At 44.1% G+C, this 144,179-nt stretch overlaps 1 protein-coding gene across 1 annotated transcript; it reads right to left on the minus strand.

The window, feature by feature from the left end:
- Positions 1-38,792: 38,792 nt before the first annotated feature.
- On the minus strand, positions 38,793-114,670 carry PRDM8 (PR/SET domain 8). The gene is made up of 3 exons (XM_078677539.1): positions 114,452-114,670; positions 113,366-113,597; positions 38,793-40,642 (listed from the first exon to the last, which is right to left on the minus strand). The coding sequence occupies exons 1-3, from the start codon at positions 114,668-114,670 to the stop codon at positions 39,351-39,353; spliced, it is 1,743 nt and encodes a 580-aa protein (XP_078533665.1). The 3' UTR covers positions 38,793-39,350.
- Between the last annotated feature and the right edge of the window lie 29,509 nt (positions 114,671-144,179).

Here is a 144,179-nt window from a genome sequence, read left to right on the forward strand (position 1 = left end):
GGGCCACAACTGTGGTGGATGACGTCATTTTCCACTGGTGTCATGAGTCCATCATACTTTGGGTCTAAACACTGAGCCAAGTACAACTTTTCAGCACTCTGCTCACAAGGTAGTAAGGCTGAGCCATCATAGGCTTCTCAGGGAGGTAGTGTGGAAGGGGCATGAGCTCAGTATTCAACAATCAACCAACAAACATAAGTCAATGTCCAGATCAGAGTGTGTCTATTAAAGAAAAAGAAAGTACTTTTTATCACACATCTGTACTAAATACTACATATTTCACGCAAAGTATACAGGGTTAAGCCCCTAGTCATGATTTACCTGTAGGCTCCCCTATTCTGCTTTCTGAGCTCTGTCTTACCTGGGTGACACTATCTGGAAATATCTCCAGCAAATTGTAGAAGGAGCATGAATGAGGCACAGCTGTAGATCTTGTTCACCACCAACTCAAATGTGAATTGTGTTCAGCTTTTTCTTACCTTTGTTTTCATAGTAAACAATCGTTAGTACTTGTACTATCCTCAGCGTGTTCACAGTCGCTCGGTTGCATTGCAACCAGGGTCCTGCAGTAATCAGGTTTGGCTTTGGCAGAGGCAGCCGATGAAGTCAGGTGCAGGTCGTGTCTTTACCAAACACAGCCGCCCTGGCCTGTCATTTGCCACTCTGCTGTGCAGGCACTTTCAACTGTCACAGCCCATGTCTGGATGTATCCAGACACACATCAAAGCAGTTGTGGTCTTGTTTTGGGCCGATACACATGATGAGGTAGGTGAAGCCCACCAGGGGCTGATACACATGGCAAGGCAGTTATAGCTTAGAACTGGACTGAAACATATGGCAGAAGTTGACGCCCTGAATTTGGCCAATGCACAGGGCAGCCAGTTTCATCCCCATCCTGGGCTGATGCACATAGCAGGCAGTTTCAGCCTACCTAATGCTGCTATATGAGTGTCTGCAGTCTTTAACTGCTCTCAATGGAAACCCCAGTGAAAGACTGGTAGACCCTCTTCAGCAAGGGTCACTCTTGTCTTAGCTTTCTCAGGCAATCCTTTTTCTCTGGCCTCAGGCTTGGAACACACAGGCCTTTTCCTCCTGTCCAGTCGCTCCTCCTGCAGAGCCATGTAGACACTTTCCCTCTCTCAGCAGGTGGGTAGTCTTCATGGCACAAGGCCGGCCAGGAGCTGGTAGGGTTGCCGTCAAGCAGAAGCAGCCACAACATGGGCACAATGAAGTGTGAAGTTTCTGCATCTGGCTTTAATCATCTTTTGGAACAGGAATGTCCCTGGAATGATGAACAGTTGTAATCCCCTGGCCTGTATATCCAACTGGAAGTGCCTGGTAGCCTGACTTTTTTATTATGCCTCTAGCCTCGCTTCAAACTAGTATGTGTACAGAAGCCTACTTCTGTCCCTTGACATGAATGAGGTCTTCACATGTCATGTGACCTAGAGGGATGCACCAAGCATGCTCTCATTTTACTTATAGTCGACTACTGCTCCTGTCATGTGTTTAGCCTGTAGAGATGGTGGCAGCATACCAAGTCTGTATTTTAAATGAGTGTTAGTCAAGTTTTTAAATCCCTTATTTATCTAATATCAGATATTATCTAGGCTGGAAGAGATTGTACTTTTGTCAAATATGAATTTCTTTGAAGTATCTAAAGGTCTCACATGTTTTTTAACCTGTATTAAATATACAGAGTCATTTTGGACGATAATGCTGTATTTTAATACGAAATTGTAAGGTTCAGTATTGTAGAGTTGGGGATTTTATCAATTTTATTATTTTTTATTGAGTTTGTCTATGTTTAAAGGACATGTGTCCCAATAAACTTCCTTATTTCTCTCAGACATATGTGGATCAGTGGCACCAGTGCTGATATAACCAAATGTGCAAAACCACGGGCTGATAGAAATTGAATTTTTAACAAAAATACATCAACTAAGAGAACATTGTTTATATCAACAACGTCTCCCACCGCACCCTAATCACGAGACTCCACGATGCCGGCATCCATGACAAGCCACTGGACTGGATCCACTCTTTCCTTACAGGCTGAACACAGTGAGTCAGGCTACTCCTCTTCTTCTCAGAACCTACTTGGATCAGCTGCGGAGTACCCCAGGGCTCCTCCCTAAGCCCCCCCCTCTTTATCAGCTGCATGGCCCCCCTTACATCCATCTTTAGAAGACATGGACTCAACATTGTCTCCTACGCCAATGACACCCAGCTGATCCTCTCCCTCACCAATGTACCCACAGCCACTTGGATCAACTTTCACAGCGGAATAGAGGCCATTGTTACCTGATGATAGACAGCTGCATCAAGCTCAACTCGTACAAGACCAAAGCCCTCATCCTGGGACCTGCCCCCTCAGCCTGGGATGACTCCTGGCGAACCGCCGCAGTAAGAATCCCTCTCATCCCTACAGACCATACACGCAACCTTAGCATCATAATGGACTCCTCGCTCACAATGAACCGCCAAATTAACTTAGTATCCCCATCCTGCTTCCACGCGCTCCACCTGCTTTGAAAGACATTCAGATGGATCTCTACAGAATCCATAAAGATGGTCACCCACACACTCCTAACCAGAACACTTGACCACGGCAATGCACTCTATGCCGGCATCACTCAGAAAGAGCTCAGGAAACTACAGAACGGCCAATAGCCGCAGCCGGACTGGTCTTTGACATCCCCCACCACAGCAACATAACACAACACTTCCGACAAGTCCACTGGCATCCTATCAACAAGAGAATCACCTTCAACCTTTCACACATGACTACAAAGCTCTCCATGACTTAGGACCAAAATATCTGAACAACCGTCTCGCATGCCACATACCTGCCAGACAACTCTGCTCCGTCCAACTCACCCTGGTCTCCGGGAGAAGATACTTCTCCTACCTCCACTCCAAGACCTGGAACACCCTGCCTCTCCAACTCATACAATCCTTGTTGTTGACTCAATTCAGGAAGGACCTCAGGACCTTGCTCTTCAACTGAACCTCCACACCCAGACAAATCAGCAGCCCACCCACCCATCACCTTGAGACACTCACGGATGAGTAGCCATGCTACATAAACTGCTGATTGATCAATTGATATTATATTAGTTAGTATCAGTATGCTAGTACAGTTTGTTGACGTTTCAACCCTAGCAAATCCATTTGGAAAACGGTCATCCTCAGGACTAAAGTGTGGTAGCAACCATTACTGAAGCAATAAATCCCGTGAGCACCGGCGTCTGTATTGGGCACCCAAACAAATGTAGGCTGCTAGAAAATGATCCATTGATTGTTTGTTACCAGCCTACTGCCTGTATATTATCCTATCAAATGAGAACCATTGCCAGAGTGTCCTGACATTAGAAAAACAGCATTTCCTCAGTATTTCGCTTTGATTCATCGCTTCAGTATTTTAGTTCAAATTCTCATTAATTTGGCATTATTTCATAAATGAGGCACACAGATAACAAAAATAAAATAGCAGACCATTCAGATAATGTTAGATTTCCAATAGATATGACATAAAAAGCATAAGTGAAAACATTAAAAGCATGTTATTAATAAAACACAATTCATGCCATATTAATACCTTTAAAAAGATTACATTTTAAAATAGTAGAGCATACACTCTGGAGGCCTATACATGAGCCAGTCTGCCAAATATTGCTGAAGTATCCATTGACAGGTACCAATAGAATATGCACACATTATCAGAATAGAGTGATGAGCATTCAGCAGTGTTATCCATAGGTACTGACACAGTTTCCTCCGTATGTCCCACATAGAAAATAGATACAATGAAACAGCAAACACAATGGGTTTACTAGTATCTGATTGTAAAACTCTGCAAGCCTCCTCATATTGAGTAATGCCAAGATTCCTACACAAAGGGATTAAACATTTGTCCCTGACCCTTCTATAAACTGGACCCAAAAGAAACATGTGTACTACTGTCTCCTTCACAAACCCACAGGAGGGATAGACCATCTCTTCTGGACTGGTGGGGCCTACCCATTTCGAAGTATAGCTACAGAGTGGTAAGGGTTCGTGCCTAAACTGTATTTACAGTTTCCTAGCAGGCTTGGTTCTACTTCATCTAGAAATGGTTCTGCAAGGTAAGTATCCTTGAGCAAGATGAAAGAGATGGTTAGAGTGTCCAAAGCCCATGTTGACAAAGCTTACCTAACATAAAAATCTTTAACTGCCTTTTAAGCTCCATTTTACTCATAAGTAAGCCTAACTCCATGGGCCTTCCCACAGGTTGGCTAGTCTGAAGCACATAAGTGAATCTCTAATATATTGAATCCAGGAAAACTTACCAGCACTGGGGTAGCTAAATATTTCCTCCAACCCACGTTGGTAAAGTAGCAGTTCGGGAGTAGCCCAGAGTTTTCTCCAAAAGATTAAAGATCAAATTGCAATTCTTTCTGATATTGGGCTAAGCCATAAATACAGCCTTAATGGGAGGGGAATACTGACTGGGAGGTGCAACACTTGCCTCAGAAACCAATTCTCAACAATTCATAAGGTTTCTGAGGATCTGTGTGTCCCTATAACTCAGCACCATAAAGGGCTGCACCCCATGCTTGGTAGGAATACAACTGGACAGCTGGAGAAACTGGTTTAAAACTGACCCTTGCTTAACCTTCAACATACCCCCAACATGTTGCTCCGATTTGTGCCTTTGCTCGAAATGTGGTGGGCCCAGTACAGCTTCTCATCTAGATCTAGATTAATACCAAGATACTCAAATTGATGAACCTGATCTAGCGGGGTTCTATTCAAAGTGGGTTTAGAGAGTGTGGTCTTGCACAGGTTGAAAACAATGCATTTTGTTTTACTAGTGTTGATCTCCAAATCCCTCTGGACGCAAAAACTACTAAACTAATCCAACATTTTCCGAATCCCCCTCAGTGCCGTGGATAAGAGAAGGGTGTCATCTGTGAAGATGAGGGCTGGAACCCTCATTTTCGCTAGCTAGGTAGCATCATTGTCACAGGCTTTTAAACAGGTAACCAAGTTGATGGAGCAAGGTTTCACATATTCCGAAACGTGCTTGTATTCAGACCGCTCTAAATAACTTGTAATATATTAACCAACATGTTTTGTTTACTAATATTTGAATTACACAACATTTCTAGCATCTAGGGGAAGCTTGCCTATGTGCTTTTACTAACAGTAATTCTAATGCATTAAAATGGCAGCAGAAAATGCGGGAAACTTTCTGCGCATGCGTCTGTCACATCTACGTGGCATGACTTACTGCTCTACTTGGTGGGAAAACTTTGCTTCTGCGCACTAGTGCCAGAAATGGATGCTTTGAATTTCACATGCTAATGCTTATGCTGCAGCTTGTACTAAACTTGTTTGTTCTGCTTAATCATTAACGCACAAGTTAAAATAAAGTAATGGGAATAGAGTAGAGATAAGTGGTATACAGTTCATTCATTTATTTCTGTATTCTAATATGTTTCTTTTTGACTTTGCTACTAGCTCGTACTTTGGGCCTGACCCCTGACACATCATCCATCTTGGACGATTCTGCACATGCGCACCCTGACTCTGAAAATGCTGAAGATTTGGCATTGAATATCTGCCAACACCCTTCTAACCCTTGATGTGGGATCACTGAAAGAATATCGACTACCAAAATATCGACTACCCAAAATATCGAGGAAAAAATATCTACAGCAAAAATATCGAGTTTGTATGTACAAACAGGTAAGTACAAAAATATCGAGTACAAAATATCGTTTACAAAAATATAGTTGTAAAAAATATCGTATTTACTAAAAACAGTGTTAAATTAAATTAATATTAATAATTAATTACTAAAATATACTTTAAATTACTTAAATTAACTTATAATAATTAAATAATTAATGAAAGTTAAATAAATATTTTTTTATTTCATATTTATTAAACATATATATATAGTTATAAAATATAATAAAATAATACCCAAAAACTGAAAACTGACCCTGAACCCTAAAAATACCCCTTTACCCAAAAACTGAAAACTGACCCTGAACCCTAAAAATACCCCTTTACCCAAAAACTGAAAACTGACCCTGAACCCTAAAAATACCCCTTTACCCAAAAACTGAAAACTAACCCTGAACCCTTAAACTACCCCTTTACCCAAAAACTGAAAACTGACCCTGAACTCTAAAAATACCCCTTTACCCAAAAACTGAAAACTGACCCTGAACCCTAAAAATACCCCTTTACCCAAAAACCCAAAACTGACCCTGAACCCTAAAAATACCCCTTTACCCAAAAACCCAAAACTGACCCTGAACCCTAAAAATACCCCTTTACCCAAAAACCCAAAACTGACCCTGAACCCTAAAAATAAAAACGATATTACTTCACTTACCTTAAAAACGATATTACTTCACTTACCTTAAAAACGATATTTTGGCTGTCGATATTCTGTCCTGTCGATATTTTCTCCAAACGATATTTTGGAGTCGATATTATGTCCAAACGATATTTTGGAGTCGATATTATGTCTGTGTACCCTTGATGTGCCTGGGAACCTGATCATCTGACCTCTAGAATGGAAGCTACCAAATACAATGTATTCAAAATGTGTACCAATATTGTTGGGCGGAATAAAATCATGGGAAAATAAATTGTGAGTGGGGATTCAATCAATATGATTCAAATTGAAGTTACATCATCTTAGTATGGTGTGATGACCTCTCCTTGACTTTCCAAGCAATCACTGAAGGGGAACACATAGATTTGAACATTTAGGGGTGGTACATTGCCCTCGAAATGGTATAACTAAGGTAGGCTCAGATAGAGAAATTGTCCGACTTGTCCGAATAGCTGACCTGTCACTGACCCAACGCACTCAATAGGCGATCAAGAGCAGAGGTGCTGGCGGAGCACTCTGTCAAAAGAATCGATTACCCAATCGGGGTACTAATTGGCTTTCCTAGAGAGAGAGGGGTGTGACGCTGGCGTTGCACTTAGCTGAGGTCACCTGTCCTGATCTGCACCTGTCTTGTCCCGTGGGCACCTGATTACTCGGGAGCCTGGTACTAGCCCTATTTTTTCCCCAGCCCGTGGCCAGGATTGGTCATTCCACCATTCTAGGTAAATATAATCTATGTGGTATGTCCTTGTGCTATTTCCCTTTCTCACCCTTCCCAGGTACCAATGTCTAAAGGGGTTTCTGTGATTTCTTACAAACTTTAAGTCCTGCTGGTTATATTCTTGCTTGTAAAATGTATGGTCACGAGATTGTGGCCCTTTTCATTTGACTCAGAAAATCATAGATAAAGGTTGTAAAACTTTCCCCGAGTCTGTGGTTATTATGAGAAAAGTAAATGTGTTTAAATATTGCCTGTTTATGCTAACTCCCTCTGTTTCACAGGACTTATAGTAGGGTGACGAGGATTGGTAAGTCATGGTTTACAGGTATGTCCTAAACAGACCTATGGGCAAACTTATAGAGTGATTAAATTAGTAAATTGGTTAGGCAGGACTTCTAGTTCAAAGTGTGAATGTTATATGGGCCCAAGGTGAGTATGGTAAAATTGAGCTAGTTGGTCCCTGCGTGCTCTATCAAAGTCATTAATATACAGAATAAAGATAGTCGGGGCTAGGACACAGCCTTGTTGTATGCCCCTTCTCACTGGGAAGGGTTCTGTTACTTCTCCTAATCTCCTACAGTGAACCTGAACATAATTCTTCTTACGCAATATCTCGATAATTCAACATAAATATGCAGGAACACCCCTCTCATCTAGCACCTGGCACAGTGCATTTCTTGAGACCAAATCAAAAGCAGATTGGAAGTCTACAAACACTGCATAAAGTCTTCCCCTTTCAAGCATAAAAGTTTTCCAATAAATCAGCTGGAGCCTAAATAATTGATCAATCATAGAATTGCAAGTACGGAAACCTGCTTGCAGGAGACCCAGTACAGCATTATCTTCTAACAAGTTTGAAGCATCAAGAGAATAGTTCCGCAAAAAAATGTCTGAGTGGTGTATATGAGGCTGAAAGGACTGTAATTGGCTGGGACCAGTGGGAACCCTTCCTATAAGCATGGAAGATTGCTGTCCCTGCCCACGATGAAGGCAAACGTAGCTCACTTAGAATGGCATTAAACACAACTGAAAAGTGTCGGCCACAAACCTCGATCTCAGACAGGAACAAGTCCCCAGGTATGTTGTCAATTCTTGGAGCTTTATGAGGGACGATCTTTCTGATGGTCTGCTCCACCTTTTTTTCAAGTAATAGTGGGTAGCCACAGTTAACCATGGGCCTTTCTATTATTGGTGACGGTGAATTCGTAGACAATACATAGGAAGCACTCTCTCCTTTGGTGGTAAATCTGTATTAGAGAAGTGTGTTTTCCAGCCTTTAGCTGCTATATTACTTTCTATTGTAAGGCTTTCCTCGGTGTTCCCAGTGGCTAAGAGGTTCCAAAAAGTGGTCTAATTGTTGTCCCTTGTAATCGCCAGATTAACTAACACCTCCCTTGGTCCCATTCCCATTTAGCCTTATTGAAAACACGCTTATATGCAACTCTCCTTGCTTGAATTTCACACCTATCCTGTGCCCTAATAGAGCTAATCAAATTGGCGTTCCGACAGTGATTTCTGAATCACGAAGGCACTGACCTTCTTGTTTCCAGGTGTATTGTTTCTTTAAAAAACGTATTTTTGTGGCCTTCAAGTAATTTGTGATGGGCTTCCCCAACGTTTAGATCAACAATAAGGAGAGAAAGGGTATTCGCCAGTGAAGGCAGGAGAGGGACTCCCTGTCCCCTTAGATATATCAGTAAACAACAATAAGGGAGTTACACCTTGAGGATACAACCAGCCTCAATGGAGGCGAGTCTGTGTGTTAACCACAATCCAGGAAAAGGACGTCCTTTGTCCTTTAGAAGACCCCTCACTCACCAACCTAGTTGGTGACATGCTTCATCATCGGGGTCCCACCCGGACAGCCGAATGCCATCCAGGTGTGCTGCGACACCTGATTACAGTGGAGCTGTTTTTTATTTCTTTTATATGTGCAAAGGAGAGAACTAGGTGTAATTAAAAGTATCCGGTACTGCCCGCTTACGTGATTTATTCTGGGGTGTAACGGATAATATTAAAACAAGGAAGGCACCTGTTGCCCAATTAGGAGAGCTGTCGGTGAAAAAAACTATACAGAGTGTGGGTTAAAAAGGTCTACATGTTTCTACCTATGTGTAAGTTTAACAGGTATTCGTCAGGACCATGGGGCACCTTCGGGAAGGTGTACGCACGCTAAGGCGCACCCTATCCTCGTAGGTAGGCAGAAGGAGAAACTAAAAATGAATCTCCAAAAAGCTGTTTTCTTCTTTAGTTTGTAGAAAAAAGCTAGGAGCGTTACTATTCAATGCTCCATGAGCCACCCCGGGACTGGCGTTTTCCTCGTTACGATTTGTAAGAGGATAAGAGGGCGCCGCTTGCACCTAAACCATCACCGCGAGTGCTCCGTGGGTTCCTAGAAGAAAACAGCTTTTTGGGAATTCATTTTTAGTTTCTCCTTCTGCCTACCTACGAGGACAGGGTGCGCCTTAGCGTGCATACACCTTCCCGAAGGTACCCCATGGTCCTGACGAATACCTGTTAAACTTACACATAGGTAGAAACATGTAGACCTTTTTAACCCACACTCTGTATAGTTTTTTCACCGACAGCTCTCCTAATTGGGCAACAGGTGCCTTCCTTGTTTTAATATTATCCGTTACACCCCAGAATAAATCACGTAAGCGGGCAGTACCGGATACTTTTAATTACACCTAGTTCTCTCCTTTGCACATATAAAAGAAATAAAAACCAGCTCCACTGTAATCAGGTGTCGCAGCACACCTGGATGGCATTCGGCTGTCCGGGTGGGACCCCGATGATGAAGCATGTCACCAACTAGGTTGGTGAGTGAGGGGTCTTCTAAAGGACAAAGGACGTCCTTTTCCTGGATTGTGGTTAACACACAGACTCGCCTCAATTGAGGCTGGTTGTAACTTCCCCAACGTTTGTCAAGGAAGTATCCAGACCCAGGTTAAGGTTCAAATGGAAACAAAGTCAAGGTTCTTTTCTACAGAATGGAAATTGACTTCACAGAGTCCTGAGAGCGGGCCACTGTGCGCCAATATATCTTGCACATGTCAGAAGCAAATTGGTGACTACAATCCAGGGGTTGTGCACGTGCAGTTAGATGAAGGGTGAATGGAAAATCTGAAGCAAGTTCTAGTGCATTGTGATCGCTGTCATATCTATTGAAGACAGCCATATCCGTGAAAAAGGCCAAAGTCTGACATCAACCAATATATGATGAATCAGACTAGTCCTGGGTAGTCTGTTGAAGATGTGTTTCCCACCCCTATCTGAGCGTGTTCTCTAATTGCATGTACGAATGCTCTGATGGATTAGTTACTTACATAAAATCCTAGTTCTCTTCCAGGGGTATCCTCATCAAAGTCATAAGTATTAGAATATTCCCGCCCATGCGCAGGACCCCGGAAACACTATATTATATTTGCCCCACATATATATAACCATATATATATACATATATATATGTATATAAAAATAAGCAATTGCAGCCTAATAAACACTAGAGCTGAATCATGCTGTAAAGAATTTCCGCCCTACATGAATAACATGCATTAGAAACATGAGAAACAGCAATAAAGTTTGTTTTGGAGCTGTTTTAATGCTCTGAAAACAGTAGAAATTCTTATAAAACACTTGAAGCATAGGAAGCTTCCAGGTTGCATTGCAAACACACAGTCTAAAAAGACTGAAAAGCTAACCTGTAGCTGTATGCAATAAACTGACACCGTGCCTTTAAGGCACTCCCGACCCCCAGCTTCCCATCATGCCTCAGGGGTGACAGTTAGGTCAGTTGTTCTTTGCGGAGACTGAAAAACCATGAAAACTAAGAGGTTAACAATATCTCCAACTTAAAATAGTCCTTTGCCCGGGGAGGCGGGAAGGTTGCTTATGACTTTGATGGGGATACCCCTGGAAGAGAACTAGGATTACAGGTAAGTAACTAATCCTTCTCTTCCAGGGGATCCTCATCAATAGTCATAAGCATTAGAATAGCGAGCCTCACCTCATCTCCCTGCGGGCAAAGGAAAATACAGTAAATATAATCAGTAAGCTTAGTTAAAAACACCAAGCTAGGATAGAGTAAAAAAAAACTATCGGAACAGATTCCTCAAGGAGGCCTGGCCTACTTGAGCATCAGCCCTGGAATCAGACTCTAGGCAGTAGTGCCTCGTAAAAGTATGAACTGATTTCCAGGTTGCGGCCTTGCAAATTTCTGACATAGGGACGTCATGCAAGAATGCAACAGTGGCCGCTTTCCCCCTGGTGGAATGAGCCTTGGGAGGTAAAGGTAAGGGCCTTTTCGCCAGCTGATAGGCTAAGGTAATGCATGAAACCATCCATCTTGAAATGGATCTCTTAGCGGCTGGGAAGCCAGTTCTCATGGTGCCATAATTAACAAACAATTGATCTGTTTTCCTTATCTCTTTTGTACTCTGTAAGTAGAACTTATTAAGTACTCTTTTAAGATCTAAGGAATGAAGCAACCGCTCAGCTGGGGTCGCCGGATCAGGGAAGAAAGATGGCAGGGAAATGGACTGATTGATGTGAAAATCAGACACCACCTTAGGGAGAAAAGAAGGATGCGCCCTCAAGACTATTCTATATGGTGGAAAACAGTGTAAGGCCCATTGGAACATAGCACTTGTATCTCGCTTACTCTGCGCGCTGATGTAATCGCTACTAGAAAAGCGGCCTTCCAAGATAAGTGCTGCAAGGAAGCTCTGTGGATGGGCTCAAAGGGAGGGCCCATCAACTTAGACAACACCAGGTTCAACTCCCACAGAGGTGAAGGGTTTCTAACAGGGGGAAACACTTTCTTTAACCCCTGTAAGAAGTCCTTGACCACCTGCATTTGGAAAAAGGAGGGCTGACTAGGTGACTTCCTGTAAGCTGTAATGGCAGACAAATGCACTCTGATCGAAGCATATTTAAGACCAGATCTTGCTAGGTACAGAAGGTAAGAGAGAATAACATCCTCCTGTCCCTTCGTGGGATCAAAGTGATGCTCTCTACACCAAAGAAAAAACCTCTTCCATTTAAGCGCATATGACGTTCTTGTGGATGGTCTTTTTGCTTCCTTTAAAATATGCATACAATCAGGAGGCAGATTTAAATGTCCGTATTGTAGGACTTCAGGAGCCATGCTGTCAAGTTCAGTGAGGGAAGGTTGGGATGAAGAATCCTCCCTCCCATCTTGGACAGCAGGTCCGGCCTGCAAGGTAGTCTCCTGTGTGGAAGCACCAACAAATGTAGAAGGTCCGGGTACCACCACTGCCGTGGCCAGTCTGGAGCTATCAGAATCATGGTCATGTTGGATCTGAGTAGCTTGGACACCACCTTCGGGATCAGGGGCAGCGGAGGAAAGGCGTAGGCAAATGTCCCTGACCAGTCCATCAAAAGAGCATTCCCTCTTGTCCCTGGACTGTGGAATCTGGACGCGAAGGCGTGGCATTTTGTGTTTTCGTCGTCCGCAAACAGATCTATTTCTGGACGACCCCAACGATGGAAACGGTCTGCCACCACCTCGTCGTGCAGCACCCAGTCTGGCTGATCTTCGAAGTGCCTGCTGAGGGCGTCTGCCTTGATGTTTAGCTCTCCTGGAAGATGCACTGCCACCACCGAGAGGTTCTGGGCGAGCAGCCAGTGCCAGATGGACTGAGACTCCAGGGAGAGCGGAAGTGACCGAGTTCCACCTTGCTTGTTCAGGTAGAACATGGTCGTCGTGTTGTCTGTCTGGACCAGGACTGAATCAGACTCGATCGCAGGCAGGAAAGCTTTCAGAGCTAGATGGACTGCCCGAGGTTCCAGCATGTTGATGTGGTAGGTCTGTTCTTTTGCCGACCACCGTCTTTTAATCTGAAGGCATCCCATGTGCGCGCCCTAGCCTTGCAGAGATGCGTCTGTCACCACCGATTGCACTGGTAGCGGTTGGTGAAAAGGGATTCCCACCATCAGATTCCGCTGCTGGGTTCACCATGAGAGTGAGGATCTGGCTGCCTGAGAGAGAGAGATCTGATATTCCCAGCGACCTGTCGACTGATCCCACTGGTCCTCCAGAGTCTGCTGCAGAGGACGCATCCTCAGCCTGGCGTTGGGAATTAGGAAGATGCAGGACGCCATGGATCCTAGCAGGGATGCCACCTGCCTGACTGTCGGATTCTGCGCTTGGAGCAGAAGCCTGCATCTGTGCTTCATGGAAGACAGTCTCTCCTCCGAAGGATACGCTCTTCCCACGCCTGTGTCCAGAACGGAGCCGAGATAGTGGATGGTCTGGGTGGGCTTCTGCACCGACTTGTCCCTGTTGACATGCAGCCCGAGGTCGTGCCACTGCTGCAGGCAGAACTGGAAGTCGTGAATCACTTGCAGTGGGGAAGGACCTTTTAGCAGCCAGTCGTCCAAGTATGGATATACGAAAAGTCCTTTTCTGTGAAGAAAAGCTGCCACCACTGCCATGCATTTGGTGAAGACTCGCGGAGCGGACTTCAGACCAATGGGCAGAACCTTGTACTGATAATGTTTGTGACCGACCACAAACTGCAGGTACTTCCGATGTCGTTTTGCGATGGAGATGTGGAAGTACGCATCTTGGAGGTCCACCGAACAAATCCAATCCCCTACTTGCAGATGTGGACATATTTAGTGAAGGGCCAACATGCAAAACTTTTCCTTCACTATGACTTTGTTCAGTAGTCGAAGGTCCAGAATTGTTCGAAACTTGCCCTACTGATCTTTTTTGGGGACAAGAAAGTATCTGGAGTAAACTCCTTTTCCTCTTTGGGAGGGCGGAACCTCCTCTATCGCCTGCTTTTGGAGAAGAGCTCTCACCTCTTTTCGAAGCAGCTGTAATTGATGGGGACGAGACTTTTTTGGTGGAACGTCCTTCGGAAGCGCTCGGAAATGTAGCGCATATCCATTGCTCAGTGTATTCAGCACCCAGCGATCTTTTGTGATGCTGGCCCACTCTGCTCGATGTTGAGAAGCACTTCCTCCCACTGGAGTGGGCAACGGAGGCGGAGGAAGCCACTGCTTAGGACTTCCCTCCTCTTGTCGTGGTAGAGGACTGCTGTTGGTGACCACCTCTACCTCTGTTGGACTTTCCTCCACGAAACTGGGTCTTCCCCTGGTTCTTATTTTGGGACCACTGAGGGGTTGGAACCCTCTGTTGAGGCTCTTTGCCACGTTTGGATTTGCAGCGGCGCTTAAATTCTTTTTTCTTCTCCAGCCCAACTGCCTTGACCGTGCCCAACTCGGTCTTCATCCCAGTCATCTGTTCGTTAGCGTGGGAGCCGAAGAGAGAAGACCCGGAGAACGGGAGGTTCATGATCCTTTGCTGAGCGTCTGGCTTAAGTCCTGTTAGCCGTAACCAGGAGGATCTTCTGGCGCATACTCCATGCGTGTAAGAGTGCGCTGATAACACCGTGCCATCTGCCGCTGTGCTTATCGCTTGGTTAGCCACCAGAGATCCCTCTGTGACTATCTCTGCGAAATCCTTCTGGTCTTCCTTTGGGAGCTTGGCTTGGAAACGCTCCAAAGAGTCCCAGAGAGACCTGTCATACCTGCCAAGCAACGCAGCCGCGCTGGAGACCTTAAGAGAAGCTGCAGCAGAAGTGCAGACCTTGCGACCCCACTAGTCCTGGGACCTGCTGTCTTTGTCTGGTGGAACAGAAGAAGTGGCCGAAACAGCATGTGTCTTTTTCGCAAGAGGGTCTGTCTTGACGAAGACTGGATCTGAGGTAGCCGGCTTCGAACGCCTTCTGAATGCCGAACTAGGCTCCTGCCGTCCTCTCGACGTCGAACGCAACCTCGACGTCGTTCGGTGCCGATGAGACGCAGGTAAATGCTCTCTCGACGTCGAACGACGATGAGAAGCCGACGACGGAGGATGTCTCTCACTCCACGCCGAATGTCTTCTAGACGACGGCGGAGATGGATCCAGTCTCGACGTCGAAGGTCTTCGAGACGACGGCGGAGGGGTTTGTCTCGCCCTCGACGCCGAACGCCGTCGATGGAGACTTCAGCCTCGACGCCGACCGTTGCCCAGTTGATCACGGCAGAGGTGTCCTCGTTCTCGACGTCCATCGCTGGTGGAATTGCGATGACAGAAGAGAACCTGCCCTCGACGTCGAACGCCTTACCGGCGTCGAAGGATGGCCGTGGTACCTCGACACCGAACATCGTCGAGATGACGACGGCGAAGGGTCTCTGCACCTCGACGCCGATCGTCGCCGGGTTGAAAACGGCAGAGGGTCTCTGCTCCTCGACGCCGATCGTCGCCGGGTTGACGACAGCGGAGGGTCTCTGCTCCTCGACGCCGATCGTCGCCGGGTTGACGACGGCAGAGGAGTCTTGTCTCTCGTTCTCGATCATCGCCGGGTTGACGACGGCGGAGGAGTCTTTTCTCTCGACGCCGATCGCCGCCGGGTTGACGACGGCGGAGGATGAATCTTCGACGTCGACGACATACTTTTTCTCGACGGCGAGCCCGCTGTCGAGGGTCTCTTCTTCGATAAATGACCCATTTGAAGATCTTTTTTCAGCGCCGAGCCCGACGCTGAAGCTGAAGGACGCGAGGACTTACTTCTAGAAGATGTTCTAGCCATCTTGGAGCCCTTCTTGACTGGAGATCTTCCTCTTGACAGGCCATAGATACGAATTCGCTCTCTGTCTTTTAATGTTCTGCTGGTCAGGAACTGACAGTGAGAGCAGGCCTTTGGGTCATGGTCTTCAGGGAGAAAAAGGATACAGACTTCATGAGAGTCTGTTTTGGCCTTCTTATGACCACAAGAAGGGCAATAGTCAAAAAGAGAAGGCATTTTAAGGTGTTAAAAATGCCTTAATCTGTCAAAAAAGGACAGTCTTTTACTTCTAAAGATGTAAAACGTCGAAGTAAAGAGAAAAAATTATTAAAAGTGAAAAGAAAAGAAATCAGAAAAGAGTGGAGCTGTGTTGCCAGGATCCTTCCAGAAGGAGCCGGAAAGAACAACTGACCTAACTGTCACCCCTGAGGCATGATGGGAAGCTGGGGGTCAGGAATGCCTTAAAGGCACTGTGTCAGTTTATTGCATGCAGCTACAGGTTAGCTTTTCAGTCTTTTTAGACTGTGTGTTTGCAATGCAGCCTGTGAGCTTCCTATGCTTTCAGTGTTTTATAAGAATTTCTACTTTTTTCTGAGCATTAAAACAGTTCCAAAACAAACTTTATTGTTGTTTCTCATGTTTCTAATTCATGTTATTCATGTATGGTGGAAATTCTTTACAGCATGATTCAGCTCTAGTGTTTATTAGGCTGCAATTGCTTATTTATATATAAGAGGGCCTAGTGAAACATGAGGACAAAATTAAGGCGCGTATAAGTTTGCGTGCGACAAGGAGGACTATGACCAGGGTCGCATTTACACATTTGCGCGCAAATATCAAAATGCCAAAAAAAATAAAATGAATCAGAAAACAACTGCGCCCATGAGTGCTCCTACAAAATGCAACAAGAATGCCACAACCTGTGCGTACAGATACCAACCCAGATCAGAGTGATGAAGAAACATCTAATAGTAGTGTCTACTCTGAGGACAGTATAACAACAGGGAACCAATAACGGTGCTAGATTTAGGAGAGGAGGTTGATTTTTTAGTGAATGCTCGCCTCCAATCACTACGCTCAAGATGTCAGCAGCAGCCACAGCCACAGCAACAAAAAGGGCAAAACTCAACCAACGAAGGAGGGAACGCCGTAAAAAACACAAACTCAAACAAAAAAAAGAAACAACTTTGGCGGAACAGAAACTAACTGACAGGACAATAGTAAACCTCTCCTCCACGACACTTATAGATGCAGAGAAACAATTACTAAACCTGGGGTTGAGTTTTTGCCCAATAAGTGACTTTAACTATTCAAAGACCAGAATAGATGTTTTTCAATATATACGCAAACTCAAACTGCGCAAGTTCTTCAATATTAAGGATGGTTTCAATGAGATGGAACCTACCAATATTGAACTGAATTCTACTACGCTGTTGGCTCATGACACCAGAGAATTACTTACTTTGCACCAAATGGGAGATACTTCTGATAGCACCAACTTTAATCCATCGACCCAACAAGAGCTCAGAGACGCCGAAATCAACCAAATAGGAGCAGGTAGCAGTCCATTTAAACCTGCCTCCAATTTCATACCGACCATGCCCCGAGACACCATCGATTCATTTCATGAGGTGGTGACAGCAGATCTCAAAAAATTACATTACCAAATCAAACATCGTAAAAGACAAAAAAATAATAGGGAAAAACTTTACTGGGCACTTATGAACAAATTGAAATCTGACTACAAAAACATTGTCTGCAGTTCAGACAAAGGTGGTAACATCGTGATTTGGCCGCAAAAAGACTATATCAACGAGGCGACCAGACAACTCTCAGATATCACATGTTATCAGAAAGCCAATGCAAAAGAGTATGACAAAGCGAGAGATACTCTTAAAAAATGCTTTACAAATACAAGAGAGAGAACCTAATCTCCATGAAGGAGTTCAAGTTCCTAGATGTAGAGCATCCAGTCATGCCCAGGTTATATCTAATCCCTAAAATCCACAAGGAAACTCTACCAGTTCCAGGAAGACCGATTATATCGGCAATTGACAGTATGGCGGAACACATTGCTATTTATGTGGATTATTTTTTGCAAAATTTGGTAAAAGATTTGCCCACCTATGTGAAGGATACGGGACACTTTCTGCGCAAGATAAAGAATACTCCTTGGACATCTGACTTGGATTCATTGCCCTGGACATAGAGTCCTTATATACTAGTATTGAACATAGCACAGGACTGAGGGCACTTGAATTTTTCCTAGGAACCCGACCTTTAAATTGTTACAATCATAACAAGATGATTACAGAGCTTGTCAAATGGAGTTTATACAATAATTACTTTGTCTTTGGAAAAGAGATTTATTTGCAGAAAAGGGGTGTGGCTATGGGGGCTTGCTTCTCTCCCAGCTATGCGTGCTTGCACGTAGGCTGGTGGGAGAAGCAGGTTCTCATGGGAAAACATCATGACACTTATTCCAAACATATAGTACAGTGGATACGGTTTATTGACGATGTTTTTATGATTTGGAGGGGTGATGAAACCAGTGCCATCGGTTTTATTGAACAACTAAACATCAACCAAGAAAATCTGAAATTTACATACAAAATGAGTAAACAAACTGTAGATTTCTTAGATGTCAAAGTATTTGTTAAAAATGGAAAAATTGCAACCACCCTTTTCAGAAAAAATACGGCGGGAAACTCTGTTTTCCATGCCAGCAGCGCACCCCCTCGCCATGTTGTCGACAACATCCCCTATGGTGAGTTGCTCCGACTAAAAAGGATTTGCAGTACAGAGGAAGAATTAGCAGTTTGCACTACTCAAGCTCTCAAAAGATTCAAAGACAGGGGATATAGTGACAGGGTGCTTCAAATGGCTGCTGAGAAGCTGAAGGAAAGATCTAGGGAATCTCTGTTAAGTCCCTCAGAAGTCCCTATTACGGAAAGCATTGATATCAAAGAAGACTCAAGTCTGAGATTTATGACAACATACAACTGTCAGGAACGACGCATCAGAGCCATTCTAACTAAAAGTTGGCCGATACTAATGACCGATGGTGTCCTAGCACCTCAACTAACGTGCGGACCCAACATCACCTATCGGAAGGGCCCTTCCATGCGCCAACATGTATCTAATCCATTCCCTGAACTCTTGAAAACTGAATCTTGGTTACAACCCCGGCTGGGGTTTACCAAATGTTCTAGTTGTAGAGCGTGCAAGTTTGGCATCAATACTACCAAGTATGCCACTCCGTTTAGTCCAACTCTGTCACCAATCAAGAGCATCTTTAATTGTAAGACGGAGTATGCTGTTTATGTTCTGACGTGCACCTGTGACCAGAGGTATGTTGGGAGTACCAGGCTTCAGGTGCATGTCAGAATCTTGCAGCATCTCCGAGCCATTGTCAACAACGACAGCTCCTATCCTGTCGCAAGACACTTCAAGATGATGCATAATAACAACCTTGAGTGTCTTAAGTATTATGTATTAGCTGCTGTCCCCAAACCACGCAGGGGGGGCGACAGAGACAGGATGCTTAGGAAATTAGAATAAAAAATGATTCTCGAGTTGGACAGCAAAGTGCCAAATGGCCTTAACACAACGGAAGATTTATATCATTTTCTATAAAATATGTAGCTTTTCTTCCGTCTATCCATACTCCATCTTAGTGCCACCTCCCATGCTCAGTTGATGATTTACTGTTTCTTGGCCCCAAAAATGTTTTTTTTAATTGTACATATTTTCCATTTAGATGCAGAAATTGATTTATAGATTTTACTGCAACATGGAATTCACCTGGGGTTTTGTTTTTCTTATAATACACATATAATCTTTAACATACACTTTAATACAGTCTTTTATGATCAAAAAAAGGGCTGCCATCTTCATTGATGTCCCTACTGTATTTGTCTATTTATAGTAATCAGATATTTACATTTATTGCTGTAGTCTGTTTTAGTATTTATACCATTTTGCGTATTTTGCACAATTATGATGTTTACATGTATATATGAACTGTTCAATTTTTAAATGTGTTATTAATTTTGATAATTTCTATATCACTATTTATTGATTTTTAATCAAATCGATATAATATTATCAAAATGCATATATTTGCACAGTCAATATGTTTACATTTGCGCTATATATTACACATTTGGTATATGTTTACATTTGCATTGTTTGCACAAATACTATTCAGACTGCTTCGTCAATATCCTGCATTTAGGCAGATATATTTCTTTATGTAATTGACAGTAGAAATTATTGTTACCTGAATTTATTCGGTATATGAATTGTTTGATGGGTTAGTATTTTCACCCGTTGCCCTTCCGTTACAAACCAGAGAACTACAGACATGTTGAGTAGTATGTTTTCTATATCTATGATCACATGGTGTTCACTATTGCATTTAAAAAAAAATGGCACACACCAGTTAGACTATCTGTGAGTAAGGGCATCTGCCCGAAACGCGTCAGACCGTTGTGCCGTGGTGAAATAAACATCTTTGCCTGAAATTTTGGGACTCGCCGTGGTTTCTGTTCGCCAGAGCTGGAGGTGCAGGGCCAGTATTTTTGAATATATATATGTATATATATATATATGGTTATATATATGTGGGGTACATATAATATAGTGTTTCCGGGGTCCTGCGCATGGGCGGGAATATTCTAATGCTTATGACTATTGATGAGGATCCCCTGAAAGAGAATCAATGTTAGGGCATTTAATTGAATAGCAAGGCATACCATTTCTTGATGGGCAGATGTTTAAGTTAGGGACGGACTCAATTCTGTCCTCCTCTGACATAAACTCGCTACAAGAGGTGCTCAGGGCCTCAAACTGATAATTAAAGTCACCTCCCACAATTTTCAGAGTGCACACAGGTAGTCCTGCCATGTGGTAAGCAAGCTGACTTATCATTGTAGACTCAAGTCTATTTGCCGTGGGTCTAGAGTAAATATTGTAAATGCAGACTGAGTGTACTGTCGGAAAAAAAATGACACGCAGAAGCCACCTGATAATACCTCCAACCGCACTACATTGCTGCCCACATGAGTTTCCACCCACGTCATCAAACCCTCTGAGGGTCTACCCCTACCATAGGAAACTGCCTCTGTACTGTAAATGGCAAAACCAGCTCGCTGGACTTTTGAGATGAGCCAGGTTTCTTGAATAGACAGACATCCTATTGGTCGGTAAACATCCCCCATTCTATGTTGTCAAGCTTAGAGCACATACCTGCAACATTCCAAGACGGAACCCTCAGGGTAAAATTGGCCCCTACATTATGTACCACCCTAGTTGTGTCTGCTGAGTTGGGTGTTGCCCTGCAGTCAATGCTAACAGGGTGTGTGCTAGTAGCCACTAGGTTGTGATCATCCAATCTATTAAGCATAGAGGGAATAGTGCTTCATGGGGAGTGTCATGGAGATAGAAAACCCCTCTGTCCTCAACGCACATGTCTTGGCAGGTGGAAAACTCCTGGGGGTTGGGGGTACAATCATACAGGAAACATACAAGGAACCCATCTGTAAGGTTACCATGAATAGTGTGATGCTGTGCCCTAGCATTCAACAGCCCTTCGTAGCAACCATATCTGCGACAGCCATCATTGGATAAGTTGGGATGAGAAAACCATCCTTACTAGTAAGTTAATCCACTTAGTCGAAAATCCCAAGCCTAATATATATAGGAACTTCGAAAAAAACATTAAATAGTGACGGTCTGTTGGGGATTACACAGGGGCAGGGATAGTGACATTGCAAGGATGAGGTGTGGTCTGTACTCACACCTCGTGTGGGCTTGTAAAAGTACCCCAGAGTAAGTAAAACAAAGTTAGAATCCCCCACCTGGGGATACACAGCATCAAATAGCAATTTATGAATCACTGCAGGATCTCTGAATTTAATAATCACACAGTCCCCTGGTCGATCTTTCTGTCCCTTTCCAATCCATCTCCCTCTACGGGTGAAGAGGATGTTGTTCGCCAATGACATCGGAACATTCTTCTGTCCCCCAGCCTGTTTAGACGCTTATTACCAAGTTCAGTGGGTCATTCCGTCATCTCTTCTCACAGCCCCAGTGCTGCTGCTCTTCTACATAGTGGCAGACTGATTACAGGGAGATCCATTGCTCCTTGGATTGTTAATCCAGCCATGTAAACGATCGCCCTGAGGATAAATATGCCTGGGTGCATGAATCTTTTCCATAACAGCCCCATAAATCCTTGCAGAGTCAGTGATACTATCAATGAAGTTCAGGCAGCTGTGCTGCTTCCACAACTATTGCTTGACGTGGCAGGCCTGTGATGGAAGGAAATTAGATGCGGTAGACACTGGGGGGCTTATTTATGGTCCCTTGCGTCACTTTTGCGCTGCCGGTTCATCACTTATTGTGACGCACCAGCAATGTAAAAAATGCGCCTTGTTGTACCATATTTACAAAGTGACGCATCTAGGTAGATGTGTCACTTTGTAAACACCTGCGCCACTTTATACCTGCGCCAGGTATAGTATATGCAAGAAAGGGTCGTAGAAGTGATGCAGTGAAATCTATAAGATTTCATTGCTCCACTTCTAGGACGCAAATGCGTCATTATCTTATGCCTGCCTCATGGCAGGCGTAAGACTGATTGTAGGAAGGTGGCTACCTGACTATGGTTACCCCAGATTTTTGCCTTGTGTTTAGCTGGTTTTCGACTTAGTTGGCCTGGTTCCCTGCTAATCAGGGCCCCAGGCCATCTGCTCTCTCTGTAAAATGGATTCCATGTACCCTAGGTACATACCACAATTGGAAATGGACTCCTTGTCAGCCCCTGTACCATGCACTATAGGTGCCCAGGGCATAGGTGCAACCAAGGCCTACCAGGGGCTGCAGCATATCTTTTGCCACCCCTGGCTGGTTCTTAAATTGACACAACTGGCTGATCACTCAGCTGGGGCAAGGTGGTGTAATCACCCCTTGCTTAGATATAGTATACCTATGTCTAAACCTATATTTGGACACATATAAACCTGTGAGCCACTCCTATGGAAGGCCTTATCAATCCTGGAGGCAGAGTGCGTGGTTTAATGTGAGATGGAGCTCTAGCATGAGCTGAGCCTGTCTGAAGCTGTCGGGAACAACTCCCTAAGCTGTTTCAGGATAATGCCATACCATATACTCTTAAGTGCATTATAATCCTCGTGGTTATATAGCAACTTTGGTTTGGCTTTATCAAAACATGTCGTGTAAGGTGTCATACTATTTGGAATACTATCCCCTCGCCAGTTCTGGCGACGGGGATAGCATTCCACCCCTCTAGAGGGAGAAGACATGTTACTTTGCTTAAATGCGGTTGATTTTTAAAAGAGCCTCAGATCCACAAAATGGATGCTTCTGCCACAGACACAGGTCTGACCCCCTGTAGCTGACCGAAACCCAGCCAAGGGGGCCTGGACAAAGGGTTTCCTGTCGCAGGGAGGTGTCACACCCCCCCAGACAGGAGATAGTGGATTGTAGCAGGGAGGTTTGAAAGAAACCAGACACTGCTTGGGGCGCACAAGGCTGCCCCTTGCATAATCCGGCCAAACCGGTTCTGGGGCACCCCAGCCCCCGACCCAGCACGGCCTGGATCAAAGGAAAGGGGTGTAACCACCCCCTTCCTGGGTCCCACCCATAGGAGGGGACCTAGCAGGTAATCCAGCCCCCTAGATTGGTATAAGAATGGGAGCAGTGCCAAAGCACTTCAGATTATCCTGATGAAACATAAGAAACGAAACTCTGGACCCTTCGACATCCTACTCAACGTAGAAGACTGAAGAATCTCCCTTGTGGTCAAGGAGTGACCACCCTGTGCAAACAGGCACCATCCAGCCCTCAATGTCTGCTTTGTTGCAGTTCCCACCGGAACTCGAGCAACAGAGATCAACGAGATCAAGCTTGCATGCCTTCTTACAGCCCAATCCACAGTCCCTGCAGAGCTGAGACCCGTGGAGGTGACCGGAAGCGTGGGGCACGCCATCTTGAAAAGACCACGAGACGCTGACCGTGCAGCCCACGAGTGACCCTCAAAGCTATACACCGGGGTTTGAGAAGCCCCAACCCTAAGCCACTCTTGCACCGAAGTTCACCCCTATACACTCGACGAGTGTTGCGTGGGGCCCTTCTGCTTCTTTTGGATCAACGCGTTGGCCTGGTCACTTGCCAGCCGGCTTGTGGCCCCAGTGCCGATGAAACTTGAAATACGACTTGTGATTCTGGTTGCTCCAGATTTGCACCAGCTCCCCTGAAAAGGAGCCTCCACTTTGACCCTCCTGGTCCGAGTGAGAAGCAATCTTCCAGTTCCGCGTGGATTGCTTTTGCCAAGTGTTGTTTGCTCCAATCTTGAAGCCGACAGCGCCGACGGCGAGAGCCTATGTGGGACAGATCGTGACCTGCTCCTGGACATCGCAGATGCCCCAGAGCCCACGTGACAGCGGAGAGAAGCTCCTCAACAACCACCTGATTGCGCCCGACATTGCCTGGTCCCGTCCTGGTTCCACCCTGGTCACTGCTGAGTGACCCAGACTCTGTCCCCTCTGCTTTCAGGTACCTTTCGACTTCGATCCACCCTTGGATCCCACCGGACACTTCTCCTTCACAGCGCCTGCAGCCTCTTCAGCTTCAAGCACCAAGAACCAGCGTGACGAAACCCGACACTACTTCGACCCTGTGCACCCGCTTCCTGTGGGTGAGGTAACATTGCAACGTCGGTGTTCCCACACTGGTACACACCTCTAGGGTCTGTGTCTTAAGTTTTGTCTTTCTAGGTTCAACGGAAGTGTCCTAAAACTCTATTTGTGTAACTTTTACGCACCATTGACTAACATTGGTGCATGCGTGCGCTTTCAGAGCTGCACCCGAATCCCGCGGGCTTTTCACGACTTCAACATTGCTTGTCCCGACTGCTCCCAGCGATTCCCTAGGCCCTAGGCCTAACCACTGCTCGATTGGTATCTCTTATACCACTTGTTTAGTATATGGTCTGAGTGGCCCCTAGCCCTCATCCATAATTGTGCAACTTTGTATGTTATACTGTGCTTTTGATTTAACGCTTGTGCCCCTTTATTCATAAAGAGTACTGGGGATTATTGTAAGTAATAAATACATATATTTTTATAATATATACTTGTGTGGCGTCCTTTCATTTGATTTTTACAGGACTGTGATTGGTAAAACAGCTCGCTTAACACGACCTCTTGAGTTGAGCCTTTAAGGCTGCTTAGTCTATGCTACCATTAAGATAGCTTGTCTACAAGGTTGACTTACAACCAGACACCATAAGGGGTTATTTGGACTGATACAAGGTGGTTCCAGAATTGGAAACATCATATATAAGGCCAACTTCTCACATTGGGGCGCAGCTGTGCGGATTTGAGCTTGCTGTTGTTTTACCGTTGCAATCTTTTTATCAAATTGAAAGATCACATCAAGTACCTTAGGTACATATAAATCAAAAGCTTAGCATATTAAGTTCTACTGAACTTAGTAGTTGTAGATTAAAGGGAGTAGCACACCCTGACTACAACTCACTAGCAAGGTACAGTAGGAAAACACTTAGTGTAGGTAGGTGCATCACTTACACCACACTAGAGTCATGTCTGGCACAGGTGAAGTTCCAAGCTCTCTACCTGTGACAGTTGACCTTACCAAGGCAACTTCCAGCTATGACAAACTTAGCCACACAGACTTGTGTGCCTTGTGCATATCAAGAGGGCTAAAAAGGGGTCGTGGCCCCACCATTCCTACCCTGATAGCCATTCTGGAAAAGGATGACTCAGATAAGGCGAGTGCAGCTCCCTTAGACTTAGGAGATGGAGTGAACCCCCCTGTAACTGAGCCCACTCCAGAGGAGGAAGATGTAGAGGAGGAAGAAGAGGAGGAGAGCTCAGATATAGAGGATCCTGAAAATGAGGATCAGAGGGGTAACCAGGTTGTAGTTGCCAGGCTTAACCAGGCCAACTTAGACCTACTTGGGAATGGAGAGGGCCAGCACCTCCCCAGATCCCACAATATCATTCTCCCAGGCAACAGAAGGGTGAGATCTCCATCAGGGGACTCTCATATTTCTAGTGCCTCAAGAGAATCTCAGAGAGGAATGACTTCCTCTCAGAAGATAGAGCATAGGGCCAGGATGAGGGCTGTCAAACTCCAGATAGAGAGGGAGGAGGTAGCCCTGGCTCAAGCTAGACTTGCTTTGGCAAGAGAGAAAATAATGTGTGGCAGCAATATTTCTAGAGAGAAACCCAGGTCCTATGATAGTAGAAACCTGACAAAGATTGTGCCCCCTACAAGGAACGGGATGACATTCACAAGTGGATAACTGCTCTTGAGAGAGCCTGCATGGTACAGCAGGTTCCTGAGGAACAGTGGGCAGCAATCTTATGGTACTCCTTTTCAGAGAAAGGGAGAGATAAGCTCCTCACTGTTAGACATGAGGATGCAAACAATTACAAAGTCCTGAAGAGTGTTCTGATAGATGGGTTTGGCTTAACCACTGAACAATACAGGTTAAGGTTCAGAGATACCCAGAAGACACAGACTCAGGACTGGACTGATTTTGTAGATTGTGCTACTAAGGCTCTGGAGGGTTGGCTACATGGCAGCAAAGTACATGACTTTACAGGATTGTATAATTTGATTATGAGGGAGCAGATCCTAGGTAATTGTCAGAACCAGCTCTTACACCAGCACCTGGTGGACTCAGATTTGACCTCTCCCCAAGAATTGGGAAAGAGGGCAGATAAATGGGTCAGAACCAGGATTAGGCCTAAGAATCAGGACAGTAACCAGAAGAAGGAGTCTACCAAGCCTCAAGATAAGGGTGGGGATAAAAGTAAAGAAAAGACTTCCCCAGGGCCCCAAAACTCCAAGAATGGGGGTGGGTCCCAAGACACTTCCTCAACTGAGAAAAAGCCGTATTGTTATGCCTGTAAACAGGTTGGGCATTACAAAACAGACAACTGTTGTCCCAAGAATAGCAATAAAGAGAATATACCTCCAAAGCCAGTCCCAACACCTCCTGTTACTGTCAGTAGTAATCCTCCAGGAAGTGGGAGCGCACCCAGGAATCTGGGTGGGTTTACTTTTGGAGCCCAGGTGGACCCTGGCCTATCCAGGTCCCCATCCCCAAATGAACTTGTTTATGAGACTGGCATGGGGTTTGCCAACTTCTCTGATTGCCCAAATACCTTGAGCAAATATAGACAGGAACCCATCATCAATGGTTTGAAAGTTGAAGCTTTTAGAGACACAGGGGCTAGCATCACCATGGTGGCTGACTGTATAGTCCCCTCTAAGCAACTTTTACCAGGTGCCACATACCAGGTAACAAACATTGATGGAATCCAAACAAATCATCCCATGGCAGTAGTAAGTCTCAGCTGGGGAGGTGTCACTGGCCCAAAGAGAGTGGCAGTGTCATCAAACTTGCCTGTAGACTGCCTACTGGGTAATGATTTAGAAATCTCAGCCTGGGCTGAGGTTGAACAGGAAACCCATTCTAGAATGGTAAATGCCAATGGAAAGGTTAGTGGGGCTGTGATGGCTACAGCCCCAATCCAAGATGTCCTTCCTGAAAAGGTTGGTAGGGCTGAGCAACTCTCTGCCCCATCTTTAACAAAAGCTCTTCCTGAACAGAATAGCAAAGCTGTTATGGTAACAGCAGAAACCCAAACTGAGTCCCCTCCTGAAAAGGTTTGAAAGTTGAAGCTTTTAGAGACACAGGGGCTAGCATCACCATGGTGGCTGACTGTATAGTCCCCTCTAAGCAACTTTTACCAGGTGCCACATACCAGGTAACAAACATTGATGGAATCCAAACAAATCATCCCATGGCAGTAGTAAGTCTCAGCTGGGGAGGTGTCACTGGCCCAAAGAGAGTGGCAGTGTCATCAAACTTGCCTGTAGACTGCCTACTGGGTAATGATTTAGAAATCTCAGCCTGGGCTGAGGTTGAACAGGAAACCCATTCTAGAATGGTAAATGCCAATGGAAAGGTTAGTGGGGCTGTGATGGCTACAGCCCCAATCCAAGATGTCCTTCCTGAAAAGGTTGGTAGGGCTGAGCAACTCTCTGCCCCATCTTTAACAAAAGCTCTTCCTGAACAGAATAGCAAAGCTGTTATGGTAACAGCAGAAACCCAAACTGAGTCCCCTCCTGAAAAGGTTGGTGGGGCTGTGATGGCCACAGCCCAAACTCAAACTGATATGTGTGTTGTGAAGCCTGAAATGATGGATAGTTCCACACAATCTGAGAGCACAGAGGAGGACGAGAAATCTCCCCCTCACCAGACTTTAGGAAAGGATCAGCCTCCTCAGGGAACTGATCTTACCCCTGATGAAGGAACTGCCCCAGAGGTGGTTAGGCCTACCCTGACAGAGCCTCTGATGTCAGTGGACCCTTCTCAGGTGGGACCCAGTCTGGAGCAGGTAACCTGCCCCTCTCTACCTTGCCTTAGTCAGCCCAGGGCTGCAGAGGACAAGAAGGACAGTGAGACCCAGAGGGCCCCCTGTCAAATAAAGCACCCCCATCAACAGATTAGGGGCACCAAAACTAGTAGCCCTAGTAAGGTGAAAACTTTAAAAACTCCTGAGGGACCCCCCTTAAAAATAGTTAGGGACCTCCCACAGATGGATTCTGTTGGGCACAGCCAAACCTGGGACCCAAAGGGCCCAAACCTGAACTGTCCCTCCAGCAAGCCAAACAGAGGGACCCAACCTCCAGCTTTAGGTAGCCAGAGGTTGACCCTGAGAGCACAGTGCAACTCAGTTGAAGAAAGAAAGGCACACATGGTGGAAGATAATTGGAGGAAGCTGAGCCCTAAATTAGTGGAGCCTCACTTCAATACTCCATATCCAAACCAGCCTTTGACTTTGCATAAACACACCCAAGGTAGTGATTCCCTATGGTGGAGACCCTCTAATACCCCAAGGGTGAGGGACTGCTTAGTGGACCATAAGACAGGGGGTACCCATGCTAGTGCAGGTACTTCCTTATATGGTCACTCAGGCAATATAGGCTTACCTGGCCAAGGATAGCCTTATCTCCTTTCGTTTGGGGGGGGGGGGGTTATGTAGGAAGGTGGCTACCTGACTATGGTTACCCCAGATTTTTGCCTTGTGTTTAGCTGGTTTTCGACTTAGTTGCCCTGGTTCCCTGCTAATCAGGTCCCCAGGCCATCTGCTCTCTCTGTAAAATGGATTCCATGTACCCTAGGTACATACCACAATTGGAAATGGACTCCTTGTCAGCCCCTGTACCATGCACTATAGGTGCCCAGGGCATAGGTGTCACCAAGGCCTACCAGGGGCTGCAGCATATCTTTTGCCACCCCTGGCTGGTTCTTAAATTGACACAACTGGCTGATCACTCAGCTGGGGCAAGGTGGTGTAATCACCCCTTGCTTAGATATAGTATACCTATGTCTAAACCTATATCTGGACACATATAAACCTGTGAGCCACTCCTATGGAAGGCCTTATCAATCCTGGAGGCAGAGTGCGTGGTTTAATGTGAGATGGAGCTCTAGCATGAGCTGAGCCTGTCTGCAGCAGTCGGGAACAACTCCCTAGGCTGTTTCAGGATAATGCCATACCATATACTCTTAAGTGCATTATAATCCTCGCGGTTATATAGCAACTTTGGTTTGGGCTTTATCAAAACATGTCGTGTAAGGTGTCATACGATTTGGAATACTATCCCCTCACCAGTTCTGGCGACGGGGATAGCATTCCACCCCTCTAGAGGGAGAAGACATGTTACTTTGCTTAAATGCGGTTGATTTTTAAAAGAGCCTCAGATCCACAAAATGGATGCTTCTGCCACAGACACAGGTCTGACCCCCTGTAGCTGACCGAAACTCAGCCAAGGGGGCCTGGACAAAGGGTTTCCTGTCGCAGGGAGGTGTCACACCCCCCCCAGACAGGAGATAGTGGATTGTAGCAGGGAGGTTTGAAAGAAACCAGACACTGCTTGGGGCGCACAAGGCTGCCCCTTGCATAATCCGGCCAAACCGGTTCTGGGGCACCCCAGCCCCCGACCCAGCACGGCCTGGATCAGAAGAAAGGGGTGTAACCACCCCCTTCCTGGGTCCCACCCATAGGAGGGGACCTAGCAGGTAATCCAGCCCCCTAGATTGGTATAAGAATGGGAGCAGTGCCAAAGCACTTCAGATTATCCAGATGAAACATAAGAAACAGAACTCTGGACCCTTCGACATCCTACTCAACGTAGAAGACTGAAGAATCTCCCTTGTGGTCAAGGAGTGACCACCCTGTGCAAACAGGCACCATCCAGCCCTCGACGTCTGCTTTGTTGCAGTTCCCGCTGGAACTCGAGCGACAGAGATCGACGAGATCAAGCTTGCCTGCCTTCTTACAGCCCGATCCACAGTCCCTGCAGAGCTGAGACCCGTGGAGGCGACCGGATGCGTGGGGCACGCCATCTTGAAGAGACCACGAGACGCTGACCGTGCAGCCCACGAGTGACCCTCGAAGCTGTACACCGGGGTTTGAGTAGCCCCAACCCTGAGCCACTCTTGCACAGAAGTTCACCCCTCTACACTTGACGAGTGCTGCGTGGGGCCCTTCTGCTTCTTTTGGCTCAACACGTTGGTCCGGTCACTTGCCAGCCGGCTTGTGGCCCCTGTGCCGACGAAACTTGAAATACGACTTGTGATTCTGGTTGCACAAGATTTGCACCAGCTCCCCTGAAAAGGAGCCCCCACTCTGACCCTCCTGGTCTGAGTGAGAAGCAATTTTCCAGTTCCACGTGGATTGCTTTTGCCAAGTGTTGTTTGCTCCAATCTTGAAGCCGACAGCGCCGACGGCGAGAGCCTACGTGGGACAGATCGTGACCTGCTCCTGGACGTCGCAGATGCCCCAGAGCCCACGTGACAGCGGAGAGAAGCTTCTCGACAACCACCTGATTGCGCCCGACATTGCCTGGTCCCGTCCTGGTTCCACCCTGGTCACTGCTGAGTGACCCGACTCTGTCCCCTCTGCTTTCAGGTACCTTTCGACTTCGATCCACCCTTGGATCCCACCGGACACTTCTCCTTCACAGCGCCTGCAGCCTCTTCAGCTTCAAGCACCAAGAACCAGCGTGACGAAACCCGACACTATTTCGACCCTGTGCACCTGCTTCCTGTGGGTGAGGTAACATTGCAACGCTGGTGTTCCCACACTGGTACACACCTCTAGGGTCTGTGTCTTAAGTTTTGTCTTTCTAGGTTCAACGGAAGTGTCCTAAAACTCTATTTGTGTAACTTTTACGCACCATTGACTAACATTGGTGCATGCGTGCGCTTTCAGAGCTGCACCCGAATCCCGCGGGCTTTTCCTGACTTCAACATTGCTTGTCCCGACTGCTCCCAGCGATTCCCTAGGCCCTAGGCCTAAGCACTGCTCGATTGGTATCTCTTATACCACTTGTTTAGTATATGGTCTGAGTGGCCCCTCGCCCTCATCCATAATTGTGCAACTTTGTATGTTATACTGTGCTTTTGATTTAACGCTTGTGCCCCTTTATTCATAAAGAGTACTGGGGATTATTGTAAGTAATAAATACATATATTTTTATAATATATACTTGTGTGGTGTCTTTTCATTTGATATTACAGGACTGTGATTGGTTAAACAGCTCGCTTAACACGACCTCTTGAGTTGAGCCTTTAAGGCTGCTTAGTCTATGCTACCATTAAGATAGCTTGTCTACAAGGTTGACTTACAACCAGACACCATAAGGGGTTATTTGGACTGATACAAGGTGGTTCCAGAATTGGAAACATCATATATCAGGCCAACTTCTCACACTGATGCAGGCACATTTCACATGGGAAGTGCCCATGTGTAATGACCCATTGCTGGAGTTGCGTCACCTTTGCGACACACTCCAGCAAATGCGTCATTTTTGCGCCTACAGAGACGTCAGAAATACTGACATATCTGTAACTCTTTGTGACATGATGCATCATACTGCAAATATGACGCATCATTGGTGTTGCAAGGAGGGCGCAATGAAAAGTGACGCATTGCTGTTTTCTCGTAGCGATGCGTCACTTTTCATAAAAGAGGCCCTCGGTCTCTTCCACCAGATGGCTGCTTGGGTGGTGCCATGGGTTTGATAGCAACTCTGAGAGAGGATTCAATCACTGACAGTCTCACCAAAACAGGAGAAAGTTCCTCTCTCATGATCAATTTAACCCTGTCAACTAGGGTTTCCACCAGGACGTACACCCAACTCGGTTTAAGAGTCCCCATAGAATTCATGTTGTTAATAACAGGAATAACACACACAGGAGGGGGTAGGAATAAACACTAGGGGAACCACAGCTGGCTACTTATTTCTAGCAGCCCGCCTAACTTTTTTAGCAGCCTGTTCCTCTGTGGGGTTCTTGCGAGAATGCACATGATAGGGATTACTGGGCTTAGATGATACCGCCATATTCTGAAGTTTGGGATCGGCCTGAGAAGTGACCGGGGTCACTGTTACTGGAGTCTCCACAAAGGGAGCGAATATTGTTTACACAAGCTCCCAGCCTCCCAGGGAAAGTCTCCTCTCATTCTGTGGCAACGACCCCAATCAGATCAATTGATGTGACTCTCAGAGCAGGAGTGACAGAAGCGCCCCCACATCCTTGCAGTTCGCCATGCTGGCCTCACTTAGAATAATTTAGGTGCAACGCAGGTTTAACACTAAACGTCCCGTCACCTCTCCCTCCCCTTCCCCGGCTGGATTGAATTGAAGTTGCTGGCGAGTTGAGATTCGTTGAGAATGGGAAATTGAAAAACTAATAAATTCACTCACTCAAAGGTTGAGTATATTCTAAGGCCTGAACTTCACCCATGAACCCACACATGCCTCCCACTGTGGGAGTGCAATGGATGCTTTTAGCACATTAGAAGGAGCATCCCCCCCTCTGCCCCCCTGCCCTCCGGTGCTGTCACTCCAAACGTGCTTTCTGCCACCTGTAGAGATAAGGGATGAAGTTCCCTGGTGCTGGAGTAGCCCATGGGGGCCATAGACCCCTTAGCCTGCCGCAAACATTTCCAGTACTGCGGAATTGCCGTGGGTGCTTTTAACGCGCCTGGAGGAGGCCCGCCCCCTTCTGGGTCAACACTTCAAACGCCCTTCCTGGAACCTGTTGAGATGCGGGGTGGAGCCCGGTGGTCCTGGAGGAGTCCGTAGGAACCAAAGACCCCTTCATCTGCTACAAAGATGTACCGCGCTGCGGGATTGCTGTGGGCACTTTTAGCGCATCGGGAGAAGGCGCCGACCCCTCCTGGGCCAACACTGCAAACACGCTTTCTGGCTAAGGGTGGGCATAGTTGGCACGCAGAACTCCACAAAGTTGAACAAAAACTCTGTGACTTCGCAACTTCGCTCCGCCAGCAGAGACCTCATATATTTTTGATATAATAACAAGTATCTCTGTCTTTAAAATAAATGCTAAAATGCATATAGTCATTTCACAAAAGTGAAAGTGATAATTTAGCAAGCAGTGAGGGAGGTGATGATTTTGGGATCCTCCCTAACCTAGGGAGAGAACCGAGCAGATGCCTTGAAAACAAAGAGCACATCTCGCTGAACGATTAAGTGATGGTCCCATCCTCTTAGGACTACCACAAGCACAGTTATTATGGGCAAAAATACAATCCCAACCAAAGGCCCTGCAAAGCATTATTTGACAAGATTAACAGTGGCAGTGAATATTTTAGTATCCAATATCAAAATAATTCTACAAAGAGCTGCAGTTCAACTCGTGGTTACTAGGTGTCCCTCAGGAGTCAAATGCAAAAGCATTGAATCAAGCTGCAGTATCACTACTCGTTACTAGATGTCCCTAATGAGTCAAATGCAAAAGCATTTAAATTATTACATCAAGCTACAGTTCCACTAGTCGTTACTAGATGTCCCTCACAAGTCAAATGCAAAAGCATTGAAACCCTAAGCTGAGAGCTGATACTATAAATTCTACAAAGAGCTGAACTGCAGGTTCATGAAATGGTTTCAATGCTTTTGTATTTGTCTTGTAAGGGACATCTAGCAACAACAAGTTGAACTGCAGCTCTTTGTAGAATTATTTTGATATTGGATTCTATAATATTCACTACCCACTGCTAATCTCATCCCATAATGCTTTGCAGGGCCTTTGGTTGAGATTGTATTTTTGCCCATAATAACTGTGCTTGGGATGGTCCTAAGAGGATGGGACCTCCACTGAATCGTTCAGCATGATATGCTCTTTGTGTTCAAGGCATCTGCTTGGTCCTCCCCCTAGGTTAGGAGGGACGCCAAAAATCATCACCTCTCTCGTTGCCTGAAACTTTTCAATTTCAAAGTTCACTTTTGTGAATTAGTTATATGCTTATTAACATGTAAAGTTGCTTTATCAAAGCATTTGTGGGTGCAGTTTAGAATCTGACTCCGCTACGTGGTTGAGCTAATTTTTTCCTGATTACGTGTTTTTCATGGAATGGTAGCAAATCTCGGCAAACTCCGAGAGCGGAGCATAGTTCATTGCCCAGGGTTATTACTGGCACCTGGAGAGAGGGGATGGAGTCCCCGGCGCTGGAGGAGTCCACTGGGGCCAAAGACCCTTACACTTGCCAAGGAGATGGCTGTGCTGTTTGCTTGCAGCACCTGTTTTATAATGCTTATGCAATATCTTTTTCATGTAATGTATGAAATTATACAGTGACTAAATATGACTGTTCTTTTCAAACATTTGAGATCGGCACATGGTTAGTCAAGGCAGTCTAGGCTTACACTTCGTCCGAGGGGACCACTGTATATGTTTAATGATCAATGTGTCCAGATCCCAAGGAATGCAGGGCTGCCAAGTATTATTTAGCATGAGTACAAGTGAGGGGCACTGCAGCTGTTTTCTAAAAATTTCCATGTTCCAAGGGATGCCTGATTTCAGACAAAATTTTATGGGGTCCATTTATAACCTTTCATGGAGAAAAATCGGATTATACAAGGGACAACGTTTAGGCTGAGAAGTGTATTACGATTTTTTCTTTAATATATAAAGTAATTTACATCCTCTGAGACCAATCAGCTGATGTAAGAACAACTAACCGAAAATCTCATTTTCAAAGCGACTTATTTGAAGAAATCAGTAAATTGTGTGAAGAACGTAATTTCTGAAAGTTATTGTAAATGATTCCCTATATAACATCATTCCTAAGAAACCGTTAGTGCAAAAACAATAGCCAAAGTTATAGCTGCGCTTTTATATTGCGCCATAATAATGAAAATATTAATAATAATAATAACCGTCATCAACATTAGATGGTATTAGTGCTATTATGACTGAGTGTGCTAGTAGTAGTTTTAGGAGTATAATTAGTTGCAGTAGAGCAGATAAGGACTACAGCAGAAATAGCATTATTAACTGTAATAATAAGGCTAGAAATTATGACGTAATGATATTAATAATAATAATAATAATAATAAATAACCACACTTTATAATATAAATAATTACATTACCCGTCGTTTGTGCTGCCTTTAAGTAGTTCCCATTCACCTTAAAATGCATGAATGGAAATGGACGACGAACCGCCGGATTTCATACATTTTCTACCCGCGAGGACACACCGTGGCTGTCTTCAAGTCGATGGGGCGCTGCCACAAAATGGCAAAGTAGCTTATCTGCTCTGCGCATGTCGCGCACTCAGTACAAGGTCGACAGAGCAGTAAAGCATCGCGCACAATGTTTCACTCTGTGCGAGTGCCGGCTAATAAAATTGAACTTCATTAAAATGAAGACGTATCTCGTCAAAGCATTCAACTAACCGATCATCTGTACAGTTTATTTTTTACTGTAAGCCATAGAAGCTAAGAATGTCCTATCGACATATTCACTGGAAGAAAAATAAATCAAAGCCGTAACAAAATATTAAAGCACATTATTCATAAGATTTATGCCATTCTGCCTGAAGACTATCACAATTTTAAGATATTTGCATCATCATTTCCTGGCTTCGTTAAAATCATGTTCCTCTCGCTTCACAACAAACTGTACTGCGGAACAGTCACATACCTTAACTGTAATACATGTGCATCTCTTTTTATCTGAAAATAAACGATGAAACCGAATACATAAATAAATAGTATAGCAATATATTTAGGGTTATTGACAATCTATGATGATAAAAAAATATATATAGCTTTCAAATATAGATAGGTGAAGTAAAGAAGGAAACAGTAACATTCGGGAAAAAAAGTGAATTGTTAATTCGATGAGAATTTGAATATATAATAAGCAAGGCTACGACCACACAACTCGTGGACCTTGACCCGTACTCAGAACTCAGTAAGGTGAAACAAAGGACTGTTAAGTGCTGAACACATGCACGGTTGTATAATACCACGAGGCCCTCCACCCTCCACCTAGCCTAAAGCGCCCTTATATTGACACAATGGGAAGGATAGGAATCAGTGACATTCGATACCAATTTTCAACTCAATCTATTCCCATAAAAGAATCCTCTCCCCTCCCCTCGCTGACACCAAGCTCTGTTTAGCGTGTACATTTCTCTACTGCTGACGCCGTTTGCAACGTCTTTCCTGTCACTACTTCTGGTTCCCACTGCAAACCATGCATAGCGTCTCTCATCTCCCTTGGTCCTTTATTATAACTGCGTTACCTTTCATTCACCAAATAAAATGTACAAAGGGCCTCATTTGTGAGGAACTGGCACAAGGCAGTGCTGCAAGTCTTCCTGCTGAGCTGCCCTGTGCCAATTAGAAAGGGCAGGAATGTTCCGTATTTATGAAATAGGGTGAATTCCTGTACTTTCCCGCTGCGCTGGTGCAGTTTGCTGCCTAGTGCCAATGTAGACATGATGCATGATGCAAGCGTGCCTCAGTTGCAGGCAAGATTGTTTTTGTGCAGGAAGGCGTACTTTCAGCCACAAAAACAAACCCAAGAGGCGTTTATCTCTTTCTATGTGTGCTGCTATAAAGAGGAAAAAGTACAAATATTTATCTTCATTACACCTGCTCTGGGGAGGCGTAAGGTTTGCACCTGCCTGAGGTTACGTTATTAAGTCAATCTTGGGCAGTGTCAAAAATCCATGGGTCTTGCTTGGGAAAACCCACCGCAACGTCCATGGTTTGCCTCTTTGATGCAGAGTAAGGCAAGTCAGTGACTAGCGCTGCTTTTTCTTACCCCATATCTCTGAAGCCATGCAAAGCCAAGCAGACTGGCTTTGCGTCACCTCATCAATAGGATTGAGAGGCTTGCACTGCTAAAGGAACAAAAAAATAGCTCTCTGGCAGTGCAAGCCTCGCATAAATAAGCCCCATAGTACATAGGGCAGTGCATGCCTTCTCTTTAAAGGTTTCACCAGCCCCATGATACAACCCATACCACTTCGATTCTAAAGTGGTCAAAAAATCTCTGGATGCTTAACCATATACATGCATGCTTTTTATTTATGGTTGCCTCACTGATTCATGAAAATATTATGCCTATACGTGAGAAAATATTATTGTTCAATTTCGCAAATATTTGTTTTCTTTTTCTAAATATGGAAGAGTGTTTTTTTCATTTGCACACAAGGGTGTGTTGTGCACATTTTGCAATGATTACTGTACAATGTATCCCAATTTAATTCACGTGCACATTTAAAAACGCAATTAAATGTGGGAAAGACTTTATAAATGCTTACACTGAGCTGGACGGTAATAAACACTCCTAGGCACACATATTGGGGCAGATTTACTCAGATTTTGAGTCGGGTTGCATCACTTTTATAGCACAGACCACATACAAAGTCATTTTAGAGATTTACTAAGCCATGCAAAGCTACTTACCGTGGCATTGCATGATTTATTAAATGCAAAGTAACACAAGGCAGACCAAAGCACTGTCTTTTGTTACTTTGTGTCAGGGAGATGTTCCAAGTGAGGAGCATGGGTATTCCCATTGCACCACCCATGGATTTTGTCACACTCCCAGATTCAGATTAACCAGTGAATGTGTCAAAATGCTACCCCTATCTTGATTTCTCCTTGTTTCTTCCTCTTTCTATGCACCTGCATTCTGCAGCACCCCTTGAATAAGGGAAATTACATTAAGGTTTTTTTTTACAGGCAGGTGTCCCTTCTCACATAAAAACAATCCTGTCTCTAACACATGCACCCCTGCACCATGCCTTGCTCCATGGTGCAAGGGTGCCTGCATTGACGCTAGGCAGCACACAATGCGCCTGCTCTAGGAGGCAGCAGAACTGCACCATATCTTAGTTGACATGGCGCATTTTTGCTCTCTGTCTTTTACTTAACACAGCACAGTAACTTTGATTGCTGCCCGCGTTCATGAAAAATGAGTAAATACGCCCCATTATGTGCACCTGATCTGTCATATTGCATCCAAACAGTATTTAATGTGCCTACCATGTTGTCCTACTCAGCCACACATACAGTTTTTGTGATCACCACTCCATTCTTCCTCTCTTGCCGGCTGTGGAAGACAGGTGTTTGTGTCTGGCATCATCTCAGTCGAAATTATTGTCATTTAGTACCAACCTGTAGACTGCGGAGCACGTACCTCAAGATCCATCACGACTATCCTCCTCTTTCCTCTTCTCCTTGACCACCGCGATTGGGGATGTTTGTGTAAGTCCTTCTTAATTCTTTGCGAGAGGCCAGAATTGAGTGCTTGGTGTTGGCAGTTGGCCAGATACAAGGCAAGAGACCATCACCAGATTTTTCATTACGCCACTGAAGAGGTGAGGTTTAAATGGGTAGTTTTCACTGCACTGTCGTCACACTGGTGAACATGTTGCATTTATGATCACAGACAACTGGCAGGTGGATCCTCCAAAAGATAACAGTATTCTTCTTCACCTCTCTTGGCATGGCTTTTTTGAGACTCATATCCAAATCAAACATATTAGCTACGCAGAATAGTTAAAAGAAGTGATATTGGCCTAATTAAAAGTAAGTAATATAAACCATGCCACTTAAAACAATGTTTTTGTCTTAAGGGTGGGGTTTGAGAAACACACACGGATCAGGGATGTATGTTGAGCAAGCGAGGGGGGGAGGCGAATTTGACAGACGAGGACAAGGAAAACATGGGAGCTAATGAGTTAAAGATGGAGAGTGGAATGAAATATAATTGTGTTTATTTTCGATTGTCGCATATACAAATAAATAGAATAGTGTCTCTTTGAAAAACAGTCAAGTTAATATCTCTGAATCCCATGACTTTCAATCACTCTCTTGCGTTCTCATTCTATTCAAGGATATTGAATACAATGTGGCAATTAGTACTGCGTAGTAAAGGAACGTTGGTACGTTAACTGATGTGCTCTTTTTCTTTCATTTAATATTTGTATTTAGTTTTTTTTCTTCATTTCAATGAGAAACGTATGACAAAAGCATCAATATGCTGCAATATAAATGACATTTTTGAATTGTACTTTTAGAAAGAGAAAAGGCGTGCTTTGGGAAACCAACCCCGCGAAGGCATTCTTATTTTGGCAGAGCAAACTGTCCCTGTGAGTGTAATTTTGAGTGAATGAGTGAGATTGTAATGTGCTGCTTGCCCGGGGTTCGTGTTTCTCTGTGCACTAGTGAATACGCTCTGAAATCACGTCTCAGTTGTGAGAGGTCATGTGTCTGGATAGATGGTGACGCTCTCTAAATGACTCGTTACATATGGGGCACTTGAGTTTCTCCTCCCTCCTCCTTCGGACCAGTGGCTCCATAGCATATTCCTTCTTGTGGTGGGATCGCATGTGGTAGACAAGGTCAGAGGTCATCCGAAAGGAAGCATTACATTTGGCACACCAGTTCTGCGCCGGCAGGCATAGGGAGGTGAAAGAAGGGGGTAGCAGAGTGAGGGCAGAGGGCAGTTGCATCTGGAGTTGCCCAGAAGAGGAGGCATTCTTTGGCCAGTATGTTGTGGCATAGACAAAGGGGTTCTGCTTGGAGAGACCCACTGGCAGGGGGCAGTTGCTATTCAAATCAGAGCTTTGCACCTTGACACCTAGTGGCTCACCCTGATACAAACGTGACGATGAGTTAGCATGGCAGTCGATGCCCACCATCAGTTTCTGCCCGATGGGCTGGAGAGGGGGCGTGAGGCTAAAAGTGGTGGATCGGGTTGGCTGTGAAAAAGCACTCTTCCTCTCCTGCCGTTGCTCATGAGTTGGAACACTGGCAAATGCACTGCCAAAGCCCTCCAAGTGGTTATCTGATCGGACAGTCAGCAGCTTTTCTGCCATGGGGCTACTTGGGTTGGCTGCTGGGGAAGAGCCCTTTGTCTCAGTTCCTGCCCCCATGTCCTCGGCTATTTTCGTGGACTTCTTGACCGCCACAAAAGCACTTCTCTTGGTCTCACATGTTGCTGGACTGGAAGACCCATAGGTCAGTTGTCCTTTCTCCTCCATACTGTAGAAGGAACTGGTCCGTAATGACTGGGGGCCAGACAAATAGTCTTCCTTGGATAAAAGCAGGCTAGATCTCTCCTGATGGTATACCTTTGATGGTGTATCTAATCCCCGCCCCCGGTTCAGTCCAAGCTCTTCAAACTTCCTTTTGGTTTTTGGGTGGCTCTCTGAGCTGGCGTCATTTTCTTGGCTGTTCCGACTAGATGCAGAAGGGGCCCGGTTCTCCATATCCCTAGCCAGGTTGTGAAAGTCTGTTGTTGGCTTGTGGTTCTCCTTCTGGGGCTGGTTTGGACTGGAGTTGGGTCTATGGAATTTACTGCTCAATGGAATATTGTTCTTTGATTGGTGTTGGTCCCTTGCGTCCTTGGAGGTCTCCTCTTCGGTGGGTTCCCTGTTGGGTGCTCTCTTGGGGCAGCGAAATCGCACATGAGCCTCGTAGGGAAACTCGAACTGGAAGTGCTGACTGCACTCAGCACAGGTGTATGTTAGAGATGAACCTGCAACAAACAGGAAACAAGTGCAATATGTTAGACTTCACTCCAAGCTCCAGCAGCAACAGAAACAACTGATCAATAGCTCCACTTAGTATGTGGCAGCGCACTGGCCCTCTAAAACCTCACTGTCCTTTTTTACACTTTTTTTGACAACAATGTCTTTGTTTTTACAACCGTGTGACATTTGTTTCTCGTATGACTTTAATATTTTTCATTTTTTTCTTTCTTTCATTTTATTTACCGTGCAATTAAAGACGAGTATTTCCTGAGATCGTCCACACATCCTCATTTCATTTATCAAGGTTTCATATGGAATCAAAAGAAAGAAATAGGAGGGATGTATATTATTACAGAAGAAAGTACATTTCCCCCCAAATGTCAAGGCCAGATGAGGCCTATTCACCATTATCATTCCTTCACACATCTATGGTGAGCTAGGCCTATCCATTCCGTAGGTACCAGCTTCATATTAAAATTTGTTCCTCATTTCCAAAAATGGAGCTCAATTGGCAGGTGAGTCTATAATTCGGGCTGGCCCTCCTAAATAATGTTCACTTACCACACCATATTCTACTTGAGGAAAGTCTTTCACAAATCGAACTTATGACCCACATGTGTTGCTATTATTATTCTTGAAGCTATATGTATTATGAGCTGCAATTTAAATACTATAACCCACAAACCAAGTCAAGTTCCCTCCTTATGCTTGAATAACTGTCGCTATTGAAATTGGCACGCCATTCCCCAATCAAATTTCTGCCCCATATGAGAGTGTGATAGTGACAAACATCTACAAAATAGGTTTTAGGACACTTAGTAGAAACATGAGTTTAAGCATGTTTTTTAAAGAAGCGTGTATCTTGTAATATGTCTAGTGCACTGTTTAGAATGGATTGTTTTTAGTTATTATTTTTACATACATTTGGGGCCATTGAATGTCTGCTTTTTTTTTATTTTGCAACATACCCACGACCATCGGGACGTTATTGCAAAGGTTCTCAAAAACTTAAGAAAAAAGTTTTTATAAAAAATTTAAAAAACAATACTTCAGGTACTAGGGTGGCTCTGACAAGAGCCTTGTGTTGATTGTGTGTAAATGACAGACACACATAAGACCGGATGCAAAGTTTTTAGAAACACCCTGTTGCCTTCATCTGTAAAGCCCTTATTTCTATAAATTCCATGCATGTCAAAACGCAGGATGTTGTTATGGATTGAGTCTACATTATGGTCTCTGAGGAATGCAGAAACAGTTTTATTGACATATTCCCTGACTGTATCAATCTGTGGACATAATTGATTAGACCACTTCAATTTTCGGGGTGAAGTTAGTTCAATATCTCACTGAATATCTACACTCAAGTTCAAGTTCAAGTTCAAAAAGCTTTATTCGAAATGTAAAAACAATTCATAAAAGCATACAGTACAATCACAATCATAAAAATTCATTCAGTTTACATTGTAAAAAAAAAAAAGAACCAATATTAAAATCCATATGTACAATGTTTTTAAAACAAGTGAGGCTAAGCATTCAATGGGAGCAGGTAAATTAAGCGTGGCAGGGGCATAGCATGAATTCATCAGTAATGTACAACTTATTCAGAGGTAATGGCCCGTCTTATTTTCATTATTGGTCTTAGGTACATCATTACAGTATTAATCGTGTAGTGATCTTCCAAGGACCGCAATTTGTTATAAGCCTCTCTCGATTTTCTTATGCCCCATTTTAGCAAAAGAGGCCTTAGTATTTGATGCCTTGGGTATAAATATAAAGTGCAATATAAAGTGCAGTGAATGTTGGATTGAAATGATGTCTCATCACAGGGGCAGATAAGTTTGTCCTTGGACCAATCGTTGTGCCTTGGGAGAGTTATAAATCTAAAAAATGTTTCAAATCGAAAAGATGTTAATATTCTACGATAGAAAAAGGGTTGCTCAACAACAAGATACAGCTGGATGTTTCTATGCAATGTCACTTCATCGTGATTTATAACTGATATCTTGGCCCTTTGACTTTTCCACCTGATCGATTCAAAGTGCTCAACCAAAGTTCTTTTTAGGCTGGATCTGGAAACAAAGTCCATTGTGACTGGATTAGAGAAATATTCTGGATGGCCAATGTCAGAGCAGGAGTTCTTAATATAGGTGAGCCAAGTAATGTGTTTTACCCCACTACATAGCAAACAGTCCTCTATTACAGCTCTATTCAATATTGTGGCAGGGTTGGTCCAGATGTTGTGCCACAATAGAATTGGTGCCATCTTAATGGTATCTGAGATATGTTGTATGGCGAGCTCCGCATGAAGTACGTATATTGATATGCTGGGAGGCAATGCCAAAACATACCTTAAGAATTTATTCTCTATTCGTTGTATAGTTTCCGTGGACTGCGTCCCCCATAGCCCTGCGCCATAGGTGCCAATGGAGACGCATTTAGATTTATAAATTTGAAGAAGCTCCCTAGGTGGCCTTGATCCTATCTTCTTGGCAAAGTTTAATAGTGCTCCTGTTGCTTTAGTAAATGCCAAAGCTCTCGCTTTTACTGCAGGTTTCCAATTACCTTGTCTATCCATATGAACCCCTAAATAACAAAAAATATCTGCTAAATCAACACGTTTGTTATACAATATTATATTACATGGTGCTCTGGTTTTTCTTGGGCCACAAGACATAGTAAAGGAGGTCTTAGAAACATTTATAGATAGCCCCCTATTGCTCATATATTCGGAAAATGTATTTACCGCATTTTGTAGGCCTCTCTTAGTCTGTGACAGGATAGCCGCATCGTCGGCATAGAGGAGTATGGGTATGGGTTTTCCTTTAATCACTGGGTAGTGATTATAATTTTTTGTTAGAAAGGTTCCCACATCGTTTATATACAAGTTAAAAAGCAGGGGTGCAAGGATGCACCCCTGTTTTACCCCTCTACGGATAGGGAAAAAATTAGAGCATTCGCCTTTTTTGCCAAATCTCACACGAGCACCTGCCCCAAAATAAAGTTCTTTGATAAAAGTTCGAATCCTGATATCTAGGCCAATATCTTCTAAAATGTGCCACAGGATATCATGCCTCACGCAATCGAAAGCAGAACTAAGGTCTACATATGTTACGTATAAATTGACCTTTTTGGCATGGATATATTTTGACATAATAAGGGCAAGATTTAATCCTTGTTCGATTGTTCCCTTTCCTCTGGTAAAGCCATATTGCATTGTGGATAGAATGTCTTTTTCCTCAAGCCATTCCTGTATCCTGGTGAGGATGATCCTGCCTGCTGTTTTCATTAGGCCATCTAAAAGCGAAATGGGCCTATAGCAGGCAGGATCATTTCTATCCCCTTTTTTGTATATAGGGACCAGGATGGCCTCTTGCCATGTCTTAATGAAGCCTACTTTATTAGAGGAATTGAGCACATTTGTAAGGATTGGGGCCCAGAGGTCAGGAAAATTTTAAAAAACATCTATTGGGACTTTGTACGGTCCAGGGGCTTTAGCCGCTGAGCTTTCTTTTAGGGCTTTTTGAACTTCTTCTAAGTTAAAAGAAATATCTATTGGATAGCTAGATTCCCCTTTTTCATTTGTAGGTTTTGTAGGGATGGAATCATCTGAAGGAGCAGTGATGCTATAGAGTGCCTGAAAATGTTGGACCCATTCCTGTGCGGAAATTGCATTGTCTATTAATGGGCCTAAGTGCTCCTGATAGAATGGTGCGTTCACGGCCTTCCAAAAGGCAACATTATCCCTTTTTTTACACGCCTCATGCAGGTTGACCCAGGCTTTTAATTTCAATCCTTTTTCCTAGAGATTAGTGCAAGGCCGTAATTCCGTCTAGCAATTCCAATCTCTGATCTCGTAGATGAACTACTATGCAGAATATTTTTTAATGCAGTAAGAGCACTTCTACAATTTCTATCGAACCAACCTCGGGGGCCTTTTTTCATGTTACGATGGGTTCTTAAGAGGAGATATTTGATTCTACCACAGATATTACAAAAGGATCTGAGGACAGTTAATGGATCCTCATCTAGGGACAAGCAAATATTAAAATCATCCAAAGTAGAGCTAACCAAACTTTTAATAAAGTTTTCTGGAATTACCTTTTCCCATTTAATTGTAAAGCCATTTTTTTGCCCAAGAATCGGAGTGACATCATAATATATGTCAGGGGATTGGAATTGGTTACTGAGGTCGAAATTATAGGTGACCAAGATGGGGAAATGGTCACTCATGGGTGAATCGAGAGTGCACCAATCGGTTACCTGGGCTGCATACCGGGTAGAATATAGAGCAAAATCTATTATTGAATTTGCTCCTCTTCCATTAAGGGTAGGGGTGAACATTTTAGATGGGTTGCAGAGCTCATTCGTAAAAGCCAGGGAGTAATGACCCATCATTTTGTTCATTAAGTCTCCGAACTTTGTGTGGGAGAAGTGATGGTATATTACCCCATGTTCTTCTCCTTCTAAACCACACACCCCCTTTGTACTCATGGGGCATAGGGAGCAATTAAAGTCGCCCACCCAAATGATTGTCATATCCCCGTTTAATAGCTCTTCGATGGAATTAAGCATGGCATCCAGTTTCTTAACTACGTTATCCACTTCTAATGGTAGAATATTATTATAAAAATTTATGATTATTAGATTTTTTTGAGGACCCCATGTGGAGATAAGTATTTGAAAGTGATTATTGTCCAGATAACTTTTTAGGATAGTTGGACCCGTAGTTATTGAGATATATATGGCTAGTCCTCCCTTCGGCCTACCTCTTCTACTGGTATAGCGGGGGTAAAAAAAGTTTTGTATCCCAATATGTGAGGTGCCTCAGTTGCCCAAGTTTCCTGGATAGCAATCACAGAGTGGATTGTTGTGATAGCCTGCCAGTACGTATCATCAATCTTTCCCGCTAAACCTGCCACATTCCATGAAACAACAGAAGCCAAAGTTTCAGTACGTGTCAAAGGAGACAAGATATTTTGGAGGGTTTGAGGTTGTTCGATATAACTATTTTCAGGGCATGGTTCAAGGACTCTACTCTCAGGGAGTACCAATAATAGTTGGTCTAATGTTTGATAATCTACAGCATGTAATTGTGAATGGGAGCTGGACTTGGAGGAGGGAGATCCCTGGGTACGTCAGTCTACAGAATCCAACCCCATAAGGGCATGATATCTGTTTGATAAGGAAGGTGAGTAGTAATAATCCTCGTGATGATGTCTCTGATGAGCGGACTCATGATGACGCTTAGGAAATACCAATGTCCTAGGGTAGAAGTATGTTAATTGCTGGAGCTATATACCCAAGTTATCTCTTTCCTGGTACCACTCATTTAGATGGTTCATTACTCTGTAGTCTCTAAAATTGATGATTATGACATCCCCACTGATGTCCTTTGGTCTAACACCCAACCATTTTGCCCTTCTAACATGGAGGATATCCCCGTTTATATTTGGTGGAAGGGGTCGGTTCTTTTTGAGCCAGTGTATTGTTTTATTTTTAAGGCTCCCATAGTCCTCATAATGAGTTGGAAGAAGCTCAGGGACCCCGGTCAGTACGGCAACAAATGGGGCTGATTCCGGGGGAAGGGTAGTTTGAATTTCCCGTTTCAGTCTGGTTCCTTGGGTCTTTTGGGCTATAGAAGTGTTCTTAGCCACTACAATATTAGGGTTATTTTTGGGGCCTAGAGCATCTGTTGTGTTTTTATTAAAATCTTTACATGCAGTCTCTACCCTTCTAGTTTTTACCCCTGTGTTAGTTGGACCTTGTTGGATTTCAGTTAGGTTACTATGGCTGTTTTGAGACTGTCCTGTTTGTAATTGAACCAACCCTGTTTTTTCAGAGGTAGGTTTTGGATTATGGTGGGCTGTCCCTGTTTTAGTTACAGGTCTAATAGGTTTTTCCTGAGGGGCTGGAGTAATGGTAGATTTCCTACCTACTGTGGTCTTGTCTGTCTGCTTCATAAGTTCTCTGGTCAAATCTACATTAGTTTGTGTTGTAGTCTCTAGTTCACTAAGTTTTTCCGAAATGATTTTGAATCGGTGAACTATATCTACACTCAAACTGTATGTAAAACATGTCTATATATGTGATGAACACATACAGTATTTGCAGTGTGTCCTTGGCAATCGCGACATCATTGCAAAAAACAAAAATATCTTGACATAGAATGATTAATGTACTTTTTAAATAAATAGATGACAAATACAACAATAAGTGGTGCACCAGTCAGATGTAATATTCAATATCTAATTATAAAGAAAAAATACAGGGATAATATAGTTATGAAATAGAATTTTAAAAAACTTAGAAATTCTCTGAAAACTCCAAAGGTTACATGGACATTATAGTTAGGAAATTGAATTAAAAAAACCTTAGTTATTCTCTGAAAAAAACAAAGGTTGCAGGGTCATTATAGTTAGGCTGACAGTTCACTAGTACAAAACAGGAGAAAGTTCGCAGTTACATTTACCTGAGCTAACTTTAACTCACGCCCGCAATGCACTGCTTATAACCTCACATATTGCATTACTCATGACATGGTTAGTGACATCACTGATGACATCTCAAATGAGTGAGCCTTTTTCCTAAGCATGCTGGATTTCGTAATTTGTTCGCTTCCCATTCTTACCTTTTGGTAAGTTCTACATGATTGCAGTATATAAAATCTATATGTACAGATTCCCAGAGGGCCTCCGAAAAACAATTGCATGGTTTAATTTTTCAGAACTGCTGTGAATCTTGTGGATTTTGCACCAGTTTAAAAACCCATGCGGACCCATTCTGGTTGCGACTGGGGTGCAGTCCTTCACGACTTGGCCTGCTGTAGTTTATTCCCTTTTTGCTGTCCAAAAGCGAAGACACACTCAAAAGCAGTAATTCTCCTAGGTTCCTTAATTACAGGGAAACCAGCATTTGCATTCTCGATTTTCTTTCTGTGCCTGACCGGTTTCGGAGCCCTTATCTCCTTAATCATAGGCTTGCTGATATTGTGCAGATGCAACAAACATAACCAAAACTGTATGCTAATGAATTATTGCCCTCCAGTGTGCCTCACAGGTGAATATTTTTGCAAAGCATGCTGGATTTCGTAGTTTGTTGGCAGCCCAATCTTACCCTTAGGTGGGTTCTGCATGATCGCAGTTTTCAAAATTCATATTTACAGTCCTTCAGTGGGCCTCAGAAAAACAATTGCATGGTTGAATTTTTCGAAACTGCTGTGCCACTTGTGGGTTTGCACCAGTTCAAAACCGTGCTACCCCATCATTGTTTCAGCCGTGGTAAAGTCCTCCGTGGCTTGGAATGCCTATGATTAAGGAGTTGGGGACTCCGAAACCGGTTAGGCACAGAAAGAAAATCAAGAATGCAAATGCTGGTTTCCCTGTTAATAAAGAACTCAGAAGAATTACTGCTTTTGAGTGCGTCTTCATTTTTGGACAGTAAAAAAGGCATACGTTTCTTGCCATATATATGTGTGTGTGTGTGTGTATATATATATATGTGTATATAAATATATATATATATATATATATATATATATTTATGTACATATATATATATACATATATATATATATGCATATAAATATACATACATATATATATATATATATATATATATATATATATATATATATATATATATATATATATATATATATATATATATATATATATATATATATATATTACCTACTGGCGGTCGCCAGTAGGTATATATAGTTAGGATTTTTTCTCTATGGGATTTTTGAAAATTCTATGTCTAATAACTTTGGCGTTTGTTGACGGAATTGGCTGAAATTTTCAGGAAAATGGCACATTTTGTTTCTGAGCAGCCCTTGAAAATTTGGGGGGGGGTTCGTCAAGGGGGGGCCGAGAAAAAAGGGGGGTCCCAAAACGTGTTTTTAACATTGAGTTTTCCATAGGGCGGTTGGCCTCACTTTTAGCCCGAACGGCTGAATGGATTTGCACGAAACTTGGCAAAATTGTAGGGACTGGTAGCCCGATGTGCCTTTGCTAGGTCTCAATATATGTGCTCCAGTGGATTTTGAGAAATTAACGTTCAAAAAAAGATATATATCTGTAACAGCGGACCGGGCAGCGCTCCGGTTCGCGGACTTTTCGCGGTACGGAGCTTTGTGAAGCGAAGCTGATTGGTTCTCCGGCGTCTGTGAACATTCCAAACAGTCCGTAGCAGCCGCCATCTTGTCTCTCGGTAGGATCGAGAGACAAGAGGAGGCCAAAGCGAAGGGGCAAATGACCATAAGGGGGCATAGTAGATCCTCGCTGACCCCCTAGGTTTGATGTGGAGGTTTTAAAAGGGCCCCACGGGGCAAAAAAAAAAAATAATAATAATAATCGAACGGCTGAATGGATTTGCACGAAACTTGGTAAAATATTAGGGACTGGTAGCCCGATGTGCCTTTGCTAGGTCTCAATATATGTGCTCCAGTGGATTTTGAGAAATTAACGTTCAAAAAAAGATATATATCTGTAACAGCGCTCCGCTTCGCGTAACGGAGGTTTGCGAAGCTGATTGGTTCTCCGGCGTCTGTAAACATTGCAAACAGTCCATAGCGGCCGCCATCTTGTCTCTCAGTAGGATCGAGAGACAAGAGGAGGCCAAAGCGAAGGGGCAAATGACCATAAGGGGGCATAGTAGATCCTCCTTGACCTCTTAGGTTTGATGTGGAGGTTTTAAAAGGGCCCCGCGGGGCAAAAAAAAAAAATAATAATAATCGAACGGCTGAATGGATTTGCATGAAACTTGGCAAAATTGTAGGGACTGGTAGCTCGATGTGCCTTTGCTAGGTCTCAATATATGTGCTTCAGTGGATTTTGAGAAATTAACGTTAAAAAAAAAGATATATATCTGTAACAGCGCTCCGCTTCGCGGAGATAAAATTATATCTGTATTACCTAGCTGTTGCTAACACCAGTTAGCGACGGCTAGTAGGAGATAGCGACCATCTTGGGCCCAACTTTGCATGTGAGTGATATTTATCACTAATGACATGCAAAGTGGGCATGCCAAGATGTTAGCGACTGGAAACAGTCGCTAACATCGCTATCTCCTATTATCAACTTTTGGAAATATTCGCGATAAGCGCGAATATCTCCAAAAGCTAGCACCTGCCCTGAGCAGTTCTTAGCCATGTTATCCAATGGGAGGTGGATAACATGGCTAAGAGCATTAGCTCGGTAATGCATGAATATCGCTGAGTTTTCAGCGATATTAATGCATTGCGGTCGTTTTTTATCGTATTTGCGATAAACCTTGATAATAGCAAGGTTTATCTGCGATAATTTCTGACGATGCTTAGCGGTAAAAAAATCGTTGCTAAGCATCGTTAGGGATAAATATCGCTTAACTTTGGTAATATGCCCCAACGTCTGTTAACGTTCGATTCTAAGGAAATCAGGAAGTGTTGAAAAACATTGTCTGCGCCATCTTGCCTTTTTTCAAATGCCACACTTTTGTCGTGCACGGCAGTCATTTTAGATGCCTTGACCAGACCCACTCTGTGCACGCTGTCGATCCTTAGCATGGCTCCCCACCCTCGCAAGCATCTCCCCCAGGCAGTGGTCACCCCCGCTCTCTGTCTTATGCATGGGTAATAAACCACCCCCCATCTGCGCTGCTCTTCCCTGAGAATCACACCCTGTGCCCGCCCGACACCTCCCTTTCGCCCTATTCCCTACCGCACCCTCTGACACTCCTTTTCCTCTGTGTCAGATTGTCCAGGCCGGTCCTAGGGTATCAGCTAGCCCTGCAGATGTAGTTTATGGCCCCAGCTGTAAAGAATCACCCCTCTTCAAAGGAGTTATAGTAGATCAAGGCCCACACTCGATGAGATCCGTCACAGCAGACGCGTTCCTATTATCTGAAAACCATCCTGTATTGTGATTGGGGAGGGGACCGAGCCTGAAGCGGAAGATTCCAGGGATGACTCTTTGTACATCAAAGTTTTTACAATTATGTGTCACATTAAAAATATATAGCACTCCAACAAAGTAGTAAGATTATAAAACTTTAATAACTTATAAATATATACAAGAAAACAAAAACAGTAATAACATATAAACATTTTTAGGGAAAAACAACGAAGTAGCGGTCGGCTGTGCGAATAGTCCCAACGCAGCACAACGTCCAGATTTCTGGCGTGGGGCGTCGCGGGGGGTGGGTCATCAGTAGCAAACTGTTGTGCGAATAGTTCCAAGGCAGCAGAACGATGGCACCAAGGTGATGTCCAGTAAGTTGCCGCACTGGTTTTGGTATCCTACAATGCTGCTCCGAATAACGGTGTGGGGCGCCCCGGGGGAGGCGGCGTGAACGGGCCTCTCCAGGTGGAGTCTCGTCTGTTGTAGTGGGGCGCCCCTTTACCGTTTCAGTTGCCATTCCGTCCGCTTTTGGTCCACTGTGTCAAAAGCCGCAATTCAGCTGAGTTGCGCCCACTCTTGCGGTGCAGCGATAGGCGGCTGTCACAGGACTCTCAAAATGGCGGCAGGCTGTTTCCTTTTTGGGCCTGGTCCACTGAAATGGCCCTGGGACACCTTGGAAATCGGACGCTTGTCTGCTAGGTCTTGGACCCCATTCTCGAAAGCGTCCCCTCCGCCTTGAGGATTCATCAAAAGTTTTGGGGGCCCCCGACTCCTGTAGGCTTCTGGTGGGGAGCGGCTGCCATGATTGCTCGCGGAATGACCACGACGGAGCTACGAGATGGTGGTGCTCTCATGCTGACGCCAGCTTCAGTCTGAAACATCCAGAAACAAGGTGGGGCTTTCATCGTTTGGGAAAAAAAAAAAGTTTTCATCCAATGAAAAGTGTTGTTTTTAGGTCATATGATCAAGCCTTCCATCATTAGGAAACCAAAAGTAAAATGAACCAATGAAAAGTTTTATAAACAAGTCACATGACCTGTTATGCGGCATAGGGTATAAAATGCGGAGAAAATACGTTGGCACGTGAGGCGGCGTCAGTAGCGGACCGATGTGCGAATAGGCCGAAGGCAACACAACGCGCCAAGATCCGGATGGCACCGAGGTGGTGTCCAGCAAGTTGCAGCACTGGTGTGGCCATCCTACAATGCTGAAAGTCGGCGTGGGGCGCCCCGTTGGCCTGTGAGTTTGCGTCAGTAGCGGACCGATGTGCGAATAGGCCGAAGGCAGCACAACGCGCCAAGATCCGGATGGCACCGAGGTGGTGTCTAGTAAGTTGCCGCACTGGTGTGGCCATCCTACAATGTTGAAAGTCGGCGTGGGGCGCCCCGTTGGCCTGTGAGATGGCGTCAGTAGCGGACCGATGTGCGAATGGGGCCAAAGGCAGCGCAACAATATTTTCTGACTAGAAGACACCACAAGGCGCTGAGATGCCAAGATTCGGATGGCACCGAGGTGGTGTCTAGCAAGTTGTGGTACTGGTGTGGCCATCCTACAATGGTCAAAGTCGGCGTGGGGCGCCCTGTTGGCCTGTGAGATGGTGTCAGTTGCGGACCGATGTGCGAATGGGGCCAAAGGCAGCGCAACAATATTTTCTGTATGGAAGATACCACTAGGCGTTGAGATGCCAAGATCCGGATGGCACCGAGGTGATGTCTAGCAAGTTGCTGTACTGGTGTGGTCATCCTACAATGCTGAAACTCAGCGTGGGGCGCCCCATTAGCCTGTGAGATGGCGTCAGTAGCGGACCGATGTGTGAATAGGCCGGAACCAGCACAAGGCGCCAAGATCCGGATGTCACCGTGGTGGTTTCATAGTTGAGAGGCACTTCATCTGCAGTGGGGCGCCGAGATCCGGATGGCACCGAGGTGATGTCTAGCAAGTTGCTGTACTGGTGTGGTCATCCTACAATGCTGAAACTCGGCGTGGGGCGCCCCATTAGCCTGTGAGATGGCGTCAGTAGCGGACCGATGTGTGAATGGGGCAAAGGTAGCGCAAGAATATTTTCTGAATAGAAGACACCACAAGGCGCTGAGATGCCAAGATCCGGATGGCACCGAGGTGGTGTCTAGCAAGTTGTGGCACTGGTGTGGCCATCCTACAATGGTAAAAGTCGGCGTGGGGCGCCCTGTTGGCCTGTGAGATGGTGTCAGTAGCAGACCGATGTGCGAATGGGGCCAAAGGCAGCGCAACAATATTTTCTGACTAGAAGACACCACAAGGCGCTGAGATGCCAAGATCCGGATGGCACCGAGGTGATGTCTAGCAAGTTGCTGTACTGGTGTGGCCATCCTACAATGCTGAAACTCGGCGTGGGGCGCTCCATTAGCCTGTGAGATGGCGTCAGTAGCGGACCGATGTGCGAATGGGGCCAAAGGCAGCGCAACAATATTTTCTGAATAGAAGACACCACAAGGCGCTGAGATGCCAAGATCCGGATGGCACCGAGGTGGTGTCTAGTAAGGTGCACTGGTGTGGCCATCCTACAATGCTGAAAGTCGGCGTGGGGCGCCCCGTTGGCCTGTGAGATGGCGGCAGTAGCGGACCGATGTGCGAATGGGGCCAAAGGCAGCGCAACAATATTTTTGGAATAGAAGAGACCACAAGGCGCTGAGATTCGGTTAGCACCGAGGTGGTGTCTAGCAAGCTATGCAGCTGAGTTGCGTGCGCACTTGCGGCGAATAGGTCGAAGGCAGCACAACAATGTTTTCTGAATAGAAGACACCACAAGGCGCTGAGATTCGGTTATCACCGAGGTGATGTCTAGCAAGTTGCCGCACTGGTGTGGCCATCCTACAATACTGCTCCGAATAACGGCGTGGGGTGCCCGAAGGGGGAGGGGGGGAGGCGGCGTGAACGGGCCTTCCTAGGTGGAGGCTCGTCTGCTGTAGTGGGGCGCCCCTTTACCGTTTCAGTTGCCATTCAGCTGAGTTTCGGCTGCTCTTGATGCTACAGCGACAGGCGGCTGCAACAGGACTCTCAAAATGGCGGCCTGTTCTTTGGATTTGGGCCTGGTCCACTAAAATGGCCCTGGGACACCTTAGAACTCGGACGCTCGATTTTTTTTTCCTTTCCTGTACATGCAAAAAAAGGTAAATGCCCGGTACGTTACACGCTTCATCTGCCACGATGAACTCTCCAGAGGAACCGAAAAAAATATAGTTATGGTAACTATACCATGCATCGTCATATGGAGAGGTGGCACCAATTAATTATAGTGCTGCATAAAAGAGAGATTTGGAGGAGAATCCCTGACCTGCTAGTACATTCATCAAAGAAGTGGCACTGACAGCATCAGAGGCAAGGGAAACGGTCCCAAATATTTAGAAGAACTTTGGAAAGATTAAAATGACATGTTTAGATTGTGGCAAATTAATTTCATGTGGACAGATGAGTGTTACTCTAATAAATACAGCATATGAACATCATCATAGTCGATGGTTGGTAGAGACATTTTGACTATATCCTGGACCTGCCCGTCCTCGCCCAAAATGGCGCCGGAATAAATGGGACTCGTAACTCCTTGTTGTGTACTGGTTGCAGAACCTTGAAATCACGAGATACGTATGCAGTTTTGAAGCACATGGCGGGCGGGGACGAGAATTGATTGAATATTTCGACATCCCTATTGATATTAAGTTCTGATGTGTTATTGATTACTGTACTATTGAAAGTTCGAATTAACGTCACCCATGGTACTTGCCCGCAAATGTATATCTAGATAATTTTATTGTAACTGGCCCTGTCGTATTTTAATTATAAAATGTACGTCCACCGATTCCGTAACTGTTAGACACCTTAGTTCTTGCAACCTAATGGCCCGCCCGTTACGTTCCTCTACAGTGTAAATGTCTACTCATCATATACGATTACAGTTTGCTCCGTGGCCGGCCCACGTGGTTATAGGCTCGTATTTGTATAATGAAATTTTCACAATAAAGGTTTTTAAAAGAAAACATGGTAGTAGTATATACATTGGTAACGTTTTTAATAATAGTCACTGTTTTAGAATCATTAAAAGGCAAGTGAAATAAAGCAGACCAATTACATGAAGGGTAAAAGGTATAATACGAAGGAACGCAGTAAAGATAAATGGTCAAGGGCTGTTGTGTTTTCTACTCCTGCAACATAAAGTGATCGATAAGAATCTCATATTCAGGCGTATCGGCGACTAAGACAGCAGGTCGACCCTCTTTTGCTCAACGGCTCCGTCATGGGACGAAGAAACGCTCTTTTTCTCGAAAAAAGAATATATTTTACTTGCAGGACAGTTGTAAATTTTCCGGGAAAGTACATTAGCCTGGAACATTATAACATATATTTAAGAAAAAATAATGTTCGGAAGTAATAAAAAGCGTAATTTTTAGGTCATATGACCAAGCCTTTCATCATTAGAATAAGAAAAGTAAAATGAACCAATGAAAAGTTTTATTAACAAGTCACATGACTTGTTATGCTTACGTTACGCGCTGCGCGCCCCGGATGACTTCCGGATGCGCTAACGCGGCGCGTCATATGACGCATTACGCGACAACGCAGGTCCAGAATATAGTCAAAATGTCTCCACCAACCAGCGGTCGGAACACAACCCCTTTCAGCAGGCTAAATAGTTCTGTTAAATGACAACAGAAGGGACAGGCAACAAGAACCATCAGTCAAAGAGGGGAGGGCTAGTTCTTCTCTACCGGGTTACATTGGGGCGCTACCGGAACTGATTGAATTGGTAGTCTACAGTGTTTCTGGATGTTTCAGACTGAAGCTGGGGTTAGCATGAGAGCAGCACCATTTCGTAGCTCCGTCGTGGCCATTCCGCAACCAATCATGGCATCCGCTCTTTATCGTTATTTTGGGCGGGGTGGGTGGCGGAGCCGAGCTGTTTTGCAGCCATCATTGTGTGGAGTTCAGTTCATCTCACTAGTTTTGTATTTGTCATGAGGGGTTGTTCCTAATGTTTCTATTTTAGCGAGGTCAAAAAGAGATCCCATTAGTGGCCTACTGATTTTGCTCGATTCCTTTTCTTTTTTTTTTACACAATTTTTCGTTATCTGCAAAGACTAAACAGAGTATTGCGACTCTGTGTTTGTTTGTAAATAGAGAATGAACCAAAGAGAACCAATTCTAAAACAGTAAATACTTGGATAACAATCAATCAAATGGAGTGAGAAGCAGGCACGACGTATTACAACGGGGGCAAAGGCCTGCGTTAACTACCCTTCACTATGTGCAAAGAGAGAGTACTCCTAATAGAAATGAGGGGGAGGGGCACCATTCAAAGCAGATCAGTGTGCATAAACACGAAAATGTTTTCACTTACCACGTACTTGACATTCGACAGCTTATGATATTTGCTATTAAAAAACCATTGAAATTCACTGAAAAAACCATAGGTTATAGACCATATATAGTTAGGAATTAGCATTTACAAAACCTTGAAAATTCACTGAAAAAACCATAGGTTATAGACCATATATAGTTAGGAATTAGCATTTAAAAAACCTTATTTTACTCACACAAAACCATTGAAATTCCATATATAGTTAGTTGCACTAACTATATATCGCGCACCCGCAATCCACTGCTGATGATGTCACATATTACATCATTCATGACATGGTCAGTGACATCACTGATGACATCACTGATGACATCTCAAATGACATCACTGATGACATCACTGATGACATCTCAAATGACATCACTGATAACATCTCAAATGACATCACTGATGACATCTCAAATGACATCACTGATGACATCACTGATGACATCTCATTTGACATCAATGACCACATCACTGATGATATCATTCATGTGACAATACAATGCATCTCCTCACACTTTAATATAACCTCTGTTACACCCAGTGTTAAATACAGAGTATAATTTTTGAAACCATTGACACACCAATACTAGTTACTACATACGCACTCAGTGATTCCTATGTTTACACACACATTCACTCATTTACCCATACAATCATTCATACATACAATCACTCATCTTTACAACACTATCATATGCACTCATACACCTATACAGACTCTCACACTCTGTCACTCATCCATGGAGTTACTCACACACCTAGTCAGTCCTGTAAATAATCAATCACACTTCCATTTTCTAATCTATACAGTTAAACATAGAGCACCTTACATTTTGAAACATATACTAACACATACTTACTCTCTTATACAATCATTGATACAAGTACACATTGATCTGCACAGAGTCACACACCTCCCAGCCAGCCACACACACACTCAGTCTCCCATACAAATACTTGGGCAATCAATCAATAACCCATATAGTTACTCATATAGCTACTGACCAACACATGCAGCAGTTTACAGAACAACAGACATAATGATGCACAAATTAAGACAGTTTAGTCACTAACCCATGCACTCAGTGAGACACATTTAATCACTCACTCATACAGTCAGTCACGCACCTACTAAATCCTTCATCCAGACACTTCTACATCTACTCATTCTTCAATATGTAAAACATATTTAAACTTTTCAGAAACACACAGTCACTGGATGATGTCATCAGTGATGTCATTTGAGATGTCATCAGTGATGTCACTGACCATGTCATGAATGATGTAATATGTGACATCATCAGCAGTGGATTGCGGGTGCGCGATATATAGTTAGTGCAACTAACTATATATGGAATTTCAATGGTTTTGTGTGAGTAAAATAAGGTTTTTTAAATGCTAATTCCTAACTATATATGGTCTATAACCTATGGTTTTTTCAGTGAATATATATATATATATATATATATATATATATATATATACACATATATCTGGCTCAACTTCCTTCACAGCATGCAAAAGAATCGACCGCACTCAGGTGGGTGAAGTCAAACAGATTTATTCACCGTAGAAATCAGTCAACAGGATGCATTTCGGCTTCGCGCCTTTTTCTTACTGTTACCGCACGACATGTTATGCTACATTTAAAAAATAAAGTTTTCAGACATTATTTGCATTCAATGATGTCATTTCCGGGTAAATCATGGAAATCGATGATGCACTATAGTAAATACATAAATGTGGCGGCCATCTTATCATGTGTTTCTGCATTGATAGTAATCTAGCAGCAACCAACAAAATTAAGCCATAAATTGGCATTTTCTGGAATTCATTGTGAGATAAAAATGAAAAAGAAAGTATATACAACCTTAATATGTTTTCAGTTCATCACACTTTTTGGTCCAAATATATACAGTCATGATATCTATGTCATGATTCATTACTTAGACATGTCTATATACATACTTTTGATCTGATATTTCAGTTAATGTCAATAAGGAAAATGTTTTTTAGAACAAATAAAACAGCATAGTAATACATTGTACTACTGTTAATAATAGAACTAAATATCTAGCCTTTAGATAGGCATGTGTGTGGGCCTGAAGTGTAACAGTCATAGTCTGCGCTAATGATTCAATCAAATTCAAAATAAATTTAAAAAAGGGTCTGCGAGTTATACACCTATTTACAATTTTTTCTGATTTTTTCAAATGAAGGGGGAAGACATAGAGAAGGACACTACTAACCTAAATGAATAGATAACTCCTCTTCTGTATTCAGGCCTAGGGGTGTTCTTGTTTGAAGGTCTATGATAAATCTAGACTCTAACCTTCGTAGTTGTGTTTCTCTGTCTCCCCACGATCTTTGATAGAAATATGATCAAGACAGAAGTATCGAAGGAGGTTGCGATCACTCCAATGTTCTTTAGCAAAATGTCTGGCAGCAGGATAGTTCGGGTCATTGTGCTCTATGGCTCTCGCATGTTCTAATATTCTCTTTTTTACGGAATGTATTGTGCTGCCAATATAGTGTAATTTACAGGGGCACTCCAAACAGTGAACACAATACGGTGTAGTGCATGTCATGAATTTGCTGATCTTTTTGCATATATTTTTGCCTGGTATTTGATAATTCGTAACATTGGAACTGGTTCTACACACTTTACAGCAATGACATGGGAAGAAACCAGTGCGATTCCCCAATCTTGGTGATCTGGGAACAGGATCAAAATGACTATGCACAGGCTGGTCTCTCAATGAACGATTTCTCCTGTAAGTTACTTTGGGGTAATCTGAGATGTCAGTTCCAATAGTGTTATCTGACTTCAAAAAGTGCCAATTACGTGACAGTACCTCATGAATTTGTTTGGAATCATGCGACAAAGTTGTGATAAAGCGAGGGGTACTTTGGTCATTATTCTCTGATATATATATATACATACATATGTGTTTGTGTGTGTGTACTTATACTTTTATACTTATGTGTGCTTATAACTCCTTGGGGAGAGGAGTTGGCCTAACGTCTAGGGCAGTTGACCTCGAATCTGGGGAACTGGGTTTGAGTCTTGGCAATGACGCTGAACATCCTGGGATTCTGGACAACTCGCTTAATCTCCTTGTGCTGAACAAAAATGAATGTGTGCTCATGTAACGCAACTTGTGCTATGTAAAGCGCTCTGATACCTGATACTGGTTCAATTTCGCACTATATAAAAAAAACTTCATAAAAAAAAAAATATATATATATATATATATATATATATATATATTAGTAGGTAGTTATGGTTAGAACCATGCTAGGATACATATTTCCATAGGAAAAGCATTTTTTGACTTGCCTATATCTTTGGCGCCAGTTTATAAAGCTTCACAAAAATTTCCAAAGAAAGTGCCCCAGTGATTCTTGTTGTGCATGGAAAGTTTTGGGGTGATTCATCAGGTGGGAACCCAAGAAAAAAGGGGGGGGGTCAAAAGAAGTGTTTTCCATAACAATTTTCAACACAACTGCAGCCCGAACTGCTGGACGGAATTACACCAAATGTGGCAGAAACCCAGCTCTTGGTCCAGAAAGAGTGGTTTTTGTTAGTTGGTGTAAATCCGCTCAATAGTTTTTGAGATATAAAAAAATACATTGTATATATATATAGGGACACAGATCCTCTGAGTATCTGACAGTCCTCGTGCTGGAATCTGATTGGATGCCAACACTTCAACTAGGAAGTATTGCCAGCCATCTAGGGACTCAGCTTCAAGTGAGTACCACAATTTTTTTTTTAAGAAAAGGAAGCAGGTTAGGAATACCCTGACCCCTTAACTCTGGTTCTGGGGTCCCCGTGGTACCTCAACAGTGCCATTAAGCATATTTTTCAGAATTGGGGCAGAAAACATGGTAGATCCAGTGAAAATAAAAAAAGAAGCATGGGCTCCCATGCTTGTTTCGGAAAAAGCCCCCAGGTGGGCCAGGTCCCAAGGGGCATTGTCTATAAAAAAGAAGGGGGCATATGGGGCCCCTCCTGATGGTCTTGGAGCCCTGGGGACCACCGCCTCTCTGGGGCTTTATTTATTAAAAAAAGGAGGAGGCACACAGGTCCCCTCCTGAGGCTCTATAAGCCTGTGGGACCACCAACACCCCCAGGCTAAATAAGCAGTAATTAGGGGGCCGTACAGACCCCCAAGCCCGGGGATCACCCCCTCCCCAGGGCTAAATACCTTCTATAGGGGGAGCCCAGTGGACCCCTTGGGCCCTGGGGACCACCACCTCGCCAGGGCCAAACACTTTTGAAAACAATGGGAGAGGGGCTGCGCGGTCTCTCTCCATGGCCACATACGGCCTCGGGGACAACCATCTCTCTGGGGCTGGCCCAGAAAATTAAAGGAGGGAGGTCCCATCGCCCCCCTCCTGGATGTATACATTGCCCAGGGGCTGGCTCCTGTTATGTCCCTGGGTGCCCACACAACATCCGGGCACGTAAAGAGATGAAGGTTGCACTCGCACGCTCACATTTCCAGCAGCTCCCTGTGTGCAAAAGCAATGCCGGCTCACCCAGGAGGCGGGGAGCCGGCTGGGACCACGTGGGCCTCGAGGCTCTACTGTGGCCCTGAGAGAAAGAAACAAGTGGAAAGAGGCAGGATAAAGATCAGCAATGAGCAGAAAAAGGCAAGATAAAGGTGAGAAAGAAGCAGAAAGAAACAGAAAACGGTCAGAAGAACAGAAAGAGGCAGGATAAATGTTAGAAATGAACAGAAAGAGGCAGTAAAAAGGTCTGCAATGAGAAGGAAAAGGCAAAATAAAGGTAAGAAATGAGTAGAAAGAAGCAAAATAAGTGCAGAAACGAGCAGAAGGAGACAAAATAAAGGGTCAAAATAGAGCAGAAAAGACAAAATAGAGATCAGAAATGAGTAAAAAGAGGCAAAACAAGGGTCAGAAATGAGCAGAAGAGGCGAATCAGAGGTCAGAAAATAGCAGAAAAAGGCGAAAGAAATATCAGAAATGAGCAGAAAGAGGCAATGATAAAAGTCAGAAACGAGCAGAAAGAGAAAAAAAAATAAAGGTCAGCAATGAGCGGACAGAGTCAAAATAAAGGTCAGAGGTGAGCAGAAAAGGCAGCATAAAGGTCAGGAATAAGCAGAAAGAGTCAAGATGAAGGTGAGAAACAAGCAGAAAGAGTCAGAATAAAGGTCAGAAATTAGTGGAAAGAGTCAGCAAAAAGGTCAGCAACTAGCTGAAAAAGGAAAATTAAAAGTAAGAAAGGAGCAAAATGAGGCAGAATAACGGTCAGAAAAGAGCAGAACGAGGCACAATAGAGTTAGAAATTAACAGCAAGAGGCATAATATAGGTCAGAAACTAGTAGAAAATGGCAAAATAAAGGTCAGAATTGAGGAGAAAGAGGAAGAATAAAGGTCAAAAACAAGCAGAACAAGTCAAAATGGAGGTAAAAATGTGCAGAACGAGTCAAAATAGAGGTCAGAAATGAGCAGAAAGAGGGAGGATAAAGTTGAGAGACAAGCAGAAAAAGTCAGAATAATGGTGAGAAATTAGTAGACAGAGTCAGCAAAAAGGTCAGCAACTAGCTGAAAAAGGTACATTAAAAGTGAAAAAGTAGCAAAAAGAGGCAGAATAAAGGTCACAATCAGGCAGAAGGAGGCAATATAAATGGCACAAACAAGCAGGAAGAGGTAAAACAGAGATCAGAAATGAGCATAAAGAGGCAAAATAAAGGTAAAAAACTAGCAGAAAGAGACAAACTAGAGATCACGAATAAGCAGAAAGAGGCAGAATAGGGGTCAGGAATGAGCAGAAATCGGCAAAAGAGAGATCACAAAAGAGCAGAAAGAGGCACAATAAAGGTCAGAAACATGCAGAAAAAAGCAAAATAAAGGTCACAAATTAGCAGAAAAGACAAGATATTGGTAAGAAACAAGTAGAAAAAGAAAAGTACAGAAAGAGGCAAAGTAGAGATCAGATGCAAGCAAAACGAGGCAAAATAAATTTTAGAAACAAGCAGAAAGAGGCAACATAAAGGTCTGAAATGAGCACAAAGAGGCAAAAGAAAGATCAGCAACAAGCCAAAAGATGCAAAATAAAGGTCAGAAGTGAGCAGAAAAATACAGAAAATGAGCAGACAATGAGCAGAACCCATGCAGGTACTTAACAGGTACAGAACAACTAGACACTCTGACAGGCAGTCACAGACCCATTCACACACTCATGCACCCACTCATAGATAAACTCAGACATGTACACCCACTCCCAGACCTAGTCAAGCACTCATGCACCCACTTCCAGAATCACTCCTACTCTCTTTCACCCACTCACAAATCTACTCAGAGACTCATGCACCTACTGACAGACCCTCTCAGAGACTTACACACCCACTCACAGACCCACTCAGAGATTCAGGCACCCACTCACAGACCCATTCACACATTCAGGCACACACTCACAGAGGGACACACTCATGAAGGTACTCACAAACCTACTCAGACACTCTCACACCCACTCACAGATCTACTCAGACAGTCATGCATCCAATCACTGACCCACTCAGACACTCATGCAACTACTTACACATTCAGTGAAACACTCACAAACTCACCCACGCACCCACTCAGACACTCATACACTCACTCATACACTCAGTCTCAAAGGCTACAGGTTACAGTTTGGAAATAACATTAAAAAACTGTAGGAAGTCACTGAAAAAAACAAAGGTTACTGGGATGTCATAGGAAATAGAAGCAAAAAAACTTAGATATTCACAGAACAAAATAAAGGTTACAGGGACGTTATACTTAGGAAATATAATTTTTTTTAAACTTAGAAATTTACTACAAAATATAAGGTTACAGGGATAATACAGTTAGCTTTGATTTCACTCATACAAAACCATAGCAATTCAGCAGTTATAGTTATATGAGCTAACTATAACTTACGTTCCAGCAATGCACTTCTTATGACCTCACATATTACATTACTCATGACATGGTCAGTGACATTACTGATGACCTCTCAAAAGCCATCAATGATGACATCATCCACAGACCAACTACATATCCTCTCACACCCCCATGCAATACCTCATAAACCCACACCCACATAAGCACTCACATACCCATTAATAAACCCATACAAATACTCATCTGCCTACTCACTCATGCATGAGCCACTTGTATACCCACTCACTCATACAGGCACTCAAACAACCAGTTGCTCACCCATACATATACTCACACACCCACACACTTACTCATACAGATATTAGCACATGTACTCAGTAACCTAAATAGTCACTAAGACAACCACATAGTCACCCATTGAGCCTCTCTCACACTCACCTACTCACCCATACACCCACTCACTGACCCATACACTCACTCACACACACGCGCACTCACCCATATACCCACTTAGACACCCATTCATGCAACCATACAGCCACTCATGTACTCTCTTACTCACCCATACAGACACTCATGCACCTGCTTACTTACCCATACAGCTGCTCATGCAACTTGTCAATCACCATTTACAACCACTCAGACACCTGCTCACTCACCCATATTACAACTCATGCACCCTCTCATTCGCTATTTATAGCCGCTTAGACACCCACTCACTCACCCAAACAGCCACTCACTCATAGAGCCAAGGACACAACTGCTTGCTCACTCATATAAAAACTAACAAACCCACTCACTCTTAGACACTTCGACACCTAGCTTGCCTCTTGCCTGTGGCCTCCAGTTCCCTCTTGTTCCTGATTGAGCCAGTGACAAGGCAGCTGCCAGGGTTTTCCCACTAGGTTCTGCCGACTTGGTTTTCCCACTCATAGTTCTTCCTGCCCATAGAAGTCACACCCACCCCCGAGCCTACCTAATGCAGGCCACAGTGCTACCACATCATTAGGCATCTGGACGCCTAGCTTTCTATATGCCTGTGGCCTTCAGTTCCTGCTTGTTCCAGACTGATCCAATGACACCATAGCTGCACCATAGCTGCAAGGGTTTTCCCAGTGGGGTTTTCCTGACTGGATTTTCTCACTCACGGTTCTTACTGCCACCAGGAGTTTCACCCATCCCAGGATCTACTTAATGAAGGCTGCAGCATGACCACATCAGTAAGCACCTGAAAACCCAGCTTGCCACTTGTCTGTGGACTCCAGTTTCTGCCTGTTACAGACTGATCAAGTGACACAGCAGCTGCCAGGGTTTTACCACTGGTGTTTTTCTGACAGGCTTATCCCACTCACCGTTCTTCCCGCCAACAGAAGCCCTGCCCACCCCAGGACCTACTTAATGCAGGCTACAGTGCAACTGTGCGCCAAAGGCATGTCAAAGACAAAACTGTCAGCAACTGCCTGTGACTCTCTGCCTCTGAACCGTGCCCAGCAACCCATACTCCATGGCAGGACCTTTCACCTGCACCCTCTGCCATTTCACCTAACCTTGAACACACACCAGCCCCGCCCTGAACAAAACATCAGCTTGCATGTGCCCTTCTCAACACACACACACTATGCAAGTATTCCATTGAATTATGGGCCTCATCACCACCCTCGCCCCCAACATTGTCTTCCTCACTGAGAGCTGGCTCCTCCCCACATCCTCCCCACACATTGCCACAATGTTCCTCCACAGATTTAAAATCACACACCAGGACCGCAGCAAGCTGGGGACTTCATACCCCAACTAGCAGCGTGCCAGGAGGCACATTTGCAGAGTGGTGGAGAAAGAGAGGCTGGGCCTCCAGGGAGTTGCCAGGCTTTTTTTATTTATTCATTTTTTCTTTTTTGCTGAAAAGCGGACCTGCAGCGTCAGCCAGCTGAGAGGTGCTGTCGTCAGGACGAACCACACACGAAAGTGAGAGCCTTTTCTACAGTCAGCATACCCCAGTATGCGTGCCAGCATTGACCCATGGTGGCTTTTAAACAAAGTTTATTTTTGAAACCCAGCACAACCCACGTGGATGTTTATTTTTTGTAAGGACTGCTAATACCAGAAGGCTTAGCAGCACACGCCCATCAGGGTGGGAGTACGCACCCAAAAGGGCTGAACCATTAAATAAAAGCAGGTGTTTCCTTTACAATGTGCTGTTGTGTTTCGTTTGATGGGGCCAGTGATCAAGGGTGTAGAAACCCAAAACCTGTTTGGCCAGGTATTCCTGATGAAAGCCGATTACTGAGGCTGCTGTCATCCTTACCAGAAGAGGTTATGTGGAGCGTGAGGGCGTTCTCAAAGGGATTCTGTTTCAGGAGGGTTTCCCTGTTTTTCTGATTGCTTTGGATAAGGCGGTACGTAGCTAGACATTTGTTGCTGTAGCCCCTTTCCTTGAATCTGGATAAGCATTCTATTTGTGCAACATTGAAATCTTTGCTGTAGTTACAAATACGCTTTAAGCATAATAGCTCCCCATATGGACCAAGGGGCCTGGTTGCAAACTGCTAGCATGTAATATTGCATTGCCAGCAGTTGGCTTTCTATGCAATTTCGTCTCAAGCCTATCCTGGTTAGCATACACCTCAACATCAAGAAAAAATATTTTAGTTTTGCTGATACAAGCAGTAAAGTTCAAATTTAACTGATTGGTGTTAATTTGCTCAATGAACATTTCCGCGTCAGACTCAGTTCCATGCCAGACCAAAAACAAATAATCTATGAATCTCCACCAGATCTTAACCTTGCTGGTCATGACATTTATGTGGCTAACCATGAGAACCAGCTCCTCCCACCAGCCCATGTGTAAACAGGCATAGCTGGGGAAAAAGCTGGCTCCCATGGCAACACCTCGAGATTGCTGAAACAAGGCGATTACTCAAAACACGTTTGGCGGTCATTTTCGACGGGAGGAACATGGCGGCGGCAGGCTAACGGCTGCTGTGAGGCTCCGACTCTGAGTGCCCTGGACGAGCTTCTAACATGGTCTCTTAGATCCCGGGATACGGATGGCGGCAGTTTACACACTGGTGAGCAGGAATGCTATATCGGAAACGATTACTAGACAACTATTGAGCTTTTCTTTTCCGCTGTGTTTTGTCTTTTCTCGAGCTGCGAGTCTGACGCAGAACGCTGAACGCGGTGCCCGGGATCCGGAGGCACTAGGACCGGCGCGGACCCCGCGTAATGCGAGAGCGAGAGAGTGAATGCAGGCGGGGGCGGTGGTATGCCGAGGAGCAACGTACCGGTATACTCCATCGGATAAAGCCCAAAACTGGCGGAGAGGTCTCGAGACCGGGAGTGACAGGTAAAGATAGAACCAGCAGAGACGCTGTGCAAGCTGTACAAGCCTGGAATCCGCCTGGTCTGCAGGTAAGCTGCAACAATCTATGGCTGCGCTCGAGAAGTGCTTTCTGGTATCGAGCAGCTGCGTTAGCTCATCAAGTTTCAGTCACAGCGACCAGCACCGGTAACGAATTGTTTGTTTGTATGGAGGCAGATAAGGAAGCGCCTGAGACACACAAAGTCATCCCCGCTTTAGAAGGCCCTTGCAGAAGTGGAGTAACTGCTGAAGGACAGACACTTACCTGCTCCCCTGATATTACAACTAAAGAGGGTGCTAACCATAGGGCTAGCAAAATAGTACCAAAAAATCGTTATCAATTGCGCTCTAAACAAGAGCTTAAGAAAAAAGGGGTCCTTAGTCCCATTGATTTGGTTGAAGGAGGAAGCGCTGGGCCAGTGCCTATTTCACCCCACAAACAAAGTAGGAAGGGGGGAGTAAAGAGAGGACAACCAAAAGGTTTGAAACAAAAGCAACCGCTTAGAGGAACTCCCTCATTAAAAAGCTACTTTAAAATTATGGAGCAAGCAGTCTCCTCTAAAAGTCAGAGCAGTAAAGAAATGAACTTAGCAGTTGGGGAGATTGCAAATGATGTACCAGTTGAAGAAAGTCTTACTAGTAACTCCACAAGTAATCCCACAAGTAACCCAACAAGTAATCTTACAGGGAATGAAAGTGATAAATCGGACAAAGCCATGAATTCTCCCTGCTTAGCTGTCTTTCCTTTGAGTAATAAGTATGCAGTGTTGGACTCTGGACTTCTTAATGAAATACCAGCGGAGGATATACAATCTCCCTCTCCCTCTAACTCTAACTCTAACGGTATAACACCTAGTGAAAGTCCCTCGTGCAGCGCTCATAGGACTCATACTATGGCTCCTGCATTTCAATCTAATGGCTCTACTACACAGCCTGCCTTATGTGCGGAAAATTACAGCCTTCTCTCCCATCCGAGTGGGGGGGCCTCAGCAAGTGGCGGAGGTGGTACAGCAGAGGAAAGATTGGGATCCTTATTATATACTTTGAGAGAGGACTTGTTGGAGAGATTTGAGATTTCCGAAAAAAATCAGAGGGGGCTGCATGATAGGTTCGATCTTTTAGAGGCCAAAATAGAGGGTATAAATGCCAGGACTAGCGTCCTAGAAGGAAAAGTGTCTTCTCTTACTGAATCCTCCAATATGAATGCTAAAGATATAGCTGCCCTAAAGGCTCAGAATCGTACCCTAGCAATGGACCTTGAAAGATTGGAGACTCAGACTCGTCGTAACAACCTGAGGATTTTAAAAATTCCGGAAGGGGCTGAGGTAGAGGACTTAAAAGGATTTGTATGCAGATTGCTACGGGAAGGTATCTTAAAGGATCGACCAGACATTAATTTGGAAGCAGAAATTCAGCGGGTCCATAGAGATCCATTTAAATTGCACCCTGATCGAAAAGCACCTAGGAAGATCCTAGTCTATTTTCAAACTTATAGCGTAAAAGAGTTAATTCTTACTAGATGCCTCTCTCGCGCTTCTCTACATTTTCAAGCGAACCCCTACCATATCAGATCTGATATAGGCAGTAAGACAGCTCAAAGACAATGGGAGCTTGGTTCGAGAATGCCAGAGCTGCGCTCTTATGGGGCGCAAGTACAAATGAAATTTCCAGCGCTCCTAAAAATAATGTGGAATAATAAAATGTATACATGCCACTTCCCGGAGGAAGTAGATGCAGTGTTAACTAAGATGAAGGAGCAGACAGACTAATTAGAGACTTTTTACTATGTTTAATTATGTATTATTATAGTCTAAATGGTACTATCTTGTTGAATCTATATTAAGAGGGATAAGAGGGGTATGGTGGTGTGGTGATGGAGCGGTGGTGAGAGGGGGAGAGAGGGGGAGAGGTTCGAGAAATAATAATAAAAAAAAAATAAAAAAAATATATATATATATATATATATATAAAAAAAAAGCAGGGTGCTGGGGTATGCTTAAGGTGAGAGTGGGAGTGGGAGAGGGAAAAAAAAAAAAAGGGGGTTTGGTAAAAAATTTACAAAAATCCGTATATGTAGAACTAGAGATCTAGAGACCTACCTCTCTATTTTCTTATTGACAGGGCAAAATGGGTCTAGGGCCTCCTATGGCGTAGTTACGCCAATCAGGAGGGTAGGGTTCCTCGGGGGGAGGGATGGGGGGGTCTTCGGGGGGGGTGAGAAATCAAATAAAAAAGTCCTCTTATGCCCAAAGAATTTTGTATTTTTCTTTAGTAATTATAAGTTTTTATAGACTATTACGTTTAATGCTGGCCTCAAAAGGTAGAAGAGTAGAAATGTCCGATGCCTCAACTTAGATATACTAAGATCCTCTCCTGGAACTTGAACGGAATAGGGAGCCGTAAGAAGCAATTAAATGTATCTAATTTTTTGAAAAATACGGATGCTTCTATAATTCTTTTACAAGAAACGCATTTGGGAGCTGAAGAATGTAGAAACGTTTTTATAAGGAATAGGTGGGTCCAGGATGTTCTTTGTTCAAAGCAAACTGGCACAACGAGAGGTGTAGCAATGATAATATGTGCTAATAAAGGCATTAATATCCATGATTGGGCTACAGATCACTCAGGGAGGTGGTTGGCTGCATTAGTCTCTATAAGCACTGTTAAATTTTTATGTGGGGTCTATTACGGTCCAAATGAGGATAATCCTTATTTTCTACAGAAATTAGAAAATTATATGCTTCAGTTTACAACCCCCATAGTGTTGGGCGGTGATTTTAACTTATTACTAGACCCTGCAGTCGATCGTACTTCAAAAGCTAAGTATAATTGCCCAAAAAAATCCCTCTCGATGTTGAAGAATATAATGAAAGAATATACTTTATGTGATGTATGGAGAGTTAAACACGGCACTAAGAAATAATTTTTTCCTTCTATAGCAAAAAATATCATCAGTTCTCGAGAATAGATTTTTTTCTGTTGGATCAATCATTATTGGCTAATACCCACTCTATTTCTTATATTCCCAATGGGTTATCGGACCATTCTGTGGTTGAGATGATTATTAATATTCAAATGAATCTTTCTGATTATAGATGGACACTAGATAGGACTATTTTGTTAAATGAAGACTTTAACATTAAAATCAAGGAACACATATTAGAGTTCTTTGAGTTCAATCAAGAATCAGCTCCAGACTATATTGTTTGGGATACTCTTAAATCTTTCTTAAGAGGAATATATGGCTCTCAGATGATCCTAATCAGGAAGTTAATGAAAGAAAAGGATAACAAAGATCTCAGTTTGATTAAATCAAAAGAACAGCAACTCCTTACTGCCATTGGTGAGGATCAAAGTAACATATCAAGATTAGAAAAGGAATTATTTGAGTTACAAACAAATTTTAGACTCAGAACTGAAAAAATTCTTAAAAATAAATGGGAAGTTAGTAAATTACGTAATTTTGAGTATGGGGAGAAATGTGGATCATTACTAGCATGGAAAGCCAGGACAGAGAGGACAAGAAATAATATAAAATCATTGATACAGCGCGGAACTGGGGTATTCCTGTCAGAGGACGGAGAGATTAAGAAGGAAGCTAAAACATTTTATGAAGAGCTGTATTGTGACAAAATCAGTCGGTCGGATGAGGAATTAGAAAATTTGTCTTTCTTGAGGGACCTGCCACAGCTGAGCAATACAGACAGAGTTTTTCTGGCAAAGGGAATAACAGAAGGAGAGATCAGATCTCAAATAAAGAAAATGGCAAGAAACAAAGCTGCAGGCCCGGATGGGCTTCCAATAGAGATTTATAAGGATAATATAGAAGAAATTCTAGTTCCACTATTGAAATTATTTAATAATATTTTTATTCTGGGAAAACAAATTCCATCCTCTTGGCTAAATGCTACAATCTCCCTAATTGCAAAACCAAATAAAGACCCGACAAAAATAGAATCGTATCGCCCCATTTCACTTTTAAATTCTGATCTAAAGATTTACTCTGGAATTTTGGCCAGTAGATTGGCAAACGTTATTAAAACTATTATCCATCCAGATCAGAGGGGATTTATTCCCGGTCGCCAATTAAACGAACTCACATTTCAAGTAATCGGGGCCATAGATTATGCAATTGAAAAGAAGAAGCCTCTTGCTATAGTTGCAATAGACGCAGCCAAAGCATTTGACCAAGTTAATTGGCCTTTCCTTTGGAAAACAATGTTAAAGTTCGGTTTTCCAGAAACTTTCATCAATGGGGTTAAAACTTTATATACGGGCCCGAGAGCAAGGATATTGGTAAATGGCGGTTTGTCTGATTGGTTGCACATTCATAGAGGAACAAGGCAGGGATGCCCCTTGTCTCCATTATTGTTTGACATATATATCGAGCCATTTGTTTGTGCTCTGAGACAAGACCCTGTAATTGTCCCTTTTAACATAGGAGAATTAATAATCAGGACAGCACTATACGCTGATGATCTTCTTCTTTATACCTCAAACCCATCTGAAGCTATACCTAGATTATTTAAACTAGCTGATGATTTTGGTATTGTTTCTGGATATAGCATCAATAGGGATAAAACCGATGTTATGTGTTGGAACAGTCCAGTCTCTATCCCAGAAGCAAAATCTAAGATGAGATATCTTGGTATCCAACTGACTCAGAAGGTAGAAGAAATCTCTAAGACCAGTTGGGAAACCGTGATAAAAGAGATTAAAAAACTATTGTCTAAATGGAACTCTCTACCCTTAAATATTTATGGTAGGGTGAATTTAGTAAAGATGATTATATTACCGAAGGTAACATTTCTGTTTAATTCTATCCCTTTAGTATTTAATAAAAAAGATATTCTTAATCTACAAGGCAGGATTGGATCCTTTATTTGGGCGACAAAATCCCCAAGGATAGCATGGAAAAAGCTAAGGAGAGGATTAAAAATAGGAGGCTTGGCTCTTCCAGACTTATTATTTTATTGTTATGCTTTCCAGCTTAAAAATTTTCGGCTCTTAGCCAATAAATTGGATTCTACGTCTAATAGTTTAATTTTTCGGGCCATGTTGCATGACCTTCCCTTTGATGCAGATTTCTTCTTGTTTAAGTTTGGGGATCAAAAATTTTTCAAAAAAGTTAGACTGAAGGTTTTGAAAGCCGCTTTACATTACTGGTATCAAATTTGCAAGTTGCTATCTATCCATTATTATCACTCCTTTGCTCCGATTTGGGACTCTCCAGGTACTCCTGAATGTTTGGGCGATCAACTAGCTCTCCCGTTGAAGAGAGCTAGTCTTTTTAGATGGGGGGATTTTTTGGATGCCTCGAAAGCCCTAAATTGGGAATTTTTGGTTAGTTTAACTGGGGGTACTCTCACGAGATTTAAGTTCTATCAGCTGTCAGCCTGGTGGGGAAGCCAAATTTGGGATTTAGAGAACGAGAGTCCCCTGTGGAATTTAATCAATAATTCTAGAGTGAGGAGGGGGGAGACGGCCATATTGTACAAAATTCTACTCGACAATAGGGATAATTTGGAAACTGAAATTATGAAATTGTGGGACCCCTCAGGGCTTTGGGTTTCGGATAACCTAATGAAATTGTGGAAAGATTCCTTTACAATGTCTCAGCAAATAATCAAACCCTCTAATTTGCGAAGAAACCATTTGTACACCATGTACAGAGCTTATTGGACTCCTGCGAAACTCTCCAAGATGTCGGTTGTTAAGTATTTCTGTCCAAGATGTAAGTTGCAGGATGCAAATGATATTCATATGTTTCTGGAATGTCCCAATATAAGTAACTTTTGGGAACAGGTGTGTAAGTTTTTGGAGGATGTACTCGCATTTTCAATTCCATGCACCCCCAACTTGGTTTTTTTTGGTCTCCAATCAGATTACGTTTTGGATAGTAATTTATCACAGTTTATCTTTTATGTAATAGTGATCGCCAGAAGAGAGATCTGTAAGGTATGGAAATCGGCACTCCCTCCAATATTTGCAGATTGTCTCAAAAACATTATGGTGGTGAGTAAATTTGATATGTTATGTGGTGGAGAAAAGTCTGTAAATCTGTGGTCAGCTTTAAATGCATGGAGCGAAAGATAAAATAAACCTAAGCTCCAATGATTATGCCAGAGGTTTTGTGGTCCTGTCCTTCCTGAGTAGCAAGTACCATCATGACAGGAAGTTGGACGGGTAACAATCCTACCTCTGGGCAATCCTTAAAGGCTATCCACAAACACGAGGGCCGGAATAGGAAGGTTTGTGTCAGTGGCCTGAGGAACGCCTATTCAGAGTAATCATTTTCTGGTGGCATATATGAGGACAAAAAAAAAAAAAAAAAAAAAAAAAAAAACACGTTTGGCTTTATCATTTGAAACATTTGAAGCAAAGTAGGAGTGTTGGGATTATGGCTGCCTGTGGCACCTGTGAGGTATTCCCCTTTGTGTGTGATGGCTTCAGTGGGGCAACCTTTCTTCATATATATATATATATATATATCCACCTCACGTTGGGGAACCTTGGGTGCTCCAACTGGCAATCTTTTTTGTGAATAAGATCACGAGCATCCAGGAAACTTTTTCAGCTGGTGGGGCTGGGGGTATGCCTAACCCAGGACCCGGCTTTCCTGTAGCGGCCATCGGACAGCCTACTCTGGTGACCTTTCCCCCTATTGACCTTCTAACCTCCCTAGAAGTGCTGTCTAAAATGAAATCCGGTTCCCCACTTGATCCATGCCCTGCAAAATTTCTAGCCAAAATGGCACACGTAGTTAACCCGATTGTCAATACAATCTTAAATCGGTCTTTGGAAACGGGCATCGTGCCTTTGGCTTGGAAACAGGCGATGGTTCTCCCCCTTCTAAAAAAGCTGTCCCTGGACCCCAGTATCCATGCCAATTATCGGCCAATCTCGTTGCTTCCAGTCCTTGCCAAGGTGGCTGAGAAACATGTGCACTCTGTCCTGTCCAACTTTGTTGAGTCCCATGAGATCCTGCACTACACCCAGTCCGGTTTCAGGGCTAATCTGAGCACCGAATCAGCACTGTTGGAGGTGTCAGAGGCCATTAAGGAAGTTCTTGATAATGGAGGGAAAGCCCTGTTGGTGTTATTAGATCTTTCGCCGGCGTTTGACACCGTTCAACATTACCGCCTCCTATCAAGACTCTGGGAGATCGGTGTTCGGGGAACGGTGTTCAGATGGTTTGAGTCGTTTCTATCCAACCGACAACAGACAGTCTGGGCCCCGCCGTATTCTGCAGCAGTGCCGCCTTTGGAGGTGGGAGTTCCTCAGGGGTCGATCCTGAGCCCCACTCGCTTTAATATCTATATGTCCCCGCTCGCGGCACTGGCGGAGTCTTTCGGTGCCCAGATTGTCTCGTACGCCGATGACACTCAGCTTCTTTTCACATGCTGTAGAAACTCTGACTTTGATGGCGAGAGCATTGAGAACTGCCTGGAAGCTGTATTTGCCTGGTTTCAACTTAATCAGTTGAAATGCAACTCCGACAAGTCTGAGCTTCTATTCTTTGGGTGCCCCCCTGACCCTGGCTGGAAGGCCTGGTGGCCTGTTGGGATGTATCCCCCCTCCACTGACTCTACGGTAGCTAAGAATCTTGGAATTAAGTTGGACAATTCTCTCTCACTGAAACCACAAATTCTTGGTCTGGTTGGGCAGTGCTTCGGGTTACTAAAAATGTTAAGGAAATTCCTCCCTCTCCTTCCCATCGCCCATAGGAAAACAACGGTGCAAGCTCTGGTCGGATCAAGGTTGGATTATGCAAATGTACTCTACCTTGGCCTGCCGGAACAGCTTCTGTCTCGCCTACAGGTAGTGCAGAACTCGGCAGCGCGTGCAATCTTCGGCCTCGGCCGCAGGTCTCATGTCACTGCTCTTTTGAAATCCTTGCACTGGCTGCCGATCCGGCAACGCATTAGGTTCAAGGCTCTCACCACTGCGTTTAAAGCCCTTCATGGCATTGGGGCTATTTATTTGCGGAAGAGAGTTGGCTTTCACCATCCATCTAGAGCCTTAAGATCGGCTGCCCTGTCATCGGCCACAGTCCCGGCAATTAGGCGTGCACGGACCGGGGGCCGGTCCTTTAGATATCTGGCGCCACGGGCCTGGAATGCTCTGCCACTCGCTCTGAGAAAGAATTAGGACTTAGCCTCTTTCAGGAAAGAGCTAAAAACGTGGCTGTTCTGTCTCTAATCTCTCTTCCGATGACGGAGTTATGCTATGTTTGGTCTGTCAGCGCCGGACACTCTGCTTGAGTAGCTGAGCGCTTAATAAAACTCCCAATAACATAACATAACATAACATAACATAACGTTGGTGAAGAAGCTAGGATGGCCGTTGGCAGCGGCGGGCCGGGACGGGATCGCCACTCCCCAGTATTCCACAAGCAGTCGTTCTCCTTTCTGTGGCCTGGATATCATTTCTTTGAAAGAAAGGAGAACGACTGCTTGTGGAATTACCTACTGGCGGTCGCCAGTAGGTATATATAGTTAGGATTTTTTCTCTATGGGTTTTTTGAAAATTCTATGTCTAATAACTTTGGCGTTTGTGGACGGAATCGGCTGAAATTTTCAGGAAAATGGCACATTTTGTTTCTGAGCAGCCCTTGAAAATTTGGGGGGGGGTTCGTCCAGTGGGGGCCGAGAAAAAAGGGGGGTCCCAAAACGTGTTTTTAACATTGAGTTTTCCATAGGGCGGTTGGCCTCACTTTTAGCCCGAACGGCTGAATGGATTTGCACGAAACTTGGCAAAATTGTAGGGACTGGTAGCCCGATGTGCCTTTTGTAGGTCTCAATATATGTGCTCCAGTGGATTTTGAGAAATTAACGTTTAAAAAAAGATATATATCTGTAACAGCGGACCGGTTAGCGCTCTGGTTCGCGGACTTTTCGCGCAACGGAGCTTTGTGAAGCGAAGCTGATTGGTTCTCCGGCGTCTGTCAACATTCCAAACAGTCCGTAGCGGCCGCCATCTTGTCTCTCGGTAGGATCGAGAGACAAGAGGAGGTCAAAACAAAGGGGGAAATAACTATAAGGGGGCATAGTAGATCCTCGCTGACCCCCTAGGTTTGATGTGGAGGTTTTAAAAGGGCCCCGCGGGGCAAAAAAAAAACAAAATAATAATAATCGAACGGCTGAATGGATTTGCACGAAACTTGGCAAAATATTAGGGACTGGTAGCCCGATGTGCCTTTGCTAGGTCTCAATATATGTGCTCCAGTGGATTTTGAGAAATTAACGTTGAAAAAAAGATATATATCTGTAACAGCGCTCCGCTTCGCGTACTTTTCGCGTTACGGAGCTTTGCGAAGCTGATTGGTTCTCCGGCGTCTGTCAACATTCCAAACAGTCCGTAGCGGCCGCCATCTTGTCCCTCGGTAGGATTGAGAGACAAGAGGAGGCCAAAGCGAAGGGGGAAATGACCATAAGGGGGCATAGTAGATCCTTCCTGACCTCTTAGGTTTGATGTACCATTTTGCCAAGTTTGGTGTAATTCCGTTCAGCCATTCAGGCTGTAGACGTATGTAAATGTCCTATGGAAAATTGCATGGGGAAAACACATTTGAAAGTGTTGAAATTTAGAACCAATTAAAATGTTACTTTGGTTTTGTATTTGTGTGTGATGAAAGTTAATTGGTTATGTATATATGTCAAATGAGAGGAAACCACAGCCATTTTGTGATACTACTGTCTGAGGTACATTTGTGAGGAATTTTTGGTGGTGAATTTCTGGTGTTTGATTTACACAGTACTAACACTTCTGCTACTTTTAAAAAGGTGAGTTGTTAATTTGTAAGGGGAACTATGTTGTACACGAAGATAATTTGAAAAATGTTTTCTGTTATTTATTTGCAGTCCTTCTGTTATACTAAATACTTGATGAAGTTAGTTTTATATTATGTATTACTAAAAACGATAAATGAAAGTGATTATTTTTTTCTGCAATTTACAGCAAGCAATTTCAAAATAAAATGGCTCACAATGAAGAGACCGTGGCAATTTCTTTTGAATTGTCCACTACATTGATTGAAATTGAGAGCACCAATAATGAAATATTGTCACAAGGAGGACATGACTTGTATGATTCCATTAGATTGATTGAAATGGACAGCACCAAGAATGAAATATTGTCACAAGGAGATGACTTGAATGATTCCACTACATTGATTGAAATTGAGAGCACCAATAATGAAATATTGTCACAAGGAGGAGATGGCTTGTATGATTCCATTAGATTGATTGAAATGGACAGCACCAATAATGAAATATTGTCACAAGGAGGAGATGACTTGAATGATTCCACTACATTGATTGAAATTGAGAGCACCAATAATGAAATATTGTCACGAGGAGATGACTTGAATGATTCCACTACATTGATTGAAATGGACAGCACCAATAATGAAATATTGTCAGAAGGAGGAGATGACTTGAATGATTTTTTTGATCAATCTCTTGATGGCGAATTTATCGAGTGTTTGGAGACCATAGAGTTACAAGAATCATCATTGCAGACTTTTAATGAGGAGATTCCAGATGAGATGATTGAAGAGGAAATTACTGATGAGGACATGTTACTAGTTGTTTCAAATTTAGAAAATTCTGAAGAATAAATTTATATTTAGAAATCAAAAATTGTTTGAGACATTATTTATTTTTATTTTTAATTTATGAGGTTGTAGCGAAGTGATTGTAGTATAAAATGAGACTTATAGTATAGAGTGCAACATTTTTATGTTACATGGTAAGTTTACTCATATTTACTTCCCTTCTGCCACTATATTATCTCCAATGTGTATTTGACATGTCTTCTTCATCTCCGGCCTCCTTTCTCTCAGTGTGTGTCTCCGATGCATCTTATCGCTGGTATTTTGTGTAATTACAGAAGAGAGTAAAATAAAATAGTTCGGAACGTGAAAAGGGGGCAAAGTAGAGTACTCCTCACCCCCTAGGCCTTTTTAGGCGGTCCCAAAAGGATCAGTTTCTGCTTTCCTGAGAGATTAGGGTATGAGTTCCATATACCACAATAACTTGCATTACAACATGCAAGATATCTATCTCCTATTACCAACTTTTGGAGATATTCGCGCTAAGCGCGAATATCTCCAAAAAGTAACACCTGCCCTGAGCAGTTCTTAGCCATGTTATCCAATGGGAGGTGGATAACATGGCTAAGAGTATTAGCTCGGTAATGCATGAATATCGCTGAGTTTTTAGCGATATTCATGCATTGCGGCCGTTTATTATCGCATTTGCGATAAACCTTGATAATAGTAAGGTTTATCTTCGATAATTTCTGACGATGCTTAGTGGTAAAACATTGGTTGGTAAGCATCGTTAGCGATAAATATCGCTTAACTTTGGTAATATGCCCCAACGTCTGTTAACGTTCGATTCGAAGGAAATGAGGAAGTGTTGAAAAACATTGTCTGCGCCATCTTGCCTTTTTTGAAATGCCACACTTTTGTCGTGCACGGCAGCCATTTTAGATGTCTTGACCAGACCCACTCTCTGCACGCTGTCGATTCGTAGCATGGCTCCTCACCCTCGTAAGCATCTCCCCCAGGCACTGGTCACCACCTCTCTCTGTCTTATGCATGGGCAATAAACCTTCCCCCATCTGCGCTGCTCTTCCCTGAGAATCACACTCTGTGCCCGCCCGACACCTCCCTTTCGCCCTATTCACTACCGCACCCTCTGACACTCCTCTTCCTCTGTGTCCGAATGTCCAGGCCGGTCCTAGGCTATCAGCTAGCCCTGCAGATGTAGTTTATGGCCCCAGCTGTAAAGAATCACCCCTCTTCAAAGGAGTTATAGTAGATCAAGGCCCACACCCGATGTGATCCGTCACAGCACACGCGTTCCTACTATCTGAAAACCATCCTGTATTGTGATTGGGGAGGGGACCGAGCCTGAAGCGGAAGATTCCAGGAATGACTCTTTGTACATCAAAGTTTTTACAATTATGTGTCACATTAAAAATATATAGCACTCCAACAAAGTAGTAGGAATATAAAACTTTAATAACATATAAATATATGCAACAAAACAAAAACAGTAAAAACATTTAAACAACGAAGAGACCGTGGCAATTTCTTTTTAATTATCCAATAGATTTATTGAAATTGACAGCACCAATTATGAAATATTCTTGTCAGTAGCGGTCTGTTGTGCGAATAGTTCCAAGGCAGCAGAACGCGCTGAAATCTAGATGGCACGAAAGTGATGTCTAGTAAGTTGCCGCCCAGCAAAAAACGGCGTGGGGCGCCGCGGGGGTGAGTGAGTCCAGTAGGCACCACAGCTATTCTTACCGGCATTGCAGAATTACTGCTGGGGACAATGCCTGTGCTGTAGCAGGGTCACAGCAGAAACAAAAAGGATTCTGTTGAAGATGTTGTTGGTTTTCAATTTGAAAACAGTTCTGGTGTCAACTGCTATGCTAATGTAGTGGTTAATGTTTTGTTTTCTCTAGAAAATGTAAAAGAGGGGGAGGCAGTCCAAAGTTCCGTTAAAAGGGCAAAGGAAAGGATCGGTGGTTTGAACTATCAGTCAAAAAGGGGAGGGGGTGCAATAATTTTTCCTACCGGGTCACACTGTGCTTTCACCGGAAGTGAGGTCTGCAGGATTGTAGTAATTCAAAGTGAGGCTGGCGCCAGCATGGGAGCGCCGACGTCCCGCGGATACAGTTTCGTCACTCCACGGGCGATCATGGCAGTCATTCCCCATCGGGGGTCGGAGACTCCCGCGGCTCCTCTAGAATCTTCAAGGTCGTGGAGGACTACGGTGGTGGAGTCAACCAGTGACCGGGCCATTTCTTTATGTTGGGCCCGCTCTTGCCAGGTCGACCGCCATTTTGAGAGTTCGGCAGCTACCGGCGATCGCGGGGTCACATGAGCGGACGGGCTCCACCCTGCCGGGCGAGACGTTGCAGCATGGCCACAGTGGAAGAACCGTTATCTAGGTCGTTCCGAAACTGTGCAGCACTGTAGTTGTTAGGATGCCACCGCCTGGAGCGCTGAGGGTGCAGCTGGGAAGCCTCCACCTGGGGAGGCGGGAGAGGCCTGTTCGCACCGTCTCTCCCTCCCAGTGCACCCCACGGCGTCTCGCTTGAGATTTGTTATGGCCGGACCAGGCGATGAGGACGAGGGGGGGGTCGGAGGCATGTGCAAGACATCCCCCTCCAGTGTTGTCGCAGCCATTATAAAAGAAAGAAGTGTCCCGTCCGTCTTCGGGCCGGGCTTCCGGTGGATGTCGGCCGGACGCCCCTGGCTCTGGCCCCATGAACGGGTTTCTTGGTTTATCGGCTGCAGCCGGATCCCGTCGGCCTCAGCCCCCCGACCGTTGGTGGTCGGACCGGAAGAGCATGTGGCGGGACTACCTGCAACTCTCAAGGGCCACCGCGGCCGGACTGGGAGAGAGAGGGGAGGGTCGAGGAGACATTCCCCCCCCCTGCAACTGTTCAGCGTTGTAAAGGCAATCCCCTGGCCGGGTCCCGCTGGTCTCGGCCTCTCCTCCGGCTACACCCTACGTTAGGATCTCCTGGCCGAGGCGTGGCAGCAGGACCTGCCTTATATGGGCTGCTCCCGGCTGGGCGTAGCCGGAACCCTGCCCCACCTTGGAAGTTTCCAGAGTGGGGGTGGATGTTCTACTGACTTGCATTTTCCCTAGTCTATCGATTTTTTTGGCGTGGCAGGCGGTGGGACAGCGAGGGGTGATTTGGTTTCTCTTACTGTTTTTCTGGTCTCTCACCACTGGCATATTTTAACGTTTTCTTGTTTCTAGGACATTAATAGGTTTTATCATTACGTTATGTTATCGTTTCTTTGTTCGTTGTTTAATAAAAGTTCATGTTCATCAGTGGCCTACTGATTTTCGTTTTCCTATTTTTTTCTTTCCAGGTTGTTTCATCGTAAAGTTTCTGTTAACAGGATACAGTGATCACTTCGTTATTATTGCATATGTCCTTTTCACTAGGGGTGCTCTCTGGTCGGGCCAGATGACGTATCTCTAGTAAATGGTCCGGGTGAAAAAGGTGCATCAATCAGTGGGGAGTAGATAGGCATGACAGATTACAACGGGGGAGAACGGTCCGCATTACGTACCCTTTCACTACTTGCAAAGATTTTCCTACGTTTATTTGCAAACAGGGAATACCTCCAAAAAGAACTAATTCCCAAACAGTCAATGTTCGGACAATCAATCAATCAATGAGGAATGAAATAGGTACGACGTGTTAAAGGCTTGCGTTACCTACCCTTCACTATCTGCAAAGGGAGATAGAATATTCCTATTCTTCCTCGTTTGCAGGTAGAGAAGATCGTTAAGAGAATTAACTTCGAACAATTCAATGCTCGATTGAAACAATCAACAAGGGGTACTGTGAACACAAATGAACGCCGCTTATATACATACGCATTGCTATTTTCAACAGGTTGTTCCTAATGTTTCTATTTTAGCGAGGTCAAAAGAGATTCCATTAGTGGCCTACTGATTTTGCTCGATTCCTTTTGTTTTTTTACACGATTTTTCGCTATCTGCAAAGACTAAACAGAGTATTGCGACTCTGTGCTTGTTTGTAAATAGAGAATGAACCAAAGAGAACAATCAATCAAATGGAGAGAGAAGCAGGCACGACGGATTACAAAGGGGGAAAGGGCTGCGTTAACTACCCTTCACTATCTGCAAAGAGAGAGTACTCCTAATAGAAATGAGGGGTGGGGGGCAGCAATCAAAGCAGATCAGTGTGCATAAACACGAAAAAAAAAATTCTTACCACGTACTTGACATTCGACAGCTTATGATATTTGCTATTAAAAAACCATTGAAATTCACTGAAAAAACCATAGGTTATAGACCATATATAGTTAGGAATTAGCATTTACAAAACCTTGAAAATTCACTGAAAAAACCATAGGTTATAGACCATATATAGTTAGGAATTAGCATTTACAAAACCTTATTTTACTCACACAAAACCATTGAAATTCCATATATAGTTAGTTGCACTAACTATATATTGCGCACCCGCAATCCACTGCTGATGATGTCACATATTACATCATTCATGACATGGTCAGTGACATCACTGATGACATCACTGATGACATCTCAAATGACATCACTGATGACATCACTGATGACAACATCCAGTGACTATGTTTCTGTAAAGTTAAAATATGTCTTACATATTGAAGAATGAGTGGATGTATAAGTGTCTGGACGAAGGATTTAGTAGGTGCATGACTGAATGTATGAGTGAGTGATTAAATGTGTCTCACTGAGTGCATGGGTTAGTGACTAAACTGTCTTAATTTGTGCATCATTATGTCTGTTGTTCTGTAAACTGCTGCATGTGTTGATCAGTAGCTATATGAGTAACTATATGGGTTATTGATTGATTGCCCAAGTATTTGCATGGGAGACTGAGTGTGTGTGTGGCTGGATGGGAGGTGTGTGACTCTGTACAGATCAATGTGTACTTGTATCAATGATTGTATAAGAGAGTAAGTATGTGTTAGTATATGGTTGAAAACGTAAGGTGCTCTATGTTTAACTGTATAGAGTAGAAAATGGAAGTGTGATTGATTCTTTACAGGACTGACTAGGTGTGTGAGTAACTCCATGGATGAGTGGCAGAGTGTGAGTGTCTGTATAGGTGTATGAGTGCATATGATTGTGTTGTAAACATGAGTGATTGTATGTATGAATGATTGTATGGGTGAATGAGTGAATGTGTGTGTAGACGTAGGAATCAGTGAGTACGTATGTAGTAACTAGTATTGGTGTGTCAATGGTTTCAAAAATTATACTCTGTTTTTAACACTGGGTGAAACAGAGGTTATATTAAAATGTGAGGAGATTCATTGTATTGTCACATGAATGATATCATCAGTGATGTGGTCATTGATGTCAAATGAGATGTCATCAGTGATGTCATCAGTGATGTCATTTGAGATGTCATCAGTGATGTCATCAGTGATGTCACTGACCATGTCATGAATGATGTAATATGTGACATCATCAGCAGTGGATTGCGGGTGCGCAATATATAGTTAGTGCAACTAACTATATATGGAATTTCAATGGTTTTGTGTGAGTAAAATAAGGTTTTGTAAATGCTAATTCCTAACTATATATGGTCTATAACCTATGGTTTTTTCAGTGAATATATATATATATATATACATACATAAGGCAGAGGACAGTGAGCAATGTAGGTTTGTTGCTTGCAGAGGGTGGTGTACAGGGTCTTGCAGGAGCATAAGCACAAAGTCTGAGTTCTCATGTGGCTTGGATGCAGCATCTGGCCAGTGGTGATGTCATTTCAAATGTTATGAGTGACTGAGTATCTGTGTTCATAAACAGTGCATGATTGAGGTGCAAATTAGAGTTAATTTCCTAAACTGTTACTGGCATCTTTTAATTTTTTTTAACATTAGTTTGTGACTCATTCCAATACCTAACCATAATGTTGCTTTAACCATTTCTTTTTTCACTGAATATATATACATATGTACACAATAGCATTTGCCTCTGCGTACTTGTGGCATTTGCCTCTGGGTACTTGTGGTTCAACTGCACTTTTCATTGACAATGCATTTTTTTATTTCCAAAAATTGTGTGGCCAGTTTTGCACAATATATAGCAATCTACTAACAACTCAAGCAACTTAATTTTGTCATACTACATTTTGTGTAGATCCTTCCTATGGTGAAATGTTGAAAGGGGTTGGGGTGTGCAATTTCCCATTTTAGCTCTCATAAGAAATTTTGCTGAAAAATACAACAAAAATCCTCAGGAGATGTCTAAATCAAATAAAACTATAGATTGATACAACAAAATCCCCTGAATGGATTTGCATTAAATACTGCAGTGAAAGAATCACATAAATACACTTGGCCTAGTTAACGGCCATTGTTTTATTAAAGTCATAATCATGATAGGTACACAAAACCTCACCTTTTATATTCAAATCAGTGCCTGTTGTTTGCTGCACTTTAAAGAAGCCTACTTTTTCCAAGCTAATCACCCTAAAATATTATTCAGTGGGTAACCTGTAGTATGGACCTATATTGCTATTTCGGAATTACAGTGGCATTTACACATCACTCAGCCTTCAGCCTTGTGGTTTATGATGTCACCAGAAGCCCTCATTGGCTATTCTGGATGATATTACATGTAAGTCCTTTTTTCTACATACACACAGACACACGGACATATGCATACATGTGTGTGTGTAAATCATATTTAGCATGGAGATTATATAATACATCATAGCTCTATAAAAGTATCCCATACACAAATACACATGGCCTTCAATATACCAAGAAGCTTAAAGCAACGCAAAAACAATATCTAGCCACAGAAACAACTTGATCCAAAGGGATGCAATTAATCTTGAAGTAATGTAGGGGCATATTTATCATAAAGCTGCATTGCCCATGCGCCATGCAAAGGGGTGCAGTGGTGACATAGCTACTGAATCAGATTCATCATGCCAAGCAAGGCTACCTTGCGTGGCCCTGCATGGCTTGATAAATCCAGAGTAAAGCAGAGCAAATCAATGGGTTGCATTACTCTGCTCCAGGGAGGCATTCTATGGATGGAGCTTGTGTGTGCCCACACATCCACCTATGGCTTTTGATGCATTTCCAAATTTACTATTACTGGTAGACCTGGGAATGTGTCAAAATGCCATGCCAGGTGAGGTGCAACAAGGAGAAATATCCTTACCTCTCCTTATTATTTCCTCTTTTAATGTGTGCGGAATTCTTGCAGCACACATAGAAAGAGGAAAATGCCTCAAAGGATTGTTTTTGTGCAGGAAGGTGTCCCTTCCTGCATAAAAAACAATCCCAACTGCAATGCAAACACCCTGGCGCAGTGTGCCTTTAATGCAGACACCTTTATACCAGGGTGCAAGAGTGCCTGCGTTGGCACTACGCAGCACATTGTGCACCCGAACAAGCTTACAGCACATTCCAGCCCTTTCATGCACTGCAGTGCAGCAAGGATGCTTGCTTAGCTGTGTGAAATATTGATAAATATGCCCCATGTGATATCCAATATAGTGGTGACTCCTACAGATGGACTCGTCATAGAGCATACATATGTTTGCATTGCAAAGTTTCAACTTCCACCTTCCTCAAGTAGTACAAGGTTGTTTGCTCAGTGACTGCTCAGGTGACACTGTTGAATTTTCAAAATGCATCATGAACGAAGATTCCATTTGAAATGTAGAACCATTGTAATCACTTGTGATATGCAGTAACACATACATTTCATGATGACACTCTCCTGGCAATATTTGATGCCACATCTCCATACACCAAATACCACATGCAGATGGTCTTATGACACAATGCAACATTCTTACTAAAGCAACTGTTAAAAAGGCTTAAATAAAATTGCTTACCAATTTAGCAGGACTACATCTTAAATCCAACAATTTTATGTTCAAAGATTAACAGAAGGCAATATGCTTGCTACTTCTAGCATCAATCCACGGGATTGGCTAAATTACATTGACCTGAAGCAATGATGTATGGGATTTGTAGTCATGGGTGTCAGCTTAATAATTGGGCTGCAGCGACTGGTTGACCTTGAAGGGTGGGACCACGTCATTGGAGTGTTAAAGGGAGGGACTGCTTTAGGGTAGGAGAGGATAGCATTGGTAAATGTTATCGCACTGAAAAGAAGGATGAAGGAATGGAAGAATGGCTTTGGTGCTCTACGAATGAGCAAGCGAAATTGGGATTAGTTGGGAACACTAGCTGAGGGGGTAGGTCTGGGTTATTCCACATAAAAATATGGAGGTAAAGCACCAGGAGATGAGAGAGTTCCGGAGGAGTTGGCTCAGGCCCATTTTGTTAGCATGTAGTAACGCATATAGAGGGAAAATGCTGGTTACGGGTTAGCAGTAAAATATGGTATCAGTTTTTTGCAGATTTGTATTCATAGAGGTCTTAATACAAAATCTAATGGCTGTGTTTTCCATTTGTAGTGAACCCCTAAAATGCATTGGGTATAAAGAGATCTATGACTGAGGATTGTTTATGTATTTTGGCATGCTCCAGAACAAGGCCTGGATTGTCATATCTGTTGCATGAGAAACTTTTGAATACATAATAATCTCTAATATGTGAAATGACAAACAAACGAATAAAAATAATGAGCAAATGAATTGTTGGAGGATAAGGAATAAAGCAATTTTGAAACATGGACAAGTTTGTGTTATATTTGTGAGAATCATGGATAACGCTGTTGGTCTGGCAGAGGAGTGAAACTCCACTCCAGTTTTTTGAGATTTCTACAAGTGCATGGTATCAGGGTAGATCACGCTGTCCAGGCTGCACGCAAAAAGTTTAAATCTTTGAAATGTTTACTTGAAAGAGGATTACACGGCGAAATTGCTGTGCACTTGATTACTCATGTTTGTATAAATTACATTGATGACATATTTATACTATGCAATGCAGGAAGTAGAAAATAGGTACAATTTACAGGGAATCAATCCTATCATCAAATGCACCAGCAACAATATTAAACATGAGACTCAGCTTGCTTTTCTGGATATGCTACTAATCATTTATGAACAGGAATTTGTCATGCTCTGCACAACATGCCTTCAGATGCTCTTTTGTATTTAATTTGGACTTCATGTGATTCAGACCACACTAAGTTTAATATCCCTGACAGATGAGTGTCTAGCATAAGACACATAAACAGCCGAGAGGCCCCTTGCACACGATGTCTACAAGAGCATGTTAGACTACTACATAGCATTCATGAACAAATTGACAAGTCTTTTCAGTTACCTAGGGAACCTTAATTTGGAACTGCATCAGCGGATACAAAAATGGCGGGATTGCATTTGCAGTAGACTATCATCCATCTGTTTCTAACTACATACTAAATATTATGCAAAAAACTATTTCTCTTTCTGTCTGCCTGGAATTTTTTTTAAAAGATTTTAGCAAAATTTCCAGTCGCTGAATATTGTAGGTCTCCCAATTTACAAACTCCTAATGTTGGACTAGACATCCAATAAGCTGAAACAAGTGCATGGGTTCAGTGCTGTGACTTTAAAGGTGTATCAGATGTTAATACCTTTAACAAATAACATCAATAGCAAGTTTGTTTACAGGAAGAAGCCTCTTACATGTTACTCAACATACGTCATTTATGTGATCCAGTGTCCACGCAGAGCTGTAATAAACAGGATATAGGCCACAAAGTAAAAGAAGTTCATATACGCTTTAGAAATCACGCATCAGCAATAATAAGACTCTTTATAATCCTATTGCCAACCATTTTATGTTGGGGAGCATTTGCTATCAAAGTTGAAGAAATTACTTACAGACAGTATCCTAAAGAAAGAACTAGTCAACTCTAAAGAAAACTTTTGGGGCTATTACAGATTCTAAATTGAACCTTAATTCATAATGATTTCTGAAAATCCATCAGTGTCCTCTGAGAAGAGACTGAGTATAGAGTCTTGTACCATCTGAGGAAGGTGGAAGCTGAAATATTGTTGTGGACATTTATATTGTTCTTTAGTATGTTTATTTTTGTCCTGCTATTTGAGTCACTTGTTTCACACCCACACACACATATTTTCAATGGGAAAAACTAAAGGTTTTGAGATGTCATAAGTAATATCATCAACAATGTTATTTAACATGTCAAGCATGATGTAATCTGTGAGGTCACAAGCAGGGCAGGGTTGACGTGCAAGTTGTAGTTAATCCAGGAAACCATAACTGGTTATTTTCAGTATGTTTTGGGATTTCAAACCATTAGTTTTTATATTATTCCAATGCCTAGCTATAATTTCACTTTAACCTTTGTTGTTTCGAGTGAATTTCTAGGGTTTTTTAATGTAAATGCTAAAATCTTATAACCTTACCTAACCACAGTATCACTTTAACCTTTTTTTTTAAGTGAATTTAGTTTTTTTTACCATATTCACTCAACAGAGGTGTGGAAAGAGACATGACTGGTGCAGAAAGAGCAGGGCAGGACTGGGAACAGAAAATGGCCCTAGCACACTGCTCAGCTGCCCCCCCCCTGGGGTGAGGGGGGGTGCAGCCGAGCAGTTTGCGAGGTCCGGTTTCAGTCGATTTTGTTACAGGGGCCAATATTGCCGACCCCGGTAAGAAAAACAGCCCCCACGCTAGTGGCCCACCAAGAAAACGCCCGGTACCAGCTATGGCCTGTCTGGCCCTAGGAAAGAGGCAAGAGAGGTAGAGAAAGAGGCAAGAAAGGTGCATCAAGAGGCAAGAGGGGTACAGAAAGAAGAGAGTGAGCTACAGAAAGATGCAAGATAGGTGCAGAAAGAGGCAAGAGAGGTGCAGGAAGAGGTAAGAGGTATATAAAGAATCAAGAGAGGTACAAAAAGAGGAAGAACAGCACAGAAAGAAACAAGTGAGCTGAAGTAAGAGGCAAGAGAGGAGCAAAGGGAGTCAAGAGAGGTGCAACAAGAGGCCCGAGAGGTGCAGAAAGTGGAAGAAATGTTCAGAAAGAGGCAAGAGAGGCACAGAAAGAGGCAGGAGAGGTGCAGAAAGAAGACAGTGAGCTGCAGAAAGAGGCAAGAGAGGTGCAGAAAGAGGCAAGAGAGGTACAGAAAGAGGCAAGATAGGTACAGAAAGAATATAGTGAGCTGCAGAATGAACCAAGAGAAGTGCAGAAAGAGGCATGAGAGGTGCAGAAAATGACAAGAGAGGTAGAAAGAGGCAAGAGATGTACAGAAAGACAAGTGAGCTGCAGAAAGAGGAAGAGCGGTGCAGAAAGAGGCAAGAGAAGTGCAGAACGAAGCGAGTGAGCTGCAGAAAGAGGCAAGGGAGGTGCAGAGAGAGGCAAGAGAGGTGCAGAAAGAAGAGAGTGAGCTACAGAATGAGGCAAGAGAGGTGCAGAAAGAGGAAGAAATGTTCAGAAAGAGGCAAGAGAGGCACAGAAAGAGACAGGAGAGGTGCTGAAAGAAGACAGTGAGCTGCAGAAAGACACAAGAGAGGTACAGAAAGAGGCAAGAGAGGTACACTAAGAGGCACGAGCGGTACAGAAAGAAAAGAATGAGCTGCAGAAAGTACCATTAGAAGTGCAGAAAGAGGCATGAGAGGTACAGAAAGACAAGATGGAGTCAATCTCCCATGGCATTGCAGGCAGAGGTCCTTTTTAAACCATCTTTAAAGACTCTATATAAGTTTAAAAAACCAGCCTGCTTGAAAAAGAACCACTTTTTTGTCACCAACAGACTTTATTGCACTCCCTACAAAATAGCAAAATTTGCCCCAACACCTCCACCTAAATGTCCGAGATGTCATACCCCACTAGCTAATGACATATATATTTTTTATGAATGTACAGAGTTGGAGCATTTTTGGGAAGAGGTGGGGGATACACTGATGGGAGTCTTTAAGACTAGGGTGGAGGTTAATCTCTCCCTAGTCTTATTTGGAGATGATGGTCTTTTCTGTCAAACTGCTTCGTGGCAGGACAAAGGTCTGTTATTATATATGATCCTATTGGCGAGGAGAGAAATTTGTAGGAGATGGAAAGATCCCCTCCCCCCGAAAAGAGAGGACTGGCTTAAAGCATCATTTTTCATGGCCCGACTGGAGTATGAGGGTGTAGAGGATAAGCCATCTAATGTCTGGTATCCTCTAATGAGTTGGGGATGAAATCTAAGACTCACCCAGTTGGTCCAATGATTACACCATGTCCCCGTACTAAAAGGGGATGGGTCAGGCGACCCAAGCGAATGCGGTAAGCCAAGTGGTCCCCAGTTAGAGATCATGGCTACGAGGCCTTCGGGTAGTAATGCGCTTTATAAAACTCATTTTCATTTCATGGCTGCACAAGTTCCGCAACGGCATGACAAGGTGAGATGAGGATAACAAAAAAAAAGAACTAAGAAAGACGGGCAGACAAAGGCAAGAGAGGTTCATAAAGAGGCAACAGAGGTGCAGAAAGAGGCAAGAGAGGTGCAGAAAGAAGAGAGGTGCCAAAAGAAGCAAGAGAGGTGCAGAAAGAGGCAAGAAAGATGCAGAGAGATGCAAGAGACATATAGAAAGAGACAAGACTGGTGCGGAAAGAGGCAAGAGAGGTGAAGAAAGAGACAAGACTGGTGCAGAAAGAGCAGGGCAGGACTGGGAACAGAAAACGGCCCTAGCACACTCCTTAGCCGCCCCCCCCTCCCCACCCGGGGTGAGGGGGAGTGCAGCTGAGCAGTTTGAGAGGGCCAGTTTTAGTCGATTTTGTTACAGGGGGCCTATATTGTCGGCCCCCGGTAAGAAAAACAGCCCCCACCCTATCGGCCCACCAGGGAAACGCCCAGTGTCTGCTATAAGGCAAGAGAGGTAGAGAAAGAGGCAAGAGTGCAGAAAAAGGCAAAAGAGGTGCATAAAAAGGCAAGAGGGTTACAGAAAGAACAGAGTGAGCTGCAGAAAGAGGCAAGATAGGTGCAGAAAGAGGCAAGAGAAGTGCAGAAAGAGGCAGGAGAGGTGCAGAAAGAGGTAAGAGGTGTAGATAGAATCAAGAGAGGTACAAAAAGGAGAAGTATGGTACAGAAAGAAGAATGAACTGCAGAAAGAGGCAAGAGGTGTGCAGAAAGAGGCAAGAGAGGTGCAGAAAGAGGTAAGAGAGATACAAAAGAGGCAAGAGAGGTACATATAGAAGAGAATGAGCTGCAGAATGAGGGAAGAGAGGTGCAGAAAGAGGCAAGAGCAGTGTAGAAAGAAGAGAGTGAGCTGCAGAAAAAAGCAAGAGAAGTGCAAACAGAGGCAAGAGAGGTGCATAAGGAGGCAAGAGAGATACAGAAAGAGTCAAGAGAGGGGCAGAAAAAAGAGAGGTTCAGAAAGAGGCAAGAAAGGTGCAGAAAGACGCAAGAGATGTACTGAAAGAGGCAAGAGTGGTACAGAAAGAGGCAAGAGATATGTAGAAAGAGGCAAGAGAGATGCAGAAAGAGGCAAGAAGAGTAAAAAAGAGGCAAGAAAGGTACGGATAGAAGAGAGTGGGCTACCGAATGAGGGACGATAGGTGCAGAAAGAGGCAGTAGAGGTACAGAAAGGAGAGTGAGCTGCAGAAAGAGACAAGAGAGGTACAGAAAGAGGCAAGAGAAGTACAGAAAAAAGAGAGTGAGCTGCAGAAAGAAGCAAGAGAAGTGACTAAAGAGGCAACAGAGCTGCAGAAAGAGTGAGGAGAGATGCAGAAAGAGGCAAGAAAGGTGCAGAAAGAAGAGAGCAAACAGCATAAAGAGGCAAGAGAGGTACAGAAAGAGGCAAGAGAGGTACAGAGAGCAACAGAGGTGTAGAAAGAGATAAGAGATGTGCAGAAAGAGGCAAGAGAGGTGCAGAAAGAGACAAGAGAAGTACATAAAGAGGCAAGAGGTGCTGATAGAAGAGATTGAGCTGCAGAAAGAGGGAAGAGAAGTAGAGATAGAGGCAAGAGAGGTGAGGAAAGAAGACAGTGAGCTGCAAAAAGAGTCAAGAGAGGTTCAGAAAGAGGAAAGAGATGTGCAGAAAAAGAAAAGAGGGTGCAGAAAGAGGTAAGAGGTGTAGAAAGAGACATGAGAGGTACAGAAAGAGGAAGAAAGGTGCAGAAAGAGGCAGGAGAGGTATATAAACAGGTAGAAATGTGCCGAAAGAAGCAAGAGATACGCAGAAAGAGGCAAGAGGGGTACAGAAAGATGAGAGTGAGCTACAGAAAGGAGGAAAAGAGGTGTAGAAAGAAGCAAGCGAGGCACAGGAAGAGGCAAGAGAGGTGCAGAAAGATGAGAGTGAGCGGCAGAAAGAGGCACAGAAGGTACAGAAAGAAGAGAGTGAGCTGTAGAAAGAGGCAAGAGATATGCAGAAAGAGGCAAGAGAGGTGCAGAAAGAGGCAAGAGTGGTACATAAAGAGGCAAGAGCAGTGCTGATAGAAGAGAGTGAGCTGCAGAAAGAGGGAAGAGAGGTGCAGAAAGAGGCAAAATAGGAGCAGAAAGAGGAAGAAAGGTACAGAAAGAGGCAAGTAAGGTACAGAAAGAGGCAAGAGAAGAGCAGAAGGAGAATCAAGAGGTACAGAAAGGGGATGAAAGGTACAGATAGAGGCAAGTAAGGTGCAGAAAGTGTCAAGATAGGTGCAGAAAGAGGCAAGAGGAGTGCAGACAGAGGCAAGAGAAGTGCACAAAGAGGCAAGACAGGTGCAGAAAGATAAAAGAGGGGTACAGAAAGAGACAAGGGAGGTGCAGGAAGATGAAAGTAAGCTGCAGAAAGAACCAAGAGAAGTGCAGAAAGAGACAAGAGAGGTGCAGAAAGAGGTAAGAGAAGTGCAGAAAGAGAGTGAGCTGCGGAAAGAGGCAAGAGTGGTACATAAAGAGGCAAGAGCGGTGCTGATAGAAGGGAGTGAGCTGCTGAAAGAGGGAAGAGAGGTGCAGAAAGAGGCAAAATAGGAGCAGAAAGAGGAAGAAAGGTACAGAAAGAGGCAAGTAAGGTACAGAAAGAGGCAAGAGAAGAGCAGAAGGAGAAAAAAGAGGTACAGAAAGGGGATGAAAGGTACAGATAGAGGCAAGTAAGGTGCAGAAAGTGTCAAGATAGGTGGAGAAAGAGGCAAGAGAAGTGCAGAAAGATGCACGAGAAGTGCACAAAGAGGCAAGACAAGTGCAGAAAGATACAAGAGGGGTACAGAAAGAGACAAGGGAGGTGCAGAAAGATGACAGTAAGCTGCAGAAAGAACCAAGAGAAGTGCAGAAAGAGACAAGAGAGGTGCAGAAAGAGGTAAGAGAAGTGCAGAAAGAGAGTGAGCTGCGGAAAGAGGCAAGAGAGGTTCAGAAAGATGCAAGAGATGTGCAGAAAGAGGCAAGAGGGGTGTAGAAAGAGGTAAGAGGTACAGAAAGAGGCAAGAGAGATGCTGAAAGAGGCACGAGTAGTGCATAAAGAGGCAAGAGGGGCACAGAAAGAGACAAGAGGGGTACAGAAAGGAGAGAGTGGGCTGTAGAAAGAGGCAAGAGATGTGTAGATAGAGGGATGACAGGTGCAGAAAGAGGCAAAAGAGGAGCAGAAAGAGTAAGAAAGCTATAGAAAGAGGTAAGTAAGGTACAGAAAGAGGCAAGAGAAGAGCAGAAGGAGGCAAGAGAGGTACAGAAAGGGGAAGAAATGTATAGAAAGTGGCAAGAGAGGTGCAGAAAGAGGCAAGAGAGGTGCAGAAAGAGGTAAGAGAGATACGGAAGAGGCAAGAGAGGTACAGATAGAAGAGAGTGAACTGCAGAATTAGAGAAGAGAGGTGCAGAAAGAGGCAAGAGCAGTGTAGAAAGAAGAGAGTGAGCTGCAGAAAAAAGCAAGAGAAGTGCAAACAGAGGCAACAGAGGTGCATAAAGAGGCAAGAGAGATACAGAAAGAGTCAAGAGAGGGGCAGAAAGAAGAGAGGTTCAGAAAGAGGCAAGAAAGGTGCAGAAAGATGCAAGAGATGTATAATAAGAGGCAAGAGTGGTACAGAAAGAGGCAAGAGATGTGCAGAAAGAGGCAAGAGAGATGCAGAAAGAGGCAAGAAGAGTGAAAAAGAGGCAAGAAAGGTAAGGATAGAAGAGAGTGAGCTACCGAATGAGGGACGATAGGTGCAGAAAGAGGCAGTAGAGGTACAGAAAGGAGAGTGAGCTGCAGAAAGAGACAAGAGAGGTGCAGAAAGAGGCAAGAGAGGTACAGAAAGAAGAGAGTGAGCTGCAGAAAGAAGCAAGAGAAGTGACTAAAAAGGCAAGAGAGCTGCAGAAAGAGTGAGGAGAGGTGCAGAAAGAGGCAAGAGAGGTGCAGAAAGAAGAGAGCGAACAGCATAAAGAGGCAATAGAGGTACAGAAAGAGGCAAGAGAGGTACAGAGAGCAACAGAGGTGTAGAAAGAGATAAGAGATGTGCAGAAAGAGGCAAGAGAGGTGCAGAAAGAGACAAGAGAAGTGCATAAAGAGGCAAGAGAGGTGCTGATAGAAGAGATTGAGCTGCAGAAAGAGGGAAGAGAAGTGCAGATAGAGGCAAGAGAGGTGAGGAAAGAAGACAGTGAGCTGCAGAAAGAGGCAAGAGAGGTTCAGAAAGAGGAAAGAGATGTGCAGAAAAAGAGAAGAGGGTGCAGAAAGAGGTAAGAGGTGTAGAAAGAGACATGAGAGGTGCAGAAAGAGGAAGATATGTGCAGAAAGAGGCAGGAGAGGTATATAAACAGGTAGAAATGTGCCGAAAGAAGCAAGAGATACGCAGAAAGAGGCAAGAGAGGTACAGAAAGATGAGAGTGAGCTACAGAAAGAAGGAAAAGAGGTGTAGAAAGAAGCAAGCGAGGCACAGGAAGAGGCAAGAGAGGTGCAGAAAGATGAGAGTGAGCTGCAGAAAGAGGCACAGAAGGTACAGAAAGAAGAGAGTGAGCTGTAGAAAGAGGCAAGAGATATGCAGAAAGAGGCAAGAGAGGTGCAGAAAGAGGCAAGAGTGGTACATAAAGAGGCAAGAGCAGAGCTGATAGAAGGGAGTGAGCTGCAGAAAGAGGGAAGAGAGGTACAGAAAGAGGCAAAATAGGAGCAGAAAGAGGAAGAAAGGTACAGAAAGAGGCAAGTAAGGTACAGAAAGAGGCAAGAGAAGAGCAGAAGGAGAAACAAGAGGTACGGAAAGGGGATGAAAGGTACAGATAGAGGCAAGTAAGGTGCAGAAAGTGTCAAGATAGGTGCAGAAAGAGGCAAGAGGAGTGCAGAAAGAGGCACGAGAAGTGCACAAAGAGGCAAGACAGGTGCAGAAAGATAAAAGAGGGGTACAGAAAGAGACAAGGGAGGTGCAGGAAGATGAAAGTAAGCTGCAGAAAGAACCAAGAGAAGTGCAGAAAGAGACAAGAGAGGTGCAGAAAGAGGTAAGAGAAGTACAGAAAGAGAGTGAGCTGCGGAAAGAGGCAAGAGTGGTACATAAAGAGGCAAGAGCGGTGCTGATAGAAGGGAGTGAGCTGCTGAAAGAGGGAAGAGATGTGCAGAAAGAGGCAAAATAGGAGCAGAAAGAGGAAGGAAGGTACAGAAAGGGGCAAGTAAGGTACAGAAAGAGGCAAGAGAAGAGCAGAAGGAGAAAAAAGAGGTACAGAAAGGGGATGAAAGGTACAGATAGAGGCAAGTAAGGTGCAGAAAGTGTCAAGATAGGTGGAGAAAGAGGCAAGAGAAGTGCATAAAGAGGCACGAGAAGTGCACAAAGAGGCAAGACAAGTGCAGAATGATACAAGAGGGGTACAGAAAGAGACAAGGGAGGTGCAGAAAGTTGAAAGTAAGCTGCAGAAAGAACCAAGAGAAGTGCAGAAAGAGACAAGAGAGGTGCAGAAAGAGGTAAGAGAAGTGCAGAAAGAGAGTGAGCTGCGGAAAGAGGCAAGGGAGGTTCAGAAAGATGCACGAGATGTGCAGAAAGAGGCAAGAGGGGTGTAGAAAGAGGTAAGAGGTACAGAAAGAGGCAAGAGAGGTGCTGAAAGAGGCAAGAGTAGTGCATAAAGAGGCAAGAGGGGCACAGAAAGAGACAAGAGGGGTACAGAAAGGAGAGAGTGAGCTGTAGAAAGAGGCAAGAGATGTGTAGAAAGAGGGATGACAGGTGCAGAAAGAGGCAAAAGAGGAGCAGAAAGAGTAAGAAAGCTATAGAAAGAGGTAAGTAAGGTACAGAAAGAGGCAAGAGAAGAGCAGAAGGAGGCAAGAGAGGTACAGAAAGGGGAAGAAATGTGTAGAAAGTGGCAAGAGAGGTGCAGAAAGACGCAAGAGAGGTGCAGAAAGAGGTAAGAGAGATACAGAAGAGGCAAGAGAGGTACAGATAGAAGAGAGTGAGCTGCAGAATGAGGGAAGAGAGGTGCAGAAAGAGGCAGTGGCAGTGTAGAAAGAAGAGAGTGAGCTGCAGAAAAAAGCAAGAGAAGTGCAAACAGAGGCAAGAGAGGTGCATACAGAGGCAAGAGAGATACAGAAAGAGTCAAGAGAGGGGCAGTAAGAAGAGAGGTTCAGAAAGAGGCAAGAAAGGTGCAGAAAGATGCAAGAGATGTATAGTAAGAGGCAAGAGTGGTACAGAAAGAGGCAAGAGATGTGCAGAAAGAGGCAAGAGAGATGCAGAAAGAGGCAAGAAGAGTGAAAAAGAGGCAAGAAAGGTAAGGATAGAAGAGAGTGAGCTACCGAATGAGGGACGATAGGTTCAGAAAGAGGCAGTAGAGGTACAGAAAGGAGAGTGAGCTGCAGAAAGAGACAAGAGAGGTGCAGAAAGAGGCAAGAGAGGTACAGAAAGAAGAGAGTGAGCTGCAGAAAGAAGCAAGAGAAGTGACTAAAGAGGCAACCGAGCTGCAGAAAGAGTGAGGAGAGGTGCAGAAAGAGGCAACAGAGGTGCAGAAAGAAGAGAGCGAACAGCATAAAGAGGCAAGAGAGGTACAGAAAGAGGCAAGAGAGGTACAGAGAGCAACAGAGGTGTAGAAAGAGATAAGAGATGTGCAGAAAGAGGCAAGAGAGGTGCATAAAGAGACAAGAGAAGTGCATAAAGAGGCAAGAGAGGTGCTGATAGAAGAGATTGAGCTGCAGAAAGAGGGAAGAGAAGTACAGATAGAGGCAAGAGAGGTGAGGAAAGAAGACAGTGTGCTGCAGAAAGAGGCAAGAGAGGTTCAGAAAGAGGAAAGAGATGTGCAGAAAAAGAGAAGAGGGTGTAGAAAGAGGTAAGAGGTGTAGAAAGAGACACAAGAGGTGCAGAAAGAGGAAAAAAGGTGAGGAAGAAAGGGGCAGGAGATGTATATAAACAGGTAGAAAGGTGCCGAAAGAAGCAAGAGATATGCAGAAAGAGGCAAGACAGGTACAGAAAGAGGCAAGAGAGGTACAGAAAGAGGCAAGAGAGGTGCAGACAGATGAGAGTGAGCTACAGAAAGAAGGAAAAGAGGTGTAGAAAGAAGCAAGCGAGGCACAGCAAGAGGCAAGAGAGGTGCAGAAAGATGAGAGTGAGCTGCAGAAAGAGGCACAGAAGGTACAGAAAGAAGAGAGTGAGCTGTAGAAAGAGGCAAGAGACGTGCAGAAAGAGTCAAGAGAGGTGCAGAAAGAGGCAAGAGTGGTACATAAAGAGGCAAGAGCGGTGCTGATAGAAGGGAGTGAGCTGCTGAAAGAGGGAAGAGATGTGCAGAAAGAGGCAAAATAGGAGCAGAAAGAGGAAGAAAGGTACAGAAAGGGGCAAGTAAGGTACAGAAAGAGGCAAGAGAAGAGCAGAAGGAGAAAAAAGAGGTACAGAAAGGGGATGAAAGGTACAGATAGAGGCAAGAGTAGTGCATAAATAGGCAAGAGGGGTACAGAAAGAGACAAGAGGGGTACAGAAAGGAGAGAGTGAGATGTAGAAAGAGGGATGACAGGTGCAGAACGAGGCAAAAGAGGAGCAGAAAGAGTAAGAAAGGTATAGAAAGAGGCAAGTAAGGTACAGAAAGAGGCAAGAGAAGAGCAGAAGGAGGCAAAAGATGTACAGAAAGGGGAAGAAATGTGCAGAAAGTGGAAGAAAGGTATAGTAAGTAGCAAGAGAAGTACAGAAAGAGGCAAGAGAGGTGCAGAAAAAGGCACGAGAGGTACAGAAAGAGGCAGGAGAGGTATATAAACTGTTAGAAAGGTGCTGAAAGAAGCAAGAGATATGCAGAAAGACGCAAGAGAGGTACAGAAAGAGGCAAGAGAGGTGCAGAAAGAGGCAAGAGAGGTGCAGAAAGAAGCAAGAGAGGTGCAGAAAGATGAGAGTGAGCTGCAGAAAGAAGCAAGATAAGTGCAGAAAGAGGCAAGAGAGGTTCAGAAAGAGGCAAGAGAGGTACAGAAAGAGGCGAGAGAGGTGCAGAAAAATGAGAGTGAGCTGCAGAAAGAAGGAAAAGAGGTGTAGAAAGAAGCAAGTGAGGCACAGAAAGAGGCAAGAGAGGTGCAGAAAGATGAGAGTGAGCTGCAGAAAGAGGCAAATAAGGGACAGAAAGAAGAGAGTGAGCTGTAGAAAGAGGCGAGAGATGTGCAGAAAGAGGCAAGAGGTGCAGAAAGAGGCAAGAGTGGTGCATAAAGAGGCAAGAGCTGTGCTGATAGAAGGGAGTGAGCTGCAGAAAGAGGGAGAGAGGGGCAGAAAGAGGCAAGTAAGGTACAGAAAGAGGCAAGAGAGGTACAGAAAGATGAGAGTGAGCTGCAGAAAGAAGCAAGAGAAGTGCAGAAGGAAACAAGAGAGGTACAGAAAGAGGCAAGTGTGGTGCATAAAGAGGCAAGAGAGGTGCTGATAGAAGGGAGTGAGCTGCCAAAAGAGGGAATAGAGGTGCAGAAAGTGGCAAAAGAGGAGCAGAAAGAGGAAGAAAGGTACAGAAAGAGGCAAGTAAGGTACAGAAAGAGGCAAGAGAAGAGCAGAAGGAGGCAAGAGAGGTACAGAAAGGGGAAGAAAGGTACAGAAAGAGGCAAGAGAGGTGCAGAAACAGGAAGAAAGGCATAGTAAGTAGCAAGAGAAGTACAGAAAGAGGCAAGAGAGGTACAGAAAGAGGCAAGAGAGGTGCAGAAACAGGAAGAAAGGCATAGTAAGTAGCAAGAGAAGTACAGAAAGAGGCAAGAGAAGTGCAAAAAGAAGAGAGAGAGCTGCAGAAAGAGGCAAGAGAGGTTCAGAAAGAGCCAAGTGAGGTACAGAAAGAGGCAAGAGAAGTACAGAAAGAAGAGAGTGAGCTGCAGAAAGAGGCAAGAGAGGTTCAGAAAGAGGCAAAAAAAGTGCAGAAAGAAGAGAGTGAGCTGCAGAAAGAGGCAAGAGAGGTTCAGAAAGAGGCAAGAGAGGTTCAGAAAGAGGCAAGAGAAGTTCAAAAAGAAGAGAGTGAACTGCAGAAAGAGGCAAGAGAGGTTCATAAAGAGCTAAGTGAGGTACAGAAAGAGGCAAGAGAAGTACAGAAAGAAGAGAGTGAGCTGCAGAAAGAGGCAAGAGAGGTTCAGAAACAAGCAAGAGAGGTGCAGAAAGATGAGAGTGAGCTGCAGAAAGAGGCAAGTGAAGTGCAGAAAGAGGCAAGAGAGGTTCTGAAAGAGGCAAGAAAAGTGCAGAAAGAAGAGAGTGAGCTGCAGAAAGAGGCAAGAGAGGTTCAGAAAGATTATATGCATATTATAGTGGTTCTTACACGAAAGAAAATAAATGAAAAGGGATGTTAATATACACACACTATCTCTAAAGGAAGTTCTAGTGATTATAATTCCATTCCATTCACAGCTCATTTGAGATGTCACAAGTGATGTCTTGAGTGATGTCACTGACCATGTCATGAATGATGTAATGTCTGAGGTCATAAGCAGTGCATTGTGGGGGGGTGAGCTATAGTTAGCTAAGGTAACTATAACTGCTGAATTTCAATGGTTTTGTATGAGTGAAATCTGAGTTTAACTATAACCTCCCTGTAATCTTTTTTTCAGTGAATATCTAGTTTTTTAATGTTAAGTAAGATGCCTATCACAATGGATGGTGGGGGGTTCAAAGCAGGGCCAGGCCTGACTTTGTGCTGCCCCCCACCCAAGCTTGCTGCTCCTGACTCCCCTCCTCCTTGCCATCCATTGACCAAGTCCATGCCCCTGCTCCCTCATTACAGCCCTGTCTGGCTGTTGTTCTTCTACTGGCCTTCTCGCCTTCTCTGAACAGTTAGCTTGCTGCCCCATCTACCTTCTAATATCCTCTGTTGTCTGAATCCATGTACTAGCTCCTGCCTCCTGCCATGCATGGTCTGATGTGCTGCCACTGCCTTCCATTTAGCATGATGTACCAGTCCACTGCTCCTGCCCATTATTGCTCTCCTGTTTAGCCTCTGTGTTAGCTTGTTGCCCCTACTCTCCTTCCCCCTGCCTTTCAATGTATGTGTGCATGCCCCTGATCCATCCTATTTGCCCACCATGTTCCATGGACCTGCCCTTCCTATCTACTCTGAGTTTTCTGTTGAGCTGCCACTCCCGTCCCACCTGCCTAGCATTGTCGGATGACTGTAACCTCTCCCTGCCACCTCTACCCTGCCTGTCCATGTTCCATGCCCCTATCCCCTTCCTCCTGTCCGCCATGGTCCATTTTACTGCCACATCCTTCTGCCCTCCCTGGTGTGTTGTGCTGCAACTGCTCCTCCTGTCTGCCCCACTTGGTCTGTTGTGGGGCTCCTTCCCCTGAACTCTCTTGTCTGTGCCCAGCTTCTACCCCTCCCTTCTAACCTCCATGATCCTTTCTGCATGCCCTGCACCCTCCTTCTTGCCTATCATGGCCAAATTGTGCTGCCACTAACCCTCTTGTTTGCCATGCATAGTCTTTTGTGCTGCCATGGCCCCTCCCACCTTCCCTCTGTGGTCTGATGGCTACCCCTGACCCCCTCCCACCTTCCCTCCATGGTCTGTGTGCATGCCATTATAGTCTCACTGTTGTCCTCCATGATGTGTCTTGCTTCTAGTGCCCATCCTGCCTGACCTCCATGGTCAGCTTGCTGCTCCTGCCCTGCCCCCTTGACCCCTACCCTCCCTTTTCATGTGCAGACCCCTATTACCTCCCTCCTGGCTTGCCCCTGATCCTTCCCTCCTGCCCTTTATGGTCTGGTGTGGTTTCTCTCCTGTCTGTCCAGTATGGTCAGCTTGCTGCCATTGCCTCCTTCCCCTCTGTTCTCTGTTGTCCATGTGCTTGTTCCTGTCCCCTCCCTATTGCTTCCCATGGTTTGTTGTGCTGCACTGATGTCCTGCATGCCCTGTGTGGTGTATTGTGCTGCTGCAAACCCTGATGCCTGCCCTGTAAGTTCAGTTAGGTGCACCTGTCCATGTCCCTCCTATCCTCTGTTATCCGAGTACATGTCCCTACCCCAATTCCTCCTGCCTTCCATGATTCAATGTACCATACTTGCTAACCTTTTAAACTTGGCAAGAGGGAGATTTTGAAGAAAAAAACTGAGGAATCGATTTTTCCCATTGACTTGCATAGAAAAAGAGGAGATTGTAGACAAGAGACAGATAAAATAATGCCCTTTTGGGCTTAAAAACATTGGGCGTCTCCTGCCTGAATCGTCTCTGTTGACATGTATGGTTGTACTACCACTACCTCTTCCTTCTGCCCTCAATGGTCTATTAAAATGCCACAGCTTCTCTTGCCTGTCCTGCATTGTTGGCTTGTTGCCCATGCCCCTCTTTCCACTGCCCTCAATGTTGTACTGCCACTGCTCTTCCTACCTGCCCAGTGTGGTCAAAGTGTGGCCTCTGCCCCCCCTCCTACCTGCCTTCAATTTTCTGAGTCTGTGCCCCTGACCTGTGCCTCCCAACAGGGTCCTAATGAACAACTAGATTTTTAACATTCTATATTTATTACAAAAGTGTGACACTCCTGACGTCATCTTGATGTGATCAAAACTATAGTACCTAAAGCATTTCCTTTAGAAATTATAGAAATGACAGGGTCTAATTTGCATAGAAATTATGGTTAGTGCTCTAAAAAACTAAAATGAGGACATATTTAATGAGTTCTCAAATTGCGACAAAGAACTTTTAAATTATTTGTTATCTTATTTTTATTATCTAGTTGACCACTTGATTAAATGTTATGCTTAGTGGAGAGAATGTGGTGTTACTTCCAGAACTGCAGACTTTGCACCTGGGGAACCATGTTGGAGTTTCTGCTTCAGCTCGACATTCTGTGAGTCAAATCACTTAATCTCCCCAGGCCTACAACCAAAATGAGTTTGTCCTTTTATGATGTAACTAATGCTCATGTAAAGCACTCCAATATCTGACCATCCTGCACTATATAAAACTGTAAAAAACACAAAGGATAAAAAGTGTTTTCCACACTTCTGTCATTGGGCTATACGTGGGCTACATCTGGGTGATATTTGTGCTACATTTGGGGTTTCCTTTTTCTTTGGTGGCCATCTTGGGAGACTTCACTTAAATTCATTAAACTTTATTCGATCTAATTTAGAAACATAGATCATAAAAGTGTACATAAAAACAGTTAATCCTCTTTCTTACTACAATACAGTGAGAATTAATTAAAACCAGTAGGTAAAAACGCGTGTTATAAAGCCCGATTCAAAGCAACTTCAGATTAACAGAATAGTAAAGTTCAGTGTTTCGCAAGATCAATCTCATGTACTTCATGCAAAATACGCAATAAGGGGTCCAAGTAAGATGCAACGCTCCAATACCTGACCAGTGTGCACTATATAAAACTGCAAAAAAACAAAAAATAGGAAGTGTTTTGCACATTTCTGTCATTGGGCTATATGTGGGCTACACCTGGGTGATATTTGTGCTACATTTGGGCTCTTTTTTCTCTGGTGGCCATTTTGGGACACTTATTTGTTATGAAGTTTCCTAATTTCCTCCTTTACTGCAGTCTCCTCAGTAGGAAAAGCTTTCAGTTTTTTACCTTGATTCCATCAAGAAGGCATTCAGGTGTGTCACACATTTGCCATAAATTCTAAATATTAGTTGCTCATTAGATCACTGTAGTAAAGCTACTGCTCACCAGGGAGTTAACTGGAAGTCTACAGCTGGTATTGAAAGTGATTGTTTCAGTCTGCATGTCAGAAGTTTCTAATGAAATAGAAGAGCATTTGAGATCTCACTTAAAGCATGCCCTAATTTTTCTTTCTGCAGCTCTAACTATAATGTCTGTGGCAACATGAACCTCCTCATTTTGTTCATTTTTAAATTAAATAATTTAAGAGTCACCTGTTTATTCCAATCAAGATGGCCTCAGGTGCGCCATAATTTTGTCATAAGTAAGACTGTTAGCCCTCTAGTTGTTCTTTAGAACACTCTGGTAAGCTGCAGTAGAACACAAAGGAATCAACTGGCAGGCTGATCCTGTTGAAATATAACAGGAAGATATTTGAGATCTCACTTAAAAATGTCCTAATTTTCCTTCTACAGCATTAACCATAATTTCTATGACAAAAGTAACCCCCTCGTGTTATTCCTTTTTAAATTAAATGTTTTAAGTGTTACCAGTTTATTCCAATCAAGATGGCTTCAGGTGTGCCATACTTTTGTCATAAGTAAGACTGTTAGAGCTCTAGTTGTTCTTTAGAACACTCTGGGATGCTACAGTAGAACACAAAGGAATCAACTGACAGTCTCTGCCCTTATTGGATGTACATGTTTTACTGAGGATGTCAGACTTCATTCTCACATGACTGAGAAAGATAATGTGAAGTTAGAGAAAATATGCTCCCTTTTAGCTTCTGGAGCACCTTCCAAACCTCTATGGGACAAGCATGAGAAAATTGCTTTCTTTCAAACATGATTCATGATATCCCAGCAGAATGTTTTTCACAGGGTAAAATCACCTCAGAACACACCACTATTTCTAAAATTACTATGGTACCATCAACAAATGAATTCTAATGTAACTAGAGTCTATTATTACCCTTTATAGTTCTCCTTTTGGTGACCCTCAAACCCTTCTATTCACTACAATGCATTTAAATAGGGTACTATCATGTATATTGGTTCCAAGGTGGCTGCCAGCAATTCCAGGATGAAGTGCTGACCGCCAATCAGATCTAACATTGAGATGTGTGGTTAGGCTCCACCCAGATATCGATATTTTTTTATTTTTTTATTCATTCGAAACTACTGAACGGATTTACACCAGTTAAAAACAAGCATTGGCATAGCCAATAGGTCTCGCCTTTGGGACCTTATAAGTGTTTAGTTATCCAGCACAATATCCTTGGTGCAACAACATCAACTGTTGCATGACTAAACTCTCATAAGGTCCCAAGGCGAGACTTATTGGCTATGCCAATGCTTGTTTAACTTAGAAAAAAAGAGGAAAAAAACACACACATTATTAGCCTCATTGCATCTTTGCTCGTAAATACAGTTCCAAAAACCATGTTTTCAAGTCTCTGCTCTATATTGCTTAATGGAAAATCGGGCTTCAGGCTTGCTCACAAAAGCCATATTTTCATTTCTAACCATACAGACACGTACTTGTGTTATATCACATATCTACATAACAATAAGGTCCAAACTTGCTCATTAATACCTTTAAAGTAGCACATAAATCTAACATAGCAAGCAGTGCAATACCTACAGCTATTTCTCATTTGTTTAAATAGGCAATTTTCATAGTTATTTACTGCCCGGCTGTCGGATGTGTGAAAAGCGCTTTAATGCCTGATTAAATATTTGTCTCACCCATATAGTGCAAACACTCTTCTGTGAGAGGTATTGCTTATGACTACCAGTAGGTAATATATATAGCGGTGAAGCGGTGAGCCCTCCCGAAGCGCTTGCGCAATTTCCTCTACTATATATATATATATATATATATATATATATATATATATATATATATATATGTATATGTATATATATATATGTATACCACTCACTGTGCTATCAAGAAACGCGTGCACTCCTCTCCAGAAATTACACCAACTCCAGCAGTTGCTCCAAAGAAATTTATTTTCAGTGCATCGAGCCAACAAGAAGCACCCAACGAGTTTCGACAAGACCGCCTTGCTCACGGGTAAACTCATTACTCTTACGAGAGGACATTTAAACAAAAACATTACGTGTGCATGTGACCTGAAGAACATTAACAGTGAAAAAAGACTTGTGCTCAAAACAAAGGAAAACTGGCGGCCATCTGATAGTGGGCTCAAAAAGCACGAAGTAATCATTTCCAAAACAGATTACTGGATGTTACGTAATCCTTTCTCACCATAGATTACACATATTTTTATTTACAATGGGGAAGATGATCTAATCGTTTTCGGTCAAATTCTCATAACATAATCCATCATATCCAGTAATGTTATTTAACAAAACTACAAACATGGATGCTTGTTTTTAGCCTCCATACGTTTCCCCTTAGCGATACAGTCAGTGATCTTTACAAGTGGCAAAAGGCTGGACTACAATTCATATGTGGAAATCATAGTGATAATTTTAGTCATATAGCGCATCCAGATCAAAAACATAGTATACACAGTTTCTAATTTAACTATGCCATAGCCATCAAGTTTCTGTCAATAAATATACTGTTCAGCCAATTTGTAAAATCGAATCCGTAAATAAAATATAATTCATCCCAAGTGGGTGATTCATCTAAACAATTATGCAAATAAATCATCAGAATGAATGAGGCTAAGAATCACTAATCAAAGTATATTGATATATATTACCTATCGGAAGGCTGACTCTTTGAAGGACAAACTTTGTAGCTATGAGGTGGTACAAGGCAAAAGTACTAACTCTGGCATTCGGGGTTTCTTTAACTGCACGTCGTGCAAAGCTTGTAAATTCAGTTCTAATGTGAAAAGTGTGTACTATCCTATCACTGATTCTGAGAAACTCATTGACAAACATCTGACATGTCTATCCGACTATTGCGTTTATGTTCTAGTCTGTCCTTGTGCTAAAAAGTACGCGGGCAGTACTATGTTTGCTGCGAAGAAACGTGTCCTAGAACATATGAGAGCCATCCAGACTAGGGACAAGTTGTCTCCGATAGCAAGATACTTTGAGGAACTCCATAAAAGTAATCACAATTTGCTGAGATTCTTTGTGGTCGACCGAATACCCCCTTGCAGCAGAGGTGGTGATAGGATTCGCAAACTTTGACAGTTAGAATCTCAAATGATTCTGGCACTTGATACAAAATCCCTTAGAGGTTGAATTCTGAGGAAGAAATGTCCTGGTATCTGGGTGAATAAACCAAGTACCATTATGGTTCTACCTTGGATTTTTGGTCACACTTCCCCTGCTCTCTCTCTCGTCTTACCCCTCCTCTTTATTGTTCGTTGCTGATCAAACCACTGTATGTAGTTGAGTAATCAACTGATTTGTCTTCCAACTCTCCTTCATGTATCTCCCTTGGCCTCCTATCTGATGTATCTGTGTAAATAGTTTTTAAGATTTTAATTCACGTTCAGTAGAAGATCGTCTGTGGCAAACAACTGTCGGACCTTGGTACCATAGTCTTTGTTTTTCCCTCCTCCTTTTAGGTGGCGAAATGGTCTGTATACATAAAAATAGTTAATATCTACTTGCATAGCGGTTAGGAATTTCAGATTAGGATGTCCAATAAACACCCACTTGGGGTTTTATGTATGTCAGGTACTATTCTAATTGTGTAACCCACTGGGGTATGTATATAAGTTTTTCTAATTTTCTAACCCACTTGAGTATTTATATACTTGGATTAGTGATTCTTAGCCTCATTAATTCCGATGATTTATTCGCATATTTGTTTAGATGAAACACCCACTTGGGATGAATTAAATTTTATTTACGGACGCGATGTTACAAATTGGCTGAACAGTATATTTATTGGCAGAAACGTGATGGCTATGGCATAGTTAAATTAGAAACTGTGTATACTATGTTTTTGATCTGGATGCCCTGTATGACTAAAATTATCGCTATGATTTCCACATATGCATTGTAGTCCAGCCTTTTGCCACTTGTAAAGATCACTGACTGTATCACTAAGAGGAAACGTATGGAGGCTAAAAACAAGCATCCATGTTTGTAGTTTTGTTAAATAACGTTACTGGATATGATGGATTATGTTATGAGAATTTGACCGAAAATGATTATATGGTCTTCCCCATTGTAAATATAAATATGTGTAATCTATGGTGAGAAAGGATTACGTATCATCCAGTATACTGTTTTGGAAATGATTACTTAGTGCTTTTTGAGCCCACTATAAGATGGTCGTCAGTTTTCCTTTCTTTTGAGCACAAGTCGTTTTCACTGTTAATGTTCTTCAGGTCACATGCACACGTAATGTTTTTGTTTAAATGTCTACTCGTAAGAGTAATGAGTTTACCCAAGAGCAAGGCGGTCTCGCCGAAACGAGTTGGGTGCTTCTTGTTGGCTCGATGCACCGAAAATAAATTTCTTTGGAACAACTGCTGGAGTTGGTATTATTTCTGGAGAGGAGTGCTCGAGTGCTTGATTGCACGGTGAGTGGCATTTGAAAACCGAGCTGCCTCGGACCCGGAGGTGCACCCCGGCTTACAGTGTCCTAGCTTTCTCTCCACAATGATCTTGCTTCCACAGTAAACAAAATGTGACTACTACTCAGTGCAAAGAGATAATTTGTTTCTTTCCAGAAAAAAACGAAAAAATAAAAACATATGAGAAAATCTAAAATGATCCACATGTTTCATTCTAGGACTTAATTCATGATTAATATTTTTGAATTGTATTTATTTTCTCTTTGGCTATTTGGCTTACAAAGTTCACTGGCCTAAATATATATATTTCACGTAAGTCTGTGAAAAATGACTTTCATCGTCATAACGGCAGCCCCCAAACCACTCTGTACAGCTGCACCATTGTCAGTGCCACTAGGACTGAGCTCCATTTCAACTAAAAACATTTTTTAGAATTCTACAAATAATACAACAAATGCGACACATGTGATAAATCCATAAATATGCAGTAAATGCTGCAACTAAAGAAACCCACGATTCAACCACACTTGGCCATTATTCATTTTTGATCAACAATCTACTCATGAAAGTCAAGTAAACCCTTAGCATTGTGTGTCCTATCAGTGTCCATCATTACCTTATCCATGAATGGAACAACTTCAACAGTTCTTGCTTTTTATAGGCGATTGTGCTTTTAACAACATAAATGGTGTTGTTCCTAAAGTTCAACATTCTTAACTATAAATGTATCATGCTCTTCTTTTAACTGCAAACAATCAAATAGTACAGCCCTGTAACTGACACTCTATTTGCAAAAAACAATTCTCCTTGTGAGAAAACCCTTTTTTTCCAGTTAATCACTCGAGACGGGTGTAACTCACTGAGTTTCACTTTGCGGAATACCATGGTTTTACGTAAAAACTCAGTGAGATTCTGTGGTTTTCTACTAATGGGTAGAAATGTTGCAGCTTGTGCTTCGATCGCTGCAATTCAGTGCTGGTAGCATGAACAGCGCTGAAAAATCAGCGCAAATGGCACCATGCGTTAAAGTAGAGTGCACAGCCATTGGAGATGATTTTGCTGCTGCTTGAGTAGAAAATCTTCTCAACCTGCAGCACATTTACGCGAGACACAACCATCGGATACTGACTTCCTTCGGTCGCTCATGTTAGATATTCACAGTAGGGGATGCCAAATCTCAGTTGCCAACTTGCATTTTCTGGAGCCTCGTGGGTGAATAATTCCACCACGCTGCGATTGCTGGAATTTGACCAGAACTCCACATTAAAGAGTAACGCAGAATGACAAAATTCTGCCAATTTAATGGGCTGAACAAAAATTTCTGTCCACCACTATTAATCACCCCAAAATTAACAGATATTATAAAGCAAAATTATAATGGGTAACTATATTACCATGTTGAGGTTCTAGACACACTAACAAACCACTCTGACTTTGGCCTTGTGGTTTTTGATTTCACCAGAACCCTGTTTTCCCTCATTATGTAGCCTATGTGTAGACCTGCCATCCAATAAAAATTTTCACTGTGTGAGTCCACAGGGAGGTGGAGATGTAGCCTTGGTGAGATGGGGGCCATGGGAAACGTGGCTTTGAAGGTGCTGTTCCGCCTAACCAGACACAGCTAATCTACATCCATACTAGTAGGTAACTCTTCTGGCACCAACTTCCAGTCCCTTGGGAGGTGTTAACTGGAGCCCAAAGGTGCAGCACGTTCACACCAGATCTTGAAACCAGTTTCCAGCTCACTGTATCATCCTGGCTGTTCACCTTGTGGCCGTTTGATAAGGCTTGAAACTATGTGATGCAATCTGTCCAGGCCTTACAAATGTTCATATAGTGCATCCTTGTGACACACGGTTTCATTCCTTATCTCACAGCAGCCTGATGATGAGGCACACTCACACGGTGAGCTGAAACCCTTTTCTCAAAATAGATTTCCAGCTCTGGGGTGAATGCTCTGCACCACTGGACTCAACACCTTCCTGGGGCATAGGAAGCTCCTCTGCATGATTACGCTCTTGCAGTGGGGGAGGGGGTGTACCTCGTTAGACAGTGACGTGGCCCACAACTCCATTGTCTATCACACTGCCCCCTCTCTACGCCCCCCCCCCATATCCTTGCACGCTCACACGGTGGAAAATGTATAATGTTGGCAGGTCTGATCGTAGCTTACAGGGCCGGCGCTAGGCATGGGCAGTGTGGGCAGCTGCCCAGGGCCTCGCGCTCAGGGGGCCTCGCACCCCTGTGAAAGGTCACACTTCCACAGTCCACCACAGGGCCCCCTGCCTCACCTGATAACATTACGAGTGGGGGGAGATACAACCAGAATGGGGGACGGCACAACATCTGGGCCAGCAATTATGTTGGCTCACAATGTCAGGGGCAGGGCAGCGCCTCGGTTAAGTACCGGCCATTATCGGCGCTGTTTGTGCATTTTGTATCTAGGCAACAGAAGGCCCCTTTGGTTCCAGCACAAGACGGACACAGGTTAAAGGAGGTGGGTGAGGGGAGGAGGGAGCAGCCAGATCAACTGGCTTTTGTTAACCTTCAAATCTTGATAGGGCAGTGTCTCTCATCTTCATTGAATACAGCTAAAGTTTGGTAATAATAATGCCTGTGACATACAGTGATCGATACATTCTTCCTAGCTCGATAAATTAAAAGCAATTAATTCATTTATGCAGAAACACTATCTGACTCATACTGATCTGACACAGGGGGGCAGTATTACATACAAAACATAAAAATATTTACCGTTCTCATTGCCATCTAAGCTAGGTACAGCTACCACTTTATTTTCTGCCCACTATTGAAGAACACCCCTTCAACTGAGGTTTTTTTATTTTTTTATTTGTGTACTCCGATGAGCTCTCAACAGTGTCTTGGGAAGTGCCTTGTTACTGTTTGAAGGCCCATGGGAGGGGGCCCTCCTCCCAAGGCCTTCAAGCACTGGATCAAGTTGCAAGGTCATAGTGTGGGGGCCCCCTTCCATGGGCCTTGTAGCCTTCGGTGTCTGTTTCAGAAAGCGCAGCAGGAGTGTACGTTTTAAGCAAGACTCATTCATATATTGGTGATACATTCGGCAAGTCAGTGAAGGTGGCAATGTATGCCTCTATTGAGCCTGTCCTGGACTACAATATGGTTATCATCTTTGTCATGGCAGTGGGCAACGTAGCCATCGGTGGCTATTGGGCAGGAAGCAGAGACGTGAAAAAGTAAGTGAAGCAAAATCAGTTGCCGTGGAAACAACGTTCATAAGTTACTAGTAGAACGCAATAGCACCTTGCCGTTTAAGTATAGTGAACCTTTTAAAACAGTGCTCTACGCTTTAAATTTTGAACTGGGGCTTGCTTTAACATCCTTGGCTACCATGCTCATTCTCCGCCCACAACAGTTTTCACCTGTGCCAGAGGTTAATACCTAACTTTTCAGCATTATTATATGTATCTTTTGGTGACAAACATCCCTGTGATTCAAATACGTGTTCAGTAATATCCAAATTGATCTTTAGTGCTTCAACATCAACCATATAGTTTTAGAATGTAAATATTTTATTTTTTACTAGATAGTTCGAACACCTTACGTCCCAGGTCTGATGCCTTGGAGATAAGTATGCATCTGGATGCTCTCCCATGATTGCGTTGTTTTAGAGCTGGAATTTCGTTGACAAAGGCCAAATATACAATGAAGTGTCTCAGTTAAATTTAGTGATCTTTGAATCCCTGGAACTGACCAGGGTAGTACTGTCTTCTTGACTTCACATGTTTTCATGTAAAAACACACCACTGTGACTGGGTTTGTGTATTATGGGTTATAAAAACAAGCATTGGCATAGCCAATAGGTCTTGCTTTTGGGACCTTCTAAGTATTTAGTTATGCAGCACAATATCTTTGGTGCAACCACATCAACTGTTGCATGGCTAAACACTTATAAGGTCCCAAAGGCGAGACCTATTGGCTATGCCAATGCTTGGTGTGGTTGTGTGTGTGTGGTTGTGTGTGTGTGTGTGTGTGTAGTTGTGTGTGTGTGGTTGCGTGTGTGGGTGTGTGTTTTTGTGTGTGTGTGTTTGTGTGTGTGTGTGTGTGTGTGGTTGTGTGTGTGTGGTTGTGTGTGTGTGGTTGTGTGTGTGTGGTTGTGTGGTTGTGTGGTTGTGTGGTTGTAGTTGTGTGGTTGTGGTTGTGTGCGTGGTTGTGTGCGTGGTTGTGTGTGTGTGGTTGTGTGTGTGTGGTGTGTGTGGTTGTGTGGTGTGTGTGTGGTTGTGTGTGGTAGTGTGTGTGTGTGTGTGGTAGTGTGTGTGTGTGTGGTAGTGTGTGTGTGTGGTTGTGTGTGTGTGTGTCGTTGTGTGTGTGTGTGTGTGTTTGTGTGTGTGTGTGTGTGGTTGTGTGTGTGGTTGTGTGTGGTTGTGTGTGTGGTTGTTGGTGTGTGTGGTTGTGTGTGTGTGTGTAGTTGTGTGTGTGGTTGTGGTTGTATGTGTGGTTGTGTGGGTGTGTATGGTTGTGTGTCTGTGTGGTTGTGTGTGTGGTTATGTGTGTGTGTGTGTGTGTGTGTGTGTGGTTGTGTGTGTGGTTGTGTGTGTGTGGTTGTGTGTGTGTGGTTGTGTGTGTGTGGTGTGTGTGTGGTTGTGTGTGTGTGTGGTTGTGTGTGTGTGGTTGTGTGTGTGGGTTTGTGTTTGTGTGTGTGGTTGTGTGTGTGGTTGTGTGTGTGTGTGTGGTTGTGTGTGTGTGTGGTTGTGTGTGTGTGGTTGTGTGTGTGTGGTTGTGTGTGTGTGGTTGTGTGTGGTTGTGTGGTTGTGTGTGTGCGTGGTTGTGTGCGTGGTTGTGTGTGTGGTTGTGTGTGTGGTTGTGTGTGTGGTTGTGTGTGTGGTTGTGTGTGTGTGGTTGTGTGTATGTGGTGTGTGTGTGGTTGTGTGTGGTAGTGTGTGTGTGGTAGTGTGTGTGGTTGTGTGTGTGGTAGTGTGTGGTTGTGTGTGTGTGTGGTTGTGTGTGTGTGTGTGTGGTTGTGTGTGTGTGTGGTTGTGTGTGTGGTTGTGTGTGTGGTTGTGTGTGTGGTTGTGTGTGTGTGTGTGTAGTTGTGTGTGTGGTTGTGTGGGTGTGTATGGTTGTGTGTCTGTGTGGTTGTGTGTGTGGTTATGTGTGTCTGTGTGGGGTTGTGTGTGGTTGTGTGTGTGTGGTTGTGTGTGTGTGGTTTTGTGTGTGTGGTTGTGTGAGGTGTGTGTGTGTGGTTGTGTGTGTGTTTGGTTGTGTGTGTGTTTGGTTGTAGGTGTGTGTGTGTGTGGTTGTGGTTGTGTGTGTGCTTGTGTGTGGTTGTGTGTGTGGTTGTGTGTGTGTGTGTGTGGTTGTGTGTGTGTGTGTGTGGTTGTGTGTGTGTGTGTGTGTGTGTGTGTGTGGTTGTGTGTGTATGTGGTTGTGTGTTTGTGTGGTTGTGTGTGTGGTTGTTTGATTGCAATATTTCCTTTTATCTGGATATCTGCTCACCTGTTTTCCATCCCCTCTACTTTTTAGGTTTTGCCTCGCCAAAAAGATGCGCTCTGCGCATCTTTTTCGCGCAGGCGAAAACCTGATGAGAATTGTAGTGTGCTTTGGGTCGGCCCTCCTCATTCATTGGCTGGCTCCGTAAATGGAGCCTTGCCATTGGACGAGGGGCCTGTCCGTCAATGCCGGACCAGACACGGGGGCGTTCCCGACATTCTTTGGCTTTTGCCGACGTCACGCGACGCCGGGAACGCCCCCGAGTCTGGTCCGGCATTGCCGGCACCTCCCTTGCTCCCCCTCCCGCTTGTTTCCTGGTGCCCGCCTTCGTGCTCCGGCCGGCCGTCGTCAGCTCTCTCCTCCCCCTTTCCCGCCCCCTCCCGCTTCTCTCTGATGCCCGCCTTCCGGTGAGACACTGTGATGAATGCCACTGAAAGCCCTGGATGGACTGGGCTGGGTCCGGGTCAGTCTGCTCGGTAGTGGGCTGACTAGTGACTTGAAACATTGAAAGAACATATTTGAACCAGCCTTTGACAATAAATTATGACGTAATGCAGCTAACACAAATGTAACGTGTGAAACTGCAGACTGTTATGTTCAGCCAGAGTGGAGCTTCAGAGTGGAGCTTCAGAGTGCAGAGTGGAGCTTCAGAGTGCAGAGTGGAGCTTCAGAGTGGAGCTTCAGAGTGGAGCTTCAGAGTGGAGCTTCAGAGTGGAGCTTCAGAGTGCAGAGTGGAGCTTCAGAGTGGAGCTTCAGAGTGCAGAGTGGAGCTTCAGAGTGCAGAGTGGAGCTTCAGAGTGCAGAGTGGAGCTTCAGAGTGGAGCTTCAGAGTGGAGCTTCAGAGTGGAGCTTCAGAGTGGAGCTTCAGAGTGGAGCTTCAGAGTGCAGAGTGGAGCTTCAGAGTGCAGAGTGGAGCTTCAGAGTGCAGCTTCAGAGTGCAGAGTGGAGCTTCAGAGTGCAGCTTCAGAGTGCAGAGTGGAGCTTCAGAGTGGAGCTTCAGAGTGCAGAGTGGAGCTTCAGAGTGGAGCTTCAGAGTGCAGAGTGGAGCTTCAGAGTGGAGCTTCAGAGTGTCAAGAGCAATGCCAATAGCTCTAACTTTAACAAAGGCAAAACCATTGCATTGTAAATGCTTGTTGTCCATGTTACTGATATCCACATTAGTTAGCTTCAGTGATGCCAAATAAGATCAATAGTACTGTGATGTTACTTTCTGTGATGTCACTTCTTGTGACGCAATATTCAATTAGGGGGGCCTCGCATCTTCCCTTTCGCCCGGGGCCTCAGAAGGCCTAGGACCGGCCCTGGTAGCTTATATGTGTTTGTGTTTAATTGCGTGTGCATTTATTTATGCCTACACTCTCCCAAAAAATACGAATAAAATGCCCAGAGGCTCCTCTATATCAATCATGCTCTGCCACTAAATTAAAATGGAAGGCAAACAAGAGTTGCCAAAGACAGCAGTTTGAGCTACATGACTGGGAGACGTTCGATCTGCTTTTTGTACTCTCACGTGTTTTCCTTGATTTTTCATTTTTGCAGTGTCTGCGCTTGTAAAAGCTTAATTAGTTAATTCACTTCTTCCTACCTCAGTCCCTGTTTTACTTCCTTTATTATCATTGCTCGTTTTTCCTGTTATATTACGCTTGCCGCTCTTCATTTGTATTTTATATGTGTTTATCTGTCATGACTTGTCTCCATGTGTCTCTATTTCACAGATTTTTTCACGATAGGAGCACAGATCACTTCACGATATACGTCCTAATGTATATCCACGTGAGTTTGCGGAGCTCAGTACAGGAACAGATTTCCCCCAAGCTGCTAGATTTGCACCTCTGGGCATTTCACTCACCGTTCGATTTGCACTGGTCCCGAGGCGGGTTTAGCAGCAGTAATTCTGTGAGCTCCTTCCCGTACCAAACCAATAATTCGTCGTCTTTTGCTATCCTACCGAGAGATCGGTAAAATAATTGCCCATTTTTAATATAGGCTTCTAGATTTTGTTCTTCTTTACTTCTTGCAGACTGGACCAGGCGCAGCCACATGAGACCCTCCGAGGAGCCATTTGCAGCGGATGTGTCCACCTGAAGGAAGAAGGCGTAGACTGTTAGATAAGCCACATACACCCTCGCCGACATGAACTGCAAGATTAGCACTGGCCATGACACGAACACCCGCACGCACAAGCACACCCAACGTCACATCCACCAGTGCAGACACGAGCATCAAGAATAGCACAGGCACACCTGCCTTGAACCTTCCACACCAGACAGAAACCGACGCTGACAACGATAGAAGAAAGCAGCCAACGCACCAACCAGCACAGAAACCCCAACCAGTGTGTGACGGCAGAACGGGCACCGCCATTATTACCCACATATGCACAGCATCTACGACCACACCGGCACTCTCTGAAATCAGTGCCTTTGTTGATATGACCCAACAGGACCAGCATGGCCAGGCACTACCAGTGCCGTCGCCAACAGTAGCACCAGTAAACCCGCACAGCAACAGACAGCTCGCCCACATGACTGATGTATGAGTGACTTCTGGGGCTTCGAAATAGAAAGTCACTTTTTCATTAAACCTAAAATAGAAGGCGCTTGTTATTCTTGCTAGTGCAGACTTAAAAGCACGTGTAAAATGTAATAACCCTGGTAATTCAATATATGAGGTTAAGTTCTCGGACAAGTGAAGTTCCCCGTTAAGTATTTGACGTCTGCTTCGCCAGGTTGTATGCGTCTAAGCAATGGGGGTGGGTGAGTTCATCGATTAATCTTCTATAGATTTAATTGCCTTAAACCGGCTGCTGCTCTATGTATTAGCCTGCAAAAGAAAATGTATCTTGATGCAACACACAGAACGGATCATCCCAGAAACAGATGTTGCAGTTCTACGTGTCTAAAAGGAGTGTGCATTAGATGTCAATGACTCTTACTCGAAAAATGTAAGGGACGGTCCTTTTGTCCGTGGACTTGAGGGCGATGAAGGCGATGCTGTCGTAGAGGGAGGTGTGGCTCAGGACGCACGGGCCGAAGATGGCATTCTCGGGGATGTCGCATGTGGTGTAGACGCTGGTGAAAATGTCCGTCAGGCACTGCTGCACCGCCTTGGCATCGCCGGTCCACGTGCCCCTCTGAAGCCCGACATCCTCCATGGTGGAACTAAGCCTGGGGAGAGAGAGGAAACATGGTGAGCCATTCGCCATTCCCCGGCCGGTAAGCCACTCCGGGGCAGCTGCTCCGACCAACCATCCACGCATGGCATCACTTTCAAACAAACAATTCGTGTAGCTCGTTGCAAAGCACGGGTGAAGTTTGCGAAACAGTGTAGGGTAATAACATCAAATCAATGCGTCAGACACATAACATGGCGAAGAAGCAGATTGTGTGGGATATTTTAATGGAAATACGGTATAGGGAGCCCCGTGGGAGCTATCAATAAAAAAAGGGATTTCATTAGTATGTTCAATGCAACACGTTGTGTCCCCATTCTTGCATTTATGAATAATTTGCACATCTTTGAATTCGGCGGCACGTCGGAGATGAGTGCACAAGGTAGGAGGTAGACCCCGGAGTGTGCAGACGGGAGGATGCCCCTAACACCCCTTGCGTTCTAGCCATTTTTCATGCATCTTGCGCAATGTGGAACTGCCGACGCACCTGTTTCAAACAGCTACACACGAGTGTAAGCGCTCGAGCACACGCGCTCCTGGGGGCCTTATTTATGAAAGCCTTGCGCCACCGGTGCGTCACTTTTTCCCATGTTAAAAGTGACGCACCGGCGGCGCAAGGCCTTCATAAATAAGGCCCAGTGTTAGGAAAGCGCGCACATGGACCTCAAGTGATCTGTCAGTTTCTTGGCATCTGCCAAACAACCATTAGCCCCGGAGTCCGGCGAGCCGGTCCTGCGGATTACCATAATCACGCGCATTCCCCAGTGGTGTGCATTCTAACGAGGGAGCGGGGCTTTTTGTTAGCGCCACGCGCTGCTTGTGCTGAGGGTGGTGAGCACAGAGCCTCGCCCTCGCGGGTCTGCAGAAGCGTCTGCGCCGCGCGCGCGGGCCGGGCTGCTGACACTGGGCCAGGTGGCGGCCGCGACAAGGCGCGCGCTCCCCGCCCTGCTGGCTCCTCTCGCCGGGCTAGAGCCGGACTGGCAGGGGTGGCAAGGTGGGTATGTGGAAGCTCGTCTGCTACTGAATGACACTGAGAATCAGTAGCGCTGTATAGAACAAGAGCGCTTTATTTAATGTTCGGACTTTACAACTATTTTCTAGCTTCGGAAACAGGATCGTTTTAAAAACTTCTTTATAATTATTGTAATGTCTATTGGTGGCCAGGGTATAAGTATGTAAGCATTCGTGCAGTCATACACAATCTAGAAGAGAGTGCGTGGCCTTGTGCGCAAACAAGCCTTGTGGTGGGCACCGAAAGCAGGGCTAGAAACGCGATACATTTAGCAGGATTTTCACGTGACTGGAGACAGCGTGGCACCCAAAACTCGACAGTGCTCGAAAGAAGTGGGTACACGGCAATAAAGGCAACGCCGCACGGCTTCATTAGCACTGAAATGGGAATGAATTACAATAAGGTACTCCGATATGTCACATGCATAATGACTGAGCTACTCAGCGCTCGGTACAGGTGTAAACAATTAACATCATGGAACATGCGTCGATGTAACTGTGTGATGAGGAGGATAATAATAATAATAATAATGATAAAATAATAATGAATAATTCGCATAACTGGTCCTTAATCGTATATACAATGTACAAATCGCTTAGTTCCTGGAAATAATAATAATAACACATTGACTAATACGTGTTTATTGTGGTTTATCAAAGTGTCAAAATGTGCGTACCATTTATTTTTCAATTGTAAAATAAACCATGTAATGCGACTATATTATTGTATGCACATCGCTGGTAATTCTTAACATACTTATGGATATTCTTAATATGAATAAATATTAAATGAAGAAGCATTTCCAAAGCGCACAATTATCCAGAAAAACTGCGTTCTGTCGTAGAAGGAAGCGGCATCCTTCAGCACAGTAATTAAAATAAACCTGACTTTCATTTCTATATTACAACCTGCTTAGGTTGTAAATGCGCCAGTGTCAGACATCAGTAACTCTAGCAACCGCTCGCATTCGCTGGGTGCTTGACCCCCTGCAATTGCTATTTAGGAAAACGCGTGACCTAAACCAAAAAACGAGAAACCGAAAATGCTCCAGCGAAAATGTATGACATTTAATTAATTTATCAATATCAAATGTAATACCCTCAAATGAACGGGAAAAATGCGATTTCATCAACCAACTCTTAAAACAACAACAACAAAAACGAGGTGAATACATTGGAAATAAAGTGTTTTGAAACAACCAGGCAATGCTACAATCTCAAGATATTTTCAGTTTATTCGGATTTTTTTGTTGCGATATTATATTTTACCAACGCATCTCTCGGTTGACGGAGGCGAGCAAAGTGGTTAGAAACGCAGCAGAAGCGCAGTCTCCAAACCGTTATCCTTTTTAGAAAAGGGACCCAGCTCCTTGCTCTGTGAAAGTGATGGCCACATCCTCTCGGTGACTCGCCCTCGGCGCGGTCCGGGGTCCGCCACGGCCATGTTTATGCAAGGTTTGGGAAAGGACGCATATTCCTTGCAGTGCAGCCCTGCCTACCTTTCACACAACACCACTTTAAGGACGCCAATGAACGTGAACTTACCTCCGGTTAGGTCCACAACACCCTGAAGCCAAGAAGGGGCCGAGGTGAGGCCGCTGCCGGTGCTGCCCGCGGGCTCGGCCGGCCCTATCTGCGCCAGTGGATCTCCATGGCACTGGCTGGGCTCAGCTGTCCGAGGATGTGCGTGTGCCCGTGAATTCCGAGCAGAGAGAACGAAATTGAGACAGAAATGCACCCAGAACGAGGGACTCAAAGGCAAAACAGCCAGAGCGTGCTGAAGTGTTGGGAGGGGCGCGGGTACAGGGAGAGAACTGTCCAGATGGACCCGATGCAGTGACTGACTGGCACAGCGACAAACACTTTTTGTTTTCGGCACATAATCTGCCCAATGACGCGTGACAGCCCACAGCCCCTCCCTGTATCTCTATGCTAGTCTCCCAAGGAGCCCGTGAGCGCTCGCTCCCGTTCTCTCTCCCGGGTACCTAACGATGGGCTTCTCCATCTGCTCCCCCCACTCATTCGCTCGACTCCCCTATCCCTCCTTCCTTTCACTCTCCACCTTTGTGTCTTCTTCCCATGTTTTCCTCTCTCCCTCCAACCACCCACCTCGAGTCATTATGGTTCTTCATTCTTTTCATTCCACAACTTAACATATCTGCGTCATCTCGCTTCCTTCATCCTTTTCGCATCTTATTCTGGTACACCGCCTCTTTCTTAATTTTCTTCTCCCTCTCTCTCTCACTGTCTCGCTCTTCTCACAGCATTTCTTGATTCTCGCGCACTCTCTCACACACACCAGCTTTCCTTCCTGAAGCACCTTGTTCATTCATTCTGCACCTCTCTCCACAAGTCCCGATTCATAAAACGTTATATTCCCCGCCGTTTGAAAGCGTGACTTTTTCAAAGTGAAGAGCAAGGCACCCCCCAACATAAGGTCCACTGACAACCACCTTTTCTTCAGAAAACTACTCAAGATTTGGCTCTTCCCCACATAAGCACCATACGCAAACAGAAATTTACAGCATATCCCTCTGTATATAAGCATTTGTTTTCACTATAGATATGTACCTATCTTTGTGTATTACTTTGTATAAACATGTAAAATAATATTATGTTAACCACTTCAGTGCTGGCCACGTTCTGCGGACGTCGCATGCACTACCTCGGTAGTGCTGCGCAGGTCCGCTGAACGTTCCGGCCCCGCCCGCGCAATAGTACGTTCCGCACCAGCGCAGAACGTTCGGCGCAGCGGAGGGGTTAAGAGAAAAAAATAAAAATAAAAATCATCTTTGGTCTACATGTACATACTTCCATTGTGCATTTATGTACCTTCCATGTAATTGGATCTGTGTGTGTGTTACTTTTCTCCTGAAAAAGCATATCCAATGCACTACCCTATTTCTCATCCTGTGCCTCTATCAATATCTTCAGTCGACATATACTTTATGTATCTATATACTTTCAATGTACTTATGGATCTATATATTTATCACTTTCTTCTAATTTAGCATTTCCAATGCACTACCCTATTTCTCAGCCTATACTTCGCTCAATATATCTTCTAGCCCAACCTTCTGACTCATCTCAAACTTCTTTCTACTACTCCTTCCAATGCACTACCCTATCTCTCCTATACATCTATCAATACATCATCTACATCCACTCTCTCATTGATCCCAAACCCCATACCACTACTATGATCGCTAAAATAACCCTTTCTAGACTCTCTCCTACTCTACCCCTCCCTGCATCATCTGACACCTCTTTTACTATACCGATCCCCTAAAACAAACCTTTCTAAACTCTTCCCTCTGACTCCTCCCCTCCAAAACTCCTTTTTACTCATCCAAAAGTCTCCTCCTACTGCTAAGACCTAAAAAAAAATCCTTCACTCTTCTATCCCTCCACTATCCTTTTCAATCAAAATTAACAGACTAACATGTTCACTTTTCAAATTCCATATTCAACTATACTAATATACTACCCAAATAACTGAATAACATATCCACTACTCAAATTACTTCATATTTATACTATACTAATTTTCAATACTAATCCTTTATGGGTTCCGGAGTGGCGTGCTACTCGCCAGAAAAGCGCTTCAACACCCATCAGGGGTAACAAGTGCTATATGAATGCAAATCTTTCTTCCCCTTTTATCCCTCTGCTATTCTTCTCACTCCAAGTAACTGACTAATATCCACCACTGAAATTACTTCATATTTAACTATATTAATTCACCACTAATCCTTTATAGGCTTCCTGAATAGCATGCGTCAACAAACGAGCGATAAATAAATGCAAACCTTTGTCCTACTTTATCCTTCTGCTATCATTCCAAATCCAAATAACTGACTAACCTATCCACCACTTAAAATATACTTGCATGTTTCACTATACTAATTCAACACTAATCCTCTATGGGTCCCGCAGTAGCGTGCTACTCGCAGAAAAAGCGCTTTGACGCCTCGTCAGGCATAGTAAGCGCTATATCAATGCAATTACAAGAAAATACAATACTTAAACAAACCTTGGCAAGTCGGGCCTTGTGCCCTCCTCTCTCCCCCGCGCTTTAATTTCAACGAGCTCTCTCCCTGTGCCCTCTCTCCGCCTGGCAGACTCTTGTCCTCTGCCTCCTTTTCTTTAAATCTGTATATTTTCGCTGTAACGCCGCATGGTCACCCTGCTGTACAATCCATCCTCACAAATCTGACCCAAATTATATCGAAAGATCTGGTGGGTTACCTGATCACTTACAGGACACTCAAACCCAGCATGGTCACCCTGCTGCACAATCCATCCTCACAAATCTGGTCAAAATGATACCGAAGGATCTGGTGGGTTACCTGATCACTCACAGGACACTCAAACCTTGCATGGTTGTACTTGAGGGAAATGCAGAAATCTTTCTTTATTCCAACATCAATAGATGCATATCTTCGCCATGAGACTCACACGATACCACACCTATGTGGATTTCTCCAGTTTGACTCCTTACTAGGGGTGTTCTATGAACCCCATGTACTCCAAGGTGGCAGAATTTCAGGATGACAACTGGCTATGGGCCATATGAATGAAATGTAGGTTTTGCGATTCTCAAATAGCGATTTTTAGAGAATCGCTATTTGAGAATCGCAAAATGCTATGTATGTAGGATTTGCAAATAATTTAGCAAATCCTACATATTCCTTAATTGCGGATCGCAAATTGAGATTCACAATTAGGGAATACCTCCCTATTCATTCCTATGGGCCTAGAGGCCCATAGGAATGAATGGGAAGACATTCTCAATTTGCAATTCTCAATTAGAGAATAACAAATTGAGAATGCAATTTCAAGGGTGCCAGGGTGTCAAAAGGGTCCCTGTTGCACCCCTGAAATGTGCATGTGTGCACATGTGGCACCCATGCGACACATGGCACTTTGAAAAATGCAAAAAAGTGAATTTTTCTAAGAAATTGCAAATTGCCACCAACTTGAAGTTGGTGGTAATTTGCGATTCCTTACGGCCAAATTGCACTTTTTCTGTGCTTCTTACATTGCATTTAAGGAATAGCAATTTGTGATTCCTTAAATGCAATCGCAAAATAAGGAATCACAAATTTTGCGATTCCTTATTTTACTAAGCAGTTTTGCTTTCATACATACCATTAAGCCTAATTGGGATCACAATTTGGAAGGATACATAAGGCCCTATGTCACTGAATCACATTAGATAACCTGTATGATCATTTATCTCATGTCCGTTTACTGAACTAGTGGCCCAGATCTTCTGGGGAAACCGCACCTCTTACCCTGTTTACCTCCAGCAGCTAATCACTACATTTAAACTGGTATACTATACATTGGTAATGCAGTGCTTTTTTTAAATTAAAAGATAAACTAGTCCATGTCACTTAAAATCTACACTATATTTGCTTAAGCGCAAATTAAATGAAACACAGGTGGAACTTATTTCTATTCAGGGATAATAATTGAAACTATTTATTTCTAACCACTAAAACCAGGTTCACTTTGCTTGAATATGCACAGGTTTACAGAAACTATGCAGCATAGACTCGTGTCTGCAGATGACCCCTGAATCCCTGGGACATTCATTTCACATCCTGCAGGGCGATGCATAGGGGTGGGCGCACCTAATTTGTATTACACCAGATTCTGACTTCGACCACGATGAATGGGTTGCCTATAGCTTGCGTGTTTTCCCAATTTCCTTACATCTAAGCCACATATGTATCCTTGTCACATGTGACATTTGGTTGGAACAGAAATGTCTCAGGGAAATTGTCGAATCCTGTACTAGAAATGCTCCCTCGGTGGAGTAACGAAATTGATGAATATATATGCATGTCTTCTTCTCACACTGCGGGGCCTTTTTTTATGCAACATTCCTGTTAGTAGTAGATTTCTATTGCGAAACGAAGAGTGGGGAAATTTAACTCGACAATTTTGTATTTTTTTTTTTTTACCTTATAAGCACCGCGGCGAGGAGCAGCCGGGCATTGTACTTGCTCTACGTACAGTACAAATCCTTACCCTGTTCCCAGTCTCCTTCCACAAGGGTGGTGCCTGCTTTATTATCGTGCAGCTAGATTCGGGATGGAAAGTAGTGCTCATCCTTCCAGTACATAAAGCAGCCTTGCATCATTTAGGAAATGAAATAGGTGCCTGTATTTTGTAACTTATTTCTGTTTGATGCTCTGATGGTTCCGGAAGGCAAAATGGTGAATAACCAATGAATTATTTCTCTTTCGGAAAATGTTGTTTTTAGGTGCAGCTGAAGACAGTCTGTCAGAGCTCATGTCAGAGCGCCAACTCAGAAACATGCTGAGAAAGAGGGTGCGGGTCAGCACCCTTCAGCCATTGGTGGGCTAGGGTCAACCCCATTCAGCCATATTTTGAAGAGAGGGTCCTTTACATTTTAGATCAGAGCAGAGGCATATTTCAGTCTTACAGCTGGCGCTTAGGTGGGATGGTCCCCGGCAAAGAGAGACTTTCCCCACCCACCACCAGAGGCAGCGCACGGACAGCCCAGACTCCCCTCCGTAGATACTTCTCCCTCTCCTCCTTCACATTTGTCACCTGCCTGACACACGGCGGCTTGTCTCCACACATGCCACTCATCCCCGTTTATTCTACGGCCGCCATCTTTGTGGCAGCTCCAGTCACCACAGAGGCTTTTTGTTGTTTCCAGGGCTGTTCATGCTTGTTGTGTCTGACCATCTTCCTTCACTAGGAGCATGCATCTCTCAAAGAGTGCTGTGAGAGGCCCCTGGTCGGCAGGGTCACAGTGCACAGCTTCACCCCGGGGAGTTACACATACCCAAGTGGAGCAGGTCTCTAGCTGGCGCTCTGCATTGGTAGGGCCCTAGATACAGAGGAGGAACTTCTTTTTTCTTTGGAGATACTATATGCACGTGATTGCAAGTTTAATACATATGTGCAAACGTGGGTTTACATACAAATATACTTGATACAGTTATCGTTTTGACTCCGAGTTGTAGGTATTTTTACAGTATATATGACTGTTATGATGGGGCATCAGGCACCTGTGCAGGCGGGCAACTAGAGCCAAATTTCGGGGGGGGGGCTGAAAAATATTACGGGGGGGGGGTAATCCCCCCAACCATGGACAAAGTGACTGAAAGAAGAGGTGAAAACACACCAAACACTTAATTTACACGTAAATGGTCTTTTAAAGACCTGTTAAGAACTCGGGTGTGGCTGCAATTAGATAACCGCCAGTCTGCAAAGCTGTGTCAGCCCGGGCTGACACACACGACGGGGTGGGGGGGGGGGGGCTGACGCCCCGTCAGCCCAATGGGTGTTGCGCGCCTGCACCTGTGCATGTTTTATTTCCGTCCCTAGTGCAAACAGTGAAGGGATTTAGTCGGATCTGCTCGCATTACCAATGTGGGCCTTATACGAGCTGCGTGGCTGCTGCACTCCACAGAGGGAGGCTGCAGAGCATGGCAGCCCCTCGAGAGACTGCTGCATTCTTGTGGCTGCAGTTCTGTCTCCAGGTGTGCGCACTGCGTGTTAGTTCTAAGCAAGTGCTGCACGCCGAGCACACTCAGTGGGAGAAGGTCGGGCCGTGCCACAGCTGTTCTTTTCCACTGATGCTGTTTGCGCTCTCAGCCGTAAACATACCAACTGGTAAAGCCTGAGAGCCGTCGCTGTGTTTCCTCTTGGCAGCGCACTGCCCAATGACCACTAGGGACATTGATCCAGCCAAGGAGCCCCTGGCATGGCTGACACATTCCATGCGTGCCTCGACCCCCTTTCTAGATCTGCCGGTGCTCTCCCCCCTGGCAGGACGGGCAGGGAATGGACCCAGGCTGTATTCAGTTGTTTGCTGCAGTGGCATTATGTGAGGCTTGGGACGTGGGATACCTTTGATTCACACACAGATAAAGTATGGCTTCTTTTTAGTCACGGGGTGTGTGGTATTGCTGCTGCAGAAATGGGCGTGTGTAACAAGGTGTGCCATTCTGGGCCATGCATCTCTAATTAATGCTTTTATTTTTAGTAGATGCAAGTCTTCATTCATGCATCGCTTCGCCTACTTTCCTACTTTAGTAGGCTGGTGTGCCAAGCACAACGGGCCTCATTTATGAAAAGTGACGCATCGCTGCGTGAAAACAGCGATGCGTCACTTTTCACTGCGCACTCCTTGCGACAATCCTGATGCGTCATATTTAATGTATGACGCATCATGTCGCAAGGAGTTACAGATGCGTCAGTATTTCTGACGTATCTGTAAGCGCAAAAGTGACGCATTGCTGGAGTGTGTTACAAAAGTGACGCAACTCCAGCAATGCGTCCTTTCACATCGGGCAAGCCCCATGTGAAAGGGCCTGGTCAGTCTTACGCCTGTTGTGAGGCAGGCGCAAGATTTTGACGCAACATTTGACGCAAGATTTTTGAAACAACAAAAAGCCTCAGTGGTGGCTGGAGCTGCCACAAAGATGGCAGCCGTAGAGTAAACGGGGATGAGTGGCATGTGTGGAGACAAGCCGCCGTGTGTCAGACAGGTGACAAATGTGGAGGAGGAGAGGGGAGGGGAGGGAGAAGTATCTACGGAGGGGAGTCTGGGCTGTCCGTGCGCTGCCTCTAAAGGGTGGTGGGTGGAGAAAGTTTCTCTTTGCCGGGGACCATCCCACCTAAGCGCCAGCTGTATGACTGAAATATGCCTCTGCTCTGATCTAAAATGTAAAGGACCCTCTCTTCAAAATATGGCTGAATGGGGTTGACCCTAGCCCACCAATGGCTGAAGGGTGCTGACCCGCACCCTCTTTCTCAGCATATTTTTGAGTTGGTGCTCTGACATGAGCTCTGGCAGACTGTCTTCAGCTGCACCTAAAAACAACATTTTCCGAAAAGAGAAAAATAATCATTGGTTATTCGCCATATTGCCTTCCGTAACCATCAGAGCATCAAACAGAAATAAGTTACAAAATACAGGCACTTATTTGATTTCCTAAACGATGCAAGGCTGCTTTATGTACTCGAACGATGAGCACTACTTTCCATCCCGAATCTAGCTGCACGATAATAAAGCAGGCACCAAACGGGTGGAAGGAGACTGGGAACAGGTGAAGGATTTGTAATGTACGTAGAGCAAGTACAATGCCCGGCTGCTCTTCGCTGCGGTGTTTCTAAGGTAAAAAAAAAATACAAAATTGTCGAGTTAAATTTCCCCACTCTTCCTTTCGCAATAGAAATCTACTAGTAACAGGAATGTTGCATAAAAAAAGGCCCCGCAGTGTGAGAAGAAGACATGCATATATATTCATCAATTTCGTTACTCCACCGAGGGAGCATTTCTAGTACAGGATTCGACAATTTCCCTGAGACATTTCTGTTCCAACCAAATGTCACATGTGACAAGGATACATATGTGGCTTAGATGTAAGGAAATTGGGAAAACACGCAAGCTATAGGCAACCCATTCATCGTGGTCGAAGTCAGAATCTGGTGTAATACAAATTAGGTGCGCCCCCCCCCTATGCATCTATGCACCTAAAAGTGACGCAGTGAAATCTCATAGATTTCACTGCGTCACTTCTACGACCCTTATTTGCATCAATACGCCCCCCTTGCATACATTGCACCTGGCGTAGGTATAATGTAGCGCAAGGGTTTACAAAGTGACGCATCTACCTAGATGCATCACTTTATAAAAATGGTGCAACAAGGCACATTTTTTACGCTGCTGGTGCGTCACAAAAAGTGACGCACCAGCGGTGTAAAAGGCATGCACGGCCTCATAAATGAGACCCATCATATTTAAATCAGTGTTGTGGGTTAAGAACAAAGAGAGTTGAAGGAACGAGATCAACCTTCCTACTTTCATTCCTTGTTTTCACCTATGGTTCAGTTAGCTAATACTACTTACATTATTACCTAAAAGTTCAAAGGGAAATGTCCTGTGCAGGGCTGTGAGGATCACGCACAGCTGTGTCAAGTGGAACTCCTGTGCAGTCACTGTGACTCTTCCCTCAGCGAACACAATGACGTGTGCTCAATCAGGGATCTTTCTTTTACATGACGTGAGAACACAAACCATGTCTGTGAGGTGGAGGAGGCACCGGAAGTGCACTCCTTTTCTCTTTTACCTGGGCTTTATGGGACTGGCATTGGTGGCAGTGAAAGTCATAGTGAGGTGAGACACAATTTTACCTGCTCCCTTCTTTGTGTGATGCCTGCCGGCCTCCTCTGTTTAAAAAGGTTAACTAGTATGTCATAAAATGGGTTTTGTTGTTGTTATGTTATTTTATTTTAATTTATTACGCACTCAAATCACTCCCAGAGGGGTATCTCCGCGCAAGACCAAGATGACGGACAACAGGCAAAAAACGAAGGCATCCTTAAAAGAGGTGGGCCTTAAGAGCTTTCCTGAAATGGGAGTGATTTTCACAGGTGAGTAGTTGCGGGGGCAGTTTATTCCAAAGTTGAGGGGCAAGGAATGAGAACGATCTGCAGCCTGACCTGGCCTTTCTGAACCTAGGGACCTTGAGCCAGGCCTTGTCACATGATCCTGAAAGTCTGGGAGGGGTGTAAAGCGACCATTGTGAGGATACATATGTGTGCCCTTGTCCATGGATGGCACGATAGGTTCAACAGCACCTCTTGAAAATATTTCTGTTTCTCACTGGTCGCCTGGTAGCCAGTGTAGGGACTGAAGAAGAGGGGCAGGTGTGGGGGAGGAGATTGCATACAAGATGTGCCATGGTGTTCTGAACTACCTGAAGATTAGGGAGCAGCTTCTCCTTCATTGAGGCCAAAAGTGAATTACCATGGTCCAGATAACCAGTGGATGGACATGTGTTTTCACTTCCATATGCATTACATCTACATGTACACTATATGTGAGGCACAGGATGGGTGTTAGTCTGTGTGCATGCTTGGTTGGTGCAGCTGGGAATGGATTCAGTTTCAATCAATCAAATCAATCAAAAATCTTTTATTCGATTAGCCATTTTGTTAATCATAAAAAGTACATCGTATATAAACATTTCATCATAAAATCACAATTGTTATTTATACATTAATTTCGTAAATTTTTGTTAAAAAAGTAAAATACAAAAGAATACAGTTGTAGCTCATTCACAAAGTTCAGTGCAAATATTCAAAGATTCAGGTAGAATTCATTTCTAAAGTTTTGCGGATAGTTATAGCTGATTTCAGGAAAAGAGCTAAATTCTTTGCCACATATTGTGATTCGAGCTGCTGCAAAGCTAGAAACGCCGGGCGACAGGTCCTCAACCCCATTTGGCGCAATATTGGTAAGATCCAGCGCCTGCGTATTTCTGCGTAGTAATGACAAAATAATACTACATGCATGGTTGATTGGGGGGAGACCTTGTCGCATGGACATTTCTCCAGTTCGTGTGACCAAATTTGCATTTTAGGAAAAGTAACCAATCGGAAAAATAAATTAAAACGCAACCTAGTTAATAGACGTTTTTCGTAGTTAGATAAATGGTGCAATAGATAAGGCTGTACTCCTAAAGACACCTGGGTCATCATAATGTGTGCATTGGATTGTTTGGATATCTCGCCAGACATACGGAGTTCCCTTAGATGATTAAGGCAATGATGTTTCAGAGTTTTTCTACTCATCCCAGTGATAGCTGTGGGCTCTCTGATATACTGCGTGAGGTCAAGATCTTTCAAAAAGTTGACCACGTAGGCCAGCCAAGGAATTTTATTCCAGGACGACATCTCGAGGCATTCTGAGACCAGGGCACGTGTGAGATGACACTGAGGCTTTGTCCATATGCGGTGCCATAGGAGCATTGGTTGACATTTAACGTAGTCTGTTAAATAGTCTATCCCAAGCTCTATATGACAACCATAGGTGGGGGCGCTCCGTGGGAGGGCCAAGAGATATTTAACAAAGCCATTCTGAACTTTTTGTAGTTCATCTGAGTTTACGTAGCCCCAAACTCCGGCTCCGTATGTGGCGACGCTCAAACATTTAGCTTGATGAATCTTAAGGAATGCAGGGGGAGATGGTTTGCCCATTCTTCTGGAGAAGGAGACGAGGGCGGAAGTCGCTCGCTGATAAAGCAATCTCCTGGTTACCATCGCCCTTTTCCATGTTAACTTATCGTCTACTAGGATGCCCAGATAGGGGTATTCCCTGACTCGTTCCAGCTTTGATTGCTCGATGCAGAGATATTTAGAGCTTTTTACCTTGGGCCCTGATTGCATAATAAAGGTCTTGGACTTATTGACCTTTAACCCAAGTGAAAGCATGTAGTTGCAATATTTATCCAACTGCTTCTGGAGCTGCACTAAGGACCTCGCAAAAATTACGGAGTCATCAGCGTAGAGGAGTGCTGGAATTGGGCGCTTATTGATGGTAGGTAAATCCTGGCTCCCCTCTAACATGGCTGCTTCCAAGCCATTGGTGTATAAATTAAATAGAAAGGGAGCCAGGACGCAGCCCTGTCTTACTCCGCGGTTAATTGGAAAAGAAGGTGTTAGCTCTCCACCCGTACCAAATCTTACGCAAGCCGAAGCGCCAGTATAAAGCTCGCGCAAAAACCCGATAAGGGGAGGGTCAACGCCCAACTCATCCAAGATGGACCATAGCTTAGTGTGGATTACGCAATCAAACGCTGCACTTAAGTCGACGTAGACCATAAATAGATTGCCCCGTTTTACTCCAACATACTTCCCTATCAAAAGTGTTAGGTTTAGGGCCTGTTCGACAGTGCCCAGTCCCTCCCGGAATCCGTACTGCAAGTCCGTGATGATGTTCTTTTCGGTAGCCCAATCCTGTAGACGGTCCAGGATTAGACGACCCGCGACTTTACCCAACGAATCCAGGAGGGAGATGGGCCTGTAGCAGGCAGGGTTACTTCTCTCACCTTTTTTAAATATTGGAAGTAGAATAGAGGATGGCCAAGAGGCCAAAAGGCCGTCCTTTAATACTGCAGCGATTAGCTGAGTAATTATAGGAGACCATAAATCAATATTTAGAAGAAATAAGTCTAATGGGGCACCATCTGGACCTGGGGCCTTTCCAGATTTTGAAGAAGATAGAGCACTTATGACCTCTCCAAGGGTGAAGTTGAGGTCGATAGGATAGACCCCTTTATCGTGCGACTCGGTCACTAGGGTGGAATGCGCGACACATTCCGGAGGGGGATCACTGAAGATTTTGGAAAAGTGTGTCACCCACTCATCCGCAGGCACTGCTACATCGAGATACTGGTGTGAACTACCCTCACATAGGAAAGGAGATTTTACTGTTTTCCAGAATAAGGAGCTGTCATTGTTGTTGCAACTCTCATGTAGTTGGGCCCATAATTCATTTTTATGGTTTCTCTTGCAGCTTAATTGAGCCTGCTTATATTCAGATCTTAATTTGGCTATTTTGATTTGGTCTCTGGTTGAACTGTGGAGCTCTTTTTTTAGGGCGTTTAAGGCTTTCCGGCAAGCCTTATCGAACCAGCCTGGCTCTGTCTGGGAACCTGGTTTACGGGTTCGGAATAGAACCTTCTGTATAACTTTCAGAATTTCCCCAAAACTTGAAATAATTTGCGCTGGGGAAGATGCCTCATTCAGACAGGTATTTATCCAGGGGAGTGCTTTCGAGATCACAGAGCTTGATGTTTCCACTGGATCTAACCGTGTCCATTTCACTGAGTAGCCGTTGGTTTTAGCCATGGATAATGCCTTTTGGGTCAATAGGCTTATCTTTGTGGGGTGAGAAACACTCGTGGGTAGAGTTAGCACAATCGTATTGGGGAAGTGGTCTCCTGAAATTTCTGATCCTGTACTAAACTGTGAAACTGTACCCTTTAAAGAATAAGAACAAAGTATAAAATCAATGGTGCTAAAACAGCCCCTACCGTGGAAGGTTGGATTAAATTCCACTGGGGGGTCAGTGAGTTCGTTGGCGTAAGTCAGTTCCAACGACATTAAGCTAGCATTAAGAGAATCTCCTACAGAGGAGTGGGTAAAATGTGTCATGGGGCAGTCGTTTTCATCTAGGAGGCCACAATCTGATTTCTTGTAATAGGAACACAATTGTATGTTGAAGTCCCCTCCCCAGATTACATTACACATAGTTGATGCGTGCTTAGCTCTTTGATCGCCAATTAAAGATGAAATTTCTGACACAGTTTTTACACATTCTGCGGGAGCAAGATTATTATAAAAAGTAATAAGACTGTAAGATGTACCATTTTTAAAAATAATCAAAAGAATTTGATAGTACAAGGAGGTACACTGAAGGGAAATTTTCTTTACTTCAAGCTTGTTAGATATATATACCACGAGACCCCCCTTGGGTCTGCCGTGTAATGATGGGCTCGCCGGGGAATGGTACGTTAGATAGCCTTGTATGTGCAACGGGTCGGTTAACCATGTCTCTTGGAAACACATTATCTTATACAAAGTAACAAAAGCCAGCCATGATGCTGATAGCACCCTGGATCGCAGTCCAGCTACATTCCAGAATAGTATGGGCAATAAAGAAGATGATGATAGACCATTGCTAAGTGCTGGCCTTCCATTGTGAGCTAGTTTGAATCTTGATGAACTAGGGATAATGTTAGAAGAGGAGGATAAACTTTCTCGGTGCTTAACACACGGAATGTAGGACTAGGGCTGAGAACCAGTGTGGTGGAAAGTATGTGAGCCCACTGAATCAGTTAACGTAGACAGTGAATGTAGGGGCATAGTTATAATCGGGGGAGTAGGGGGAACAGAAAAACTTGTTGTTGGCATCATGGGCAAGGACCCTGGAGTGGGGGAGTTCCCATTGGCCAGAGCAGTGACTGCTGGTGGTCAGTCCACCATCTCTAAACAGTCATACCTGTTGTACGTGGGAACTCCCCGCCAGTCCAAGGAAGGCATGGTGTTTCTAACCCCTTGTCCTTGCCAATTCATCCAGTCCGGTTTTCTATTCCGGTTCCCTACCTGGGTCCAGTTCCACTCTGGTACTGGTGGGAGGGAATGTGCAGGAGGAAAAAAAAAAAGGCTAATCTTTTCGTGCCAATTCCTTCAATAGATGTTTGGTCGCCCCATGGGCAGATATGTTCTACGGTTTGGGGGTCTTCAAAAGTTATTATAATGCAGTCTCCTGGGATAGTTTTTTGCTCCTTCCCTACCCAAGGAACTCTGCGAACTGAGACCACACCATTGTTGGCAAAGGGGGGAAGTGGTCGGTTCATCGACAACCAATGAAGTACCTTATTTTTTTAAGACCAACCAGGTTCCTCAGAATTAACGTGCAACGCTGGGACCCCGGTCATAATAACTACATATGGTGTTGCTTCTGGAGGTAGGTGGACTGAACGGGGTGCATTGTGTCTTACATTATAAGCCGCGTTTTTAGTAGCTGGGGTTTTAGCTGCTGGACGTGCCATTGGTAGACTAGTAGGGTTGCCCATTTGGGCGGGAGGACCAGGCAAGGAGGGAATAGCAGGTTTTTTCACAGCTTGATTGGTTGATATTTGCTGTGGTTTGGTGCTAGTTGTATGGACAGGTTTTTGGTGAACCACCGCTGTGGTAGTCATCACTTTGGCAGGTTGAAGGATTTGTTGGGGGAGAATACCCCCAGGCTTAATCAATTTTAAGTTAGATTGATGGGTCACAGGAACAGCGGGCATAGAAGTCGTGCTGTTCTTGTTTTTTAGTTCAGATGTCAATAAGACTAATGACTTCTCAATCTTAGATAGGGCTGAGTTAATGGGGTTAAGATGAAGTTTAATTAAAGCCTCTATAGAGGCTAAAGTAATTAAATCTTGTGACGAGGAATCCCGCCCGTTGAGTACGTTACCTTCCGGGGCGGTATTAGGAGTGTCAGATGAAAGATTTATTAGTTCTGACATTTCCATGATGTTAGACTGCTGTAAAATTTCGGATGGGAATAAAGGCTGAGCTAGTGTAGGAGAAACATCGTTAGTATGTGGGAGAAGAATCTGTTGGGAAGCAGTAATGTTTGGGGAAAGGAGTTTATTATCTTTTTGTCCCTTTCTCTTTTTCGGGATGGCACCTTCCCGCTGAGCCCTAGTATTAGGGGATAAAGGAGTCTCCTCCAGATTAGAGAAGAGGGTGGGGGTTCTCTCAATTGATCGAGAGGGATGGGGTACAGAATGCTGGGATATTTGTGTTGTGGAAAGGTCAATTGACACTGATAGGTCCACTATCCCAGGAACGGACTGAGTCTCGTGTTGTGAGTCGGTCACTAAGACACGTTGCGGTGTTTTGGCAGTGGCCAGTAGGCCCAGTGAAGAGCGCCTGGCTACAGCTAAGTCTTGCGAAACCCTTCTTTCTAACAGAAGCACACCCTGGTTTATGGCGTCGTTTGCTTTAGCAATAAATTGGTCTATTGGACCTACGATCTGGGCAACATGTGCGGCCTTACTGTTTCTGGTTATTCTAGGGGACATGTTTATCACAGACAGTATAAACAGCTAAACAACAAGAAGTCCACAGCAGGTGACAAAAGATGGTAATAAAAAGTTCTAATGGGGGCACACAAGATGAAATGTTAATAGGGTGGCCCAGTCCAGTCTTACCCAGTCTGTAACGGGCTAGAACGGGCCCGCCCTTGGCCCGGGCTTGGCCCGGCGTCCCGCTCGCGTCCCGCGAGACGGGGGTGACGCGGTATTTCAGCGCCTCCTGGCGCGCAGATGACGCGGCGTGCGCCGCTCGGGATGCTGGGGAGTGTGGTTTCTGTTCCCCTTCCTCACACGCTCCACTCGGCTACCGGGACTCCTAGGTGGCAGGGGAGTCAGGCAGCGGGAGGCGGGAGGGCGCTCAACCGAGGGCTGTGAACGCTGGCAGGACAGGTAGGCGTCAGGGTAGAATTGCGGCAACAAGGTTCTTCGTACGTTCTTGGACTTGGGCTGCCAGATATCATCTGTTCATAATTCAGGCATTTCCTGGTTTCACTTTATGTGCATGGGCGTGGAAAATGGTTTACGGCTTTTTTAAAGAGCTTGCCAAGATATTGGTCAGCCTGGTAGCCTGCACTTGAGCAATCCTCCTCTCCCCTAGAGTTTCACTGTAGAGGTCTGCAATAGTCTGTAGGCTGGAGACATATTGCTTGTTTGTTAATTGCCTCCTGCCCTCCCCCGCCTCCCTGCCAGTGCTCCATTCTCGGTGTCCTCACCCTGTCTCACCTGTGTCACAAAGGAGTTGGCTTGGATGTCTGGTCCAATAAACAAACACACCTTAATTTTATGGAATTAGCTCCTCAGGAAAATGTCCCGTTGGCCACTTTCTTGGGCTGCCCTGATAACTCATCATTCAGGGTGCCTACATTACTGGGAGCCCACCAGAGTTGACAATCACAAAACCAAATTCTCAAAAAGCAATTTCAAATGAAATGATAGACATCCCTATAAGCCAACAGGTGCTGTCTGCCATTTAAATAAAGCTGTCCCTTCTTCAGGGCAAAATGTGGCCAAACTATATACCACTCTTTTTGGATTACAAACTTCTAGAAGAGACAGGACAGACAAGCAGATATAAAGACGTACATCTATAAAAAACATATTGTCATGGTACACTTTACATTTCCGTGGTTTACATTATTCAAATAAAAAATAAAAGTAACAGAGTTTGTGTCTATAATTTATTATGCATACGATGTTAAAAACCAGAATAATGACAAATAATAGCAGACTCAACTAATTTAATAAATTATTAGGACATTGAAAAACCTTTATATACTCTTTAAAGGCAATATTAAAAACACGTTCATATAAGACGAAAAAAAGTAAATTAAATAGAGGTAAATAGGAGAGGACAAAAAGTCTAAATAATAAATTCGATGAGATAATTAAGGCAGCTTCGTAATGGGTATTACATTACTGATTCAGTAGCAGTTACCTGAAAACTGAAAAGAATAATGATATCCATCAAGAAACGGAATTGTTCAATGCATATTTTTATGAACTGTGGTACCTAAACGACATAACAAATCTATTTTACTAAAAAAAACAAAAGAGTTTTACTTCTTTATAAAGTAAAATAAATACTGAGAAGTGTGCAACTGGAGCCTAACAGAGCTAAATGTGTCTAAAAATAAGTGGAAGTTCTGAGAAGGTGCATAAATGTATCAATCTTGATAAAATCAATGAATATAAACAAAATCTGCGCTAATCACTAGTTGTGTAACACTGCTTACTGTAAACTTGTGAAACACCGTTGGCAACTTTTATTTCTTTCAGGCTTGAAATTATTTACCGTAAATATATTTTTGGGGATAACATTTTTGTTTTTGTTTTAATCACTTGTTTAAGTAAACTGTAATACAAAATGATGTATTACAGCACAACGGATCTCAAATAGTCAATTTCAATTTCTGCTGCTTTTCTTCTCCCACCTCTATCACCATCTTTATGCGAACACATAGGCGTGAGGAAAGTACGACTACTGTTAGTGGTTTCTGTGCTAAAACTCATTTTATATATACTCTCCACTTCTTGTGAAGAGGTCAGCTGCAATTGGTTGCTGTAAAGGAATGCATCTCTTTATTTGAAAGGCCCCCTTTGCAGAAATAAAAAGTATTTGCACTCGGCTGCTGTTGAGTTATTACAGGTTTATCATCTTTGAAATGAAGATTAAGCCCAACAGGTACCAGAAAGCCTTCATTTCCCTCCAGAGCAGTGCCTCATAGTTTACCTCTTGACTGACGCTAAGGTGTGGTAGACACTTTCTTCCATTTTGTGTGAGGCAGACAGGCACCTGTGAGGTCCTACAAGCACACAGGGGCAGATTTATCATTCTTCCGCACACGCACCCGACCGCGGCCTGTAGTAGGTGTAACTGCAGAGCGGTGACGTGTTGAGGGGGAGGGGCAGGGTGGGGGGTAGTAATGTATGGATTACGGACTTTAACAGGTAAGTAAACATATACATAAATAAAACAAATTTCGTTGTGTGCACTGCATCACCAAATGCGATGCAGTGCGCGCAACGAAATTCATTTTATTTATATATATGTTTACTTACCTATTAAAGTCTGTAATCCATACATTATTACCCCCCACCCTGCCCCCCTCCCCACGTCACCACCCTGCAGTTACACCTACTACAGGCCGTGGCTGAACGCACCTCAGCGCAAGGAAGAGATCTTGATGATAAGGAGAGCGCAGGAATGCACTATATCTATTAAGATATGGCACATTTCTACTCCCTACCTGAGCTGGCACACAATCTCCCACCTTTCTTCAATGCTGGCACCCTTCCGCCACAGTGCAAGGGTGCCTGAGTTGCAGGCAGAGTTTTTTTTTTGCAGGTTAGGTCAGCTTCCTGCCAAAAACAATCCTCTGAGGCAGTTTTCCTCTTTCTAAGTTGGTGAAAGAATGCAGCACATTTACAAAGAGGACACAACTAGGAGAAACAAAGGTATTTCTCCTTGATGCTCCTCTCTTGGGAAGGGATAGCATTTTGCCACAATCTCAGGTTTCCAGTATTGATAAATCTTAGAATGTGCCAAAATCCATGTGTGGATGGGTGGGAATATCCACATTCCACCCATGGAATGCCTTCCCAGGACAGAGTAACACAAGGCAGTGACTTGTGCTGCGTTGCGTTACTCAAGATGTACGAAGCAACACAGGGACATTCAAAGGTAACCTTAGTAAATCTAACTTGGTTACTGCACTGCCCTTGTGACACCATGTGTGACACAAGGGCAACACAATACCTTGAAAATTCTGCCCCACAGTATCATTCCAAAGTTTGGAAGTGGTGTGCAACCTCCTACAACATGCTGCACATGGATACAGTCTCCCTTTGCTAAAATGTAAGTGTATCCTTGTCATTAATTCGCTTCTGAAGAACACGTTTTGTATGTAAGCACACTTGACAGTAGGGGCTTTAGATCAGCATTCAGACTGATGAATTCACTGATGCTAGCATGCATCATAGTACAACACTAGACAGTGTTATAACACTGTGTAAAGTAACAGCTTTTCCCACCATATTGTAGGACTGACACTTTAGTGCACATGAAGGTTCATGGACATGCTCTAAAAGTAATAACAATGCAGAAAAACACAAAAAATGCTAGGTTCTGGTTAAGTTGTAATCCTAAGTGATTGAGTGCCTCTTTGTTTTATAACACTGTTTCTTAGCCTTTTTGTATTAACAAGGCTCAAAGAAAAGTGCCAATTCCCACAAAAAGGCTTCTAAGTTTACAAATGTGGACTGATATATAAATATACATTATAAATATATGTTTAGGCAGCTCAGCATCGGGGACATTGCAATATTATACTGAGTTTCAGGAAGAATCATTCCTAAATCTCAAAGTGAAAGAACCAATAACAAAGCCAATAGGTCTGGTGTTGGCCCCAGCTTTTGGCACTTCTTATTTTGTTACAGTTTTTGCCAAATTTTATTGTTTGGGAAGCTGCCAGGCCCTCATCATTCTAAACAAAACCGTTGGCTAAGGGCAAAAGTGTTTTGGTTTTAGAAAAACAAAGAAAGAAAGAACGAGAAGAAAGAAAGAAATGAAAGAAGAAAGAAGAAAAGAAACAAAGAAAGAAGAAACAAAGAAAGAAAAAAGAATGAAGGAAAAAAAAGTAGGCAAGAAAGAAGGAAAGAACCAGAGATTAAAAGTAAGTAAGCGAGAAAAGAATGAAGGAAAGAAAGAAGTAAAGAAAGAAGAAAGCAAAAAGGGAGAGAAAGAAACAAATAAAGAAAGAAAGAGTGCCAGCCTCTTGCCTTTGGAAAATAAGGAAATATAGAAGGAAGGATGGAAAGAAAGTAAGAAGGAAAGATAAATGAAAAATGAAAAGAAGGAAGAAAGTAAGTAAAGAAGGAAAGAATGAAGGAAAGAAAGAGAGGAAGGGAGAAGGAAAGAAAGAATGAAAGAAAGAAAGAATGAAGGAAAGAAAGAAACATAAAGGAAGACAGAAGGAAAGATAGAAAGAAAAAGAAAGAAACACAGAAAGAATGAAAGAAAGAAGAAGGCCAGAAAGAAGAAATGAAAGAAGGAGAGAAGAAAGAAAGAAGGAATTAGAGAAAGAAAGAATGAAACAAGGGAAGAAAGAAAATAGAAAGAATGAAAGAAAGAAGACATGAAAAAAAGAGAAAAGCATTAGGAAAGAAAGAAGGAAAGAAAGAAAAAGAAAGAAAGAAAGAAGGAAAGAAAGAATGAAAAAAAAAAGGAATAATAGATGAAGGAAAGAACAGTATCGGTCGGTAGTAGGAGTTATTGCAGGGCGGTGACGTGGGCAGGGGGAGGGGCAGGGTGGGGGGTAGTAATGTATGGATTACGGAGTTTTACAGGTAAGTAAACATTTAAATAAATAAAACGAATTTCGTTGCGCGCACTGCATCACATTTGGTGATGCAGTGCGAGCAACGAAATCCGTTTTATTTATTTAAATGTTTACTTACCTGTAAAACTCTGTAATCCATACATTATTACCCCCCACCCTGCCCCTCCCCCTGCCCACGTCATCGCCCTGCAGTAACTCCTACTGCCGACCGCTACTGGGAAAGAAAGACATGTATTGACAAAGTTAATAGGTCTTGTCTATGTAAAGCTCTTGACTTTGTTAATGTGTACTAACCATGTTGGACAACAACATGGCTGCTGTTCAACAAGTATAAAAGTTATTGGCATAGAGGAAAGTGGCATAGAGTGGAGTGGACTGGCATCATAAAGTAAAGTGTTGTCGAGTGGAGTGACACACAGTGGAGGAAAGTGTCATAGAGTGCAGTAGAGTGGTGTAGAGTAGAGCGTTAGAGTGTAGTGGCATAGAGAGTTGTAGCGATTGAGTGCCATGGAATGGAAAAACAACAGTTGATGGACTGGAAACAAGCATCCTAGGACCGATTTCGGGCTTTCAGCCCTCATCAGCCAGGATAGCTTGATTCCAGTGGCATGGAGAGCACGGGACTCACGTCTGAGCATACCCCTCCCAATAGGGGTGAGAAATGCAAAAACAACAGTTGATGGACAGAATGCAGAATATTGTCATACATTCACCCCAGTACAGAGATCTGGGCCTAAATCCATTGTTTTTTTGCTCACCATGCCAGTCCAGTTTGAACCCAGCCATATGCAAATCAGTCTTGACCCTGTGCCCCATGGAAACAGTCCAGCCCGAACTGCCAAGCCATGTCTTCCCTGGACTGGAAACAAGCATCCTAGGACCGGTATCGGGCTTTCAGCCCTCATCAGCCAGGATAGCTTGATTCTAGTGGCATGGAGAGCACGGGACTCATGTCTGAGCATACCCTTCCCACTCGGGGTGACAAATGCAAAAACAACAGTTGGCAGTTCGGGCTGGACTGTTCCCATGGGGCACAGGGTCAAGAGTGATTTGCATATAGCTGGGTTCAACCTGGAATGGCATGGTGAGCAAAAAAACGATGGATTTAGGCCCAGATCTCTGTACTGGGGTGGATGTATGACATTGTTCTGCATTCTGTTCATCAACTGTTGTTTTTGCATTTGTCACCTTGAGTGGAGTGGTGCTAAGTAGCATAGAGTGTCATAGAGTGAAGTGGAATAAAGTGCAAAAGAGTGGAATGTCATAGAGTGGAGTGTCGTAAAGTGAAGTGGCATAATGTGGAATGGAGTGGCATTGTCTGGAGTAGAGTGCCGTACAGTGGAGTGTCATAGAGTGGATTGGCGATGAGTGGGATAGAATGTCGTTGAGCAGAGTGGAGTACAGTCTCAGAGAGTTGAATGGCATAATGTGAAATGGTGTAGAGTGGAGTAAAGTGGCATTAAGTCACATAGAGTGGAGTGGCATGGAGTAGATTTCATAGAGTGGAGTGGAGTAGAGTGGCATAGAGTGGAGTGGCATAGAGTGGAGTGGCGTAGATTATAAAAGACTATTGTAGAGTGCACTGGGTTAGAGTGGTGTAGAATGGAATAGTGTAGTTTAGAGTTGAGTGACATAGAGTGTAGTGAAGTGTAGTGGCATAGATTGGAATCATATGAGAATATAGAAGTCCCCTTTGAAGATGTTGTATCTCGGCATTACGATGTGTCCTCCACCATGGTGGTCGCAACGCAAAAATGGGACACTTTACATATTCCTGCACTGCGTGGCAGGCACCCTGTGGTGCCTGCCACATGGTAAAGGGATATATAGGGGGCACCATAGGTAGCATACAGTTTCCACTGCTTAGGGTCAGGGGCAAAGGGGGGCCCTCTATGGGCCCCCAAAGTCCCTTTTTGCCTGCCTGTTCATGGCAGGTTAACTGCCATGAACAGGCAGGCAGAAAAGGACATAGATATCCCTATGGTGGTGCCCGGTAGGGACTGCCAGCATTGTAGGGACAAAGTGCCCCTCCACCACATCGGCAGAGCCAAGGAGCCTGACAGTGGCGTGACGGTCAATCTTTCTGGCAGCCACACATCCGCCTGCTATTGAAATATGGTGGGCAGATGTGATGGGTCGGATGGGGGTGGAACCGTCACTGACGGGCTGTCATTGGCGATCCCACTGCCATCCTAACTGGGCCCTTCGGTGGCGGTCCCACTGCCATAGGACCCATTACATCCCCCACCATATTTCAATTGCACGCTGATGTGTGGCATTTGGGTAGACCGACCGCCACTTATCCAATGTGTTTCCCTACAATGGTGACAGTGCCTACCAGGCACCGCAGTAGGGATTACGATGTCTCTTTCCACCCGCAAGTTCATGGCGGTTAACCTGCAGTCGGAAAGGGACTTTGGGGGCCCGTAGAAGGCCCCCCCTTCTCCCTTGGTCCTAAGCTTGGGCACTGGTTGGCACCTATGGTGCCCCCCTACATATCCCTGCACCATGTGGCAGGCCCCGCAAGGTGCCTGCCACGTAGTGCAGGGATATGTAAAGTGTCCCATTTATACATTGTGGAGGGTGCTGCAGCCAGAAGCACCCGCCTCAATGCAAAATATGGGCATTGTTACCGCTGTGGTGGCAGATGCATCGTAATGCCTAGTGCGGGACCACCGACAGCCTGTTGGATGGTCCTGTCTACGATAAGGTGGCAGGCAGACGCAAGTCCGCCCACCATCCTAATCAGGGCCTAAGCTTCCTTCCAAGAACTTTCTCCTCAATCTCAGCCAAGTCTTCTACATGGTCCCCACCACAACAAGAAAAGAGGACATTATAATTGAATTGGACCCTCCTATGCTGTGTCTGAATTGTGTCACATAGTGTTTGGACTACAGGATTGTGGGATTTGTAGTTCATTAAAAGACTGATGACATTTTGTCCATGTGCGCTTGGAGTTTCCAGATTTTTATTGTACTTCAAATTACTAAGAAATGCTCTCTTGTAAGAATGAATGGTCTGGCACTTACCTTTGCAGAAATCCTATTGACTTGGAAGTAGGCACTTTGAGACGTGGGAGTGGACGCGTCTTAAGTTCAGACTCACTGATGGATGGGCTTTGCCATCAAGAGCAAAGTTAGGTGGTATTGCTGGAGAATGTGTCATGTTGTCTTAATGAAAAAAGGACTACCGAACACCACACCCATGTGCTACAGAAGTGTTTTCCTTTGATAACTGTTTGTAATGCAAGTGCAATAACTTGCCACCTGGAGCTCATTTGTTGAGTTGCTATGAGTTTCTGCTAGATTGTACATGCTCGTTGCAGCTTAAAAAAATACCAGTAACTGCAGAGTAACATTTGACCACAGGGTAGGTTTGTGTTAATAAGCATGGGTCTCAAAAATATTTTGGTGGATACGAGTTTTCAAAAACACTGATTGGTTATTATCAGAGGAGTAATTTGCAGAGAAATGCGTGGCAAATGATGCGTTTTAAAGTGTGTAGCAGGCAGTAACATAGGCATGATGAAAACAACTACCGCTCTAAAACGTAAATATTATTTAGTTGAACTACCCGCTCACAATTAACTCTGTCCTCGACATTTATAATAATCATATAAATAAGAAATCTAGTACAAAGCTAATGGGGGAATGCGTTAGGTTGAGATATCTGGGAATAGAACATACAAAAACAAAAGAAGTAGAAAAAGCAAATCTGGAATAATTTCTTTTGACGAATCAAATTAGAAAGAGGATTTTGAAGGTCTTGCTTGGACCTGGCAAGATGGCAAAATGTGTTTCTGTGAGCTTTGTCATGGATTTTTTTTCAGTTTAATTTAAATATTATTTAAATGCCATAAAAAGTATGTTAAAATATTTGGTGTTTAACATTACACAATAACAAATTCTCTGTAGAAAAGAGTGGACAAAATGCGTTCCTGCTTTATCATGAAAACTACATTTTGGGTAGCAAAAGGGCCCGTTTTTGGATACATCACTAACAAGAACGAACATTTGGGATTGAACTGAGTGCATTTGTGGGTATAATTTGTGAGTACATTGCTGGCAATGCTGTGTTCGGTGGGTGGATAATATACAATTTAGACAAATCGCTGGTGCGAGTGAAAAATGGGATTGAGTTGGACACCGTGAGAAAGTGGATTATTAGTTGAAATGGATGGCAGACCTCTTCAAGTTATAGTGATGTTATTGCTTACTAGGTCTTGTTATGTCTCAATAATTGAACCTGAGCCATACCATAGAGCGGTCAGGCTTAACTTAGGATAAATGGTTAAAACATTTTCAGTTCCAAAATAGTTAACAAGTAGAAAACATAACACACAAAAACATTCCCACTAAGATTGATAAAAATGGAATACATTTTAATCTTCAAATTTACTTCAAAAATTGAATGTAGGGAAATGGAAGTAGGATTTTTAGAAGTTTTAAAGAAAGATAGCACCAAAAGCTTTTTGAAACCTTTGCGGTCATGTTATTGCACTTTATCAGTACCTACACATTAGTTAAGGCAGACTGCAATGAACCACATGTTAGTTAGAGAAATGAAGACTGTTCCGGTTGGGAGCTTAACCTTCTCACCTAGGGCCCCATTACGATGTCGGGCGGATTGCCTCCGCCAGGGTGGCGGTGGCCACCGCCACCCTGGCGGAGGCAATCCGCCCGACAAGCACTCTCGTTTTCCCCTCCGCCAGATTAGGATGGCGGAGGGGACAGCGGCGGACGGAAAGACCGTCCGCCGCTTTACCGCCGCGGTCGCCTTGCGACCGCGGCGGTAATGGATTAATATGGTGGCGGTGTCCAATGGACACCGCCAGCCATATTACAATGGCACACAGTAGAGGCCTTTCCGCGGCGGCAATGCCGCCACGGAAAGGCAGGCGGGGATTGCTGCGGGGGCCCCCTGCAGGGCCCCCAGTTTGACACCACTGTCGGGGGGCACATGGGGGGTACCTATGGTACCCCCCCACATTTGCATATGCAAAGCGGCAGGCACCGCGCGGTGCCTGCCGCTTTGCATATGCAAATGCATAAAAGCATTTTTAGCATTGTGGCGGGCGGTGCAGAGTGCACCGCCCGCCACAATGCTAAAACTACAGGATGTGCCCGCCACTGTGGTGGGCACATCCTAATTCCCCCCACGGGACCCCCGCCCTTATGGCGGGCGGTCCCGTTCCCCACTATGGTGACGGGAGGACAAAGTCCGCCCGTCATCATAATGACCCCCTTTGTCTCCGAATTGGAAATTGAAAATCTTCAGAGGAGCAAGGCAGCAGGCTGTGGCTGAGAAGGGCTCCAAAAGGTCGGATAGCCATTGGATGAAGTCCAGGTAAAGCCATCGACTTTTGGCAGGAAAGTGCAGAGCAAGAGAAATTCAAAATGTACGGTAATCGAAGGTCCCTTGCTGCGGGATACTTTTAGGGTCTTTCCTAGTGAATATTTCTACCTTTGGACTATGGGCCTGATTTAGATTTTGGCGGACGGGTTACTCTGTCACAACAGTGATGGGTTACCTGTCTGCCAAAATAAATCCCATTCCATTCTTTGGGATTTATATTTTGGCGGACAGGATATCTGTCACCGTTATGATGGAGTAACACGCCAACTACATCTAAATCAGGCCTTTAGTCACTTTTTTGGAGCTTGGATTCTTCCAGTGGGGAAGGCTGAGCGCTGTAGCTGAACAGGGCTTCATGAGGCCAGATAGCGTCTCCGTGAGGTCCTACTGAAATGCACTTGCAGAAAAATCTGAAGGAGAGCAACTTGAATATTAGGCCCAGCGTCAAAGCATCTGCGTCAGATTGGCTTGCCAGGTTGGTCTGTGTCTTTTGTTGGCTCTTATGGCAAAAACCCTTGAAAAAGTTTCTAAGACAGAGCTTTTTAGGTTAGGTGAGAGGAGTACACTCTAACACTTATCCAAGGATGTCAGGACCGCAGGGCTCTCTCCAAGGGAAGTAACCAGCAGGGTCCAGGGCAGGTTCAGTTACAACTGGCCAGCGGGGTCTTCTGGAAGGTGGGATTTTTACTGCTCTTGTGTCTCTGTAACTTAAGAGGAGGCCAGCTACCTGGTCCTTGGAGCCTACATTTTAGCCCGGGGTACAAGTGAGAGGAGGGACATCCATTGGGATCTAGCTCAACAGCAGGTGCAGTCCTTTTTCTGTCTCCCACAGGTCCCAAGGTATTCTAAAGGAGGTGCACAGGGGTGTCCCATTTATACCTGGTACAAGCTTGTGGATAGGGGATACTTCCTAACCAATTGGGGAAAATGTCCCATTGGGCAATTGGGCAACCCTAGCCACTTTTACAACACTTTCTGGGGGTGGGCCCTGAACAATCCCACTTTCAAAATTCAACATGGCAGAACCTTTCTTCCCTTCTGCAGAGCTCTTGGCTCACACCTGAGGCGTGTCCTAGGAAAATCAGAAACTCCTCTTACAAGTCAGTTCTGAAACAGGCTCTCTGCCCACTTAGACTGGTGCAACTCTGGCTGCTTGGACAATAGCAGGATCGACTCCACTGATGGAACCGGGTGATTCCGGTCTTCACCCATGTGAGAAGTTAGCCTGGCATATGATGTCCACTAGTTCTAGTGGGCACCTTGCACCAGTCTAATTGACCCTTATTGATGGTGGTTGTAAAGTCAACCTTATAGAAAGCTATCCTAGTGGTAGCATGGACCAGCAGTCAACAGGCTAAAACTTCAGTAGGCGATGTTAAGCAAGTTGTTTTACCAATTATACTCCCTTGAGTACCAAATGAAAGCACACCACACAAGGTATATATCAAATATATATGTATTTATTCTAAACACAACCCCTCTGCACTCTTTATGAGGTCAGAGGTAAAAGTACAATACAAGTTACTCAACTAGCATACGATAAGTTGCACAGTATACGTTTTGCCCTAGAGGCCTCACAAACCATATACTAAAATAGTGGTATAAGAACCACGTGAGAGTTAGAAAGCAGGCCTGGGGCCTGTGGAATCGCTGGGGCTATTCTAAACAACCAAAGGTTAGGAAGTAGGAGGCCCACGGGAGACGCGTGCAGTGTCTAAACACAGACGCGGGTTACCATTGACTTTCTATGGGAAACGAAGAAGTTACAATTATACAAATTAAGCAGACTTCTGGATGGACAACGATGAAACCCTTTTAGACTTAGACATTAGGAGGGTCAATACCCTCGAGACTACC

The sequence above is a fragment of the Lissotriton helveticus genome, chromosome 2_1, assembly GCF_964261635.1.
Source record: "Lissotriton helveticus chromosome 2_1, aLisHel1.1, whole genome shotgun sequence".
NCBI classification, from domain to species: domain Eukaryota; kingdom Metazoa; phylum Chordata; class Amphibia; order Caudata; family Salamandridae; genus Lissotriton; species Lissotriton helveticus.

Excerpts from the sequence above, each read along its gene's own strand:
- PRDM8 (XM_078677539.1), bottom strand. The coding sequence starts at position 114,670 with ATGGAGGATGTCGGGCTTCAGAGGGGCACGTGGACCGGCGATGCCAAG. Across the intron at positions 113,598-114,451 it reads CCGTCCCTTACATTTTTCGA|GTGGACACATCCGCTGCAAA; the intron begins GTAAGAGTCATT and ends TTCTTCCTTCAG. Across the intron at positions 40,643-113,365 it reads GGACCAGTGCAAATCGAACG|GTTCATCTCTAACATACACC; the intron begins GTGAGTGAAATG and ends TGTTTGTTGCAG.